Raw genomic sequence first — 144,179 nt, forward strand, 5'->3', positions numbered from 1 at the left:
CCACCTCTCTCAAGATACTGCAGTGACAAAAATAAAACCCACCAGGCCTATTCCTACCACAGCCACAGCAACTACTTTGTGGTTACAACCCAAGGCACAAGGAGAAGCCCAACACGGGCTCTGAGGTAAGGGCCTTGAGCTCAGGAGCCAGTCACAAACTGTAGACCAGAATATTTCCTCCTGAAATACAGAGTTCCATGAAACTAAGGTACTTTGTAGAAAATTAAATTGTGCTGGTATTTTGATGGGAAATTTATTCTAAAAAATCTTTAGTGTTCAATCACTATTTACAGGTGGATTTTTTAAACTAATCAAGCATCTTCAATTTCCATTACAGAACTTTGAAACCAAAGCCCTCTGATTTCTCTGTCCTTGAAAAATGTTGTTGTTTTGATTTTCTACCTTGTTTCTTTAACAATGCCTGAGCGTTTAAATGCAGCAGGGTGGAAGCTGCCTTCTCCAACAGCTATGGAGGGCCAGCCATGGGCCCACCAAACCAACCCTCATCTAATAAACCTAGCTCGACCCCTGTCGGCTCGATGCAATGACAGCCTTGGATTTCTTTCAGATGACGCACCAGTACCTTCCCCGCAATCCTCTGCTCCCCCACCTCATTCTCCCACCCCCAGAAAGTACCAGCAGCAGCTTATGCCTCTCACTCCTCTTCCCCTCCTTCTTCCCCAGGGGTATTTTCTCAGCTGCTTTCCATTCCTGAGCACGCTTCACTTTGCTCCTCTGCAGAGGAGCAAAGAAGCCAAAAGAGATTTTTTTTTTAAGGGTTTTCCTTCATCAGAAGTTGTTTGAATGTTCACTTGCACTTGAAATAAAACCGAAAGTCAGGGCCTTCAAGTGCAGTGCAGCAGTGCTCCTGTTTTGTTACTACACTTATTGCAGGAAGTAAGATACAAAATCTTGCAGTGGACACAGCCCCAGATTATAATTGACAAATTTGATAAATGTACTCTTGGCTGTTTGACATATGACTATATTAGAGGCCAGATGCAAATGAAATAGATATTACACGTTGTACAGGTACACATTTGTCTAGAGCAAACCCAGTCCGCATCAGAATAAAAGTTGTGTTATCAATACTGCCAGATTTGAAATGCTCATATATTTTAGCCCCTTGCTCTCAACCATTACTCTTCAGGGCATTACAGAGTGTCTTGGAAAACAGCTATCATTTTGCACTCCTCCTCTGCATAAAACAGCTGAAACTGTGTTTGTTTTTAAAAATTGCATAATATTTGGGAGCTTCTTTGCCAAGATTCAAGCCTGAAGCCAAGTGCAGCGACCATATTAACATCTTGGAATGGGGGAAGGAGAATTTTTGTGTGAAAGAAATAAATAAATTCCCTGTCACAGGGAGAAAGTAGAGAAAGATCAAAATTCAAAGCACTTAAAAACGAGTAAAGGACCTGAAACAAACACATGAGGGAGGGGGGAAATGATATTGTTTCCCCATGGATATATCCTTGTATTACTGCTTCTAAGATCATCTTAAAAAACATTTTTTCCAGAAAAGGCGTTTAGAATAAACTAGAATTCCACATTTTTTTTAGAAGTGCAGCTTTCATGGATCCCTGCATTGACAGTGTCAAAGACACTTAGACTTCAGTGACATGACATTTTTAAAAAGCTTAAAGCAACAGATTTCCCATTCAGAACTTGTTCTTTGAAACACAGAACATTAGCTTTTTCACAGGACTACCAACTTAAAGCAAACAGCCTACATAAAACTGAACAGATATTTTCCTGAACCCTCTCCATAAAAGCTGGCAAGACTATCTGTCATCTGGCAGTTTCAGTATCACTCTGAGACTCAGGGTATCTGGGTACCATTCCCAGCTGTGTCCCAGTACTCCTTTATGCACTTTGGACAAGTCATTTACCTCCATATGCCTCCATATTGCAAATGCAAAATGTAGAAAGTAGCTTTATGCTACCCCATGGTACTCATATTATTCATACACGTACACATGGCCTTTATTGCTCCAGCCAGAAGCATTTTTCCCATATTTACTTGCAAAAGCTGTTGAAATTCACTGAAGTCTCCTTTGCTGGCTTTACTATTGAACATACATCCTTTGATATTTAATTTTAAATAAATAAATTTAGGATGCAGTACACCTTGAAAACCACCAGCTCAGTACAAATAATAATAATGAGAAGAAAGCACCTGTTCATCAGTAAAGGGCAATTCCTTGAAGTCTGGAGCAGTCCATTTAAAATACTGCAAGTGAGATCTCTTGCCTTGCCTGGAATCCCAGGTCTCCCCGAGGCTCTTTGCAGTGGTCATGGGAGCCTATTCCTTTCAGAAAATGTAGGTCAGAATCAAAAAATCAAGACTTCTCCAAAGCCTGAAACTGCTTTTTGCCTGGTATGACTCCTGAGACCAGTGTGCATGTGTCTGTGTATTTTTTTCACTGTGTCCACTTTATGAATGGGTAAAACAAACCACAGAGGTTAAGTGATTCACCTACAAAATCTTTGGACACAAATAGAAACTCTTGGTGATTTGCATTTCCAACCACCAGATCTAAGAAAAAAAGACCAGTGCCTCATGCCAAGCAGAGCCAGGTACCAGACAAGTCCTTTTCAGGAGGAGGAAGTTCTCCAACAGATGCAACACAAGTACATTCCTTTTAACTGAAGAGAAAGCTCTGCCCTTAAGCCATACCCTTCCTGGTTCATAGAAACCTCTCCAAGAACCAATTTTACGCAGCTGAGTTTTGAGTCTCTTAGGCTATGTCACTGGTTACCAACTGGGAAAGAGCTGGGAGTTCTCATAATCCTAGATATGCCACATGCATCTAGCTGTGGCCTCAGGCAGGCAAACATTTTCCAGTCTTTCATGCTACCAACTAGAAGTAACATCTGCAATCTGTGAGTGCTCCAAGGCTCATCTCAGTCACTGAGCTCCATGACTTGCATTCAAGATTGCAGGCACTTCACATACTCCTGCTCTTACACCACGACATCAGAAAAGAGCAGTGTAGCCTTGCAGCCAAGCTTTCCATTTCAGACCTCCATCTTCCTGCTCTGAAGGAACATTGCTAGTATGTGAGTATCCCATTTTGTGACTATTCTGAAAACTATTTTGGTTAGGCTGGATCATACCTGAAGGCTTCTTGAGAAAACTCAACAGCTTTTGCATATAAAACTTCTACTTCATGAGGCTCAGGCCCCTTCTATTCCATCTCCCTTGCCTGTGTTCAAATTTGCTTCTAGTAAATAGTTTTGTTTTTCAGGTTTAACCAATACGAAGAATTTAAGCCAGCCAGATGGAAATACCTTCACAAAATTACTGAGAAATGTCATGTAGTAATACTGTGAATGAGTTCCAGGAATTACTGAAAGTCACTTGCTATTTATTGCTTAGTAATACAGTGCTTGAGGTTTCCTGTCACTAGTTCAGTTGTGCCAAAGCTTAAAAAACTGAAGTATGATTTCACATGCTTTGCAAATGCCTGCTTCTACCAAATCACTTTACAAAAAGAACTGCCCTGGTATTCAAGCGCACATGAAGAAGATTGGAGAACCTTTCTTTACTCACTTTGTGACTACACTGCTTGCAAAAACTAACCATGAGACCAGGTGCAAAAAAGATAACACAGAATTAAAATGCAGTAGGCATCATTCTCCCATGATTTCAGTCAAATAATTCTGTTGCCTGTACCAAATAACTCAAGCACAGCATTTCATGTTCATTTCAACTTGCAGCTGCTAGTCCCCATTGGATAGGCAGCCCCTCACCACCACAAGGACAAGGGCTACTCCACAACTCCTGAGGCTGTCAGCTGAGACCACAGCATGGCTTTCATGACAGCAGGGAACTGACTTCCTCAGCAGGAACATGCAAACACTCCTGTTCCCAGCTGGAGCACAGCAGAGCATCTCAAGATGCCCCACCTACATGACTGAGGACCACAGACTCATGCAGCCCATCAAGGACCTTGTGAGGACTCCATTCCAGAGCAGGCTCAGCTGTGGGGTCGGACCAGGTCTCTCAGGGCTTCTTATCCTGTTGGGGCTGGCAAGACTCCAAGGATGGAAGTGCCACAACATCTCTGGGCCTTTGCTGCACTGCTGGGCTCTCTTCATGAGGAAAAGCCTTTTCCTTATCATCAGGCTGAGCATCTCCTATTTCAGTCTATGACCATTGCCTCTCACCCTCCCACTGTTTGCTGCTCTGAGGAGCAGCTTTCTCTTTTTAGTAGCCTCCTCGTAGATATCAGTGGGCAGGAGGGCACAGCAAGAACAGGGCTACTCCATGGTGGGCACAAACAGGGTGCCCTCAGCACAGCCCTCAGCACAGCCCTCAGCACAGCCAGCGCCCACAGTGGTGTCAAGTTGGTGACAATGACCTGTCCCATCTGCAGCCCCAAACAAGGTGAGGTAACAAGTCAGTCCTGGTGTCCACCAAGGGAGTCTGGCCACAAATCCATAGGGCTGGATGCACTATGGTGTAGCTCAGGCCACAATGGCCTGATGGGCCATTGAGTTGGACTAGAGACCTCCAAGGTCCCTTCCAACCTCCACAATTCTGTGACAGATCATTTCAGACCTCATGTTTGTGTTCTGGTAAAGGAGTACTGAAAAGTAAAGTGTTTGACCCATACACTGGATGATTGCAGTCTGGTGGGCAGAGAATGAACTCCAAACTCTGAATCCCATTTTATAAGAGTAGGTGCACAGTGAACTGAAACAAAGGAACAGACTATGTTTTATTAATTCCCTCATGAGGTTTCTAACGCAGTCTACTTGCAGACGCACATTTTGTGATACAGAATCTCCTAGTAGGTTCCTCAACCTTTTTCAGAAACAAGTTTCAGTAAGTTCAGTGTAAGCAGGAAAATCATTGTCACTGTTATGCACTGTGTCCATCTTTGCTTCTGTCTCCCCTGATAAGCCTCAAACTCATGAATTTTCCAAGCTTGGGAGAAATGGTAATATTTGCCAAATGAAGACAATCTTGTCAAGGAAGTAAACACCATTGGTACCCTTATCCAAGAAACTATCTGCAAAACCACAACCTAGTCAAAACTGAGACATCAAGATGGCTGTGAAGCTCCAAGATGAGAAGCTTTTTTTGAGAGCCAAAGCAGGGTATACCGACAACAAGGAGAAAACAGGGGCAACTTTAGCACATTTACAGCAAAACACTGAGCAGAATATATATTGCTCTGGATCCATTTTAACTGCCACACACAGTAAACACACAGTTTACACAGCCAAAGCCACCTCCCTGTTTCATGTGTTGCCACCCTCAGCAGTGAAAATACAGGCTTGCCTGGTGACAGAAATAGCCCTATGTCTCAAGTCCAGACAGAGCTGGTACCTCTGAGAAATTACTTCTGCTAGTCTCTGCATGTTTCCATAGAGGGAGACCAGTTAGGTCACGTACTCGTCCCTGGAGACCATCCAGATTTTAAGGGATTCATCTTTTTTGCCCCATAAAAAGTCATGTCTGTAAATCGGCACAGCACTCTGATGTGGTGGTTTTTTTCCACCTATTTACATGAGTAATGTCAACAGTGACGTGAAGTGGTATGGACACCAGCTCTGAGGCAGCACCCTACAGCCTTTCAAGGATGTGTTCCAGCTCAGGTCTGCCAAGAAGAAGGCAAGCCCACCAGCACCCTCTCAACTAAGACAGAAGAAACAAGATAAAATAGTGAGAACTAGTGCAAAGGAGGGACTAGAATTAGGAATACTCTAGTTCTACCACTCTGGGGTAAAATTGGGTGTGCTTGGGATTTCCAAAAAGAAGGATAGCAGCCCAGAGCTCAGACAATTTGGCTTCTGGGGACAAGAGCCTTTTATGTTACAACCGCAAGGAACAAATAGCAGGTGGGAGTTTTAAGGGCTTTGCTAAACTGGCAGAGATCTGGGGCTGATTGGCATGCTTGCTTAAATAGAGTATATGATCACCAGAGAGAGCAGCCTCCCTGCCCTCAGTGTCTATGCTCCCACCATGGCTCCCAGCCCCTGCTTCTCAAGTCCTCCCTTCCTACCCATAACTCCCTTCCTTCTGCCCAGTTACTCCAAATTACTTCTGTGATTACATAGCTCCTCAAATAAGGAGGTGCAAAACCACAACATCTCCCAGGACTGACCTCCTGCCTGGGAGGCTGAGCTCACACAATCCTTGTATTACAAATATGCCACCAGGACTGACAGCCTGACGGACAGAAGGCAAGTGGTTCAGGTGATAAGCAATGACATTTTTACAGTTGTCTGCCAAAAGCAGCATGGGCATTGTACTCAGTGTCTTGTGCTTAGGAAGAGCATTTACATAAAGAACTTGCTGAGGAAGGATTAACAGCATGAGAGATTTGATGTTGATAGTGTTATAGGAACAGCACGGGTCAGAAAGAGAAAGAAATAGCTGAAGTGTAAAACAGAATGGTCATCTGGTTGCTGTCTGTGCAGTGAGTGGGCATAGCTTCACTGAGACCTGGATGAGTAAAATAAGCTATTAATTCTCTGATTTAATGTTTTAAAGAGCAAATAACTTTACATCAATGTAGCTCTGCAACTTGCTTTTATACGCTTTGCTGTGCAAGAAGAGGGGTGGTGAATACATACATCTGCTATGCAGTTTTATATAAATTTATTTAGCTGGCAGAAATTATAATTTTGCAAAGATCACTAGAAGCAATATATTATTCTTAAGTCTTTGAAATGAAAGAAAAATGCAAACTGATCCAGTGGCAGACATACCCAGAAAGCAAACAAAGAGAAATGTTTCACCTGTTGTTCTCACAGAAGAAAGCAGACAAACTGAAAGACTAACTCACAGTTTATTCTCGGAGCAGCCCTCTCATCAGGCAACAGAGGCCAACACTGAAGGTTTACAATATCTACGAGTTCTTGTTTCTGTTGTTATTAAACTCTGCAGCTTTACTCAAGTGATTTAGGGAAGCATATTTTAGGGACGCCACTGACTTGGGAATGCTTCTGGTTTTGGAAGTATGGTTTTTAGCAGATGCATAATAATTCCTCCTTTTTCTGATATTTTGTTGTCAGCAAAGCTTTTGATCCTGACGTTTCGAAAACAGGGCACACAAAAATCAGTTAAGCTAAAATGAACCTTTAGATGCACCTGTGAAGTAGGTTGTGTACTTAATATTCTGGAAGCTCCCAGAAGACTCAGAAGTAGCATATGCACTGAGAGGGAGAAAGTTAACTCTTCTGTGGTAGGCACATTTTATCACATGTATTCAGGAATATTTCAAGAATTCTCTCACACAGCCATATGACAGCTATCGCTGTGGCACTGGAGAAGGGAGGAAGTTATATCTTTACACCCAAGCCAGTGCTGTAGGAGGCATGCAAACTGTGGGTGTTTATACCAGAAAACAAAACCACAGCTTACAAAAAAAAAAGTTTGTCAATATTTATTATTGAAATGGTAATTTCACAGCAGTGTTAAGGGAGGAGAAAAGTAAAGAGGCCAACCAATGTTTTCCAGTTCTTCACACTTTTCCTGGAGAATCACAAATACAACACAGTATCAGAAGCAAGAATAAGAGCACAGGTCCTGGTCAGGACAGCCTCAAGATTCTCCACATCTTGGGCAGAGCAGAGGATATTCAGCAGGAGATACTTAGGGAAGACAAATACCTGACATCCTTCTGAGAGGGGGCTGTTTCAAGATTCAGTCAAAATCAAGTGAAGGAAAAGAATTGAACCATGGTCTTTCACACTTTTGGTGAGAATATGGTCAAAGGGGGAAAAGAGACAGAGCCAAGGAAGTATAACCCAACCCTGTGGCCATGAACCCTGAATAGATGCACTTTTCCAGCTGGCTGACACCTTTTTGGGTATTCCACCTCACAAAGCCTCCTCCTCTCTGGAGATTTTCCTAGGGATGCCTTAACAGCTTGCTGGCTTTTGTGAATTGCCTCTGTCCGGTACCTGGCTCTGAGAAGCTTTCCTCAGGGGTTTAGGTGGCTCTGACATCCAGTAATGACTGAGCACTACTCTAACAGTACTGGTCTAGCAATGACTGGTGATGACTAGAATTTCTTCTGTGAAACTTTGATTTCTCTTTCGTAGACATGGGAAGGCAAAGACTCCAGCAACAGCATGCCTGACTCAGTGGAGGAGATCTGAAATAATGCAGTCTACCAGCCCCAGCTGCCCTTTCTGTGATGGGACCTCAAGCTCACCAGAGCTTTGAGACAGACTTGCTGAGACATTTTTCTTGTAATGAGCTCCCCAAAGAAATAAAAAAATTTTCAAACTCACAAAACCAGTTTTATTTTAGAATTGGGAAAAGAAAAAAAATTAAAGCAGTGATGTCAACAGAAATGTAATGATGTTTATAACTAATTCTTTCCTGGTACTCGTGTCCCTGTTTACATGTCTGACTTCAGCCAACTTGGGGGCTACCCAGACTCCCTGGTCCCTTAGGCGTTTCTCTGTCCATCACCATAAGACCACCCTTTTGGACTTGTTGGATATATCCTTCCCTCTTCAGCAGTCTCTGCTGCAAGGTCCCTGCTCTTTTCTCTGGATCTAGACAGGTATCAGGGCATCTCTCAGTGTCTGGGACCATATCTCCTTGAGTATATTCAGTTGCTTTTGAAGGAAGGGATACTCCTCTCCCTTCCAGAGGTGTCCACCCATCACAGTTCTTATAAATGAGCTTAACATAAGAGTTGAAAGCAAAAAGGAATAAGTAGGCACTGTTCACCAGTACGTCAGATTCACAACAGGAAACAATTTACAGAAATTTCCCCTGCATCACTCTGAAAGCAAGTCTTTCAGTAATGCTGGGTTTTGCAATTCAAGCATATTTTCATTTAAATGGTTGACCTGTTTATGTATTGTTTTCTTTAATATTCATATCAGTCTTGTATCAGCTTCTTATTTTTTCAGGTGCAAATCTTAGTCATTCTGACCCTGAGGCAAATTATGACTACATCAGCATGTATGAAACCCAGAACTGAAGTTAGATAACATTGCAAATAAAACCCTGCGAGTGGGAAGACCTACCTTGAATGCATGTAAAATGCAACTATTGTCACCATTTTGCCCCTTAAAATGTAAAAGAAAACTTTTTGCACTTGGGCCTATTCCTTTGTAATTTGTAGCACTGTTTCAAGTCCTGCATCTATTACTCCAAATCACTGCTTCATCAAATTTTTAAACGAGAGTAAGTAAGGGAACCAGACATGAAACCCTAAACCATCTCAGGTTTATACGGCTATGCCTCAACATACGGCTCAACATTTTTCGATCTCAACTATATCTGCTAGCCAGTACAAGTAGGGGACGCTCAGCACATGATATGCTGATTATTTCAAGTATGAAGACAGATGGGAGTGAAGCTGGGATACCAGGTAAGAAGGAGAAGGGGAGGTGCGATAGCGTAAAGTTCTCTGGAATTAAAAATGGTAACAAGTGTATCTATATGGCAGTAGAAAAGGAAAAGTGAGATTCGCTCTTCACACTGGTACGTACTAATCAATGATAGCTTCTGCTGAGACGTATTATGTTTCTGCACCTCTCCAGTAGCACCACCTGATAGGTAACCCTCTCCCTGTCTTTCATGTTTGCTGCAGGACATGTGTGAAGCACTGACAACACGTTCTGAGTTTCTAGGTTTATCTGTTAATCAAATCGCGGCACGGCTCATCTGCACAACCCCTTCTCTGACAGGAGAAAAACAGAATAAAAACTCTCCCTATGCTGAACCCCTGGGTAGCAAGAGCTTGCAATACCCAAACTTTTAAGTCCTTTCATGACTACGGGGAGCAGGCTTTGGAAAAGCTCTAAGAAAAAGAATTGAGAATACGCCCTCTTAATCATGTGTTTCTCTTGATTATGTCAATGGAGGCAGTCTGTTTGAACTCCACTGGCTACAGGGAAAAAGCACTCAGCTCCGCTTCTGAAAACTACAGACATGTGTCAGGATCTTCTCATACCCTCTTTTACCAGATGCACTGGTCTGGGAGACAAGTATGAGATCATAAAATCTCTTCTCATTCTCCCTTTCTCTTTTATTTGGTGGCTCAAACAGGGGAAGATCCTGGAAGAGATGACCCTGAATTTGGGTCACCCCAGTGCCTGAGAGGATGCTACCAAAGGACTAAGCAGCCCTAAAATGTCTCACTTAGCGTGTCACCACTGCCAAGCCAAGCTAGTATACCTAGGAGCACTGCAGTAAAACCACCCAGGTGCAGTCACTGAATGCTGCTGTTCAAAGGAAAGGTGATTATGTATCCATCCATGAGCAGCCATCAGGTAAGAGCATCTAATCTCAGCAGGCGAGTTTGCCATAAACATCCCCAAATCTTCTGACAGGAACACCTGGAGTCCTGCAACCTGACAGAGTGTTTCCTATTTTGTAGTAAGAATTTCATAAGAAATTGCATGAAGTATGATGACCCAGCATGGTGATATGGTATGAAACAAGACAGAGTACTAATAAATCAATGAAGTGCAGGAACCTAGTCAGAAACTGCTAATGTTTTGATTCGTTCTCCAGTGGTATTTGGAGACTATCCAGCAGACCAGAAAACTAGGGAAGGTTGTGATTTCCTCCTGGCCGATGGAAGTCTACAGAGCAATGTCTTGAGATAGGACTCCTTTGTCTCTGACCAGAATCATGTCTTTCAACATAGAGAAAGAGAGAGCAAAGATACTTATAAATTCCTTGTTAATCCTTCCAACAACTCCTCTGAAATGAGAATAAGCACATGCAACCAACAGAATCAATTCAAATTGAGCAATTTGTTCAATGCCACAGAACAAAAAATAGCCAAACTAGAACTTGATCCCATCCCTTACCTATCCTTTTTGTCTTCTTACCTGACATGTGCAGTTAAAGTAATAGTGTTTATTTATTTCACAGGAATTGTTGATCACAATATCTCTATTGCTTGAAGATAGTGAGCATGGAGTACCTACCTACAACATTACCCAGCAAAAACTGTTGCAAAATGAAACCAGGAAGTCTACAGACTCTCTACTTCTTTCATGGATTCTCTAGCTTTTAATAAGCTGAAAAAGTCTCTAATTCTCTTTCAGTCTCTCTGTTTCTGCTGTACCAAAACCCCTTATTATCAGATCTTGTAATTTTAAGCATTTATTCTTCAGAATTCCCGCTAATTGCCATTTCAGGTTTAACTTTGTTGATTTTATGTTCCTTTCTATTGTCCTAACCTGCATTACATTTTCTTTTCTGGAAGAGAATTCCTTAGGCTCTAGGGATATCTGAGAAGCTATTTCAACCCAAGCTGTCCCATGCTGAGCCTCATGCTGTTATATCCCTCATATAGGGCATCAGTGTCTTCTTGTTGCCAAATGTCTCATTGTTTCAGCTTACAAACCATAACCACAGCTCTAAGGACATAAAGATCCTTAAAACACGTAAAAGATCCTACATTTTTTTCACAAATCAGAGCCAAAGTTAGACGTGAAAGAGCCTGAGACATTTCAGTCTCTCCCACTGAAGCTGCTCCACTTTGTGAAGACAGGGCAGGAACGTAACCCCTGCCTCCTTTCCTGATGGTACCTTTCCTTTCAGTACCAGAGATGTTGGCTCCACTGTCATTGAACCTAGGGGCTGAGAGAGAGCAACTGGAGAGTATGCCATTGCCCCGTGGTCAGAATACTCATCTGGAAAATGAGAGCTGTGGTCAAACCCCTTGAAGAAAGGAGGGAGGGATTCAAGTTCAGGTTAATGAACAGAAGGTCTCCAACTCCATCACATCATACAGCTGTTTTTCTGTGAAATTCCTACTTTAGTAACAATGCTGTGGTAATTCGTACTGCATCCAAGTAGTACAGAAATGTCTAGCTTATTCCAGCAGGGATCAGGCATGGCTGACACATTCGGGTCTCCAGTGTGTTTTAAGATACAGATTGTTCTGGTAATGTACCTAAAGAGCTTCAGAAATGCAAATTTGCGCATCAAGGTCCTCAGATATCTCTAAGGCTAAACAATAACTAAATGAGTATCTCCAGAACATAAATTTGGCAGTTAAATAACCATGCCATCTTACTGTGGTCATTTCCAAATGACGCCCAGCTGGTGGGAAACACAGAAACAGAAACACAGTGGGCTGTGTCAAGACGACCTACACCTCCCTCCAGCACGTGTGTTATTGCTTAAGGAAGTCTGATAGTGTTTTCAGATTCACAGAACTGCACTTTTCACCAGGCTGCAGAAGACTAATGACTAGACTGCAAGAGTTGGACTTCAAACAGCAACTGGTGTACTTTGTATCATTATTATCTACTTGCTATCTCCTTTTATGGTGGAATCAAGCAGAATGACCCACAAATAATAATGACCTAAGCCCCTGCGCTCTGTGTTATATTTGAAGATTTCTTTCTGTTCTATTCAAGCTGCCTTTTCAGACATGTAGAAATGTGCCAATGGCACTTTAACAATAAACAAAATAAACTCAGATATGGAAATGTAGACACTGCAGCATCCTGAACTTTGTGCATTAGCAGGTGATTGATAAAATCTTTAGGTGGGAAACGGTAGGCTAGATCCATAGCTAGAGCTCATTAGCTTACGTCTGTGCTAATCTCCACCACAGTTTACAGCAACTGGGAGTCTATGTGGTGTTCTGTGGTCACACAACCACTTCTACTTTGTCTACAAGCACAGCCTTGACACATTTTACTCACTACCGTGAGTAATTTTTCTTGGCATGTAGATACACCAAAATTTATCATTCAGAACAAGATTGTCACAGTATTTACTCAGCTGTGATTGCAAGCCCAGCTGCCAACACAGACAAGAAGAGGTACTAATTCCAGTCTCTCTGATACGGGCATAGGAGCTGGTAAGGGAGACAAGATGCAAAAAAACTAGCCCTCCTCTCCAGAGCAACCCAAAGGGAGAAGAAGGTCTTTCAGGCCCAAGTCATGTTGTCATCTGCCCACTGAGTGATGCAGATTCTAACAATCCTCACAGCACTATCAGTGCATCTAAAATGGGTGGGAAAACATGGGGTTTAAGTTGGACTGGAAGATTTTCACAGCAGCTAGTAAAGTTGTTTCCCTGGAGAGAAAAGCCAAAACTTGTTATTCCAGCCCATTTTTTAGGGCTAATTCGATCTATAATCTGGTTTCTAGTTTTTGAAGTTCCTCTCCTTCCAACTGTACCACCAAATGTCCCACAAAATGAAAAAATAACAGCAAAAGGAAGAAGGATTGGAAGTTACAAGAGAGAGAAAAACACAGTTTCAGAAAAAAAGACTAAGAAAGCATTAAAAAAGGAAAAAAGCTTTAACACATTGCTCAGAAACACATATTTTCTGTCAAGTGAACTGATCGCTTTCACAGCAAGCATGCAAAAAGCATCATCTTTCTTGTTTCCCACTCTTTGTGACAAAATTTGTACATGTAAGTTTCCAAAAGCAGCTGGTGAATTTGAGCACTCTTCTGAGTACTCACAAGGCCTGATTTTGCAGGAGACTTGAGCGTGTACAAGGCAGCAAAGAATGAGGAAACACAGCAGCATATAACCGTTGATAGAGAGAAGACAACACCCCATGCTGTATGATCACTTGACAAAAAGGGAGCTCTCGAATCTAGAGGTGGAACCTGCCATGCATTTTTGTGGTGTACAGTATCTGACCTCAACATCTTGCACACTAAAGACATTTTTTATGAGAATATCAGCACATGTGGTGGTAGCTCCAGGCACTCGGAAAAACATAATCAAATTCAGCTCTCCCATACCAAACCACATCACTATTATTGCCTTAAATTAGAAAAGTGTTTGTTACGGATTCCAGCTCCTCTGCTGTCAAATCCTTTGCTCCTCCTGCATCTGAACCCCACCAAGGGCTAAATCCAAGAATGATTACTGAATAAAGCCATTTTGTGCACACACAATGAGCATTTTGTTCAAGCCATTTGAGACATATTTTACAATAAATCTTTTCATTATCAGAGGCATTTTAAAAATATTTTGCCTTTAATCACAGTTTACAGATTCACTGTTACAGTATTAAGTTTAGTATTTGATGCACAACACATTCTTTTTTTTTTTTTTTAATGCTTAATCATTTTTAAACCACCCCATGTTGCTAGAGAGAGCCAAGCAGGGGTAAGTAAACATTTTTGTCCATAACATATGTTTTCATATTTAATCTTACTTCAGTATGCAATAGGTTCTTTCTCAGAATAGAAAGTCAGGTAACAACATCTGTATGGATACCACTGCTTTATAACATTGATTTCTTTATGGTGTTTCCTTGTGAGGTTTTTTTAAAAAAGATCAATCGTTGTGTATTCTAAAGGGGAGCTGTGACACGCCCTTGCAAACATTTTTCTTTAACACATATTCAACTAAAAAAAATCTGCTTTTGAGATAGGCACAGACCTATCACTGATTATGACACTGATCTTGCAAAAAATATTTCCTGCACAGTGTTTTATTTTATACAGTCACACAGTGTCCCACTCACCTTGCTTGCAGAAGCAAGATTGCCTTGCTGGAACCAACCATGGTACAAATAAAAACGATTTCTTAGACCTCAAAATGAATGTAATGTCAGTTTACCTCTCTGCTGAGCTTTGTCTGTCTTGTTACTGCAAATCACAATAAAAACAAACTCCAAACTCAGCTCTTAGTGAGCACCTCCTCTCAGCTGCAAAATTCCATGACACCCCCCGCCCCAGAGTCTGCTTGGAACTAATGAAATGAACTGACCGGTATCAAAACTGTCTCCTCTTCAGGGAGATCTAGCATTGAAGTGACTCAATTGAAAACTCTGCCTGCTGATGCAAGACCCATGATGGGTTAGTAGAAGAACCACATTTCCCTGTGTGGGAAGCCTTCTGCATGTTAAAAAGATAAAGGGACTCCCCCCACATCTCATTTTTCATATTAAACCTGACCCAGGGATGACTTCCTCAACAAAGGCATCTGACCCAAAGGTGCTGGGAAGGAATACAAGGTTACAGCTGCCTTCTCATCGGCTTATGACTCCTTTACTCATGACTTCACCTCTCATCCTCTACGAAGGGAATTTATCCTCTATTCACTTCTAAGAAGTTAATCTATCACCTTGTCACACTGGGGAGGCTGTATTTTCCTTCTTCCCTGCAGTGGGAAGCTAAGCATTACCCCTTCTCTACACACAACGCAAGAGGATAATGAGTTTCATCACACCAGAAAAACAGCAGACTCTATGCTGCATACAGGGAGGCAACAGGGAGGCACCGCTGCAGTGTGTACATGCTCTCAGACTTGCTTTAGGTGATTTTTAGCTAATGTAGGCACAGGAAATAATTAATTTGCAGCAGCATAATGCTGAGTACTTAGCAATCGAAAGTACTTTCACCCTGACTTCAATAACCAGGCCAGGCAGCTCAAAGGCAGTGTGAGTATGTCTGTGTATGTCCCCTGACACTGTGCAGAGATGTCCTGAAATGCCTGGTGCTGCCATGAGGTACCTGCTTTTGCAAGCACAACTGCCCAGCATTGCTCCTTGCTGCTGTGCAACGTCCCAGATACAGATCCTTTTGCACAGGGTGATACTGATCAGCCACAGATCCGGCCAGCCTCAATGGACAATGACCTCAATAAATAGTGCAGGGTAAATGAGGGGGTGAGGCTGCCTGTTCCTCTTCCACAGATGAAGAAGCTTCATCACATTTACTCCAGTTAGACAGTATCATGGAGTAGGAGACAAGCCACCAGTTGTCACCTGAGCTTGCCGCACTGTGTTTTCACCTTCCTCAGCTTCTGCCAGTGAGCAAGTGCCTACAGGGCAAAGTTCTTCCCATTTGTTGTTGTTCGTTGGTTTGTCATTTGCAGTAAACACTTGGAGATCCCACGGTGTCAGTGAGTTAATAGATGTTATAGAGTCTCCTTGTGAGTGAGGCCCTTGTGTGTGAGGCTGATGTCACCAAATGAGGTCACTGAAAAAAGCCAGGTCAGATATACTCTGACCCTGGTTAGTCATCCCCTAACATTAGTCACGTATCAGAGAAGTCATGAAAGGTTTCAGAATACTGACAGTGTACTGTTTATTAACTGTTATTCCAAATTATTTTGTAAGCAATGTGACAATGAGCTTTGGGGAAAATTTTTAGTTCCTTAAAGCCACTGAGTCGCTATAGCTTCTACTTAGAAATCTTCAGATAAGGCTTCAACATCTTTTAGTGCAACAAAATCAGGGGAAAGTTAGTGAATATGACAAGTTGGCCTTACATCGCTGTCTGTACATCTTGCAGCAGCAATCATGGGGTATTTTGCTGTGCTTCAGCTTGTGCATGTCTCCAAGGAGCAAGTGCTCAGCAGACCTCTAATTAACAAGACCTAACTTCCCCTCTGCTCCTTAAGCTTGAACCTATGGCCCAGGGATAGGACTGTTTCCTTTAAGTCAGTCAGTTCACTAAAACAAACACATGATCTGAAACCAGGGAGCTAACCTTGTCAAGCAATGACTGTTGCACTGAAACCCTGCTTTGCGGTTCTAGCAGTACTTGAAGATTCATGCCTGCAAATAGTTGAGGGTGTCTTACCCACAAGAAACTTTGTGCACATGACACCATACAGAATCATCTCATTGCCGGCATAGGTCCTGCTTGAACCAGTATTTATGGCATGGGGTTGTTCAGCCACACTTGAGGCTCTATATTTATGCAAAATAAAGTTCAGTCATCACCCAAAAATCTCAGTACTGGAACTGCAGTGAATGGAAAGGGAAGAATCCAAATCAGGGACACAGATTTTCTGCTACATTGCAAGATCTGGGGAACAGGGAATGAGGTTATGAGGCTCTGCCTCTTGCTCCCAAGCTGCTAACGCTCTCACAACCAACCATTACTTTGAATTCGACAGCTTCAGCAGCTGTCCCTGCATTCCCAACTTCACAAAGGGACAGGCATAGTAGAAATGAGCACTGCAAACAGAAATTTGAGAGACCAAATTAAATGTGCTCACTGAAATCATTCCTGGTCAGATGTCAGTTCTCTGTGAGCAAGGTCCTATCATGTAAACCAGGGTTTATGTAAGAGAAGGCCATCTGGATGTCTGTGACCCTGGTCCAGCAGTTGACTGGTGTCTTAATAAAATCAGACATACTACAAGGAACTACATGAACAACATCCACCACAGCTGCCTTCTCTTGGGGAAGCTGTTCTGCAAAGGACCAATGATGCTGCAGGAATAAAAGGCAACCACATTTGCCCTGTGAATTTCTTTGCTTTCACTGCCCTTTTTCTAGTATTTGCTGTTTTGTATTTGTAATTCCCATTCTTCCCTTGCTATTCTATTTTCTCCTCTTTTCCGCTGTCTTACGTTTCCCATTCCTCACAGCAACTACTCTCATTTCCATCTGCTCCTCCCTGTGTGGCCTCATCCTGAACTGGAGATCTCCCGAACTTTCTGTCAGCTCACCTACAGCTGGTACATGCCAGAAGCGTCAGATCAGGCAAGGTTCAAAAAACAGGGAGACACAAAATAAACCTGAAGGTTCTAGCAACAAGGCAGGATGAATTCTGTTTTTGCCAGGTCAGACCTGTTTCCTTCTGCATCTTATGAACTTGGCAGCATTAACAAATGTCAGGAAATAAAATATGCAAGTAAAGGCATTATCTCTTTTACTGGAATAGAAACGCATACAGCGTTCTTAGCCTCTTTTCCAGGGATATGCAAAAGCTTTGCAAACACAGAGGCACAGCACGCTGTTTACTGTGATTTCCTAAGGGAATTCAATCATTGCCGGGTGTTGAAGGTTTTTTTTGCAGATCCCCCAGAGGCATCAAACTTCAGGCCAACATTTCAGGCTGCTCCATACCCGGCGGTGGGCAGCGCGTCGCAGCGCGCGTGTGTGTGTGTGTCCGTCCGTCCGTCCGTCCGTCCCCGCAAACGGCCGCGCTTCCTCTAGGTGGCACACGTACCTCTCCTAAAATTCACACTCGGGCGAGCACCCACACGCCTCCGACATTGCATTCGGCAGCTTTTCTATGGGTTATTGCAATTAAAAAAAAAAAAAAAAAAAATTCAGGTCGGCTGCCCCGGCAGGGAGCGGGGCTGCGGGCTCGGCAGGGGCTCGGCAGGGCGGCAGGTGGGAGATGGGGCATCGTGTTTGCCGTCCCCGATAAAAGCGATGAGTGCAAAGAGTAAAGGTCGTCATCAAGCAGAATGCTGTTGAAAAAATGCCGTTGGCTTTGACACCTGTGGTAGCACATGGAAACTGTGGGAACTGTTAAATGAAGGCAGACTTACAAAAAATGGATATTTGAATAGAGAAAGTACAGAAAAGCCTAATTCTGCCCCAGAGCGGCCTGCCACCTCCCATAGACATGGAGAGGTGCACCATCAGCCCCAAAAGCAGGAGTCATGTCTGCTGGGGCCGGAGTGTTCCAAACACCTTTGTGTGTGCTGCTCCTGCCTGGTCTGTTTTTGCAGCCCGCGTGGTCAGGGGTTGCATCTGTCACAGGTATGACCTCCATCCATCTGCGACTCCTATTAAAAGTGGTATCTCATTGCTTGCAGGCATTACCCATAGATCAATGGCATGTTCGCCACACATCCCATTTCTCCGCTACTGTGAGCTGCTGTCTTGCAGCAGTCTCATTAACCACTTCCTTGCCGTACTCTTACCTCTCTGTTTGGAGGTCCTGGTTCTTACTCCTGATGCTAGAATACAAGCTGTTAGAAATGTGTTTACAAGCTGTTAGAAATGTGTTTTGGAGGAAGGAAAAAACAAATAAGCAAAGAGCCATATTATATTTGTTGTTAAAGGCCTTATTCATACAACAGTCATGGTAGTGGTGCTCTGCTGCTTTGCTGTCACCTCTAAGCAACACCACAGATATAACTAATAACATATAAGTCTAGGATGGCCACAAGTCATGAACCAACATGTGTTATATAGATATGCATACAACCAGAAAATGCAAAAGGATAAAGTTACGATGATAAGGAGCAGTTCTCCAAGTCTTCCAAGATTCTCCAGTTTCTAAGGGCTGACCATTAAGCAACCATTTTTTTGATATTTTAAATTTTGCTTTCAAAAACTACATAGAACTTTGCCGGTCAGAAGCCCTCCCCATTCAACTGAACAAAGAGAGAAGCTAGATCCAGCACATGTGGAGGAAACCACACGCCTGGTATGCACTGTAGACACCTGAATATGCCACCAATCAACACTAACCAGCTCGTGAGAGGCCAGCACTCCACCAGCTGCAGTGGCTGGCACACCCCTGTGCCCAGGGTTTTCTGCCTCTCTGTTTGGTACAGTCACTGCTTTGGAGTCCAACCAGGAAGGCTGCAAACCCGATGAAAGAAGACATGACAAGCAGGCTTAGGCTGTGATATTAATGGTCTGCTTCTGCAAAGGAGGCTGTGCTGCCAGCTGCAGAAACCCTGTCACTTCTCAGTGAGGAGTCAGACAGGGACCTGCTCATCATATAACAAAATTTTGCTGCGGGAATAACAGAACAAGGACTCCTGAGCTGTAAAATATTAGACTTTAAAGGGGGCAGCCAGAGTGTGGGTTATGATCAAGCAGATGTGCTGCATTAGTATGTCAAGGGTCACTGCAAGATTAAACACAGTCTGGAAGATGTATTGACCACAGCAGCAATCAGTAACTAAAAGAAAAAAAAAAAAAAAAGAAAAAAAAAAAAAAGCAACTCAGCTTTCCCTTATTGTAAATAAAGACTTCTTTTTTTCAGTAGAAGCAAGTATTTCTGATCACAGTCCACTCCTAAATAAAACCTGGAGGTAAATACATACAGCTTTACAGAGGACTGCACAGTGGTTAGAGGTATCTGAGACTATAGGAATGGTAACTAATGTGCATGTGTGCTATGACAGGTGGGCACAGTCCCATTCCAGAGGCAACAGAAAGCAAAACACCTGTGTTTCCTAGGCAATTACCTCTTTCGTGAATATATAACTTGAAAACAAACACATGCCCAAATGTGCTTGATAGCAGCCATCATAGGCTGTCCCCAAAAAAAACCCAGAACAGCATGTGATAACTCATTGTAGCACACCCAGCAGCTTGCACCGCAGCATCAGCAGGCACAGCAAAAGCAGCCGATGAGCCATGTTCTCCCTCCATGCACAGCAGCCCCTTCTGCTGAATACTCTGCCTCTGCAGGAAAGTAATGAGGGAATCAGAAGCTGTCCCTGCTCCTGAAACAGGATGCCACTAACCGGTTGTTCAGCATTACAAATCATGCTGAGCTGCTTTTGTTCACAGAAAAAAAACATGCACGCCCACACAGAGTGCCAAACCTATCGTCTTTTCCCCACTTTGAGCACCCTCTGTGGCTTACAGCCAGGAAAAAACTTACAGCTCAGCTTTAGAGGGATTAATTTTACACAAGGCAGCAGCGCTATAGAGTAATGACTATCTAACCAAGCTAAATGGACATATGAAGAGGCATATGATATTATAGCAGCATGAGAAAGAGGGCTAGCCAGGTAACTCTGTTTTTAAGAGAGTATCTTAAGGTTGCAATCAGTGAGGAGTCTGCTATCACCCCGCAGAGAGGATCCCCAGAGTCACAATGCCTCTTCCACCATGAGAAGACTATACTTGTCAATAAAGCAAGATGACTCAACCCATATTTCTAAACAGGATTGTTCTTTGATAAGTAGTCTTATCAAAGTTTTTATAGGAAACACTCCATACATAAGAAGTGTAAAACGCAATGTGACACAAGTTTAACATGCTTTACCACTAAAATAAAAAAAAAAAAAAAATCCTCCAAAGTGAAGTTTTAATGACAGAAACATTAACAGCTTATCCAGTCTAACAAGAAAAGGATAAATTACAGATAGCAGGGGTCTCCTCAGGTAGAAACCATTTCACTCTAAACCATACTATAACATGCTCTCATTATTGCTTAAAACCACCTAAGCTGTAAAAGTGTTATAAAATATCCTGGTCTGTTTGATGAGATCATATATGCATTATTTAAATCACAAGAATACCAGCATTGCCAAATTATAAATTTGAAGCTATTTTAAAACAGTTTTTATCAAGACACTCTGATTTTGCTGAACTTGTCTTAAAATATTTGATACTAAAACACACTTATTGTTCCATCTACTCACATTTCACTGACCCATTGGTAAATTACAAGACAAGTCTCTTTCATTATTCTATTTACAGAAAGTATCTGTGTTCTCATGTTAAAAATAAACCCACTATATCTTAAGTTCAAGGCCACGGTCTTTTAGAAACCAACAGAGTATCAAGGTAGGCCTTTCCTGACCACACGGTGCCTCCTTGCTTATCCATAATTATGACAGCTAAGAACAATAAAAGTGCTTTTCTAACTGAATTTTGGATTTAGAGATTCTCATATAGAAAGCTTTGTCACTGAGGGTTAAAATATTTGTACACGTGTAACGCCAGATTTGATTGCCTGATTAGTCTTATCTTACTATGGGAGATGTTAACTTCCACGATCAGCTGCGTCTACAGAGAAAAGAGCCTTACCAATAAAACAAGGCATTTAACTGTGTCCAAAACTGTAGAAAGGATATACTTCAGGTAACAAGGCATGAGCCAGAAACACCAGTAAATCCGAAGCAGAGCACAGAGAGAGACTAAATCGTGTCTTAGAAACGTAGAGAAGATTTAACAGTACCTGATTCACCCAGCATAAACATTTCAGCAGTAAGTGTGAACTCTACAAAGCATGTGTTGCATCGACAGATACTGCACACATAATATGCGCTCAACATTTTACTGAAGCTTACTTTACTTGTGTAAACACTTTGCAAACAAGTTAACTGGATAATGGGTCTTATCGGGTAGGCTACTGTATATAAAAACTGCAAGATAGTAAAGGAATCCAAATGCCAAGCAGCATCCCATCACCAGTCATGCAGAAATACTGAATGCCTTCAACCAGATCTGCTACCTTCCCCACCCCCACTGTTTTGGCCCTGATTCAGGCTCAAGCTCAAAACTCATCCCTTGGCCCTTCATTCTGCCTCTAGAGCTGCTTACTATTAGTTTTGGCAGCATACCCTGCAGTTCTAATACACACTTTTTAACAAATTTATTAAGAAAGAAAGAGAAAAATAGTTCATATTCAAAAGTGGAATGCAAGCTAGACAGAAACTAATATTTCACCCTATGCTTTTTTCTCTCCTGTACCATCCCTTCTGCAGAATAGAAGCCTACGCTGCCTGCCTAACAGCAGGGTTTGACCAAAGCCTCAGATGTCAGCTGCATCTCCATGTTTCTGCCTTCTAGCCATTGCAAACGGGCTTTGAATGACAAATAGCAAACAACAAAGCCAGTGGGCAGACTTATTTTTGATGTTTAAAAGACATCAGGTAAAGTTGGAAAGTAAGTTACTTTCCAATGACTTTTCAGAGTGCGCATATCCTTTATTTTGGAAGGCTGTATGAAGTCTGGAGAATGGGGAAAATTAAGACATGCCAAGATGCAGGGAACTGAAAGTTCAACATTTGGAAAGAAACTGCTCGAGGAATTGGAAAATATTATTCTAATTTTCAGTTAAACACTTCCTTCTAGCGTTTAATGAATGATCTGGAGAAAGAATGTCAAACCATTGCTTGACCATTCTGATTAATTTTTAAGTACTTTGGTGTGGCCAGTCTGGAGAGTGATATCCTGTTTCCTGCTTTATTGATAGTCCCAGTTTCCAGGCTTATGTGATTAGGTAAAAGAAAGATCTTAGCTTTTTGCAATAGATTTGAAAATACAACCCCAGGAACTGATATAATTAATAGACAGGCTAAAGATCACCAAAATGTTTGGGTTTTATAGTATGATAATTTAAAGCATGTTATATGGTGACTCATGGCTTGGGCTTTACAATAGCTGGACTAACAGTACACAGACTCCTCACATCTTCAGTAGTCTGCCAGCCAGCTTGGGAAGATCAGGTTTGGTTTTCTTAACTAATTTTCAAGATGATCTACAAAGGAGAGTGGGCTAGAGGGAAAGAAGACTCCTAATGCTTTTCTTTTTCTTAAAACTTCATGGGCTTTACAAAAGCAAGACAAAACTAATATAATACAAATTCTTTGCAGGTCAGCTTTTAAAAAATGTCTTGACCTCCTCCCTGTGTTCCTTGCTTAAAGGTAAGACAGGCACAGCTGCCAAGTGAAAAGTTCAGAAACATTCACTAAACTCTCAGCTAGCAAAGCTCACTTTGCAATCAGTTGACAAGAAGTCTAAATAAAAACTGAAAAAAGTAATTAGTCCTTGATGTCCATGGGCTCAGGTAAGTAAAAATTTCATATTCCAAGATTTCTGTATGTTGAAATAATGCACTAAATTACACCGCTTCCAAGCCCTGGATCCCATTTGGAATAATTCACATCCTTGAGAATATGAGTTGACTGTAAGTAGGAAGTGTTTCTCCTTGGTTCCCTGTGGAGAAGTAAGTACATAGCTATAGAGACACAGCAATCGATAAGGGTAATTTACTACAGATGAAACTGAACCTACAGATTCTCAGCAAGTCTTTATATGCAGCTAAGCTGTAGTGAAAAAGTAAGTAGCTTTTAGCAGTTAACTCGACCACCGCACTTTTGATGAAAACAGAAAAAATTAGCACAATGGGACTGATTCTCCAATTCAATCCGATAGATGCATTACAGCTTAAGGATAAGAGTTGCCATTAACAATATAAATCTATGTACACACACGTGAGGACTGGATTAAATGTTTAATTCGAGACCTGCTCATTGTGAATTTTATGTAATTCAGGAACGTAGTCATTGAGTGTAGAAGATGCCTGACATCTGCCTGACACGTCAAGCACTGCTTAGCTCTCAGACAGCATGTTACCTGACTCACCCCCTTCTTCAGACACTCCCGAGATGACAGTTCCCTGCAACTACAGAATCGCAAAGCCCGTGAACAGGGTGCGCAGTAGCTTTTACTATTTGACTTTACGTGTTGAAAATGTCTCAGATTCACTAGCTTTTCTCCTGCCGTCCCACAGGCCTATCAGCACAATCCTTACGTTTGTAGGTGAGCCAAAGAGACAGAGTGATTTGTTCAGCACTGTACAGTTAAGTGATGGGGACATCAGAATTATTAGATTCCAAGGCGTTTTGCTACACAGATGCCACAAAAGCAAGCGGGAACTGTGCTAGACTTTGTGAACTGGAGAATGTGTCCTAGATTCTGTGTTCATATCGTTCTCCGTAGTCAGCAAAACCTTTGGATATGAAGGCGTCTAAAATAAAAATTAAAAATTTTAAAAATCAGAAACCTAGATCTAGACAGCACATTTTCTGATGCTGTGGTTTACCAGCATTTCCATCATACAAACCACAGGACCAAACCACTGGGCCATCAATGGATCAGAAAACTCTGGTGGAACAAAACTAAATCCCAAATAACAGAATCAGGGATGGCTTACAGAGGAGACAGCCCGCTAGCATCTGCTTGTGTTTTGGTAGCTTATAGCTCTGACGTAAAAAAGTTGTTGATTTGTTTTCTAGTTTGAGTGCTTCCTCCACCACTGCTTCAGCTATTCTGGGAGAATATTTTGTCAAAGAGGCCCAAGGAAACAAATGGCATATCCAACATGGTAACCAAACATGGAAGCAAGTTTCAAGGTCTCTCTCACTGAATCTGTAATGCTTACCCCTTCAATAAGAGCAACAGTGCACATAGAGAGCTATTGCAAACACAGCTAGGCAAATAGTCATAAAATTGCCAGAAGTGTGTCTATGCCGTGTTTTGTAGTGCTTGCATCCACATTGTTTGAAAGAATACATAAAGAACAAATGGGTAAAAAAGAGAAAATCCACTTCCAAAATAGTGTCAATACTATTAAAAAAACCCACAACTGAATTTGAGTTACTGCTTATACTTCCACTTGAAAGAAATCCAAAACCAGCATGATTTATTTGCACATTTATTTTGATCCAGACAAGGAATGTTAGGTCACCAGTGCTGTCTATCTTCCTCCTTCCCAAAGAAAGAGACCCAGCTGAGGGAAGAACAGAACCTCCTACTCCAAACATAGCTCCCTAAAGGGTGTTAGCGGGAAGAAAACCTATCTGTGACAAACGTGCCGATAACTGTTTTCCCTCCCCAGTGATAATTAGCCTAATTTCTTGCCAGATCAAGCAGAAGAAATCAAGGAAGAAACAGACTTTTTCACGAAGTCAGATTCTCCCCTGCCAGGGTTAAGTCTCCCTGATACAGGCAATTAGTATTTGAGGGGAGCACCGAATGGTCGCCTTTCGCTTGCAGGTAAGCAGACCGCCAAAGCTGGCACTTAACTGCTGTGAGGAGCTGTAGGAGAACTGGCCTGTGAACAACTGGTGTTTCTGGAGACTGGAAGCCCGCTGCTGTTGCAGTCATGTCATCACCCAGCTTGAGGATTTTAAAACCTTTCTGCCTGTTTTGTTTATTTGTATGGTTTTGTTTTGTTTTCAAATCCTTACCACTGTATCCCCAAATATTCCTGTTATCCTATGATACTGCATTCTTCTTGGCAGATATCCCTGGTGATTTCCTACAGGAGTCAATGTTGTCTATTCTCCCCAGTGAAAGCAGTAACATAACCGACAATGTGGATTTTTACTAACTTCTGCACCGACTTTATCAGAACATGATGCATTAAGATTATTCTGCAGAAAACTTTTATTGTCAAGTTTTTCAAAATCCAAAGCTCTTTAACCTGTACTAGATCACATTTCGTTGTGGCACTGAGTTGCTTGCTCTAATTGTAAAGCAATGTTTTGGAAGGACTTCAATTTCTCTGGAGTCAAATCAGTGAAAACTAAGAAAATCTGCTGTGAGTAACATTTTCCTTTGTGGTAAGCTGCTTTTGAGTAATATTGAGCTGATTACACATTATACATACTAACAATTATCTTCCTGAATCTCTCGACATTTCTCTTTTTTCCTTTTGACTGTAGAAATCGGTATCATTGCAGAGCTTGTAAGGTGCACCTGCTTGCCAAGTGATTTGTATTTATTTGGCATTTTGTCGATGTCTATATGCATGTTTAATATGCCTGCAGCACTCATTTGCAATACAGTTACGAAAGGCGTGATGCCTCCCTAAATGATTGTTTTAAGGTCACGATTGCACAACTTATCCTTGCACGATTAACCCTGAAACCGGAAGGAGTCACTTCCAACTCTGTAACAGCTTCTTTAAAGCTACCATCAACAGACAGTGAAACTGTCCTCCAGCCAGCGACTGCATATTCGGAGCTAAAGGAAAACACTCTCTGAGATTCCAGCTCCAAAGCAAGCAGTTTTCAACTGAAAGATCTTATTTTCTCTCATGGGTGGGTTTTTAGTTTTTGGTTGGGAGAATAAGCATTTATGAATTTGCAAAGGCAGCCTTTTTGAGGGCAGCTTTCTTTTCCCTAATAGCGTGGTGTGGGCGTTTCTGAACTGCAGGAAAAATCAGGAAGGACTCCTTACTTTGTCATTCATGTATGTTTGACAGTGTTATTTCTTGAGGTTTGTAAGGAATGCCAGCCTCTTCTGAAAGCAGTGTGAAGGAATATTTGGGGGTTTGGTTATCTTATTTACCACATAGCCTTGGAGTGACAAGTGAGTTAAACAGATGAGTCAGCACATGATTTTCATGCTTGTTGTTTGTTAAAATAACATGCCCTGCTTAAAATTTTCACACAATTCCAGTAGACACGAACCAGTTTTGTTTACCTTACGGATATATCATTGGCACCAAAGCCCTGTCAGAACCCTTCTTCTATTGCTGGTGAGTGCATGGCTGTCCTGCAGCTGAGAATCAGGATCAGTGTACTGTCTCTACTGAACTGATTCTGCAATATTGGTGTTTACTCCAGCTGCTGTCAAAATTAGCTTACAGTCTTTTTAAGACTTATGTATACCTTTCACTACTTGCATGTTTCCACTGTATGGTGATCTACATACCAGGGTATACAGCTTTAAGTCTTCCTCTTGTTTCCTTTTTTTTACTATAGAGGTCTGAAATATCTTTATTTTCTCATTTTTATGGCACCCAGTGCTTGAATAGAAAATTCATTAATAAAGGAAAAAAAAAACACCCAAACAAAAAAACACCACTAGGAAATCAACAGATTGTGTAAAAATGCTCAATTATTTAACCAGAAGCAACTATTTCTATCAAGAAGCTCCTTATCATGAGTGGAACTCCACTCGTCTCTACATATCTGAGCATAGAAATGGTTGCCAGTGTGAGTGAAGAAGCAGAATTTGGCACTAGGCTGATTCGATTATAGGAACATGCCAAGCATTGCAAATAAAACCACAAACTTAACCTTTACACAGACAGTCTTCATTGGCTGTGCCAGTTAGCATCCTTCTGTTTGCTGCTGGTGGGAATTGCCTGCACCATTTGGTACTGAAAACAGAGAACTTTCTTGGTAGAATAGCTATACATTTCTAAAGTATTAGGCCAGGAAAGTAATTTCATTGTTTTGATAACATGTGCTGATTGTTCCAGGTAAAGATGCAGGTAAACAAGTGGGCAGCACGATTGGCAAAGGATTAAAAAGCAGAGAATGGCGATATGGAGAAGAATTATGATCACAAACTTCCGAAGAGAACGAGCTCAGAGATCCCATGTAGCTGACAAAGGTCGCGTCCGCGCACTAGGCTGGGGAAACAGGCCACTTCCGTCACACTTGACGGTGAAAGGCGCAAGGGCACTTATAAACCTCAAGAAGCAACAGTGTGAAACGCACCTGAGTGAAAAGCTGGGCAGCTCTTACTTCCTCTGAGTCTTTGCACAGCACCGTGCGCAATGAGACCCAAGAAACCTTTAACTCCCTCGGTAACGCAGGCGCTCCCTTTATCGCTAGCTACAGCCGGGTGCACGAAGCGGCCTTTCGGAGAAGGGGCGGGCCGCCGCCGCCGCACGTCCCCCGTGCGGTGGGGTCAGCAGAGGGGGCGTTTTGTGCAGCTCCGGGGAGTTTTTCCCGGGGAGCAGGGGATGGCACCGGCCGCAGGGCAGCACGGCGGGAGGGGGGGGCGGGGGGGGGTGTCCCGGCCGGGCGGGGCGGGGCGGGGCGGGGCGGCGGCGCGGCGGGGGGGGGGGGGAGCTGTCCGTGGTGCTGCCGACACCCCGCCCACAGACACGCCCACCGCCCCGCCCACCGCCCCGCGGGCGCCCGCCCCCTCCCGCCGCTCGCCCCGGCGCCGGTCCCCGCCGGGCGGCGAGCGCGGAGCCGCGCAAAGGCCTTGCCATGCCGAAGGAGAGCTTGCCCGTCCTCCGCGGCCTGTGCTGGGAGGACGGGCTCAAAGTCTCGACCTGGTGCACTTTTTTTTATTGTTAAAAAAAAAAAAAAAAAAAAGAAGAAACGGGCTGTGCAGGCGGGGGGTGCGGACGCCGCAGTCGCGGCTCCGACCTCCTCCGTGCAGGCTCTCCGCGCCGCCGCGCCCGTTGTCTATTACTAAGCGTGCCAACTAAAAAAGCTCGGAAGAGCCGGCAGTTCGCTCCAGGAGAAGGGGGAAGAAGGGCGGCCACCGCCGCCCCCTGCACCCCGGGTACCGGGGGGTGTCCGGAGAGGCCGGGGGGGGCAGCGCCAGAGCCCGCTGTCGTCCTTGAATCCCGCTCCCGTTAAACAAAGCCCTTCGCTCCCTTTGCTTCTAGCCTTCCCTCCGCCCTCTTCGCCTCTCGGGGCGGTCAGGCACAGGTTAAGGCGCTGCTGCCTTTAAGAGAGGACCGGGAAAAAAAAAAAAAAGAAGAACAAAAAGGTGGAGAGACCGCCCCGCCGCCGGACGCCCGCCCGGGAGCCCGGCCCTCCCGGCCCTCAGAGGGCAGCGCAGGGCGCTCCGCCCCGTCGGGGCAAGGCCGGGGCCGGCCGCGGCTGCTGCGCTGGGCCGCGGTGACGGTGACAGCGGCGGACGGGCGAGGCGGGGCCGGGCCGGGGCGGGCCGGGGCGGAGCGGCACCAGCTCTGCGGAGAAAACAAGCGGCGGGAGGCTCCGCCGCGTCCTCGCAGGTGGAGGCGGCCCCGGCGACAGCACCGGCAGGCACCTCCGGGCCGGGGCCGGGGCCGGGGCCGCTGCCGCCCGGGGTGCCGAGGGCTGCGCGGAGCGGCGGGGCCGGGCGCTCCCATGGGCAGGGCGCTCCCCGCGGGTCGGGATCGCCGCCAGCCCCGGGCAGCGGCGGCGGCAGCGCTCCGCGGCGCCGGACCACTGGCGGGCGTGAGGCCGGGGCGGGCCGGGGCATGGCGCGGCGGGCGGGCGGCACGGCGGCGGACGAGCTGGCCAACGCCGCCGCCCGCGGCGACCTGCAGCGCCTAAGGGAGCTGCTGGACGGCGCGGCCGCCCCCACCGCCGTCAACTCCTACGGCCGGACCCCCATCCAGGTAGGGAGGCCGGGCGGGGGGCGGGCGGGCGGGCGGCGGGGCGGGGACAGCGGCAGCGGCCCCTCCGTGCCCGAGGAGCGGCGGCGGCAGCCCCGGGGCAGCCTCCCGCCGCCGGCCGCCCCCGGCGGCCGCGCTCGGCTGCTGTCGGTCCTCTCGCCTTTCTGGAAAGGCGAAAGTCTACGACGGCCGCAACAGAGAGGTTTTAGTCTTAGCAACCCTTGACTTCATGTTAACCAACTGAGATAGGATGACTCAAAACCGAGAACTTTAATGCTCATCTCGCAATAAACATGCAATAAAAAGCAACGAGCCACCTTTTCAGAAAGAATTACCCTTTCGTCATACCTCGTCTTCTGCTTTATAGGTCTATTAGAATTTTTCCTCTTCTCTCCCACTAAAAAAGTATATTCTCTGATTCTGGCGACATATTCACTGACCCTTACGAGCAGAAACATCCGGGTGCGATAGCCTTGCCCAGCAGACCCTGCAGGTACACAGCTGGCAGTCCCCGTGGGGCTCAGTCGGCCCACATTTTACAGTTGCGTGAACGTATAGGTTGATGTAGCACCCGGAGGAGTAGTAGATGTTAGATTTATAAAGCTGAGTTTATTTCCGAAGTAGTTCTAGCCAGCTGCTTCTTAAATTTTCAAAATAAAACGAAACTGGAAAAATCGGAGAAGCTATATTTAAGTTTTACGGCCAGTGCTTGCGAAACTCTCTCCTACAAAATGTCGGTGCAGCACTTCATCCGAAACACGTATCTGTTACCGTCCTCCGACATGTTTTTTTCTGCACCTTTGCGCAGCAGGGATTTAGCCCGTGCGCTGAACGCACTACCGGGTGCGCTGGGGGAAACGCGGCTTAGGAAACGGCGAGCCCGAGGGGGAGGGCTCCCGGGCATTTCGGTGCTGCGTTGGGCAGGGGGCGGGGGCAGGCTAAAAGTGCGTTTTCAGCCTCTCCAGAGGGCGAGGGAAGCGCGGGCGCCGCGGGGCAGGGAGGGCAGGTTGCCCGCACAGCAGTGTCCCCTTGCCAAGGACCTCCGGGAAAAGCGTCCCGGGTGAGAGCGGGATCGCGGCAGCTCCCGGGAGCCGCCCCACCGGCGCGGTTCCGCCGTGGTCGTTGCAAAGCGGCTCGGGACTTGCCCCTCGGTTCCTGCGGGGGTGAGCCGGCAGAAGGGCCAGCCCCTTCTTCCCCCGGAGCCTCCGCCCCGCGCCTGCCGCCCCCCTGCCGCCGAGCAGCTCCGCTGCGGGCCCACACGCCCCGGCCCCGACGGGGCTCCCGCGCCGCTCTGCCCCACCTTGCCCCGCCGGGTCCCGCGGCGCGGAGAAGGAGGGTTTCTCCCGGCTGCGCAACGCTCCCGCCGGGCCCGTGCCCTCCGCCGTTCCTGGCGCCGCCGGAGCTGACCTGTAGGCCTCACGCGCGGATTTTCCGCTCTTCTCCGCGGGCGATCCCCGCTCCTGCGGGGCTGAACGAGAGAGCCTGAGCGGGGGCGGGCGCGGGGCTGACGCTGTCTCTCCCCGCAGGTGATGATGCTGGGCAGCCCGCGGGTGGCCGAGCTGCTGCTGCAGCGCGGAGCCGACCCCAACCGCCCCGACCCGCGGACCGGCTGCCTCCCGGCGCACGACGCGGCCCGCGCCGGCTTCCTGGAGACGCTGGCGGTCCTGCACCGCGCCGGGGCCCGCCTCGACCTGCCCGACGGCCGCGGCCGCCTCCCCCTCGACGTGGCGGCGGGGGGCCCGCACGGACCGGTGGGCCGCTACCTGCGCCAGCCGCCGCCCCGCAGCTAGCCTCCTCCCGGGCGATCCCCACCCCTAATTTATTGCCCGCACCCGCCTCGGGAGAGACGAAGCCGAGCAGCACTCGGGCGTTGTAAATAAGCCCCGGATCGCGTCTCCCCGCTCGGACGCACGAAGGACCAGAGGGATATGTATTGTTTTGCACGCTATACTTTGCACGTGTCTGTATGTTATCTTGCACTTGAAACCCCACGCCCCCCCCCCCCTTTTTCACGCGGGAGTCCAAACACTGTGAAGAGAAATAAATATGAAGGAAATCCCCCAGCACAGAGACGGCACAATAAATCTTTCGTGTTTTGTCTGGGCTTTCTGTTTACCCTCCTCCCCGCGGTTCCCCGCTTGCACTTCCCAGCCCTCCGTCTGAAGGGGACGGGAGAGGCTCCCTATTTGATTTCAGACTCAAGTTACATCGGATTCAAGGGGCGCTGAAGCCGATCTCTGCCTCTCCCTAGCAAAACCGGCCGGGACAGCGGGGAACTGAGGCTTCCTGGTGAGATTGCGGCTTTGGCAAATACCTTCTTGAAACCACGTAAGATGCTGTGCATGTCTGTACATGGGCCTGTGGCGCATCCGTGGCTCTTCTCATGAAGGCTGTAAACATGGGACCTGGAAGGAGAAAATAAAGAGCGATTTGTGTCTCTGCAAGCCCGATACCGCCCTCGCTTGAAGTAATAGGTGTTTTTACTAACTTGCAGGTGACCTTCCCTGAGTTACTGCAAGTTTAACAGTATTCTGAAGAAATCATGACGGTTGCAAAACGAAGGCAGCGTGGAACTAAAAAAATTAAAAATCGTGCGTCCGAGCTCAGCCCCAGGGTTTCCCGAGCTGCTCGACGGTGGCACGTTTGGTAGAGAAACAGCCAACCGAGGGGCTGGAAGGGCTGTGCTGCTGGAGGAGGAGCGGGGACGGGGGGCAGATTCATCACCTGAGCACTGATCCCTGTTTCACGGACTGCCCCGGCACGGGGGAGCCGGGTGTGAGCATCCCTCGGTAAAGCCACAGCGGCAGCCCAGCCAAGGGCAAGCGGGGGCGACCGGGGAGACCGGGGAGACCCGCTCCCGCCGCGGCGGGTCCCAGACCTCCACGGGTGGGCTGCGGGCAGGGGCAGGGATAGGGGCAGGGCGGTGAGGCAGGCGGCGAGGACGGGAGTGGGAGACCCTGCCTCCCTCCCCGGACCCCCGGCGGGGCCGTGCTCACACATCCCGCGCCTTAGGGACAGAGAGGGGGAAGCAAGGCGGCGTGGCGGGAGAGCTCTCCTCTCCTTCCCCAGCGCAAGTCCTGGGCACTTTCCAGAGCTACCTGTGGAGAATTGAAGGGGAAAGAGACTTCTCTTCGTTTTGCGTTCCTACCGAGTGTCCAACTCCTAGATATTTCATACATAAACATGAAAAATAATATATATACTTTTATATAACGTATTGGAATATGTAATTTATTACAACATAATTTCATACAACACGTGCTTCATAATTACTTCATACAAGTTGGCACGCTATAAATATGTAGTTATGCCGTTTATGTACATAATACGGCTATGTAATACCTATATAAAAATATACATAACATGCTTATATATGAAAAAATATTGTGATTGTGTATCAAGCCTAAGTATTTGCTTATCAATTATTTTTGTATGTAATACGTTTATGTTTAGTTATAACTACATTATATGCACACAAAATATGTTAAAAAATGCACATTACATTTAGTCTATATTCATGCTTGTTTAGTACAAGAATGCCTAGAATACATATTTTATACATATCTCTAAATAGAAAATATATAAAATTGCAATATGCCATGATAACACCTTATAAAATCGTACCGTATTCTGTCTCTGTGCATGGCATAGCCATAAGTGAGCCAAGGACAGCACTGGAGACACAGCATTCGAGCGCCTGCATCCCATGCCTGAGGGAACCGAGACGAAGCCGGGACCAGACAAGGAGACAGGGCAAGGCTAGAGCCTGACCACCCGCTTTACAGAAAATTAAGGGTCTAATAAACTGCACTTCCAGCCTTAATTAGACCAGTATTCCTATTTTAAAATGGCATTTCCCCCAAGAACCAGAATTCGATTTAAAATGTTGAGTATTTCCATTACGGCTTATGAAACAACAACAACAACAACAACAACAACAACAACAACAACAACAATAACAATAACAATAACAATAACAATAATAATAATAATAATAATAATAATAATAATAATAATAATAATGCATAAAATCGGCAGCGAAATAACAGACTTTCCTAGGCTGACTGCACCAAACGAGCAGAATATGCCCTCAAATCCCAGCAGGGCTAAATGCCTAATTGCTATAAATGTGCCTCACGCCGTAGGTCTGGAGCCCCTGCCCGGGCCAGGCCCACGGCGCGGGCTACTCACCCCGTGGGAGGATGGGGGTCCCCGACGCGATCCTGCTCAGCCGCGGGAGCTTCCACAGGCACCTTTTCTTCTGCCAGCAGCGTCGGCGCCAGGGCTTGGAGTCCTTCCTGAAAAGGAGAATGGTAATTGTTACCAGCAAGCAGCAGCAGCAACACACATTTCGAGAAAACCCTAAGAGCATTACATGTAACGTGGCAGATAACTCACGCTTTTTGTTTTTAATATCTCAGCTCTAGCTGAGTACATGGGCGCACACACACACGCACACACACACACACTCCCCTCTGCAGCAGGGTTTGCACCCTGTGCACGGTGAGATGCTCCTCGGGCCCGGCTCGGCCATGCATTCAGCGTTGGTGGGTATTTGGTTTCTATTGCCAAAACTGTCAGTTCATCCTCCCACCGCCTCTCCGGCACCTGCATCATGCACCCAAGCAGGCATTAATTTCTCTTAATTTTGCCTTGCCTGTTGGGGAAGAGTCGCCACGGGAAGGGAAAAGGAAAAAAAAAAAAAAAAAAAAAAAAAAAGCGCATCTCTGGAAGAGCTGCTTTCATTTCGAAACGGCCGTTTTCATGCACCCATTTCCCAGGCTTGAAATCGCCCTCGGTCCGGGAGAAACCATTACAGGCTCTTCTTTATTAGCATTGCTGCTAGGGTCACTCCGTGCCCAGGCAGAAGAAGGAAACCTCTATTGACATCGGTGTTGTTACTGTTTGTCCAGCTGAAAGAAGGAGGTGTTTGTTATGGGGGGGTGTTGCAAACGCGTACGTTCACCAGCCCTCCCAGGGGCTGCCGCGCTGCTTCCCCTCCCCGGAGCCTGCCCGCCGGCTCCCTGCGATCCCTGCGCACCCCCAGCTCCGGGCCGAGCCGGGCCGGGCCCCGCCGCACTCGGGGAGGGCGAAGATGCGCCGGCAGGACCGACACCCTCCCTGCCCGTCACCCTTCCCCGCGCCTGGCACGGAGGTACCCCGCACCCTGGGGTGGGGATGCGCGGGCAGAGGGGCTCCCGGGGAGAGGGGAGAGATGGAGGGGGGGGGTGTGTAGCGGGATCCCCCGCCGCCCAGAGACCCTCCGACGGGCGGCGGGCCTCGCTCAGCACCGGCTGCTGGGGGGCTCAGCGCCCCTCCGGCGGTCCCCGCGGCAGCGCCCGGCGCCGGCCCGGGGCGGTGGGGAGCGCCGGCAGGTTGCTCCGGGCTCTTCAGCGTTCCTCCGCTGCTTCCCACACCCCCGCCGCCCCGCTCCAAAATCTCACCCTTCAAACCGAAAACAAAGCGGTCCGGCGCCGCCGAGCGCGGCCGGGGAGAAGGTCGGGGGCGAGGAAACAGTTAATGACCCGTTTCGGTTACCGGCGGGGGGAGACGAGATCCGCTTTTTTTTCTCTTTTTTTTTTTTTTTTTTTTTTTTTTCGCTCCGCTACGCAACGGCCCCGCGTCGCGTTCAAATGACCATGTGACAAGGAAATAGCTGCTCTCCCGGGCCAATACTGGCCTGCGCTTTTAAAGCGGCAGGGATCCGCTAGCCGCCTTCCCGGGGCACCAACGCGGCCCCCGGGGGGACGGGCGGGGGTCGCGGTGCGCCGGGCCGCCGCAGCCCTCGCCCCGCCGAGGGGCTGTCGAGGGCAGCGGGGTCCAAAACCAACCAAACGAGGAGGAAAAAAAAACAAAACAAAAACAAAATAACACAACCCCCCCCTCCAAACGGAGCGGGAGGCGGTGTGTTTGGAGGGGACAGACGGGGGGGGGGGGGGGGGAGGGCAAGGACATGTCGTCAAGGCTTTATTTGAAAGCCGAGGGGCGCCCTGCGATTGGCCGGCCTCCACGCCGTGGTGTTCCTCAGGGCGAGCCGGTGGGAGGGGAGAGGAACCGGGCGGCCTCCCCCGTCCCCATCCCCCGCCGCCGGTCCTCCTTCGCCCGCTTTCGAGGCGGGAGCCATCATCATGGGAGGCGTTTAAGGGCAGAGGGGGGGGAGGGAGGGAGGGAGGTAAGGCAAAATGGGGAGTCGAAATTAGTCAAACGGAAAAGAAAAAAAAAGAAGAAGAAGAAGAAAAAAAAAAAAAAAAAAGACAGAAAATCCTCTCCAATGAATGGAGGGTGAGAGGGCCGATTCACCGGTGGGGCCCCGCCGGGGAGGTATTTCTAGCGCGGCCCGCCGGGCGCTCCCCCGCACCCATGCCCCCCCGGATAAGGTGCACCGTCCGCTTCGGACGCGCCCGCAGCCTGCGCCGGGCCCGGGCCCTGGGCTGGCGCATCCTCCGCCGCGTCGTCGGGGCGCTGGGGCGGCGCCGGCCGCCGCGCCTGGCTCTGCTGCTGGTCCTGCGGCGGAGGCGCCGCGGGAGCCCCCGGCCCAGGTAGGGCCCCCCGGGGAGCGGGGCTGCTCGGGGGGCGGCGGGGGACGGCCCCCGCCCTGGCGGACGGCCCGACGGGGCGGCGGGAGCGGGAGGAGGCGGCGGCGGCCCCCGCGGGGGGTGCGGGGGGTGCCGACTCCCCCGGCCCCGGTCGGGCAGCGCGGCGGAGCCCTCTCCGCGCCTCACGCCCCGGTTGCAGCGGGAACACGTGAGGTTTGCACAGGCGTGGGGGTGATTCTTTTTCTTTTTTTTTTTTTTTTAAACGCAGTAGAAAACGACAGGTTCTTGAAAAGTTACTGTAACTTATTTCTGCCTTTCCCCCTCCCCTCCCCCCCGCCCCGAGAAGTTTTTCTTTTCATTTTCTCTATGGTTTATCTAGAAAAAATAAACCCACCGCCCCTTACCAACATTTGCCGACGGTTCCTTTCGAACAAGGAACATAGCTATTGCTCTGAAGAGAGAAAATGGCTACTGTTTTCCGAGAGTGTATTACTTTCCACTGTTGTAAATGACAGTGAAATACAGTGGCCTACTTTGCCTTCCCTTGCTGTTATATAAATATGCGCAAGAAGGGTCAGAGCGGCCCAGCAGCGTCAGAAAGGGTAATTAAAATACACACGTATAAAAGACCTTGAGAGACACACGAGGTTCCGGAGCTTTTAGAGACTTTTTCCTGATTGCAGAATGCAAAATCGGATTGTTGTGGATCTGCGTGGCGCAGCCTAGGCCTCGATCGTTACACATGGTTAGACACACCATGAAAAATAAAGCGAATATTAATTTGGATGAGTATTTGAGGACTGTTCTGCGAAATCCACGTAGGGGGTCATTAGAGGAATCCACAACCTCCTCTAATCCAGAGCACAGACTGGAGAAGAACAGACGTAGAAGAGAAGGAAAGTAGAAATATTTGCCTGAAAACATCTACAAAAATAGAGATTATATATTTTATGTATATACATAAATATGTATAAAAAAAATTAAACCCTTCAAGCTATAGGACTCGAGGTTTAGAGATAAAGCAATTCACAGTTTGCCTGCTCCAGTCTCTGGTTAGATCACTTTCAGTGCTTTTTGAGTATCAAGTGTGGGGAGACACACACACAGACACGCACATATGTATTTTTTATATATGTGTATATATGTATTTTTATATGTGTGTATATATTTTTATATATATCAAAATCAGAAACAATATCCAGTTTTCCTTGTTACCTTCAAATTCCTCGTTTCTTGCATTTGTAGTAGGCCTAATTTCTTCATCTTACACTAAGTGGGGGAAAAAGAAACTATAAACTCTGGCTGACCTGAAAAGCACGAATCTCGAATATAAAACAAAAATATGAAGATGATGATTATTTCGAAGTAAATTCGCTGTAGCAAGGACAAAACCCTCTAATGGATCAGGCGGTGTAGCAATTTTTTTTTCTCCCTATTTCCACACTTGCTGTAAATACTTCTGCTCTCCCCCCCCACCCCCACCCCCTTCCCCCGAGCTTTTCATCGGGTAGGTCGAGTTTTAATAATGCCAGTTAGATCTAAAATAGTCATTGAAATGTGCTGAAAATCTGACTCTGAGGGGGCTGGGGAGGGGTAAGGCAAGGGTGTGTGTTTAATCTAAAAAAAGATGAGATTTTCCCTTTTGCCTAACCGTGCTCTTTCCATAACACGAGGTAACAACATTACAGTCACAAAAGTAATGCATAAATATTTTGGCAACTCGGAGACTGCGAACCCCGAACCCATAGTATTTGGGGCCACAGTTTGCAGGAAGAGGGTGGCTGTGTATTCGGATTAGGTAGAAATCTATTTTGGGGGAAAAAATAAGTTTGGAAATAAAGAGAAAACAGCTGCTTTTGCTCTTAGATCCTATTTAGAGAGACGGGTCCTATTCTCAAGCTTTGTTCAAAATTACATTGTGTAATTAAATAGATGGAACAAAGAAAATTTTCACACTCCTCGAGCACTGTTAAAGGAGTCTCTCGATGAAAGAGCGCCCACGAAGCTGCTTCTGAACCCCGAGTGGGTCCGAGATGGGGACCGACCCTCACAAACTGGCTGTTAGAGGCAACCCACCCCGGCGGAAAAACCGGCCACACCGTGACATCTTTTTCTTGCAACATCTAAACCTATTTATTTATTAGGATGATGGGAGAGGTTTTATTTGTTTTGCCTTTTGTGTGTGTTTTTGTTATTTGTTTCTGCTTTGTTATTTGTTTTTTTTTAAGGAAGGGAATATTTTGCCTGACGAATGCTTAATTATTTTTTGTAAACTGTTAGGTGATTATCCAGAACCATCAGGTTGTTTTACTTTCGGATGACTCCACAGCCCAAAACGAGGGACCAAAATAATGTGCATCTAAAATTTTCTGCAGGGTTTCTAAGAAAAGCTATTTAGGTCAGCACATTACATTCACAAATGCGCTCTGTGCAAGCTTATATCACCCGACTCGGAAAACAGAAACTGAAGTATTTATTCTTTATTATTGAAGCTTCTTGATTTGGTTTGGGGCAGGTTTTTTTTGTTTGTTTGTTTGGTTGGTTGGTTTTGGATTTTTTTTTTTTCCATTTTTATGTTCAAAAGAAACCTCTATGGCACAACGTCTAAAGGTCTAAAATTAAGGTGCTAAATTTTCCTGTTCTTACCCAATATGTTTAATGAGGATAATTATCTTTGCAAATATATTGACATTTTAAGCTGAAGAGTAGAAGGATGCTGTTCAACTATTTCTATTTATCGTTTTTGCTTCATTTTTAGCATAAGTCCAAACAACTGGTGTCGTGTCCCCCCCCCCCCCCCGCGTTGTAAATCGGGTTACTCTCATGCAACCTCTCCATTGCACCCCCACCCCTGCCCCTCGTGCGCCTTTTTTGCCTATTTACAGGGGAGGAAATCCCAATATTATGTTCTCTATAGTTTATCTCTTTGCAGTATTTAATTAACCTCTAAAACTATTACCGAAATACTCGTTAAATGATAAAACAACTCGTGTAAATGTTTTGAATTTTTTTTTTAATCTTTTTCGTGAAAAGGGTAGTACTTGCTAAGCCTTAAACAGGGTGTAAGATGGCTGCTTTTGGTAACTGAAAATTACCTTTTTAGTCCGGTATTATCAAAACATCTCAGAACAATTCGCAGTATTGCTGTACTGTAGTATTAAAATGGATCTGTTTTCAGTGTCAAAGATCTGTATTGTTGAACAGTGACTTTAACAAGAAATAAGAGAAGAAATGTAGGGTAGGGAGGCTACTTAATGTGGATCAATTTTTTTTTTTCCTTCGGGAAAATATCTTTGCAGTAAGGTTTATTGGGGAGAGAAGGTGGTTTCTCCTCCCTTCTCCCAAGATACAAGTGTAATACAAGGGTCGTTTTCAAAACACATTAGCACAGGCTCGTCTATCGTTTCCGTAGCTTCAGATATGACCGTGTGTTGTTATGTTTCGATGAATTTGAGGTCGTTTTTTGGTATCAGAATTGTGCAAAAATAGGATTTGCACTGGGGGGGGGAGGAATCCGTATGACTTCAATAACGTAACTTAAAATTCTGTTGCTTTAATGGTCCACTAGCTTGATAAGTGATTCGGAGGTTCAGTAATCCTTAGCATGGGACCGTGTTTATTGTTTTACGCCATTCTACGATTTCGTAGCTTTTAGCAGATTTGTAGCAGGCCCTCTGACTCCTCTAGTAACTTCTTCACTTACAAGTATGTTGAAGTGTGAGTGTATCAATTTTTTTGTACTTATATATTCACAAAAAGACACGTATGCATGTATTTATACACACACAGAGATGCGTAAAATCCACTATCGATACTGTTTCACAGAAAGCGAGATTAGTCAGCGATAATAAGCAACCCTGCCGCACCTCACTATTGATTTGAAATTTTAAGACACACGTAACCGAGGAGGTTTTCTCCTTGGATTTATCTCTACGTGGCTATCATTAATGGCAGAGAGCACACGAAGGACTGGAGGGCACTTTGCCTATTGCGTGGGGGATGCTTTTCTCCCCATTTCTCAGACTTTACGGACTTCCTTAAAAATCCATTTTTAAACCTAATTTGTTGCTTTTTTTAAAACCTTTTCTTCATCCCTGCGTCTCACCCTACCCAAGCCCCCTTCAAATGTGGCACCCGGCTCTCGCAACGCCGCTTCCCCTAGAAACTTCGCAAGGGAGGTCCAGAAAGCCCCCAAATGAGGAAATTTCGGTGAACCTCTGACTTGTCTGCGCAGGGATAGATTTGTGTTCATTTCCCCTCATCCAAGGATGCCTCTGCCTTTCGGCCGTCGGTACGTGTAGGCGTAAAATCGCCGTTTTCCCCCTTTCGCCACGCAGGGCTGTTCGTGTGCCCGAGCGGCGGGGAGGAGGTTAACGCCGAAGGGGACGAAGGTGCATCTGCACGGCAGATATTGCTCCTGCGGCAATCGCACCGCTTTTCTGCAATTAAAAAGAGGAGATTAGGGAACTGACATAGGGAGGGGGAAAAAAAAAAAAACACAAAACAAAACACCACACCAAAAAAAACCCATCACCACCTTAAAAAACTTCCTTACTCTGTTTTCTGTATTTGCTCCCTTCACTGTCCGACCTCGGCGGTGGCTCCGAGGGAATGCAGGAGCTCTGAACCCCCGCTTCGCCTCGCCTCTTACCCAGATCCGCCCGTAGCTCCGAGCGGGCGGAACAAAACCTCCCGGCCGCCGGCCGCGGGCTCCGCGCAGCCCCGCGGGCGCTGGGGCCGATCCCCCGCTCCCCTCGACGGGGGGGGTCGCCGGGGCGGGGGGGTGGGGGGTGTCACGGGGCCTGCAGCGGGGAGCCGCTTTGTCCAGGAGGGACGAGTGGGAGGGCGGAAAGCGGGGGGAGGAGTCAGGTGCTTGTTTTTTGGAGACCTTGACAGCGGCAGCGAGGCGAGGCCCTGCCCAGCCTCCGGCTGCCGGGCTGGGGCCGTACCTTATCCCGGCTCGGTCTCGCCGCCGTTTTCCTGCCCGCGAAGGGCCGCCGCAGGGCCGGGGCGAAGCGGTCCTCCGCTGCCGGCTGCCCGCGGGTGGATGGCAGACTTCCTGCGGGCACGGCGCTCTTCCTCATCCGGGCCGCCCGCTCCCGGCCGGCGGCGGGGCGGAGGGACGGACCCCAGACCCACCGCTCGGAGGGGCTCGGGGCAGGGCAGGGTTCCCCGCTCCGGAGGCAGGAGCCAAATCCACCCCTCGCACGAGAGTCCCTCTCTGCCCCGGGAAGGCTCTGGTTGCCCCGGCCGCCCCGCGCAAGATAACCGCGGAGCGCGTCCCACCTGCCCGGGCCGGGGCAGCTGCGGCCAGCCCGGGCGGCCCGCAGAAGCCTTCGCCCCACCCCGATGCGGGGAGGGGTGCGGGGCGCAGGGCCGCAGCCCCCAACCCCTTCCTTCTCCCGCACCGACGGCAGTCCCGGAGGGAGGCAGCCCCCGCACCGCGCTCCCGGGGGGGGGGGTGTGAAATCGTCTTCCCCGGGGGGTGCGGGGCTGCCGCCGCCCTCAGCTCGCGGAGCAGCCTGCCCGCACCCCGCCGTCCCCGCCCCGTGTCCCCCCAGGAGGGCCCGCGGACTTCACCGCAGCCGCCAGCACCGCCCTCCCCTCCGCGCTCGGGGGGCTGCTGCAGCGGCCCTGCCCCGCCCGGGCTGGGCGCCGGGGGGGGTACGGGGGGCCGCGCCCGGGGGCCGCCTGCCCCGCCGGGGGGCCCGGGGGGGGGCCGCTGCCTTCGGCGGGGAGGAGCTGCGGCGGAGCGGCCGCGGGTGGGGTGCCGGCCGGGGGAGAGGCAGAGGCAGGGGCGGCCGGGCGGGTCGTGCCGGCGGGGGCGATGGAGGGGTCCCCCCGGGGCGACGGCTTCGGCGACCGGTTGTGCAGCGCCGCCGCCCGCGGGGACTGCGGGGAGGTGCAGAAGCTTCTGGACGCGGGCGCGGATCCCAACGGGACCAACCGCTTCGGGAGGACCCCGCTCCAGGTACGGAGCACCGGGGGCTGGGGGGAGCTGTCCTCCGCCACGCTGGCGGGGGGCGGGATCTGGGGTTTTGAATGAATTGTTACGGTTATTACCGGACCCGGGCTCCAGCCGCAGCTGCCCGAATACCAGCGGGCGCTTTTCTGGACCCTCTCCCTCCTGCAAATGGCGTTTAGGGGGGCACCGCTGGCAGCAAACGAATTATGCTAGAGGGTACTTAAAAAGAGAAGTAGGCTTGCAAAATCCGCTTCTAGCTGGGTTCAGGGAGTTGACTGCGCTTCGATTAACTTTTCTTGTTCGTTTGTTTGTTAGTTTTAAATATAACCTTAATGGGTCTTTTTCCCCACCGAAATCGAAGTGGGGTCCCTTACTAGTATTTTAATGTGAAAGAATGGCGCAGAAGACGGTGTAGTCACTGAGTAGAAATTGTTACTTGAAACCAGGTATTCATTAGCAGTCGTCACTATTATTAGTAGTCTTTTTAATATTCACTATTCATCAATAGTGGTAGTAGTCATCGATAGATATTATAAGTACCAGTGTGTAGTGGAGTTGCTTTCCAGTCATTTTGAGAGCTACAAGTGTGTTATATTAATCGACTTATTTAAGCTGAAAGTTTTTAAATGCTCGTTGAACGATTAATGTACTGTGATTTAAAATGGAGTTGTGTATTTCATGAAAAGGTTTTCTCGAGCTGTCATTTGAAGCAACATATTTAATGATTCATCAGCTAAGCTGAACAGCCATTTTAGTCCTTGCACTTTATAGGGAAAAAGAAATATTTTTCTAAAGTAAGTTACTGAGAAAGGCACCGAGAAAAATATTCGTTTTGTTTCTGTTGTAGGTTCAAATTCCAGATGAAAAGGGTCTCCAAATTGTTGTAAATTTTCTCTTTCCTCCCCTCATTTCAGAGTGAGACTAAGTTCTGTTTCCCTTACCAGCACTTTGCAAAATGGCTGCCACTCTGACATGTGGAGTCTCTTTCTCTTTCTGAAAAACTTAACCTCTATAGGAATTTATAAATTATTAAATTTATAAGCATTTTCGCTTTTATATTATAAATAAAACAAAATATTTGTAGTCCATAACCAAATTCTCCCGAGAAAGAAAATAATGAGAAAACCTATTGTCCCGAGGTATTTTCTACAGTGTTAAGATTCAATTTATGGGCGTTAAAATTCCACTGAAAACGGCCGGGAGAACGCGAGAGGTAAAACCCCAAGCGTCATTTTCTTTTGTTTCTTGGTTGGTTGGTTTTGCTTGTTTGCTTGTGCGGTGGTCCTGTTCAGTCGTGCATGGTCAGACCTTGCCAGAAGTTTCTGCTTTTGGTTCAGCTGTGGAGTGGCATTAGGGTTCAGCAGCAAAGCTTCGTGCATCAGCCACGGGGGCTCAACAGCTTTCCTCGCTCCTGCGGGGAGCAGCGCAGGTTTAGCCAGAGCTGAGGGAGAGCGAAACGGCTGACCCAGGACTCAGGAGGGGGTAAACCCACACCGGGCACCGACAAGAGCTGGGCGGCTGCCGGGGCCGTTCCACCCAAACGCCCGGCCCGGCCGCGGCTGCGGGGCTGCCGCTGCGCTGGGCATCGAGCAGTCGGAGACGCACCCGAGGTGGCAGGGGGCTTAATGCAAGGCTCCCCAGGGCTGTCACAGAACACGTAGTGTGTGTGTATATTATTATATTGTTATTACATATATTATACTGTCATATTATTATGATTCTGTATTCTATGTTCTATGTTCTATGTTCTATGTTCTATGTTCTATGTTCTATATTCTATATTCTGTATTCTGTATTCTGTATTCTGTATTCTGTATTCTATATTCTATGTTCTATGTTCTATGCTCTATATTCTTCTATATTCTATATTCTATATAATGCGTATGTATTTTATACCATTTATATATACCATGGTATATATGGTACTTGTGGTGTGTGTACATATATATAGAATCATTAAGGTTGGAAAGGACCTCCGAGATCATCGAGTCCAACCGTTAACGTATCACTGCCAGGTCCACCTCCAAACCATGTCCCTAAGCACCACATCCACACGGTTTTTTGAACGCTTCCAGAGACTGTGATTGCACCGCTTCCCTGGGCAGTCTGTTAACTGCTCTCTCCGTGAAGAATTTTTTCCTGATATCTAATATAAATCTAATTTAATCACACTCACTATTTATGGTATAATAAACGGTACATGTAAATGGTGTATATAAATGACATTTATATTGTGTATATGTATGTACACAGGTGTATATATGTGTGCACACATATATATGTACACGCAGCACAGGTACCATATATACGGTGGTATATATAAATGGTATAAGACGTGGAACAGAACATAAGCCTATCTAGTCCCTAGTTTGGAAACCACAGGCGTCGTAGCTAATATTTTAATTTATCATAGACCGTCTCAAGTTGGAAAGGACCCATAAGGACCGTCGAGTGCAGCCGTGTGCCTTTATGCGGGTCACAGCTGCCAATAGCTGACACGGGGAAACGGTGCCCCGAGGCACATTACGCCCAGGAAATCATGCCCCAGCCCCGCAGCCTCCCAGCCGCCGCCGCCCCCCGGCTCTCCGCAGCCGCGGATCTCGGCGGTGCTCCGCGGGCGCGGGGCTGACGCTGTCTCTCCCCGCAGGTGATGATGCTGGGCAGCCCGCGGGTGGCCGAGCTGCTGCTGCAGCGCGGAGCCGACCCCAACCGCCCCGACCCGCGGACCGGCTGCCTCCCGGCGCACGACGCGGCCCGCGCCGGCTTCCTGGAGACGCTGGCGGTCCTGCACCGCGCCGGGGCCCGCCTCGACCTGCCCGACGGCCGCGGCCGCCTCCCCCTCGACGTGGCGGCGGGGGGCCCGCACGGACCGGTGGGCCGCTACCTGCGCCAGCCGCCGCCCCTCCCCGCCGCCGCCCGGGGAGCCGGGCCGGCCGCCGAGGGGGCTGCGGGCTGACACCCCCCCCCCCCCCCGCCGCCCGCTGCCCGCCGCGCCCCGCCCTCGCCGCAGCGCCCGAAGCCCCGGCGGCAGCCGCCCTCCGCTTCCCCCCCGCGCCGAGACCCTCTCCCCTCGTCCCCCGCGCCCTTCGCCGCGGCAGGTACCACCGGGCGGGTCCCCCCGCCCCCGCCGTCGAGGCAACCCGCAAGTGCCCACGGCTGGCGGTGCTGCCGGGGGTCCCGGCTGACGGGGAGGGTCTCCCCCTGCCCCTCTGCCCCAGAGCTCCTCCCGCCCACCCCCGGCACTCCGTGTCCTGCTTCTGCCAGGCGACGCATGCTGCTGAATTTTCTGAGAAAAAGCGGAAAGAGGCAAAACACGGCCGCGGGGAGCGCTCCTCGTCCTCGCCGCCGGCCCCGCAGGCTCCCGGGCGGGCGGAGGAGAAGCAGCAAGCGGTTCTCCGGTGCTCCGGGGGGAAAAAAGAAAATTCGTCGTTTCCCTTCTCCGCTTATTGTTAAATTGATGCGGTTTAGAGAAGTGAGAACGCTCCGTTTCCCTTAGCGCCTTGCTCGCTGCCCTGCAAGCCACTGCCTTGATCTCCATCAGATACTTGTCTTATTCACGACGGTACTGATTTTACTGATCATCGCCCAACCCCGGAGAGCTTTGCATTTTAGTGATACCTTGAGATTCTTTTATACAGAAATAGTGAACACATTAGCCATCCCCTTTATAAATTTGTTTCGTCTTCAAATCTTCTCCCCTCATCATTCCGCTCGACTTAGAAAGTCTTAAAACATTTAACACTGATCGAGATTACAATTTGGGAACTACTAAAAGTATTTCGTAGAGGTGTGCTCAAGGAAGGCTATTCATGTGAGAAACCAATTAGTAATCGTTTGGCTACTGCGTAGTGTTAACATTTGGAGATACATCGTTCGTTCAGAAGATCTGGGCGACGAGCTCGGTATTTTTAAGACAGCTTTCTGGGTCTCTAAACCAGGCACTTGGAAACAAAACCACATGGCCGAGCTTGGTTGTAAATCTGAATCTCTTCACAGGCATTGCCTCTGGTTTTCCTACGCGATTTCCATCGTCTACCCAGTGTTCATACCACTTATGTGTGATGAAATACCTGTTCTTATTCAACAGCAAAATACCAATGAGGTTGGCTTAAAAAACCCACAATCCTTGTGTTCGACTATTAAACGGTCCTATACGCAGCATTACTCAGTGTTGGGCGGTGTTATTTATTTCGACTTTGTTCGTCGCTTACATTTTTCATGTCCGTGCATAAATACGTATACATACACACAACGCATTCACGCAGGTCGAATACAGGGGGCTTATACGCTGATGTGTATTATTCAAGGACGTACATACTCGAGTTAAAAAACATCCACGAAACTTTCTAATTTCCGTATTTAAAACAACGCTTACAGAGCAACAGGAAAGTTCACTTGCACTTCGTACCTTCGCATGACTTTACGATCTTTTTAAAAGCAGAAGATTTTTTTTTTTTCCTTCTTACTGCTAAAAAACCGACGGCAATCACACACTGCAGAATAAGGCACCACGGGCACATACTGTGCCTGAAGGCTATTTTTTTCCGATTCCCGCAGATACGCTGGTGTTTTTGTTGCCCGTGCTGAGGAGCCTGCACTTTGCACAGACGACGAGGGCGGCAGAAGCGCTCCAACGCCCCGTCGGTCCGCCTCTAGTTTACCAACGAAGGGCTTTCTGCCGCTCACTTCTTTAAATTTAAGGGGGAGAGGGATGAAAAAAAAAATCACTCTCTCCTCAAAAAAAAAAAAAAACAACAGGTTATTTCCTATGTCTTTGGGGGACACATCGAGAGCGATCCCCGCCCCAGGGGGCGTTTGGCGGCCGGCGGGGGAGGGGTCAGCAAATCGGTCGGGGGCGGGGGCAAGGCGGGTGGGATGAATGGGTTTTTCTTCTCCCCCCGCCGCGGCTTGCTTGCAGGCGGGAGCCCAGCTCAGCCTTACGATGCTGGAGCCTGGGGGCAGGTGGTGGTCGCACCCGTCCGAGCTGCCGTCCGACCCCGGCCGCTGCGGCGGGGCGCGGAGCATCCCTCCCTTCCCGCCTCCCCGCGACGCCCCGGCCCCGGCCCCCGCTGCCCGCCGCCCTGCCCGCAGGCTGCCCACCGAAGGAGCCCCCTTCCCCGCGGGAAGGGGGGGCAGAGCCCCGGGGCGTCCCTTCAGAAACATGGCAGGGGAGAGGCGTTCACACCGGGATGCCCACGGGGGTTCCACGCAGCCTCTCCCCACCCGGGAAAGCCGCACCGAAAGAACGTGACTTTCACAGGCGCTTTGGCCAAGCCCCAAACTTCCTTGGGAAGTCGTCTGAAGAGGATGAAGAGTTTTTGGGACGGAGTTACGCACGGTGATTTTGGAAGTGGTGTAGCTGCCATACGCGACTGAACGGACAAGGCATTCACCGGCCTGAGCACCTCTCCTTTTACTGCTGCCACCACGAATAGGGAAGCAAAGGAAGAATTTGCACTGCTTAAGAAAGTATAGAAAAAGCTTTTCCCTCCAAGTGTCCAGCCCAATCTCTGTGAAAAAACATTCGCAACTTCTTTGTCTCCGTAAAAAGTCTTTAAAAAGATAGGTTCATCATGTTGAGGTAGCAGCTTTATACTGTTTTCCTTTCTGTGTAAATGTTCACTCCTGGGACACGGAGCCAGCAGCACTATGTGTTACAAAGCACGCTTCAATTGCATGTGAACCCCAGCATCTGAATAATTCAACTGGATATTTTCCATTGTGGTGTCCTCTGTCAAGCTTTTATTTTTTTAATAAAAATATCTTCAGGTGTAATGGCACTTAGAAAACCAAAGTGTTTTCTATTACACATTCTAGAAATTTACTCTCTGAGAACATGACTCCCAAGCTTTACAGCAAGCATCATCCCCTTTAAATACACCTACATTTATCAAAGTTTATTATGTCTAAGGGTCTTTGCATCTAAGGTCTTCGCATCTTTGGTCTAAGAGCTTTGCATATTGTGTTCACAGTCTTTGAAAGCTTCACAGAAGTGAAAAACAAAAAGCATTTTAGGAAAAAAAGTCATCACCTGACCTTGCCTGGGCCAAAGGTGTGGAAATACATTAACCTCACTGCCTACTTACATAGAAAATAGGCCTCAAGCACTGTGAGTCTCAGGAGGAAAATGGAAATGCTCAGAGCCCTCATAGAAGAAAGTGAGGAATTTGAAGATGGGACTGGTAAGCCACGGGACCTGGTGCTAGAGAGAGGACCTGTGACGACATTCATATCTTACAAGAGCTCTGGTAGGGCAATCACTCCCAGCAGTAGAGATGAGGGATGATCTGCCTAGTGTCTCTAGATTTTTTTTTTTTTAAATCCGGTCTCAATCAATCCTAATCTGACACTCAGTGAAGTAATTAATCATTTCTTTCTTTCTTTTTTTTTTTTGTTTCCTTTCCCAAACTTACAGGAAAAAGAGGTAGGAATACTTTAATATACTGTACAAACAGAAGTTAAGACAGAATACTCTTTCTCTCTGTGGAAAACAGACCAGAGGACAAATTTCTCCACATTTCTCTCTCTTTGTTACCATGTGCTCATAAATACCTGCACGCTTCTGGTAGAAACACTTGCTAAGAAAGTGTTTCTGTGCTGAAGAAAGCCCAAGAAAGGGAAATGAAATGAGAGGTGGTCCTCAGGAGCTGAAAACCAAGAACCTTGCACCTAGAGGCTTCAGGTTGCCTTACAGAAAGGGACACCGATGTTTGCCACTAGACCCAGCATCTCCTGGTAGCGAGTGTAAGCTCAGGACTGAAGGTGTGCTGTGAGAAGCCCTGTTTGCACCTACTGCTCCAGCCAGGGGCTGTGCAACTAAGGAGAGGGTTTCCACAAGGGACCAAGGGGACAAGACATTCAGAGTTCAGCTCACACCACCAGGAGAGGTCATGGTATTAGAAATACCCTACTTCCTACCACTGAACTAGGTAGCTCATGCTGCCATTGACGTAGTCATTCTTCTCAGGAAACAGCCTCCTACACGTCATTTCGGAACAAAGACATTGCTACTTGAGGAGGTGAGAGTGGTAATCTAGAACATAACTGTTTGATCTCCCAGGTGGGGAAAGTCCCAAGATAAGCATCTTTTTCTCCTCATGTTGCTGGTCGTTGACAGCACGGACTGGGTAAAAAGGTAAGAAAACAGATATGTTGAGAGGTGGGAGGATGGGGCAGAGGCACAGGGTGTCCAGAACAGGGGGAAGAGAGGCAGGTCCAGCTCAGGGAAGAGGTGCCTGGAGAAAGGGGAGACAAACATGGCAGAGTCTGACTAAGTCTGAAAGGATGCACAACGGACATCTACCTTTACCCCATCCCATCCCAACCCGCGTCAATGATTTTGTGTGGTTTCTAAAACAAAGCCCATGCCTGCAGACATCCGATGCACGGGGCTGATGAGCAGTGGCACTTACGATTAGACAGTACACCCTGTTTGCTGGAAATCATGGGAGAGAGGGCATTCCTTGCCTCCGGAGATCAAGCATTTGAACACTGCTAGCTTTATGTTGTTTTGTACATGTTTTCACCTTAGGCCCCGAGTAGCCTAAGGGCGAGAGAAAGAAATAAGAGTCAAGCCAAGGTACTAATAACACCACGGAGTGGAGAATTTGTACGAAATACGGATCAGGTCCAAGGACAGAGCCGATTCCACTGTTGTCCTCACATGCACCTTAAGGGGAAAGCAACTCCTACCATCACCTTCCTACCACTGGCTTATCTTGCTGGCTTATCTTCAGGCAGATGCAAAAGAAGGATTTAAAATGTTTGTCTGCAGTATGAAAACAAATAAAAGGTATTTCAGAACCTTCTTACACAGTGAATAAAAGCCCATACAAAAGCTGCTTCCTATAAAGCGCTAATGAATAAAACACAGATTCTAAGGTCAAATTAAAAGATTTCCATGAGATCAAATGTCTTCTTCCTTGTGCTAGAGGAACCATCCTGTAGGAAACCAAACAACTGGACAGACTTCATCTGTCCTGTAAAATATGTTTCACTTGCTACAGGCATTATTCTTGGTTCCATATGTTGCTAAAGCTGGGGATCGAACATTGTGCCCAGACTTCATTGTTTTTTCTCTTTTTCAGATGTACATAGAAACCACTGTTTTTTTTTTTTAACTCATGTTGTTCCCCTAAGCAATGCTATTCAACACTGTGGACATCAAGATATTCTACAGATCTGCATCCTCCATTCCTTTCCTACAGCTGTACAAAAGCACACAGGGTATTACGATTTATGAATGTACTTCATTTGCATATATGCTTCTTCTGTGGTTGTTTTCAGTAAATGTTCATGCAGTTCTGTTCACTGTTAGCAAAGCAAATTGTTTCACCAAATGTCAAGCTAAATAATGTGCAGAAGAAACCTGATTCCATGAGGAATGCCCCACCTTAAGGCAGGACATTTGACAATACTGAGAGGTGTATGCATCCAAAAAGAACACCCTGCAAACAGACTAGTCCAGCAAGCTGGTTCACAGAAAATATATGCAGAAGTTACTTTTGCATTTCATGCCAGTCAACAACACTTTCCAGAAAATCCCAGTCTACACAGCCATAGAAAAAATAGATTATGTTAATTAAAAGATGGAGAAACTCAGATTTATTCCACATGAATTTAAAACGTTCTGTTTTCTGATGTTGCTAATGAGACCATAAAGCATTTCTCTTGCTCTGCCCTGAGTAGAAGACTGAGTCAGAAGATTCATAGTGTCATTCATACCTGCCTAAACCTTCTGGAAGCATGTTATGTATTCAGTGGTAATCACAAGAGCAATAATGTTATTCCTTACTGCCTAGTATCATGAGAATAAAATTGAAAGGCAATAGAAAATACTGATACAGAGTTAAGTGTGGGCTTTCTTACCTACAGAGAATCTTTTTACCATCTTTCAGTAAAAACACCGAACTAGTGTTATTTTCTCCCATACAGTTTAACAAAGATCAAGGGACCCAGATGGCCAGTTGTATGTTAGGAATTAGGTTTTTGAACAATGACTTTATTGTTCATTTACAAGAATTAGCAGAAAACAGACAATCCAAAGTTTGATTTTTTCAGCCTAAAGTTTTGCCCATAGAAATAGGGTCAATTCCAGAATCAGTTCAAGACTGCTGAAAACTAAATTGCTTTTCTTTTGGAGTGCAGTTCCTGGGCAGCTGGCAGACTTCATTTTTCACAGGTGTGGTAAGGAAAAGCCTTTTCCTCCTGCCACTTGGCCATGCAGCCCCATGGTGCTGATGCCACATTGCACCCTTTCATTACCTGCTTTAACTCGTTAATAGGGTGGAAGCTGTTCTGTTTGGGGAAGGGACTGCATCTTTTTTTTCCTTCTGATTCTGTGAAATGAGGAAACCTAAAGAGGAGTTCGACGTGCATAGGAGCCAGAACAAAAATAAGCACCAGGGAGGGGTAGGAGAGATGGGGAGCAGCAGATGCACTGTAGGGAGTTGAAAAATCCCACCAATACCTGTGAATAATTCTAGATGGGAATCTTTGTAGTCTCCTAAATTTGTGCAGCTAGGCCTCGTCTATGACACCCAGACGTTCAAACAGAAAACGTATTTCCAAGTATGCCTAGTCACACATGGCTTTGCACCACAAATTGCCTGAGCCAATTCATAGCAAAGGTGGTGGAGAATTTGACAATTATATAAAAAAACAATTGCAAACTTTTGCAAAAGAGTGATTAAATGTGAATTTCAATTCTCTTGCACTGTCCTGCTTCAGTCTGTACTGCAATGACAGTGGGGAGAGGAAGCAGTCGTTAAAACAGTTAAGCCAGAGTTTCCGTCTTAGAGGGCTGATCCCGCCCAGTGCTGAGCACCTCCTGAATTAATTTCTCTCCTTACTGATACTCAGCTGGTTTCAATAAACAAAGTACTCTCTTACTGGTTACAGTTCTGGGAACCCCAACTGCTCTGAGGTCTATTTTGAATACTAATATAAAAACTAAATTCTGATGTCACACGCCACCTGTGCTGATGCTGACAGATGCTTTGGATGTTGTTAGTATGAAATAGGGTGAAGTGTTAGCTAAGTGAAATTGAGATATGAGTGGGCAATCTTACTTTAGCAAGATAGATCAATGTTAGGCTGCACAGAATGATTTAGAGGAAACAGAAAAGGGAGAAAAAAGGTAAATCTCATGGCCTGCCTCACGGTCTAGTTTGTACCATATTTGAACCTGCAATATTGCATTGGCATCAGTACATTACACTGTTAACAAACACTCTGGAGGCTGTGCCAAGCAAAATAAATGGAGTTCTCCTCCACGAGAAAAGGACACCTGGAATACTGTGTACAGTTCTGGTCCCGGCTATACAAAAAAGATGTGGACAGGCTGGAGGGGGTCCAGAGAAGGGCCACCAAGATGACCAAGGGTCTGGCAAGCCTGCTGCATGAGGACAGGCTGAGAGACCTGCGTTTGTTCAGCCTTGAGAAAAGGAGGCTTAGAGGTGATCTCATCACCTTGTACCAGTACTTAAAGGGGACATGCAAAGAAGATGGAGACTTTCTTTTTACAAGGAGTCACATGGTGAGGACAAGGGGTAACGGGTACAAGTTACTCCCAGGGAGATTCCAATTGGACACAAGAGGTAAATTTTTCACAATAAGAACAGTCAACCATTGGAATAATCTCTACTGACTGGACAATTTTAAGACTCAGCTGGACATGGTGCTGGGCTATCTTGTCTAGACTGTGCTCTTGCCTCGAAAGGTTGGACCAGATGATCCTTGAGGTCCTTTCCAACCTGGTATTCTATAATTCTGTGATTCTATGACTTTAAAAGCCTTGGATAGCTGGGGTAAGCAAAATACAACATCCAAACAAACAGTGAGAAGCAGGGTAGGACGCAACAGCAACTCCACAGTCAGAGAGAGCAAATGCTCATGATACAGGTAAGTGTGGGGTGCTGGCTTGGAATATAGACAAGGGCTGTTTGGGTCTGAATGCTGCCGAGTCCAGATCTAGAAGGATCTTCAGTCAAAGCGGAAGGAGATCTGTTGCCTGTGACACGTCTGCCAAGATGAAGCAGAACTCCTAACGAATGCCACTGGAGGGACAGTTGGACAAAAGCTCTGGTGACTGGGTGTTTGTCTTCCTGTTGCATTTGTGATTTGCATGTTGAACTTACTCTGCAGCGACACTTCTGCTTGTGGCCTGTGTGGATCTAGACCTTTCATGTAGTTCCAAGCTCTAGCATTTCCTTTGGAGCCCGGTGGAAAATTTTACAAGGGACCAGTTGTCTACTGATTCTGCATTTCCCATTCCTTGAGTAATATTGGCATGCCTCCTGCTTTGTGTACCTGTGCTATTTACAATCACTCACTTCCATTCAGTCTCCCCTCCATACACATGGGGAAGAAAATAAGGTGTTTAGCATTTGTTTCTAATATACCCACTGTTTCCCAGCTGCATTTCTCTATTCTCCCAAGGCAAATGCCACACAGGAGCATGAGAGTCTGACCTGTTCTTCAGCAGTTCCTGCTGGCTCTAGGGGTGATCTCTTTCCCCCAAAAGCCTTGAAAGTATTCAGTCCATACAAATCAATGAGTTAGTTTAGGACAATTCCACTGGAGAATGAGAGGTAGGGTTGAAAATTGTAAGGTTAAATTTCATTAACTAATACTTTGCTAGGCTTTCCACAGTCCTAATCCATCTTGCATGAGACATGCAATTTACTTTGCCTCATTTGCTTCAGTGGTCACTATTTAAGTACCTGTGTTGAAGTAGTCACTGTTTAAATGAGGCTTTAAAATGTAAGGGTTCGGGAAACATACAGAGAAACCAGCCAGGTCCCGAAAGGTCCTGCTGAAAGCTTTGTTAATTTTTTAAGAGACCATTTTGGCATAAGAGATGTCAGTGTAAAACTGTAGTGGTAAGTGTATAACAGGTTATGTTTAACAGACAGAAGACACAAGGTTTCTGTAAGAGGAGCAATGACAGCAGTTGACCTTGAGAGGCATTCATTTTGGAGTCTGAGATGTTTGAAACCTAGGCAACACCAACAATTTAGCATCCTATATCCTGGTAAGCCACTTACCAAGCCAATATGTATTTGTCAAGAACCTCAAGTTAGTATTTGTTAACACTGTTTCTGATATTACAATATAGGAGCAGTGTAAATACTATGCAACAGAAGGCACTCCATCACAGCCAATGGACTGAATAATGGTTGTAAAAAATAAAATTGTCATGGAGAGACAGTCTAACAGAAGAGAGGTGATTTCCATCAACAAAGTCCTCTGCGTGTCATTGTCTCACTCTTGTCAAACCAGAGACATTTTGAGTCTAAGAATGGCCACTCTGCTAGAGTCTTATTTGCTTTTAGTAATGCAGTACATGAAATTCGTATCTTCTTGTTCTCTATCATACCTGCAGTACTTCCTACAATAAATTTGACACCTTTCTTAGGACTGTTTAGAAAGACAATTAAAACCAGTTATTTGGCCTGTCTTTATATAATTAAACATTATCTATGCTTTTCTTGCCAGTTAGCACCTCTGTCGTGTAGCCTGCTGGACAAATATCTCCCAATACCTTTCAAAGAATATAAAACGTATGCTAAACTTCGCAAAACCACACTACACACTACCACTGTGTTACTGACTTTATATTAATTCTGCATGAGACACCTTCAGATACAAAGCTTATGTTGACAGAGCAAGTAGGTATCATAGAATCATAGAATGGTTTGGGTTGGAAGGGACCTTTGAAGCTCATCTAGCCCAATCCTCCTGCCATGGGCAGGGACATCTTTCACTAGATCAGGTTGCTCAGAGCCCTGTCCAACCTGGCCTTGAACACTCCTAATGATGGGGCATCCACAGCCTCACTGGGCAACCTGTTGCAGTGTCTCACCACCCTCATTATAAACAAATTCTTATGTCTAACCTAAATCTACCACCGTTCAGTTTAAAACTGCTGCCCCTTGTCCTATCGCTACAGGCCCTGGTGAAAAGTCCCTCTACATCTTTCTTATAAGCCCCCTTTAAGTACTGAATGACTGCAATGAGGTCTCCTGGGAGCCTTCTCTTCTCCAGGCTGAACAACCCCAACTCTCAGCCTTTCCTCATAGCAGAGGTGTTCCAGCCCTCTCAATTTTTGTAGCCCTCCTCTGGACCCACTCCAACAGGTCCTGTGACACTGTAAGTACTCAGTATATAAACCAAGAAAATTAACACAACAATTACCCTCACATGTCACCACAGAACGTAAAAAAAAAACCAAACCCAAGGGGGATTGAAAATGGAAACCCAACTTTCTCTTAGAACATCCAAATATGAACTTTATGGCTCCAATCCATTTCACTAAAACTGTCTAGGGGGCAAAGATAACAATGAAAACCATTTTTAAGGCCAGCCATCTGATTTGGTAGTAAAGGTAGTAGCCTTCTTATTGTCAAGCTTCAAGCTCTGGCTCCTGCAATCCAGGTTCTTTAAAAAAACACCAGGAAATATAGAAAGTTGGTTAAGCTATTTTCCCCAGTATCTGCAAAGCACCTGTACCGTTTCTGCTTGGGAGAACATCTGTAATGTGAAGGCTTTCGCGGCAGGAGACTGGGTGTCTCAGAACAAGACGAGCATGCTAAAAAGCTTATGTACCTGCTTTTTCATTTTCCTTTGGAGTAACTTTTTTTTTTTTTTTTACATGACTGTGAGAATCTGTACCTTTGATGTTTCTGATCTTTCCCTTGCTTGGCTTGGCTTGCATTCTGATCCACTTCTGTCTCAGCAATCCCTGTTGTTTCAGGGACTTAGAACCTTAAGTTCTAAGCAGCAGACTATTTTCTAAAAGCGGGGTTTCTAAAAGTGGTGTTTACAAGGTATTACCACCAACCCGTTCCGTGAATGGCAAAAGTCATTGTCAGACAAACAAAATTCACTCACTAATGTCTAGAAGTAAATAATAAAAAAAATGAATTTCCACACAGTTTGGAGAAGCATAGGTTTCATCTGCTAGACAAGAAGCAGCAGATTATTTTATTAAAGTCAAATTGTATTAAAAAATGAAATGCATACATTCAAAGCACTTAAGTATATTCATCACTTAAAACACAAACTAAAACCAGAGTTGCTCAGATCAATGAAGCAGCAAAAGGCCAGCGGAGCGTTCAGGATGCTGTCAGCAAAGGGCTTTTCTGCACAGCTCTGTAAGTGATGCACTCTTCCTTCTGAGCACCCAAACTTCAGCGTCCATGCAGGTTGTTACTGCTTTGGCAGCATGACCGAACACTGCACTGTTGTCTGAAATACAAAGTCAAAGTAGATAAATGCTTCCTCTGCCAATGCAGAGCAGAATTACTCTTCAATGTAAAGGCAGACTACATAGCTTCCATTTGGATTACAAATGTGTAACTCTTCCCATGTGCATAGTATCTCCAACTTCCTCCAACACCACAGAAGGTAGAAGAATTACAGGGAGGGCATACCCTACGCCAGTGCAAGGACTTGTCATTACAACTTTTTAAACCTATGTAACAGGCTTATTGGTATTGAGAACAACAATCATATTGCAGAAACACTAAATTAAGGACTTTAGGCTCACAGGATACAAATGAAAAATGGTGCAGCTTGCTTTTCGTTTTTAAGGCTAGCATACTGGCTTACATGCATCACATTCATAGAAAGCTCTTTACAAATATAATCAGAATGCTATGAAAATGAAGTTCCTTAAAAAAAAAAAAAGTGATTTCTACATGTTTCTTCATCAATTTTGAAGTACAGCTATCAAGAACAGAAACCCTTCTCTAAAGGTGCACTGACTGGGTGTGAATGAAATGCTCATGTTATGCATGGACAGGCAACTTTGACATAAGCGATATTCAAGGGTAGGACCTGAGAAACACTTCAGTCTCAGCTTTCTTTAGAGGTTCTTAGCCTGCAAGGACCACAGTATGTAGACCAATGCAGCTACAGTTTAAGTGAAGCCTTGATGAATTTTGCCCCTCCACCTTATTCACCTGAGCCAATTCACTCTAGTCACATAAGTATGTTCACTGACTTCATTGAGGTATTTTTTGAAGAACAACATTACTCAAGAATATTTACAAGATCAGAGCTCTACATACATGAATTATGAATGTCAGTTTCAGTTTGTGATAGACTAGAAAAAATGACTGAAAAATGTCAACCTTTATGCCCTTCAACTTGTTAGCTACCAAACGCATTAAAGTCCAAGTATATCAACGATGAAGTGTGCTGAAACACATCTATAGATACCTTATCCAATCTAAGCTATCCCACAGTATTCACTTACTACAGCTCTCTTATCAAAGTACAACACTATTCCTTGTATCAGAGATCTAACAAATATCATTTCACATAGGCTAGTATGGAGGTTAAAAAAAGGCAGGCGGTATCAGCAGGTCTCCTCACAGAGTCAACAAGTTTATCTGAGGAGCATTCACAGAAGCCCTGACACCTTACCACAAGCTGATTTTCTTATGCCCATGCTGTAAGAAAAATCAGTTCCAACATGACATTCCTTTTACCATCCTAGTACATTCTCTCCTGATCCTCACGTGGTTGAACCTTACTGTAATAAAGGTATAGAGCTCAATTCCCAGTTGTTACGAGTTAAAATTCTTTTCAACAAGACAGTTTTTCCTCTCTCACCAACACTTTTCCTAACAAAGATAAAAGGAATCTACTATATTGGCTCCCTTTTGAAATTGTCTGCTGTTACTAATTCATTTACTTCATTCAGCAATGAGCCCATGCTTTACTCAATCAGCTTTTGATATCAGTGCAGTGGCTCAAGTTCTTGTTGCCTTTGACATTCCTTCCACGAGTCAACTATAGGCAACCTTTGGTTTTCCTGAAACCATCCCTACACGCCTGCTCTTGTTTCTGGATTCCTTTGTAGCTTGTCACTGCTTCCAACCCTTGAATGCTGGATTTTCGCACTGGAGCTCTGTTTCCTCTTTAGCCAAGTCAGTCTCCTGATTGGTTTTTCTGTGGATCACTCTTGTGCTTGGAGAATGCTTAAAGACCTGCTAGCTTTCTGGAGCTCCTTGCCCCTTCAGAGCTGCCTCCCATGAGATGATACCTACTAGTTCAGTGGTTAAACCAAAGTATGCTCACCTGAACTCCAGCACCTCTACTCTGCTACTTGCCTTCCTTGCTACCCACAGGATCCTGAACACCACTATTTCATGAGCATTACAGCAACATCTGCCAGTGATTATCACCTCACTAAACAACTCTTCTCAGTTACCAGCAGATCCAGCTGTACATCACCCATGGTTGACCCATCCTATCCAGAAATTTCCCTGACACCAGTCAGAAATCACTTGTACCACTGTGATCAATAGCATCATCTGTGCTTCCTGATCCATGACATAAATGTTGTCATACCCTGTTCAGAACAAGTAAGGGCTTTGAACCCTGGCCATGCCTCAAAATGACAGGCTGTAGGAAGATGCTGTGCCTGCAGAAAAGTTTGTTCCAAACTTTTTTTTCCCAAGTTCATGTAACTTGAGCCTGGAGAATGATCTCTTCTTACAGCAACAGAGCCAGGAAATACTGGCCTAAAGACATCTTAGGCAGTTAAAAAAATAGTAACTTTCAAACTACACTTAAACTCACTGGCATATCACAGATGAAATGACACATGAAAAGGAACGTATGGCAGGCAGCCTAACCTTTAGCAGAAAATCTGCCCTTGGACATTTTTGCTTCAACACTCCAGGGTTTCCTAAAGACTACTGTGAGATTCAGAGGTGACACCACCACGCGTGTGTGTGTGATGCGTACCTCCATGGGAAAAGACAAATAAATGCAGCTGGGCAAAGAGACAGGCAGCATATTTTCTCCTGCCTGGTGAAGCTCCTCCAGTCATAGCAGCCAGATTAGAGAGCTCAGAAAGGAAAAGTTGTGTCCATGTAGAGCTTTATGGTTTCACATGTTTCCCCAAACACTAGAAACAGACACCAGCAAATGCCCATTTGAGATGCCCAGCTGACACCTGGATATAGGCTGGCATGGCTTTACATCGTTACTGATTGCAGAGTACCAGCTGCAGTCTTGCTCAGCTCCTCCCTTATCTGCATTCCTTACCACATTACCACAGGGCATGCAAGAGTTGTTGCCTTCAAGCTCTAGAAAAGGTGCCTCCAAAAAAGATCATTTCAAAAAAACCCATCATCTGACCTTCAAAATTCCCAAAGTAAAATATAGAGAAGAACACATCTACAAAGAGAAGTTTTTAAAAAACTCTTTATGGTTCAACTACACTGCAGAGGCACATACATACATATCTCTCTTTGCTGTATTGCATAGTTGCCTCTCTCCTTTTTCACTAACACAGAAGCCCAGGACCAATCCTTCATCTACTCTACCACCATTTAAGGCCTCAAACAGAAAGATTTTTAGCCTTTCCTGCCCTTCCTAAGTAAAATCAGAGGAAGCCTCCAAAGCCTCAGACTTTCCTGTCACTTTTCCAGAGTACTTGGTTGTTAAATCAGAAACAATTGTGACTCCTACTCTCCTGACATAAAATCTCAAGCCCTACTGCCAGTACCTAGTTCCTGTTTCCAGTTCTTCTAATGCCTTCAGACCAGGCCCCTTTCTCAGTATACTATCACTCAAACCAAGCCACTATCAGCAAAGAGCATAAACACATAAGAATTGCCAAGTCCAACTGAAACTATCTCAGTATTCATCACTGTTACGAGGCAGTAGCAGATACTTAAGAGAGAGTGTAAGAAGCTGCATTAGAATGGAGTGACCCTTTCTGTGGTGCACCACGTTTTCTTCTTTCAGCAAATAGTACTTCAGGGACTGAGCTGGAGGAAGCACTTGAATCAGTGTTTTAAACAGCTGACAGTGAACTGAAAGAAGGGTTAGCGTTCATTAAAGGGGAACCTTGCAAACTCAGTGCCAGCTCTTTCCAGTCACCCACCCTTTCACTCCTGATGAAGAATCAGCACAATCATGCAAGGGAAAGCAACAGGACACTGCTCACGGAAGTACACCTGCCAGAATTGGAGGCAGATCCCTCAGTACCCAAGCAGTGTTTTATAATTGGGAAATTTCCTTGCATGCCAGCATGACCAAAACAGCTGAGGAATATCCAGCACGTTTTTTTACATTATTTGTTCAAACTCTGAGGTTTTTTTGTATAGCTAGGCATCTGTATTAAACAAAAAGCGTGGCCCAGTCCTCTGAAAATGTTTTCTGTGGATTAGAGAGGAAGAAGGAATACTGATTCTGTTCTCTCCCTTATCCATCCATGATACAACTTCCTAAAGACTGCAAAGGGAAAAGGGAAAAGTCAGTTACCTCTCATACATGTGTAGAGGGGACATTAAAATAGCTGTTTCAGATAACTGGGTGAGGAAGAGTCATAAACATAATCCAAGACCTCCTAATAAAAAGTAGGTTTGCTAGTGAAGAATCAGCAAAAGACTCATTTCAAGGATTTGGGTTGGACCTCCATGAACCTGACCTGGTCAAGTATGCTTATAAGTGTCTGGGGTGAATTTTGCTTAATATCTCTTTCCTTTAGGACACTGACTGAACTAGAGATGAGAGTCACTGACAAGAGAACCATATTGGAAACAAAACTCAAAACTTGATCCCAATCAGAAGACATGGAAGATTTTTACAGCACACACAGTTCTGTTGATAGCTGAATTTCAGGGACACGCTTTCAGGTATATGAAGACATGAGTTATGTCTGTGTTCACCTTTCTTACCCATTCAAATTTTAGTGAAGACAGCAATTTTCAGAAAAGAGAAAGACAGAATCTAAGAGGAGAGAGTCATTGGAGACTGGACCGTCTCAAAAAGTTTCCTCAACAGGCTTTCTTCTTTTCAGACTGCTACTGCTTCCACTAACAGAGATCCTTGTGGCCCACTTCTGTCTGCTGTCTGTCTTTCACATTCCAGTTCTCTTTCTCTTTCCCTGTCTCCCACATCATCTCAATGTAATCCTCAGTTGCTCTTGTGCTTCACGCTCTTCTACTCTCGGAATTAACTAGTCACAAAAAGCTTGTTGAGAAGTTGGACAGACATCCAAACTATTTTAACGTTGTTCTTTCCCTCTATGCTATAGCTAGAAATGAATCTCAAGCATGCCTGTGAAACAGAGGTGACACAAAACATGTAAGTAAACTCTTGTCAGAGAAAAATTCTGCCTAAAAATTCCCGCACCAATATATTTTGAAATGTTTTTCTTTTCCATTTTTTTTTAGTGCACTATGGATCTGAAACCTGTGGGACTACATGGTTCTAATAATTTCAAACTGGTTATTACCCATATCTTGTAACAGACTCCTTTCCTTCTACATATTAAAGAGAGCACAATGGTTTTGGTTTGGTTTAGTCTTCTCTGCTTGGCTTTTCGTTGTTCTAAGATCTAAGCTAAAGGTGAGTAGAGGTACAGGTTTTTCATTCGGATACTCACAAAAATTTGTATCTTACCTGTGCTATGAAGGATAACGCTTCATCAACCATACATAGATGTCCTTATTTTTTTTACCTTTTGCAACGCTTCCTGTAAAACTGAAGCTAGATCTTTGCAATAAAGCTTGTGAGAGTCTTAATGAATTTGTTTGCCCATCTTGAATAGATTTGGTTTGTTGAAGCATATGCTCTAAGAAGTTATGATTTAAACAGAAACATCTTGGAACATACACCTATATTATGTATAAATATGCATACACTGTCCCTCCCCAATACTTATCAGCCTCATGTGCGTACTTACTTTCAGGGTGTGCAGGGTGTCGGTCCATTCCATGGAACCTATCTCAGGTATAGCAGTAAGGAGTATGCTAGTAGCCTTATTTGCATTCCCTTTCAGTGTCTTTAACACTTTATCCACTGAAACCTAGAAATACAATAAAACTGAGTGGTGTCTCTCAATTTTGATGGCACACATTTTGAATACCCAAGTAAGTTCATTTAACTCCTACATCTCTAAGTGAAAAGGTGAAGCCTTAAAATGCCACAATCCTTTCAGCCAGTGAAATCTTCTTTCCTCTGTGGGTGTATGTCTGATTGTATTTTACACAAATAGGAGAACTAAAGCAGATACATAATTTTGTACAGAGCTGCAGAAGAAAAAACACCAGACCAGTTACAGGAAGACAAGCTCACACACAGAGCTCATGAGCTTCATACACACCGACCCCCTGATTCAGACAAGAGAAGACAAAAGGTTTGCCAGTAGTGAGGCAAATTTATGAAAATGAATGACGTAGCAACAATTTATTCTGCTCTTACTTTCACAATCATTCATCCAGAATAACTCAGGGATACTGATGTTAAGTAAGAACAGACTCAGTTCAGTGTTGTGGTTTAACCCCAGCTTAACTAAGCACCACACAGCTGCTCGCTCAGTCCCCCCTGGTGGGAAGGGGGAGAGAATTGGAAGGGTAAAAGTGAGAAAACTCATGGCTTGAGATAACGACAGTTTAATAGGTAAAGCAAAATCTGTACATGCAAGTAAAGCAAAATAAGGAATTCATTCACTGTTTCCCATTGGCAGGCAGATGTTTTGCCATCTCCAGGAAAGCAGGGCTCCATCATGCATAACTGTTACTTGAGAAGACAAATGCCATCACTCTGAACGTCCCCCCCTTCCTCCTCCTTCCCCCAGCTTTATACGCTGAGCATGACATCATATGGTATGGAATAGCCCTTTGGTCAGTTGGGGTCAGCTGTCCTGGCTGTGTCCCCTCCCAGCTTCTTGTGCACCCCCAGCCTCCTCGCTGGTGGGGTGGGGTGAGAAGCAGAAAAGGCTTTGACTCTGTGTAAGCACCCCTCAGCAGTAACTAAACCATCCCTGTGTTATTGACACTGTTTCCAGCACAAACCCAAAACATAGCCCCATGCTACCTACCGTGAAGAAAATTAACTCTATCCCAGCCAAAACCAGCACATTCTGTATGTGATCTCTTATCAAAACCTACAGGTTCTCATACAGATCCCTCAGGACAAGACCCAGAGGAAAAAAAAAAGTTTCACTCACTGCTTCTTCATGTTCCTTCCAGGAGTCATAATCTGTTGCCATGGCAATACTAGCATAACTCATTCCAGCTTCTTTCGCAAGAATCACTTCAGGCACTGTGGTCATGTTGATAACATCAGCTCCCCAGCTGCGAAACATCAAGCTTTCTGCTCGAGAGCTGAAACGTGGGCCTTCGATTGTGATCATTGTCCCCTTGGAATGACACTGGAGCCCAAGCTTCTTGGCAGTCTCAATAAGAACCTGCAAAACATGCCAATATCAGGAAAAGAAAATAATTCCCCTGATGCACTGCTTTTGCATCCCATCAGAAAACTTACATACAGAAGAAATTAGCTTCATACAAAGCAGTTAAGCTTCACATGGCTACAGCTGTCCAAAACCAAGAATCAGTTTCAGTTTCCTCACCCAGCAAGAGAAATTAATAGTCCTACTAACAAGAACAATGTTGAACTCATCTGATTTTGTTAGTATCAGTTGGATTACTGTTTCCAATGCAGACCAAGAAGACTGGAAAACAGAAAATTTTTGCATGGTATTTAGGCTGTGCTTACATTGAGAACAGAATGGTGAAAATGCTCCACTCAGCGTTACATGACCACATGGTGGAGTTGAGCTGGTGAGAACAGAAATAGGAAATTTACTTTTTGAAAGTAAAACTTTACAAGCATATACTTCAAAGAGTACCCTGGGAATCTGTAGAGAAATTATTACCACATTTTCCCATGCCAGTAACTGAGCTGTACACTTTACATATACCATGTACTTCACATCAGTCTTTACAGTTCCAACTAGGACCTTGTATATGGCAGAATCATCATGACCTTCTCTCTTGGTAAATGGCCTGGGTAACACCAGTTGATAGAGTAGGAGTAAGAGTGCACCAGCATGCGTAAATGGGACTAGGACACCCATAACGGTCCTGAGTAGGAAGGGGAAAGTAACTATGATGACATCTGTTTCAAATGACCATCAAGAGAAAATAAAAGTTTGAAAAGAAGTACAAAAGCAGCATGAAAAATTGTGACAGGACAGGAGACACCTTCATAACACAGTGGCAGTGAAAACCTAGTCTCAGACCACTAGAAGCTGCCGTGTCAGGATCATGACCTTCACACAGGCCAGGTGGAGCAGCCTCCCTGCAAAATGCTGTGAGAAGCCTGCACTCCAGCTGGTTGGCTGACCCACCACACATGGGTGCAACAAGCAGCGACACCTTGAGTGTGCTGCGTGACCTTGTGGGGTGCCTCCTCGCCGGCATGTGGATCAGTGGATGGTGTGGAGCAGCACAAGCACACATAAAGCTGGAGTACCCACATCTCCCACTACAGATGCGTGTAAACAGGTAAACCTGCACTCCTAGAAGAGGGTGGGTGTGCACATAACTCACGTGTGCTGGGGAAGGGTATTTGTGCATACAACCACGTGAATATGCATGTAAGGGTAAAGCAGAGCTTCTGGGGGTTAGCCACAGAAGGACACTTAGACATTTGTAGGTGTTTATTAGCATGCTGTAAGTTAACCTAATATTAATCACACCTAATATTGTGATTTATTGCTGATATTAATTCTGAATATATGATTTACCGATTGCCAGTTAATTACACATCGTTAATAAATCAATAGACAACTTCAGTTGTGATTTGACTTAAACCACAGTTTAGCAGTATTTCCCCAAAAATCTTTACAAAACTTCAACTTTACTCCCTATAAGATGTTGCAGTGAGCCCAAGGTTTTGAAAGCAGTAATAACCAAGGCGCCCTACATTATTCAAAAGGAGAAAAGATAAACTGCTTTAATATTCTCATTTAATTTACAGTGCATAAACCAAATAAAACAGAGTATTTTAACTTATTTGCACAAATGCAATTTAATATAAAGTTTTAATATAGAGTTTTCAGATGCAAAGTTCCTTAATTAGCCTATTACATTAACAGTTTTGGCTTTATTATTATTGCATTTATCTATGAAATTCCCCTCAATTAGGACAAAGTGGGCTGAAATGATTCAAACAATTTTGAGGGATTGTTCCAGGAAAAAAGTTTAAGTCACTTTTATCTGGTATTTTCAAATGAAGTGAAAGTATCCCTTTTCAGCCCTGCTAAGAGCTCAAAACCACATGTTCTTTAAAACATCTGTTAGGCTGATTAGAACACATAGGCTAATGAGATAATGATCACATGTGAGACTGGGAAGTACCTAAATGTTTTTTTCTCTGTTTTAAAAGGAGCATTTCTCTGTTGGCTTTTCAAAAAATGTAACATGCAAAGAACATTGTCTCTAGCTACTTAACAATCAAATGAAAACTAGCCTTGGTGTATGTTTCCTGCAACCTCAGGAAACAGCTTATGTGTATCTACTTACCTTTTTTAAAAAATGAGAGAGACAGTGTGAAGTACTGCCAATCACTCCTTGTATCTGTTGTGACATGACATCATGCTCAAAGTCAGTAAGCAACTATATGCCAACTAATCTTTGGTAAGAGCGTGTGGCTACGCTCTTGTTGCATGAAAAATGCAAAGTATTTTGCACAGTTTGCTGCTCAACAGAAGAAGGGCAAAAGCATGCACATGTATAATATGTAGTGGTTTCTTTCCTCATGAGATTTAAAATGTCTTTACTTCATTCCAAAACACCTTGATTCCCAGTGCACTGAAGCACTGTTCTACTAACAGTGCTGTGGACCTGCTGGTGGATATCTCGAAACCACGCTCTGGCCAATTAACAAAAATAGCCTTTAATGACACTGAAGTGAATGGGTGACAAGAGCAGAATAGCTCAGTAGTACAAATATTTGTAGATGCTCTGGGTACAGATTGGGCCACCTGCTTCACAATTCAGCTTTGTCCTGCTCAGTGCAGTAACTGACTGCACAGAAAGCAAGTCTCAGAGGGATATGACTGCTTCTGTAAGCATTCCTGCATCTCCGGAGAATGTACCTCCTTGCAGCTTCTGATCAGAGCACTCCACACCACCACCAAATGCGCAGTTCAATCTTCACCTTCCCTTTTCCTCAGGTCTAAGAATATGCTTAGGTGGCATATTTAATCACAGATACACTCCTCCCAGAAGCTTATAAAGGTGTTGAAAAACAGAGCAGTGTTTCACACTGCTTAGTCTAAGTGGTTTTGAAGCCCAAAAATCTTGAAGTGACAAAACTAAGAGCAACAGTTAAGAATAAAAGGCTACTGCACTCTGTTTCTATGTTTAACATCCTTTAAACTAAGCCTTGACTCTCCACCACCAGCCACTGCTACAATGCACAAAAGCACAAATACAATATTATAATTTCTGTGAATGCTGAAGTACTATTTATTTAATTTTTTGTATTAAGCACGTAGTGTGCCGCTACCATAGGTGCAGCTTTATTCAGAACAAAAAGGAACTAATTCTTAATTCTATCTTCCTGCTTTGTCCACTTTGTTGCTCTCTTGGCTTGTTACTTGATAAATAAAGATCTTCTGTCCTGTTATTAAGACCCTGGGGAAATCTAGGTTGCCAACTGACACCTTCTGCATACCTCCCTTAGGAGGACACAAGATCTTTTACTGCCCATGCCTTCCAAATGTTAACATTTTTCTTTAATACCATGACATACCTGAGAAACAGGAATAAAGAGGTGCAAGTTAGAAGGGACCTCAAGGATCATCTGCCCCAACCTTTCTTGGCAAAAGCACGGACTACACGAGATGGCCCAGCACCCTGTCCAGCTGAATTTTAAAAAAGTGTCCAGTGTTGGGGAATTAGATTACTGTATCATGAAAAAGTGCCATAAAAATAAAATTTCTAAATACTTTTACAGAATTCACTAACCTCTCTGGTTTTGGTGCAGAATGGCTCGGCCATTGGGATATGACATACTCCTGAAAGAGTGGAATGCTGCCCATCATATAAAGTACAATGTCTTTTAGTTGTCCTAGAAAAAACAAAAAACATGCTCAGAGAGAAGAACAGGGAGAAAACAGAAAAGAAAGCAAGAAATTTACACAAATCCAAAAACATAGCATTCCTGGGAGGGAACAAAAGTATCAATATGATATTAATGACCACCCGTAATCTTGTTTTGCCTCTGTACAAACCTTTCAGAATTGAGCTCGGTATAAAACTGGTACTCCAGTAGTGCACTGTCAATTAATCAGAGAAAATCTATTGTTAACAAGATACTGAAATGCTGATTTGTTCCTGACACAAGCAGCCACATTATGCTGCAATTCTACCCAGAAGAAATCAGCTAAATTTAATAATCAGGCAAGTAACGTCTGAAAAAAAGAGCACAGTAAGCTTTCAGGAAGGAAAGAAACCAAGTCCGAATTACCACAAAGCTAGTCAAAATAGAGCTTGTTCATATCATTGCATTCCTACAGTGAAAGGATGGGAATTTATAGGAACGGCTTCCTGAACAAAAGAGGTGTGAATTGATCCAGAAAAATGCTGGAACAGGATGTCTTCATATTCTCAGAAAGATTACACACATGCATTGACAGCTTCCAAGTAGAAGAATCCTTTTTCTCCCTTCTTTCAACTGAGAAACTGTTTCCTTGCATGGAAATGGTCAAATGTGCTGCAAAATTACCATCCAGCGTGCCATTTTGACAACTACTGGAACTGTTGCCCACTATCACTTTACCTTCAAATGCACTGCCTCAAGCTAATTCAGCCAACTGAATGGCGAAAACCCTCTGGAACAAAATCCTTTGAGACATGCCCTTCTTCCCCCCAGTGTGTCACATATTGTACTTTATAGGAGAAAAGTAAGGCAACAGCCAAATTCAACCCACAGTTAAAATACAAAATTTCCGCTGGTAACACTGTTTACAACAGTTCCCCACCCAAGTCACCAGCAAATATTTAAAAGAAGGTTTTAAATACAAGTCACATGTTAGAGTAGATTTGAAAAAACAAAAGAACCAATAGGGTAGCCTTAAGGATGAGATTATAAAATAGGAAAAGAGATCAGCAAATTAAAAACATATGCAAAATGGGATACAGCTGTTAAAATTGGTTGAAACACTAATATTAATTTTTCCTTTATGGGATACTGAAGAACTGCAAATAGCATGTATCTGATTGTACACACTTTTTTTCAGTGTCTGCTAATGAATTATTTAGAATTGGAGGAAATGGGAAAAGTCATAATCTATTTCCTGCATTATAGTACTTCAGATGTTGCTAGTCAGGACCTTTCCCTCAGAAAAGCCCTGAGGAAAGATCACATTATGTACAAATATTAATCTTTGACTTTTGGATACCCTATCTTCTTTGGAGAGAACGGCCACATCACTACATGGTCTAATAAAGAAATCCCACTATGTTTAGCACCATACATACAAACTTCATGGGAACAAGTAACAACGGTACGACCTATGGCTGCTCTGAGCAATGGACCACATGTGTTTGCACTCGAGTGCAACAATTTCTCTTCTGCATGGAAGGCTGCAACTCTGCAACAGCCATGGCTATTTGTTACGGGGCCAGCTGATGTGTCTGTATGTTGCTAGGCTTAGGGTGAGAATAAAGGCAGATTTGAACCCATCTCTGATTCTTGCTATCTATGAATGGGTGGCACAGAGGAATGCCTTTCAGCCTCTCCTCCTTTCTGTAGCCCTGCTACTCAAGTCAGGAGTTGGCCATCCTGATCTGTCCCACTCACCTGCCTGCAAGGTACAGGGCAGCAGCACATAGTTTTCACTGCTGCAATACCATTCCTCTGCATCCCTTGCAGAGAGAATGAAGGTTAGAGAATCACAGATGCTTTCCTTGCCTTACTCTCACAGAGACCAAGAGCCAGAGAGCAAATGACAGTACTGCCTAAGGCTCATCTCACTACAGGAGTTTCAAGACCTTTCCCATGTACCCTCATGAGTCCTTATGGAGCCAGAAGGAAACAAGAAATAAGGAACTCAACAGCCACTCTTCAAAGATAAAATCTGCTCCTTGGATCTCACAGTTTTAAATGTGGAGAAGTCCGCATGTCCTCCATCAGGAGAGCCTGCTTAACAACAGAGCACGACTGAATGTTATACAATTGCCTGATTGTTTACATTAAAACAGGAAGAAGTCACCAAGTGCCTGCCCAGAAACTAGCCACGCTATTTGTAGTAGAAGCGCACAATCCAGACGGATCAAGGACAGCATAAAGGGAAAGTACCAAGATGCTGCCCATGAGGGAGATCAGAAGCAGCACCTGAGAGCACTGGACTGGTAACTACAAGCAAGCAGCTAAGAGCTGGGGCTGCATAGCTCCTGCTGGCCATCTGACCTCTGTAGAGGAGAGCGCTCTACAGAGAACCCCCACGGGACCCTCATGCTGCCTCTGTGCCAAACAGTGGACAGTGGTACAGGAGAAAAAGGAATTCGCTCCCTGGGAAAGAGGCATGTATTTTTATACGCATAAACGCTTGCGTATCAAGCTCAAGACAACAGCGGTACTCATAGCACAAGCAAACCCTTGCACTGTTCCATAGTTTTGCCGTGCCTGCCTTGCCCTTACCGCTTTTTCAAATTCAAAGCTGCATGTACTGCAATTTTGAATGTGTGCCCAGAGTTTGTGCTCCCCACCCTGCAGCAATAGCCACACTTTTAAACAGACAGTAAGGTGGCTTTCACTCCTTCATTTTGATTTTATCACAGTAACACAAGATTTTCTGGCAATGCTGGCTATGACCGATGCTAGGAAGCAAAATCCAACTCAAATAAGTGAACAAATCAATCATTTATATCCGTGATGAACAGTCCTCTACCACTTGCACCATCACCTTCCCCTTTCTTCCAGTAGTGTTGAATTATCAGCAAGGTGTTAGTAATTAAAGAACAAAATGAAAATTCACACTGGCATCTGCTGTATGAAAAGCATCTCCACTTGCTCTGCCTCTTCAGGAACACTGAAAGAAAATTCTCCCGTGAAAAATTTTACGGTGTAACAATACTGTAGTAATTGTAGTGGTGCATGTGACACAAAGAATTCAAACAATAACGTTGGCAGCTGTTACAGGATTTCTTTTATGAAGCTATTTTCTGCATCTTCCCGACTGAGCTGAGTCATCTCAGTAAGCAGTCACCTTCTTACTCTTCTTTCCTAGCAAACACCAGCAGCAAACCAAACAGAAAGTATTAAAAAGCCCCTAATTAGCCTGATCCAGCCAAGTGACTAACAGCGCTGTAATAAACTAACAGGAGCCAAAGGCATAAAAAAAATTCTTCCAGATTTCAAAGAAGAGAACAACTGTTGTAGCCGATAACAGTACCTGTGGTTACTTTTGGATTTGGAAGTAGGGAGAACACCATGTAAATATTTTGGTACTTATTTAACAAAACGTATCTTTTATTGTTTAAACACACACACTAATAGATAAGCATGAAGAAAGCAGAGCTCTGTATATGAAAACAAACACCAGGAGTGCTAATGGTCTGTAGAATTAAGCTCTCAAAAGTCTGGAAATGCTATATAGTTCTAATTACACCTATTCAGTGTTCCTCACTATAAATCAAACCTATGCCCTAAACTAGGCAGAAATCCTACACAACTCCATATATTGAGACCCTGTCATTAACGCCACAGCGTGAATGCCCCAGGGGAGCAAATCACAGCTGCTGCCTACAGGTTTCTGCTCAATTCTAGCTCTTCTCCCATTCCCATTCACCGTTGTTTCTTCTTGCTTCATACCTGAACGGAGAATCATGATGTGCTCCCTACAGCCCAGATACCAAAAGGCCCCTGGACACCTAGAAGGCACTGATTTTAATGGCAGCTTGTGTAAATCCTTTCCATCCAGACCCGAGCCTGCCTCCTATGCACTCTCTGGCATGGGTCAATCACTATATAGAAGCCAGGGTACCTTTCAACAAAAATAACCAACTGTTTTTGCAGCTTTGACCAGTGCCTTCTTTCCAAGACGGCTGACATAGTTTGTTTGCAGGATGCTGATCCTTCATTAGAAAGTATTTCAGAAAAATTGCATCTTTTCAGACTTTGGTGGACAATCAATCTATTTTGTCCCATAAAAGTATCTTCCCATCAGCAGCATTGTTTTCACAATGATTTATGATGCATAATGTGATCACTCTTACAGATGATACACCCCTGTGAAAGGCAAAAATGCAGACCCGACCTCCAAAGAACCAGCAGTCTAACATCCCCTGGCAAAGACGATCAGGGAAAAGACTCACCACAGAAATCAAATTGTCAAATGAAACAGACTATTATGACTTGTCAGTTTTCTGAATTAAACGGCAAGCTAGTCATGATTTAAAAATCCATATTACATATTGTTTTCCACACTGAAACATTCTCATGTGCTTTTCTGAGAAGCTTCTTGTTTTCGTGAAGCCATGAAAGAAGTCCCCACAAGTCCCCACTCTTCTACATTGAAATGAAAACTTACCTGCCCAAATGAAACACTGCTCGTAAATGGGCTATGCCATTACTACTGGTGACCATCTGAATAAACTCTAAGTGAAGACACAGATCGCAGAATCACAGAATGGCTGAGGTTAGAAGAGACCCCTGGAGGTCATCTGGTCCAACCCCCTGCTCAAGCAGGGCCACCTAGAACTGGTTTCCCAGGATCCTGTCCAGGCGGCTTTTGAGTATCTCCAAGCAGGGAGACTCCACCACCTCTCTGGGCAACCTGTGCCAGTGCTCGGTCACCCTCACAGTGAAAAAGCATTCCCTAATGTTCAGAGGGAACCTCCTGTGTTTCAGTTTGTGCCCATTGCCTTTGGTCCTGTCACTGGGCACCACTGGAAAGAGCTTGGCGCCATCTTCCTTGCACCCTCCCTTCAGGTATTTATATACATTGACGAGATCTCCCTTGAGTCTTCAATTGTCCAGGCTGAACAGTCCCAGATCTCTCAGCCTTTCCTCATAGGAGAGATGCTCCAGCCCCTTCAGCATCTTCATGGCCCTTTGCTGGACTCTCTCCAGTATGTCCACGTAGCTCGTGCACTGGGGAGCCCAGAACCGGACACAGTATTCCAAGTGTGGCCTCACCAGTGCCGAGTAGACGGGAAGAAGGATCACCTCCCTCGACATGCTTGCAACACCCCTGCTCATGCAGCCCAAGATACTATTTGCCTTCTTTGCCGCAATGTAAATGATTCCTGTCCTTTCACTCATCTTCACATCAGATAAATATACTGATTTGTTCTATAACCTTTTTTTTTTTTTTTTCCTTCTTGCAAGGGACATGTTCTTAAAACCCAAACTTAACCATGCTGATTATTTCCTTTCCAGCTCAGAAGTTACGATGCAGACTGGCAAGTGCTGGGAAATTTAAAGCTGTGGGAGGAGATTAAGTAGCTTCAAAATGAATTGTTAATTTTGATAATGACATTTTGGATGAAGGATGGTCTCAGATTTCATATCTGGGTTCATTTCCTGGCTCTGTTAATGTCCTTCTGCCTGACCTCTGCAAGAGTTAGATTCTCCATACTTCCACCCCTCATCTGCAGCAGATAATAACACTGCAATCATTCCAACCATTTCTTGTTTAAAACTGCAGGCTCTCTGGGTAGCCAGAGGTTACTTCTAACCATTCACGCAATTCACAGCTTAGCACGGTTAGGCTCCCCTCACTGCTAGAAGATAATGCTGTCAAAATAACTGGTGCTTCACTCAGAGTCATCCAAACCATGTACCCACATATGTTTAATATTTTTTAAGATATTTAATATCTTTACATAAATCAATATCGATACTAAAATTACTCATTTCCAAGTACTACTGGCAGAATAAGGATGATTATGATTTAATCTGTATAAACAAAGTTATCAGCCTAAATACCTTTAGGTATTAAAATTAAAAAAAAAAAAAAAAAAAAGAAAAAGAAAAAAAAAAAGACCATTGTCAGCAATACAGATGCTCTCCACCCATAAATCAACTCCAGTATAACAGGAAGCAGTTTATGTGGGGCTTGCTCCTGCAGGGTACTTAGTCATTTAGATATACTGTACTTAAAACATACCCTCTTACAAGAAAAAGCATTTCAGTTACACACACAAAAGAATGTCAGTAAGTCAAAACTTGAACAGCACCGCACTGCAGAGAACAAACCTAGGTATATATGTTCAGTTAGCAATGAAATATTGCCAGCAGCTTCAGAAAAGCACAAAGAAGCTGCATAAACCATTCCAAACACTTAAAATTGTGTGGAGTATCAATAAGACTTCCAGATATAATACACCTATACGTAATACTAATAAAATTACCTCTTAAAATGTGCAACTATATTTTTGAAATATTTGGTGTAGTTGGTGATCTTTAGCTTCTTCCTCCCCCATTTGCTCGAATTTTTTTAAACATCAGATAATCAAGGAAGGGAGGACTGACTGGAGTACACACACTTTGGAAAAATTTTACTTCCTTATCATTTTAGCAAATCAAAAATGTTAGCATCTCTCCTTGTTTTAAAACAACCTCCTCTTTTTTCCCACTGTGTTGCATTTGATCTCTCTTCTGTAGAGCCTCATGATTACTGCATATATTTTCCTACTTGGCTCCTACTAAGCTTTCTTGCACCTCTCCATCTCATTTCAGATTCTTCTTAAAACTTGGAACAGCCTGTGCTCTTATCCATGTTCCTCCCCCACATCTGAGAATACGACACCTCTTCTCTTCAGAAGACTCCTCCCAAGGAGCTATACTTCAGTTCATTCAGGGCCCCAGTTCAAAGCCTGGTATTTCTTCTATGGCTGTTAGAACTGAAATTCTTGTAATGTCATTCCTCTTTCCTATCACAACCGCTTGTATGAATCTCACCTTTTCCCATAAGAACTGAGGTTATCACCTCATTCCACAAAAACCTAATTTAACATTAACATGCTATTATATGGTTTAACTCCACTTGTCCCCTTTTTTCTCCCTCAAAACTAAGAACACAATTAAGAACAAATGTTACTCACCTGTCAATGAACTGGTCAATTATCACAAGATCACCAGGCTGTATTTCCTCTCGTAATGAACCACAGGCAGTAGTCACCAGTAAATGCGAACAATTTTCTTCTTTTAATGCCCAGATATTGGCACGGTAATTGACATTTGATGGCATAATTGTATGATGCCTTCCATGTCTGCAAAGATACATGTTGCAAGAGAGTAAAATAAATCAGACAGAAATTGCCTTCCTTCTCCCAGATAAAGAGAATTCCAAGAAATGCAATTTCCCTAGCAACCTTGGAAGTGGAACTGATCATTTCAGCTACTTCTAGTGTAGCTTGTTTTCCTAATTGTATTAAGGTTCTCTCAGTATTTGATTTAAGTAGTAGTGGTGTAGTTCTCTTTTTAAATGCAAAATTTTTAAGTTCAAGACTGCAATGAAAAGAATCTTGAAAATACAATTGAAATATACTCTAGCAGCTTCAAGAGCACAAAAAGCAGTTTTCTCTGAATTTAATTCAGTTCCACAGACTCTGAAAATCCAGGTGTAGCAATTAAATCTTCCGTACACTACAACAAATTTGATGTGTGTGTATATATATTTGATGTAAGATGTATATACACCCCTACAAATTTTCTGCTTAGAAGTGGTTTGTATTCTCCCACCCAGAAAAGAGCAGCACATCACAGGAAATTAAAAACAAAAAGAACACACTGTTTAATCTGTCACCTTCCCAAAGAAAACAGTAGAATCATCACATTTTTCTCTTTGCTCTTAAAATAATCTGACAGCTTTCATAAATTAGAACGACTTCACACTGTTGCAGTACGTTTTTTCACCAAGAGAGGAAATACTTAGTCTTAGGAGCACAAGCTTTCGCATCATCTCTGTCATTGCTACAGAGGTATATCACTCACATAATGATTAAACACATCTGAAAATTATTTTCAGCCATGTAAGAGGCAAGAAGGAACTTAATTTCCCAATTGATTCTTTCACAGAGACCAAAAGGTCTTAAGAATTTGATCAACTGGGAATTGGGAGTTGCATACAACATGATCAAGCACTGTCAGGCAGGATTCCCATGTTGTCATTAGCATTTCTGACAAGCTACTAGGCATGTAGATTTATTGTTTCATGTTGCAGTTGTTGTCATAATCCTCTTCTAGAATATACATGCCTTTTTTTTTTTTAATCTGGCAATCACGAGCAACTCTGTTATTTTTCCTGAAACACAAAGTGCAGTTGCAGGTACCTTAGCCCCAAAAGTAAACTCACGGAGGTCGTACGTCAACAGTCATAAATCCCAGTGAGGATGTAAACCACAGCACAGTTGTTCAGCCATCCGTAGCCCAAGGCCTACTTCGATACCACACAGCTATGAGACCTTGGCTTAGCATTTCATTTGAGAAAATGAGAAAAATGTTGTCTGGGTGTAATAAGATACATGAGCAAAGTCCATGCAAGATAAGAAAAGTAAAACCACAGACAGAAGTGTAGTTGCAAAGATGGTAACAGTCAGCAGCTTAATGGAAAAATACTGGCATGAAAAGAATCGGGGCTCCGAGTGCACCACTGGGTGGTAATTGCCCTGGCCAGCCTCACCCTGGGCCTCCACCCAAACACCCAGTGCCCATGAGCCTAGGTGCTCCCGCCTCCAAGCTCCAGCCCCAGCCTTCACTCCTGGCCTGAGCTATGTCACAGGTGTGCCTGTCCCCAGCCCTGTCTCCTGGATGGCCTTCAGACCTATGCTGTAGTTTGCCTCCAGACCTGTCTTCTGGAGAGACTTTGGACATGCGCTGCAGCCTTGTCTCCAGCCTTGTCTCTGGCCCCCTCTCCTACTGCTCCTGCCTGTACTCCCCAGATGATTACTGGACTTGATTCATCACCTTGACTTGTCTGGAACTGCTGATGGGCCCTCTTATCAGCACCTGGCTCTGCCCATGGTGTTCGGATGCTGAGAAGTGTTAGTATTCTTATGTTTAATCTAGTAGCACATTGGTCCTAAATATCCATTGTTATGTTAGTGTGAAATTTCCATGCACTCACCTGTAGATCCTGCTTCCAGAGTCTCTTCCAAGCATGCTAAGAGCTGTCTGAATAAAAACAACCCCGGGAGGAAGAACTACATGGAATGCAGCCTCCTAAGCAATAACGGTACCAGCCAGAGGACTCAATAATCAAAGGGAATGATTTGGAAAAGTCTGCATTGGTACCAGAGATACAGTTCATCTGGAAATGAGCAATTTCTCAGTTTCACAAAGGAAATTTGCAAACACAGGGAGCAGACAGATTACTGAGGCTATCACGCACAACCTACCTACCACCAGAGCAGGCAACCCTGCAGGCTGCCGATCTTCCTAGGGCAGCACCCCCCACTGGACTTCTCTTTCCTAATCTAGACGGTATTTTTAATACTCTCAGTCCCTGCAGCATCAAATTTGTTCAGGAAAAAAAACAGACTTCTGCTGGACTTTGCTAGCAACGACACAGAGCAAGATGAAGTCAGAGTAAAAATTCAGTTCACCTAATGTAAACAGAAAAAACTTTTGCGGAAACTTTAAGGCACATAATATAAAACCCCTTAAAATGCTCATTTACCGTGCCAACAGCACACAGTCCACATTTTTTATCTTTCCCAATATCAAAGCATCCGATGGCTGCAAAACAAGCAAATAAGAATGAGTTACAGCCTGACAATCACATTAGAAGCCTTAACTGCTACTTAAAAATAAGCATGATAGTTACGAAAGGAAATACTGGTTACCACTGTAGTCTCACATTTTCTTCAGCTCAGAATAAGCCTGTAATTTGATATGACAGATTAGTAGAACAGTCTGGAACAGGAAGATCAAACTTGACACCAGAAGGATTATCACAATTTTTCTGTATTCATACTAACATTAATATTGCAACTCCTTACTTTAGGGTTTGGAAGAGTAATACTTTCAAATACTTTGAAACAGTACTTCAAACAGTGCTACACAAACATGAAAAAAAGAAGCATGTACATGTTGCCTTTAAATTGGTTAGCATGTCTCACTCTCTCCTGTAAGCTTTGGCTGCTTTTTTGCTAAACAGGTGCTATTCCCTACTAAAAGCCCCCTCCCAACAGAAATCACATTTAATCTGTCCCTTTCCGTAACACTCCCTATTCTCTTCTCTGTCCCCTTTCTACCATTGCCCCTAGCTCACACTCATGTTCTAGACTCCACCAACTCACCCTTCACTCCCTCTCCAGCTTCCTGATAAACTCCCTCTTCCCTGCTGCTGGGAGTCCCGCTTTTGGGAAGGGAACTGTGATATGACAGAGAACTTTTGGTACACCAGCAGCAGAAGCAGAGCTGTATTTGGTCAGCCCAGGCACCGGGAGACAGCATGCGCTCTCCTCTCACAGCTATAAATGAGAATTCCTGCTGACTAACCAACCAGCCAGGTAGGTGAAGCATTTGGTTTTAGCTGCACAGCTGGGGCACATGCCCTGCCTTGGAGATGGTCACACTGCCCACGCGGGGCAGCTTCGAAGTCATCAACCACCACTACAACAAATTAACTGCTCTGTGGGCTGTGTTCTGCTCCTTGGCTATATGCATCAGGCATCTGAAATATACAATGCCTCCAGCTTACCTTTTTGTTAAAAAAATGTAATGCCTCTGTTTAATTAGATACTAAACTGCACTTGTACGGAACAGTGGTGCAGTTGGATGTGCTGCTTCTCCTGCCCAATTCAGAACTGCATGCATTTCACTCTTTTTATTTACAGTTTCTACTACACTGCAATAAGCTGGTAGCCACTCTGGCAATCTCTCCTTCCATGCCCTGGGATTTAAAGCTGAAATAGCTATTAACAAAATTACAATTTATTTACTAATCACAAGTTTGCAAGTGTCTGGAAGGACTCATACATTTGCATTTATAAGTATTCTGCTGCCTGCTACCTGATATAATTTTATTTGTATTTTAATGCTAGCTGCACTATTTCAATTATAATTTAGTTTTACAGCTGTTAATTCTACTACACACATGAAAATTTGCAGAGATCTAGAATAAAGTAATAGGTGAGTCCCACATAGCTGCATTTTAGAGATACTAATTTCTAATAAAAACATCACTTTCTATTCCCTATTGAACAGCTCTTTTTGTCATTTTTAATGTGACATCTCTTCAAAGCACCATAATTTAGTCAATCACATAGGTTCAAATTCTGCCAGACAGATTTACCACTTTTTTTTTAATAAAGGGAACGGTCCAGAATATTTATTTTTAGAACTGTAGTGTATTCTGCCTTCTTTTTAGAAGTCCCCATTTAATATTAACTATTGACATTTAAATGCTTAATCTATTTACCTTACTTTACACATACTCTTCTGAACCAGACATGGCTTTAAAAGTGAAAGCTCACACAGGGTGAAAACCTTGCTGTCTACTTGCCAAGGCATTTTGATGTTGCAACATTCCATAACAATGACAGTTCACAATAATAAGCATTTGGAGTTTGGTTTTTTGTGTTTGTTTTGTTTACAGAGCACACATGCAACTTAGCTTACAGCAGGATACAAAATACTCTTAAAAACTAAAGAGAACTTCAGCCAAAATTCCTTGCTTCCTACCAAAATGAAAAGTAAAGATCACTAAGTTGAAGACTGGACCCTTTGCTTTACAAGTGACAGATTCAAGTTTATACCAATTTCCAAAAGATTTGGGGTAGAAAGGTGCAATTTAACTGCTATTTGATATTAATCCCCACCACAGATCTCCACCGCATTCTGGCATACACTGCTGATGCAGCAAGAATGCAACAGCTTTGAAATCCAACAGGCTTCAAAATCTAGTTGCAGCAGCCAGGGTTTCCTTCCCTATCTGCTGCCAACCCTAGTCACTTCAAAAGGCTTCAGGGTGGCCGTGTAACAGGACCGGTTTTCATCACAGAACACATTCAGGGCATCTTCCAGGTGACTGCCTGAAAACCCTTCTTGCACGACTGCTAGAAACATGGCAGAGGAAAAGAAAGATCTGGAACAAAGAATGTGCTGCTAAATGATGAACTGACAGTTTAAGAAAAGAATTTGCAGATACTGCATGATGGGTCATTAAAAGAGAGGAAATAAGGATAAATCAGCATGTGTAAAGTTACAAGGAAGTGAAAGATACAGAAATTTCAAACTATGTGTTAACCACGTAACAGAGCTAGCGTATGCTTCCGTTCCACTCTCTTTCTCGCACAAGTTCTTCCCAGTGCTGTACCTCTCTACTATTATCTCAGTTGTAGTCAGGAGCTTTGAAATGCTGATAAAATAACAAAAACTTCCAATAGAACAATCTGAATTTAAAGCTGTAATAGAGTATTTTTAAAGCAGGATTTAATAAAAGTCCCAATAAAAAGTTCCCAAACATTAATAATTCATATACGTATTTAACTACTTCCCCCTTCGACAAAATCCAAGTCAGATATATATTACTCAGTGTTGCAAAACAGAAAAGGAAGCAAAGAACCCTGGGCAGTTAACCCTAAATTATGACAGTAACAAACAATTGAAATAAATCCCCTTTGTCTGCAACATAAATATGCATAAAGTATTGTTCATGTGGTGCTTACAGAATTCATTTTTGCCTTGGTCTCACCTCAGAAGCAAGCTGGAACAGAAAATAGAATGAACAAGGCAAATAAAAATCTAAGGAAAACTTGAGATGGAGAAGTATCTCATAGGTTCCCCAAGGCTTCATTTAACCTATGATCTAGTTCAGGAACCAAATGATGTACATTGCTTTGGGGAGGCAGAAGAGAAGCTTAAGTGTTATGTCACATGGTCTGATTTTCCTGATGCAAGCATACAAAGCTCATTTGCAAGGTGGAACCCCCCCCCCCCCTTTGCTTGCCAGATATACCTAGGACCAAAAAAGAGGGGAGCACCTAAAATAATTTTCTAGAACAGGAAGATACTTTGCTGATTTGGGGAAAGGCGATTCAGAATCAAGTTCCGTCATCCAGAAAGTAAAACAACCTAACTGAAAGTATATTCTGAACAAAGCTTTATTAGTAGTTTCAAAACTAATGATGAAGATAAATGCTATTGCGAGCAATTTTCTTATCCTATAAGAGGACAATATTTTCCGTATCTAGAGACAGAACGCCAAAAGGTTTTAGGGTATTTTCCATAAAATACCAAATTCTTGATGCAATGAAAATGATGGAAGCAGACAAGGGAGAAAAGAAGGCTTGAGTATTAACAGCTGTAAGTGTATTTATTTTTTAAAAAACTAATGTACTGTGTTTTCACTAGTACTACTAATGTAACTTGAAAGATCATGGAAGGACCAATGCCCATATAGAGAACTGTAAAAATTCTCATATTAGTTTCCTTTAAAAACTTTTCTGTATTTCACCTGAAAAGAACATCCCCACATTCCCTAATGATGTGAGTTTTGTTACTGAATGATTCTACAATTTGAGAAGGCCAAAGCAGAAGACAATTCAAGGACTCTATATGAACAAAATGTAAGCTATTATTCTGCTTCTAAAAGTAAAGAAACAGCACTAAAGAAACATCTATTTTGCTGTTGTCAAATGTCAAAGGTGCCAAGGAATGTCATCGCCAGAAAGGTTGTCAGTTAAAAGCTTTTTGGCTATGTCCTTGCCAAGAAACTTAAAGAGTTAAAAATAAAAATTTAAGAAAAAAAGAATTGTACACTTTGCATTTGTACAGGATAAAATGAAATGGGCATACATTTTTTTTAACTATACCTTGCATTTTTCTTTTGGCATTGAGACATTAATTTTCATTCTTCCTAGTTTTGCTTGAACTGAGTAGGCTTGATGTTGTATCTCTAATTCTCTCAGCAATTAAAAGACCACAAAGTTCTCAACAGTTTACTTAGATTAAGTCCTTAGTTCTTAAAATTGCAGACAGATTCTCTCTCCACTGATGTCATAGCTCTATGAAAAAGCATCTTTATGGCAGAAAAATCCCAATTTGGTTTTATTTCAGCAACAATCAAGAACAAGACTGACTTAAGAAAAAAATACTAACATAAACGACAAACTTCTAAACTTTTCCAAGCCCACTTAAAAGGAAGTTCTCAATTGCCCTTTCACATTCAGCAATAGATGCTTCTCTCATCTCTGTTGTTCTAAAATGAGCAAGGTAGGCTGTGTAACACCTCCTTCCTGAATGCTAAATAGTCTCACCAGCAACATAAGCAAACATTGATCCACCTAATGATACCAATTACATTTGTGAGGTTTGTTTCTGCTTCAGACTGAAGTCCATCAACTTGACCCACTCAATGCACTTTATGCCATTGTAACTTGCAGTCTAAGCCCTGCACATCTTACACTAAAGCTGATCCACTAGTTGCTCCATGAGGATGAAAACTGCATTCAAACACTGAAGTTAATGTGATTCTATGCAGGAGTGAATCTACATGAAACAACCATCAGACCGATGGCCCCAGTTCTTAGGAGTTCAGATCTACAGGCAGAGAGAAGAGATACAGGCCAGCAGGGGTAACTCAAAAAACAGGGAATGCAATGGCAACTGGTTTGGTTTAGCCAGTGGATTCTACTTCAGACCAATGCTGGCTACTGTTTGGAGAGCAGAGTACAGAAAATGGAGGAGGCAAGTTCCCTTCATTCTCTTGCAGTTTGTTAACAGATTTTGAAGGATGATGGAAAAGTAAAACATATTTTTCTAATTATCTTTCTCCCCCCTTAATCTTTATCTCCTTCCCCTTCTTGAATGGTGCGCACACAAACTCCGCTTGCTCTTTACACGCTTACATCCCCCTTAAGTCACTCTGAATGGAGGCATGGATTCAGATTTTCAATCACACACCACAATGCTGAGCTTTCTGGCAAGCTTCTACCCATAAAATGGCTCCTGCTACCACATAGAATCATGGAATGGTTTGGGATGGAACGGACCTTTAAAGGTCATCGAGTCACCCCCCCCCCCATGGCCAGGGACATCTTCAACTAGCTCAGATTGCTGAGAGCCCCATCCAGCCTGTCCTTGAATATTTCCAAGGATGGGGCATCTACCACCTCTCTGGGCAACCCGTTCCAGTGTCTTACCACCCTCATCGTGAAAAACATGCCAGATGCTTTGTTGTATGTATACTAGCTTACACCGGTAGATTTCATAAGGTGTAATTCTGATGGCAATTATAAAGCACCCAGACTCCCCTGGCCTTATGACATCACAGAATATCGGAGATCCAGTTCTGCTGTGAACTTCCTGTGTCAACTAGAACCTCTCTCCCCCTTGGTTTCCTGCCTATAAAACTCTCTCCCATCCTTCGTCTTGCCTGTTCCTACTATAAATGCTTTGGGGCAGGAATTGTCCTTCAGAACACACTTGGCACTGTGTACAGAGCAACACTCCTAGCCTCCACTTCCCTCTGCTGAGGAAGAGGGCTGAAGCAATATGAAGGAGAGATACTCAATAATACCTGTGCCACAAAAACAGTCTCAGAGCTTCATTTTCAAATCAGTTTCAAATTACGTGGTTGTAAGCATGACTGTAAGGAGAGAATTGGTATGTAAAGCATAATTCAGTGGTTACAGGGAAAATGGTGGCCCACATACCTCAAGGGTCAGTTTTCTGCAATTCAGAAAGGTTCCTGGAGCAATCTGACATTTATGCCATCATTTTATGCATTCATTTAACAGTCTGAAAATTCTTAAAGCATCCCAACATCTTTAAAAACAGCAAAAAGCCTCAGTAATAATAATTAAAAAAAAAAGTTATACAGACCTTGCCATAAGGAGTATCAACATATTTTTCTGTTCTTCCTTCTAAGATATCCGGATCATCCAGGCCAGTTCCACCAATAATTCCGATCTTACACAGAAAAGTACACATTAGTCTTCTTGAGATTACATTCCATTTAACAGCATGTCTGAAAAACTAACTAGGCAGCTACAAAATGTATTTTCTGCTTGAGATGGGGCTAGACTACAGATCAACAAAACATAATATGCCCAGCACAGTTTCCCAAACAGGAAATTTCAAATGGCTGATTTTAAACAATTGTATTTATCTTGCCAATTTCTTACACTATGATTCTCCTCTCTAAAGATACCAAATTTAAAAATCTATGGAAAATGCACAAAGATGTGCCAATTCATAATTTATTCCCAATACAACAATGAAGGGTGTTATTTGGGAATGCCTTTAATGAGTGAGAGATACCTGTATAATGCATATTATAACAAAGGCTTGTTTACATGGGGAAAAAAGAGTCCTATACATAACTGCCATACCGAATACCAGGCATTACTATATAGTATTATACATACAAAATAATGAAAACCTTTATTCAAAAATTACAGAATCACAGAATTGTTTAGGTTGGAAAAGACCTTTAGGATCATCAAGTCCAACCATTAACCTAGCACTGCCAAGTCCACCACTAAACCATGTCCCTAAAATTAGAAGTCCTTTGTGTTGACTTACCAAGATCTAAGAACTTCCCTGTTTCTGTAAATAGTCTCTGTACAGCTTCTGAAAAGGGGGAGAGCTCAATACCATCTTCACAAGTGAAATAAAAAGAATCTGCTGACAATTTCACCTGCTGTGAGCACTGCTGGGTTTCTTCACATGTTTACAATTAGGTTGTCTGGTACCTAAGAAGGTGTAAGTTCTCATTCAAACTTTGCCTGCAGCTGGGTCACAAATTCTCCCCTGTGTAGATGCACTGGTGTCAGGTTTTATTCAACTCACAACGTTTCCCTAAGTAGAAACTTAACAGACTCTTCCTCCTCCTACTTTTCTTATGAAGTCTTTCCCAATTTTTGTGAATTTGACTAACAGTTTCAAAGCATAATGGAAAGGGAAAAGAGAAGGCAAAGCAAAGGGCCACTTAAATAAAATAAATTGTATTTCCTCAGGAAATCAGGCTAAAAGTCCTGTGCTGTGTTTTAATACAACTTGTAGTGAAGAAGCATGAAGTGACTCACAATTACCACCTATCTGTCATACTTCAGTAATCATCGATTTCTTGTTCTTGCTCATTGCTCATCTGTTCTAGTTCTTTTGTAAAAAAGGGGAAAGAAAAAAAAAGTAATTTGAAATATATATTCTCACTGAGACTAAACTCATCTGTGATTTCATACTCCAGCTAAAGAAAAACACATCTGAATTTTCTTGTTTCTAGTTCATCATTGGAAAGTATCTTGTTTTGGTCTTTCTAGGGATAATTCCATTTTCAATCAAGTCAAGTTTTCTCTTGAGTTCAGAACACTTCTAGCTCTTTGGACGGAACTTGTACTGTCAGGGCCTTCACAACCTCAAGCTTAGTAATGGTTTTTAAAAATAATGTCACCATTTATCACACACAGAGAAAATGCTACTGCTTTTCTTTTTTCTCCAATGTAACCAGTCATTGCAAAGTCCGTCTCACTTTTAAGTTGAAGAAGTCATATCATGCTTATTGTGGAAAAAAAAAATTTGGAACCATTCTGGCATGACTTACCACTTCCACCATTTTTTTTTATTTTTAAAGACAGAAAATTTCTCAAGTAAAACCTCCAGACTTCAATGTACAACACCCCCCTTCCACAACACACACCCAACTGTCTCTTACTCTACCTTTTTCTTAACTTCCACATTCATAGAGACCTCACTTGTTTAACCACTATTTTAGCTGGCTCATCAAGCATTTTGTTTCAACAAGCAGAGGCTCTGTGGCCTTCGTTACACATCAAATACTTCTCTGAGAAAGGTTTTCACACCAGATGGTGTAAACGCTGACACGCTGAAGTAGTTTTAACAGATGTCCTATTTCCTTTTGCTACCCCCCTGTGGAGCACGAAGAGTAGTGCAAAGGAAAATACCCGTAAAACCCCACAGACTCCAACCCTGAATATACTCAAGCATTAGGGAAGACTTAGATCATTGTTTGCAGTGGTATTGATGGGTCTGTTCCCCATGTTACTCATGTTCCTTATTTATCACAAACATTCAGATTGTTAGACTGCTCATGAAAATCCTGAAAACTATATGAATTTTAGGATGAACAATTTTTGCCTTAAGAATCATGTAAGAAGTATGCAACAGCAGCAATCATAAAACTCAAAATCAACACAAGACCACCTTTAGCGTTGTTCATCCATGCACTCAGTAAACACGAAAGATTACTACATTAACAGAAGCCAGGATCAAAACGGTGACTTCTTTTTTTCTTACATCTAGAAAAAAAATGCTTCCTTCAGTAACTTAACTATAACTCAGTTTGCTATAATGCTTGTTTTATTAGTGCCCTATAACCTAAGATTGAGAATATTCAAATGGGAATGCTTATCTGCCTGAATTTTTGTCTGGCAAAGTCAAAGTTGTTGAGGAAAACAGTGCAATGCTGGAGATATGTAGCTACAGCTACATGACATAAAAGTTATTTTGGAACTGTGATGGTTTAAGGTCCTTATGAACACACAGATCCAGCACTGTAACAGACCATGGCCTGTACCAGAAAGCACAACTGATCTGTGGCAGCACAGAACTCGGTCTATTCATGGCAGCACGGCCCCGGTGAGGTTGCTTTCAGATTTGCTGCACAGTTCAGTCCCAGAGCAGGCTTTTACACCAAGGGCCATGCTGTCAGAAACGGCAGCAGTGCAACAAGCTGGCAAAACATTCACAGCTCCCAGGGTTGAGAACCCACAGCAAGAAGAAGAGCTGGACTACCTTGAATTTGCTTTTGCCTTCTTCCTCCCTTCAGAACACCTCAGCAGCAGTTTGGTCATCTTTCAAGCCACCCTAGGCAACACTGGCTAGAGAAACGCTGGGCTTACTGTAATTCACAGGAGAGCTACTACAGCGGAAGGAAAGTTAGGCCAGCAGAGATTTGTTGAAGCAGCTGCTTTTCCAACCATGTAATGCCAACTTGGAGCTGGCAGCTCCAATCCTAAAATTAATTTTACCTCCTGCAAGAGAATTATTTTTCCTCCACTTTACATAATCTGCAGGAAAATTAGCTGTGTCTGGGGGCTAGAGACCCAAAAATGTGATTCTGTATTAAATTCTGCTTTACAGACCTTCTAGTGAACTATCAACAGGAATGCAGCTGCTTTAGGCCCAGTGGGCGGACACTCTGCCAAGGGAGTTGAGGTCTATTTCCACCTAGCAGCCCAGGTACTGAAGGCAAAGAATGGCTCAGAGGAGTTGACTCAGGGAGAAAAGTCTCACCTTTCCTCAAAAGGCAGAGACAGTCACCTCTAGGAGTGAACTTCAAGAATGGAAAGATACAACCATATCCTCCATTCCAGGCTTTGCATCGTACAAAGGGTCATGAAGCAGATAACCCATGAAAATTAATGGAGGCTGCAGCTAAGATTATCTAGATTTAAATCTAAAATAAAATGGCATTGCAATGGAATGAAACGTGAAGTATTTTACTATGGTATAGTCCATCTCAAACATTGGGATGAAGTGCAACAGAAGTGAAACCTATAAAAACTACACAATCAAAAGCATTTCTCTGTGGGAGCCCAAATAATGGTCACAGTTAAGTGTATATGCCTTTCTTTACCTGCTGCTGGGTGAAATTCCTCAAACAGGTTCAAGCACAAGACACAGAAGTATCAGTGCAGTAACAGCCTACACTTGTCCATCTGAGGGTCTTAAGGACTAGCACATGTGAAGCGTTGGCATGATCAGCTATGAGTCTTTGTGACAGCTAACAACCAATGAATACATATCTGTGTTCCTCACATCTGTTTTGGGGATGAGAAGAGGGTGGCATTAAAAAGACTTTTCACTTAAACGATGAACAGCAAGCTGCATACAATGTACAGTTAAGAGAATAAACCTGCTGTCTCTGTAAAATAAAGGCAGCTTATAACCAATTTCCACACACCAAAACAACTGGGAGAGCTACTTCACCTCAGAAAACTAACTCATATTTTGGTCAAAACACAAACCCAGAGTTTTAGCCTCTTCACCTCAGGAAACTAACTCATATTTTGGTCAAAACACAAACCCAGAGTTTCAGCCTAACTGGCCTGCTCTCCCCTGACGCACGCCGTCACCCTTCGGAGCCATTTTTGAAACACAGGGGACGGACAAGCCTGAGGCGAACCTTCTGTCCCGGCTCGCTTCTGCTGCGGCTTCGCCCTGCCATAATGGCAAACCCGCCCCGGTGCCTCTGACTGACAAACCCCGACACGCCACAGCCGGGTCAGAAACCCTCAACACCGGAGGCCTCCCGCTTTCATTGAAGAAAACCCAAAACAAACAAAGAAATCGCCTCTTCCGGGGCGGCCGCCGGAGAGCGGCAGACGCGGGCAAGGCCGCCGCCTGGGGCAGCGCCATGCGGGGGCTGGCGGCCCGTGGCAGAGAGGCCCCGGGCGGGGGAGGCAGCGGCCTGGGCGGCGGTGGCGGGGGGACGGACGGACACACGGACACGCGGTCCCTCTCCCGCCTGGCACAGCCGAGGGCCGCCGCGTTCCGGACGGGCGGGCGGGGAGCCGGGGGAGGAGGGTCACGTGCTCGGCAGCGCCAGGAGGACAGCGGCCTGGCTGGCCCGCCCGCTCCCGCTCCCGCTCCCACTCAGCACGCCGGCCCAGGAGCGGGGGAGGCGACGGGCGGGGACGGGCGGGGACGGGCGGTGGGCGCTGCCTTCCTCGTTGCCAACCCGTGGCGGCGCGGATCAGCGCTTACCTTCACGGCCGCGGCGGCCATGTTAGCGAGGAGGGGCGGGGCGGGGGGGAGCGCGCGCGGCGTGTGGCCCGGCCCCGCCCACCGGGCCGCCCGCCCTCGCCGCTCGCTAGGGGGCAGCGGCCGCCCGCGCTGAGGGGAGGCCGCGCCGGCCGCCGGGGGCCTCGCCCCGGACGGGCACCCCCGGGGGCCTCGCCCCGGACGGGCACCCCCGGCCCGAGGAGAGGCGGGGGAGGCCCGGCAGCCCCGCGGGGCGGCAGGTTGGTGCTTGCGGCCCGAGTGGGAGAGGCCGGGGCCGCCCGAGGCCTCCGCTGCCCCGGGCCCGAGGGAGCGGTCTGCGGGTGTCAGCTCGGTGCTAGCTAGTCGCACGGCTGGAATTCTTCAGGAAACGATGGGGAACATCCGATGCGGAACAGCTCCTTGGAGTAAGATCTAGTTTATGCTCATTTTGTGTCATGGCATATGACATAACTGCTTTGTTTTTTCCCCTTTTTCCCCAGGATGCCTCCTCTCCAGAAGTGGATATTGCCATCCCATTATTTCTGAGTATTTCTATTAATATGCCGTTCCTACACTTCACCAGTGGCCTCATCAGAACATCTCCAGTGTGTTTGTGAAACATCGCTATCGTCTGGTCTGTAAGCCCTGAAATGTTGTTACATCCTTGAAACGTGTCCTCAGTGAAGGCTTTAATACTTTCTTAAAAGCTTTCATCGTGGAAATATTATAAAGTCAATGGGAATGCTGCTACATACCTCCCGAAGTCGCAGCCAGGGTACCCGGCCTGCTTTCTTTTTGATACTTCTGATCTGCGTGTTTACATGCGACTCTCCGGGAGTCTTCACTGACTGCTTGTAAAGAGAGTAGTGCTGCAGGTGGTGGTATGTAAATACTTTTCTAAGTTACGCTGCAGTTCCAGAAAACAGTATTCCACAAATGTTGTTGTATAATAGAAATAATTTACCTACTTAAATGCGTAACCATGTGCTAAAAATGCTAAGCATTGGCTCAGTCTCTCTGAAAACTAACCTTCAGATGGTCCATATTTCAGCCAGACCACCTACGATATTCCTGGAGACACTGTGATTTATTTGACTTCCCCCCCAAATTCCTCAATTTGTCAACAGATGGTGGAACTAAACAGTGCCACAAAATCCCTGGAGCACCCTATAAAACAGTGACGTGAAGCGAGAAGTGCTGATTCGTCCTAGATTGCCAGAAATGGCAAACAAGACCAAAATTCCAGTTCTAACCTAGGTGAAAATTCCTAGGTTATGGTGTTTGTAACTAAATGGAAGAGGTTTGTTTTCAGTTAAAAAACAATTCATTTAGAGGTTTAATATGGTTTTAATTAAGGGTGGTATTTTCAACATCGAAAAATGATTCTGAGAACAAACTGGGGCATGTTTTGGAAAACAAAAGGAGTTGTATTTTCTTTCTGAAATACACATATATGGAAAGTACATATATTTAGCTCACCAAGCTAAATATAGCTTTAACTGATATGAAAAGGTAAATCCTGTATCATTATATATTAATAATTACCATTTTCCTATTTGTGGTATTTTTCTTGTTGCCACAAGTGCACTCATTTAAGCAGAACATTTGTTTTACCATGACATGATCTTACATTTTGAGAAACATCAATAGTTTTGATATATTTATGTATATTATTACTATCGATAGATATAAATATCAAATGCAGAGCTTTCAAAAATAGCCAGTATCTTGTTAACTGGAAGTACTTATTTTTAAAAGTGTCATAGATTTTCTCTAAAGCAACTTTATCTATCGGAGAGACCTCAGCCATCCAGATGTGCCATTCTCACGTGCCACTTAGTGCTACCTGTCTGTTAAAAAATGTCACATATCTGCTAGTAAATGCAGGCTCACATTCATCACTGAACATAGGTCCTACATTTTATCACAGCTGAGAAATCTGCTGCCATCTGTGAGGCAGTTCATTGTATGCCAGAAAAAGTATATTCCTGGTGAGTTAAGGCAGTAGCAGCTAGTGCTGAACTTGGGTTTCAGCTGGAACTTGCTCTCTCTGCAGCTTTAAACACTTCATTGTCTTGTCTTCAGTGTATGTTAGAGATCTTCATACATAGCTGGGATGTTTGTCACAGAGGCTGAAGACTTCTTACTGCAGTTCAAAATGTGAGACTATACTGATGAGAAAGGGACTTTGGAAAATCATAGTTTAATAAAGGGAGAAAGAAGGACACAGGTGAAGTTACATGTTCACTTTGTCTGCGCTGCAGTATAGCCATAATACCATACTAAGAATGAAATTTACCCTATTTTTCTCATTCTAGGTTGGCCTTTCTGTTGAAGGTATATGTTCTACTTTCAGTGCACAGAATCTTTTAGTGAATAATTTTTGGCAATTCCTTCTGTTTAATTCTACTACAATTTTCCTCCATTGAATTGCTTATGAAAAGCTGTCAGTTGTGTTGCAGTATTCATCTTTAACCACAGCTATGTGCAATCCGTTTGCTTTTCTGGTTCTGGTTCTTTTTTTTTTTTTTTTTTTTTTCCTCTTTTTGAATCTGAGAGCTCACTTTGTTAAAATAATGTGAAAATATTCACTGTTTGAACTCTCAGGGACCCTAAGTTAAAAGAGTCCTTTCTTACTCCCGTTTAGAACTTGTGCTAGCTGTTTCTGCACAGGCTGTTCCCAGGGGAGTTTAATACTGTAGCTATCCAGAGAGGTACCAGCTTTCCCACTCCATGCTTATGGACTCTCTACTGTATGTATTTTGTAGGAGTATTATTCTATCTAGAGCTCTATATATAGCCAGGGTAAATCTGAACACAGAACAGCAAGCAGAAAAGCCTGCTCATGGTGAATTGTTAATGACATAGATACTTAAAGAAATGTTGAGCTGGAAGCTCAAAAGAAGCTTCATTAGATGGGGTTTCTGAAGATGTCTAGTCTGAGCCACTGTTTTGGCACATTCCAGACAGTGGGTGGACAGCTTATAGTCAGAATCAGAAAAAGGAGCTGAAAAACTGTGTTCTTGCAGACAAACTAAGTACCTTTTCAAATTTAATACCATGCTAATTTCAATTTAGCGGTTAACTAACAAGGAAAACCTGTATCAACATAAAACTTTGCACTTCTTCAAGTGAGCTCGCTATATATCAACAGCTGGTGAATCCCCATTACTTACACCAGCTTATAACCTAGGTTGAGCCATACATGCATTTAAGCCTTCAAAATGATTTAACTGCTCAATAACAGCTAAGAAATAGTGCTTTGCGAAATACACATTTTTAGATGCTTTCATTTCTATAGACAATATGCTTTTGGTAACTCGGTTTTGAATAGCTTAAAATTAAAATCCTATTACAAGACTGAGAGATGGAATCCAGTTCCGTGACTGTTCATCAGTAAACTGTAATCTAGAAATTCTTAACGCACCATTTATCATCGTGAGTAGTCAGCTTTTACAGCAGCCATTTGAAATTGGAAGCAGGTAATCAAACACCACCGCACCAAAAACACCACCATAATATTCAGGAAAACATCGTGAACATGGATGTTCAGGATGAACATATGCTATTAAAAAGACATCTGTTACAGGATTGCTAGAGAGGTTGCAATTTCAGTTCACAATTCCATTTATGACATTACAGAAAACCCTGACATAAAATGATAGCTTTGTATTTTCCCCGAGGGTGCACTTTGTATTTATATTCTAAATGATGGAATGTAAATCCATTTTTCTGAATAAAAATGAGTCATTTAGTGGAGTTTCATGTCACTTTTTCAAAAATAAATGCACAATGACATGGAGTCTCTCTGCTTTGATTTCTCAGTATTTCAGGTGGCTCTGTGTCATGAGCAGTGTTTCCTTGTCTTAAGTTAAAATAATGCCTAAGAACGAAGTCCCACTTACACCTTACACCGCTCCCAAAATGCAAAAGACCTTCAGATGAAAACAGGTAATGTATGCACCAGATTAAGGCCCTTCAAACTTAAATGTAAAGTGTCATTTTTCATGCTGGGAGAGAATCATGGTGAAAGTCCACATGTAGTCAATACCTGAAAACGCTGTCCTTCTTACAAGTACTGGTGGGAAGGTCTGACAATTTAAGGTCCCCACAACTATGTAACCGTTTTGGCTGTATGCCGGACAGAGTTGTGAAATCTTGGCCAAATGAACTGAAACATCCTTCTTTGTGTAAGAAGCACTTTAATTACACAAATAGTATATTATTTAGTTAAATATAGAAAACAGTCTATGTATAAGAAGATAATTCTTCACGGTGCAAACCAAGGTTGGGAGGAGAGGGTCTAATGTTGTGGGCAGGTAATTAGGACATAGTGACCCTTGAGTTTTAATCCCTCTTCTGACATCAAATACTTTTGTGCATTTAAGTAATTTAAACTCTGTCCCTCCTGTAAAGTCATAATCATGATGATAATCAACCTTAACTACATTAAAGGGGTGTTCAGATTAGCGAGAGTGTATTTCTGAAAATGCTTTGAAGATGAAAAGCACTGTATCAAGGTAAAAGGTCTTACTACTTTTTTATTACAACAAAAGTTGCTGTAAAGAAATAACAGTGCTGTGTACACATAGCTGAGCTTTGAATTGCTTTTGCTAATGTTACTTCAAAGAAAAAAACATTTGCATTGAAGAGAGAGGAAAGTAAAGGCTCAGTCAAGTTTACCTTCTGCATTCATTCATGCATATCTCAGTGTCAAGAGTTCCCATTATGCTGTACTGCTTGTATGCTTTGTTGTTTCTGTCCTACAGATTCACAAAATTTTGTTTCAGTATTGTTAAAAGAAGAACATCCTCTGTGTCCTTCCATATCAGCCAAGACTTGACCCAAAGAGGAAGCCCATATTTACCATAGGGTCTTGCGATGAAACTACCTTTCTGTTGCACATTCCATGTAAATTTTATGTTTTCTCTTGTATGCTGGGAAAGATTTGTTGGGACCCTGTCCCCAAAGTAATAATTTAAGATTTCAACTGACTTCAAAGAAAAATGAATGTCTGTGTTTGGTGTCAGGACAAATAATTTTTAAGCATAAATAAACTTCAAGGCTACTGTATGGAAGCATTCAAGCATCATGTTCAGGAATATTGGAAAACCTAAGTTTTCAGCTCTTTATTACGATCCAATACCTAGGGTTTATTGTTTCTACATCTCTCTTGTGGAGCAGAAAGGTCTGTCAACTCTCAAAAGCATGCCAGCAAAAGGCTAACTGAGGAAGTTCAAGCAACTTTTATCAATAGCTGAAGATGCCTGTCTTTACATTCACTCTGCTATGGGACTGTAACACTTCATATTTGTCCATCCATTTGCAAAAGGAACAGTTGGCTTTGCAACAAGTGGAAGTATCTTCAAGGGACCGCTTTAGCAACACAGAAGCACCAGAAAATCCCTTCCCTATCATGATTTTTTCTCAAGGAGGAGCCATCAAGAAGCTGACCTCATCATCTTCAAAGCTGCCATGTGCTCCTTAAGCACTAAATAACCTTAATGAGGTGAAGTTGCACAGTCCACAGACAGAGCAGCTCTGCCAATTGCAGGTGAAAGGAGGAGAACTTTTCATCTTACAGGTAATTTACTGATGTAGTATTTTGGAAAGCTTCCATGTGAAGAAATGCACAGTGTATGAGATCAGGTATATAAAATTTACTACAAGATAAGATAGTCAGGTCCAGAACCTTGACATTTGACATTACTGACACAAGTTACTTCAGAAAATAAAGTCCACGCTGCAATTAAGCAGTCATATTTTTCTTCCTAATTGTAGCGTATGGCCTCAAAGTCCCCATTATCTTCAATGATGCCACACAGAAAAGAGAACCCCAGATCATGTAGGAAATGATTACAGAAGATGAGCATTATTTCAATTAATAGCTGCACAGGTCTGCTAGAATTAGAGGTGTGTGCTTCTCCCTGATACCGCCCCCATACCAGTAAGTTAGTTTTTGTGCATGAAGTACATGAGTGCATCCATATCACCTGTGTGCTATAAAGTGCTCTAAGTGCTTATAAAATTAATCTAGGTAGCTATAGTATGAGCTGCCTCCCCCTGTGGCTCTGCTGGAACTGCTCATCTACCAAATACTTCTACTTTCAGCATTTAACATATGCATCGGCTTAGATCTACATCCATCACACAAATATTAAAAGGGGAAGAACGAAAAAGACTGGCATAAATTTTCCATTGGTTCATGTTGAGGTGTAGTTGTTCTAACCCCAGCTGGATTTTGTTTACCCAGAACTCCACTTTGGCTGCGTCTTGACTTCAGGTCCTTGGCCCTGCTCAGGGATCGCTTCTGTATGACTTTGATGACTAAAAGTTAGGTCCTGGTGATTGTAAACTGCACCCCAGGGGACTGGCCCGGGAGGTATGGTGACTCAGAGGTGTCTGACGCAGGCTGCCTCCCCCTTCCTCCCGGCCGCGGGCGTGCAGGTACTCACCGCTGGCCTAATGCATCCTTTAGTTATTACATGCCCATCCCACACAGCCGTGGATGGTGAGTGGCGGGAGTGCGGCCAGATCTTCACTTTGTTCGTGCCTCTGCCTGCTCCCATTAAGTGGCCTCGCAGTCCTGTTTCTCTATGGTTAGACCCCTGGTCTGGCAGGTCCTCTGTGGAGGTGAATAGGTACGTAGGCATTTAATGCTTCATTCTGAGATTTGCTGGTGCTTCTAGCCAACGTCTGGCTATGCTGTGCCAAGAAAAACCCACATCACTCTTTCATGTGAGTCCATTGCAGGTACAGCTTATGTCCTTCAGCAATGTGATTTAACTCTAGCAGCGGAATAGCTCCTTTTCCTTGTATGAGCAGCTCCTTTGCTAATGTAGCCTGTGTGGCAACACTGGTTAAGCCTTGATGTATATGTCATCTTCTAGCTCATCATCCAGCTTTAAACAGCAATTAAAAATTAGGTCCATGCATGTTACCTGAAAAAGAAGAGTTTCATATGTCTTCTTTATATTGCCATCTTGCAAAATAATAAAAGAGGCTTGAGCTAAGAAGGTGACAAAAAAGAGTTTAATTCCATTACTATTGTAAAATATTTGGAGTGAAGCTAAAGAGGTATTTAAAAGTTTATACCTAATATTTCAATTGGTCCCATTACAGGGTGACTAATACAATGTAGTAAGAGGAGTAAAATAAAACCCCTAAATCAAAGGACATATTACTTTCCAGCTTAGTAAAGGGACAGTGCTTTGAACAAAGAGTTCATGTCTGCTGGTATCCATTATGTGTATGGCATTCATCTTATTGTAGTTGAGAAACATGCAATATTTTAAAAGTATTTCTCCTAAGAACACCCAAATGAGATGGGAAAACTACTTACAGATGATAGGCTAAAGGCTTGGTAAATAAAGAAGTCAGGGAGTTGAAATACTGAAGACCTCAGCTGGTGCTCAGCTCTCTATCTAGGTGATCAGTTCACGGGGAGAGCTGCACACCTTGTAATGAGATCAAAGTATCCCAAATACCAAGAGAGACATCACCCAGAGCTTGAGAAGTAACTTCTGTGTTGTCTCTGCTACAGGTTGAGTCTTTTGGCAAACCTGAGCAAGAAGGCAGTGGAATCACAGTGAGTAGTTCCGCCATGGTCAAACCTGCAAAGAGAAGGGAAAGAATTTCCCAAAAAACCTTTTCCAGGAAAATTCTCTGGGTCTCAAGCAAACACAGAGGTGCATCCTGAGACGTCACTGCCCAGGCATCTGACTCTCACCCGGACTGAGGCAGAAGGAAAGCAACTCCTTGACTGTGACAGGGGATCTCAATCAGATGCTCATGTGACGGAAGGAGTTTTCAGAAGCTGAAATTTTGAAGAAATCAAGAAAAATCTATCTCATTTCCACTATTTGCCTTTGAGCAAAATTTGAGTGATAGCTCTAAGGTAAAAATCACAGTTCTTGGGATCAACATCCTTTGCTGCTGTCTTTCAGCTGCTGTAATAAGTAGAACATGTTTGACCAGAGTATTATTGTACAGGGGGTCTCTCTTCTGAAACTACACCTTGCTGTAGCCACTGGTGTACATTTGCAAGGAAAAATCTTTAGTGTAGACAAGCAAAACTGCTATTAATTGTGAAGGCAGTGCTTTGCAACTGCACAACATGTATTGAGATGGTCTCTACTTCAGAGAGTTTACTGTCTATACAGATCCAAACAGGCAGAGAGGACATTAGACAGAAACAGAAGCAACTGAAGCTACTTAGACAATGAAAATACAGAAAGAGAATCCAAGTCTCCTGACTCCCAATCCCATACTTCTTCCACTGAGCCAGACTAAGTTACAGCCACCGAGCTTCCTCAAGCAATGACAAGTTGCATCCATCTGCACCCCTCCCTGATTAAGAAAAGGACTTTGCCAAAGCCTCCCCGACTTTCCTTGGGACACTGCATAAGAACAGATATAAATTTTAATGACTTCAGAGAATTCTCAAACAACTATGGAAAGCAGAAGGAAAGCAGCAGAAGACCACGATTGTCTCTAGAGTTAATCAGCCTGAATTAAATGAAATGAGAATAGTTTTAGGAGCTTAAAAAAACACATGGATAGAATGAACTGTTTAACAGGTTTGTGAGCCCTGTGGAATCACCATTGTGCTTCTAAAAATGTCTTTTTTCCTGTTTTCTGATTTAACAAGAGTGGATTTATTTAACAAGATAATCTTATTTTTCTAAGCAATTAATATGAATCTTTGGATGAAGAAAGGGGAAGGGCTATGCTGGGGTAACTGATTTGTCTTGTTACTATAATGCATTATCAAAATCATTTGAGTTTAACAAGCTCTAGCAAACTGTCAAAAGCTGTTAGCAGTGTAAAACCCTGCAGCCATAAAGAAGCTTCGTGTGTTGATAGTCCTGCCATGAAGAAAAAGCAGAAGGCCAGAGGAAACAATGCACTGCATAGACATACTGTGGGCCCCTGTAGGGATGTTCGCAGTGGGCCTGTGATTGGGATTTGTGCAAAATTAAGAGGGATACAGTCTGAGATACCCATGGTTGAACAGCATTTCTTGGCAGTCCTGAAACAGGATATACCACATTTTATGGATTTAGGTAGGAGCTAAAAGACAAAAATACTGCTGGAGGATGCATTATGAAGCTAGGGTACTTCAGCTGCTAAATGAAGAGACATCTAAAGAGGTAATTCTCAATGCCCTATTTAGAAATCACTTAAAGTCACGGCCTTTGGTGAGCTCTAAGGAAACCATTTTCAACAAGTATGTAGGAAAACTGCTTACACCACAACAGATTGCATTATCTCATGACTCATTTGAATTACGGAAAGGAAGGTTGACTGGGAGAATAAGAAAGATTGGCAGAATAACAAAATAAATATAAATTGATATGTGAGCAGGCAGGACACAGTGCTATCCTGTGTGGGTGTACATACTGATGGTCTGAATGTGCTGCTTACTATTGTTGTGAAAAAGGTGAAGCCAGCAGTAAGTGCTCCTGTATCTTCGGTATCATTAACAGCTGTGTCATATACTTTTGAATGAAGTTAGCCTCATGATAGTAGCTTTTTATATAAGACACAGAAGATAATGGCTATGGAAGGAAAAAAACCAAGCAACAAACTGGAATACACAGCTAATATGTCTAGCTACTTTGGCCTCATCTAATCTATCATCTAATCTATTTTTCAGCTGATATTCTTGTTAGGGGAAATTGCTATTTATTTCTCTCTCTAAGTCAATAAGGAACTGAAAAGAAAGCAAACGAAGTATTCTTCCCAGGAGTTGATGCTCTGAATTGTATGTGCTCTGATGTCCTGGACCACAACAGAAGATGACAAGGCCAATGGTAACAGAGCGCATGCTGGTTCCCTGTGAAAGGATCTTTGCACCATGCACAGAGGGAGAAAAGAAACCCATCTTAGTGGATGAGGGAAAGGCTGTGGATGTTGTCTACCTAGACTTTAGTAAAGCCTTTGACATCGTTTCCCACAGCATTCTCCTGGAGAAACTGGCTGCTCATGGCTTGGACGGGTGTACTCTTTGCTGGGTAAAAAATTGGCTGGATGGCCAGGCCCAAAGAGTTGTGGTGAATGGAGTGAAATCCAGTTGGCGGCCGGTCACGAGTGGTGTTCCCCAGGGCTCCGTATTGGGGCCAGTTCTGTTTAATATCTTTATCAATGATCTGGACGAAGGGATCGAGTGCACCCTCAGTAAGTTTGCAGATGACATCAGGTTGGGCGGGAGTGTTGATCTGCTGGAGGGTAGGAAGACTACAGAGGGATCTGGACAGGCTGGATCAATGGGCTGAGGTCAACTGTATGAGGTTCAACAAGGCCAAGCTTCAGGTCCTGCACTTGCGTCACAACAACTCCATGCAACAACCCCATGCAACGTGACGGGCTTGGGGAAGAGTGGCTGGAGAGCTGCTTGGCGGAAAAGGACCTGGGGGTGTTGGTTGATAGCCGCATGAACATGAGCCAGCAGTGTGCTCAGGTGGCCAAGAGGGCCAATGGAATCCTGGCTTGTATCAGCCATAGTGTGGCCAGCAGGATCAGGGAGGTGATAGTGCCCCTGTACTCAGCACTGGTGAGGCCGCACCTCGATTCCTGTGTTCAGTTTTGGGCCCCTCACTACAAGAAGGACATTGAGGTGCTGGAGCGTGTCCAAAGAAGGGCAAGGAAGTTGGTGAAGGGTCTGGAGCACAAGTCTTATAAGGAGCGGCTGAGGGAGCTGGGGTTGTTTAGCCTGGAGAAGAGGAGGCTGAGGGGAGACCTTATTGCTCTCTGCAACTACCTGAAGGGAGGTTGTAGCGAGGCAGGGGTTGATCTCTTCTCCCAAGTAGCAAGTGATAGGATGAGAGGAAACAGCCTCAAATTGCACCAGGGGAGGTTTAGATTGGATATTAGGAAAAATTTCTTCACCGACAGGGTAGTCAGGCACTGGAACAGACTGCCAGGGAAGTGGTTGAGTCCCCATCCCTGGAGATATTTAAAAGATGGGTAGACGTAGTTCTTGGGGACATGGATTAGTGGTGGATGTGGCAGTGCTAGGTTAATGGTTGGACTTGATCTTAAAGAATTTTAGAGGTTCTTTCCAACCTAAACAATTCTATGATTCTGTGATTCTAAGCTTGTGATCCTTACAGACAAATATAGCCATTTCATATCTTTCAGCCTTTACATTCCTCTGCAAAGAAGAGCAAAGAGGGAGATGAGGATAGAAAAATTTTAAGTCATGCTTAAGCTTCACATACTTATTTTAGAGGATTTTCCTAGGCAGAATTGGACATATTCAACCATTCTGCCTCTGTGTGTATCTGCACACTCTTTTCTCACCCCCTCCCATTAACTTTTGACATTACTGTCCAAAGTCAGTCCAATCCAAGAGAGAGAGAAGTCTCAAAGATACCGGTTCATTTAAGATATGTGAAAACATGTGGCTGAGCAGAGGAGGGAGACTCAGTTAATAATCCCCTCTTTCCCACCTCTTCTTCCAAAGGCAAAGGCTAAAAACCTGTCCTTTTATTGTCAAACAGAAAATCCTTCGGAAATGTGCTGGAAACCAGGCTTCAGTGTTTCTGCTGCTCAGATGGCTACTTTTTTTTTTAGTTAGTTACATTCTGGCCAAAGAAGTAACTGGGTACCAAGACATATTTTTAAAATTCATCTACAAGCGTGCAACTGAGTTAAAACTGATTAAGCTGAAGTCAGCAGCAGTACATGCATGCTCAGCATTAAGAATAGGGATAACTGCTTTGAGAGGATGGACCTGTTGCATCACGTTCAGTTTTAGAGAGATGCTTCCAGTCTGAATTCTCTTTATGCTTTCACAACTATGGTAATCTTTTTCATCTCTGCAGGATGTAATGACTGGACAACATGAAAGGAAATGGAAAGTCTGGAAAACTCATTTCTTATTGATTTAAACCACAAGCTAAGAGGCACTTGGAGAAAGAATGTATCCTTGGGCACAAAGAGTGCAGATTCACCACAGTACTTTTTTTTAATAATAGCACATTTTATTCCTTTTTGTACTTTTTTCTTTCTCTTTCATTGTAAAGCTTAGATCATATATTCCTATATTCTTCTCAGTCTCCTTTGTTTCTAGGCTTCTGGTTTGCCCGTCTGATTCTGTCTTCCCAATTTGCCTGATGAATTCTTCTACCTTTATTTTGAGGTTTCTGGAAAAAAAAAAAAAGGAAAAAAAAAAAACTGTGCCTTACTCTACTTCCAGTATGGTGGCAAATACATATGTGCAGCAAGCTTTCTCCAAGAAATTATGTACTGGAATAAGTTTTAGTTTGGATTGTTCACTGGAACAATTTCCTGTAACTTCATCATTCTATGTTAATACTGTGCTGATATTTGGTTATATTGAGTTTAAATAAACAACTTGCTGCCTGACAAGCTTTCAGCAAACTTGCCTGGCATTATTTGACTGGCCCTTCCAGCCCGGCAAATGCTTCTTGATACTACACAACACTGCTTCTGACTAGGCTGAAGAAATGGAGTTCATAGATATCCCATTTAAATATGCTGCCTGTCTCTCCAGTCAGCTGCATCGCAATATCACAGTATCATGCTAAACAGAATGTGTAGCTGCCGTTTTGCTGATTAATTAGTATTTGCTGATAAAAGTTTGCAAAATGTAAGAAATTATTATTATTCATAAATGTGCATAACAACATGTTATTCTGTGCATGAGCAGAAAAACTCTTCTTAAGGAACTTCTTAAGGAAAATTTTTTTAAGGAAAACTGTTCCTTAAAAGGAAATTGACTCATATATTGCATTTTATTATTTCAGTCATTTTTTTTCTTTCACCCAAGACCTGGGAAAACACTTGTCAGACTTAAAAAAAACAATAATCCAAGAGATAAGGTCTTTGCTTAACAGTCAAAAATGAGGCTTTCTCTAGTCAAGATACTTGTTATAGGGGTAGTTAAAAAAAGGGTGAAATGGCTCCCATTCATTGTTATATAACCAATAAACTCAGTAATTTTTATTTTGCTATACTAGAGCTACTGTTCTAGAGAAGGGCTCATGTTAAACATGGAAGATGACAAAATTCCAGGCAAATTTGAAGGCAATTGTTGGGCAAAATGGCTGGTTATAACATAGAACAATATTAACCTAAGCAGTTAATTGGCTCACAACTTACCTGTTGGCTAAATCTAAGATTTTTAAAGGTATGTGGGTGCCTAACACTCATATCTAGCTCATGGATAGCTGCAGGGAAGTTAGACATGTTTGGGGTTTTGTAAAATAAAACAGAAAACCATCCAGTATTAGCAGACCTTAAATGAATTTCACAGTTAACTTAAATACTGCTTAGTAATGCTAACGTGACCGTATTCCTTATGCTAGAATGATTGTCAAACAGGCACAAACCCCAAATCATCCCAATAAATATAAGTAATTTTTCATCTGTTCAAACAAATATGGCACATAACTGCCATTCATTTATGAAGCATCATTAGACTATTAACATCTGCAGCTCAGTTCACATATGCAGAGAATCAAATGATGCATTAAGGGAAATAGGTGGTGTAAAGAACTTAAAGCAGGCTGCTCTCCACATAAATACAGTATAAATGCCATGGTTAAGACTTGTGGTAAAGAGGCTTCAGGCTATTTCTTTAGTACATAATTTGGTCTCATGCACGTATAATGGAGATAGAGAGCCCATTCTTAATAATAGACTAGATTTGTGTGGGCAAAAAGCAACAATATTACATGAAGCTTTTTGAACACAGTCCATCAGCTGCTTGTAGAAGGGAAAGCTGGTGTAAAGAAGAAACACAATCTTTCACCTTTGAACTGAAGATATCTAACATTCAAGAAAAACTTACTTATTACAAGAGGAATGATTAGCAAAATCATTCAGGATCTGCTTCTCCAAATCTTAATGATTTCTGTAAGTTGGTCCAAAGAATCTGCCACGTTCAAAGTAGAAAACAAAGACAGAGTTGCCTTAAATTTTATTCCACAAAAAAAGAAAAATCCCCCAATATTTCACCTTCCCAATCTTATGGCACTGAGCTCAACCCACCATATTTGCTAAGCATCCATTAGTAGTATTGATTTTGTAATGATGTATTACTGAAAGCAATCAAATTGTGAGTTTCTTTGATCTGATAACACAAACAGGGGATGAGAATGTTATTACTTCAAATTAGAAGCTGAATCATTTCTTCATTGACCTCTTGTGCAGCTTAAATTGCATACACATGCCTTACATGACTTTTCTTCAAGCCTAGTCACTGTAAAAATAATTCTTTTTGTGAAATCTCTGAAATCATGGACACCTACAAGATTCAGATTAGATGTGTTAGTTTTTTTCTGAAATATTTGGCACTTGTCAAGGATTTTGAAATAAGACTGGTAACAAGCACGGGAATTAAATTATTTTTTTCTTGCTTGAACAGATGATTGTTTCATATGACTGAGTCAGCACAAGTATTAAATCCACATTGACCGTTAAGCATGGAAGTACTCATGTCAGCTTCAGCACTCAAAGTTATGTGCTGAATCAAACAGCCCCCATTCAAGCACTATATATTAATGTAAAATTGGAGGAAAAAAACCCTATATAACCACCACTACCCCCCCCCCCAAACAGTATGAAATGCTTAAACTTAAAATAAACCCTGATGTCCTTGATGAATACAATTCACAGCTATTTGAGAACCAAGCATTCAACACCCAGCTGTCCAAGTAGATTAAGGATTTGGTGTCCACACTGAAGTGTGATAGTCAGCAAACAAAATGAATGGGAGGGAGGCACCACAGGTGGCCACCCACAGCCAATCTTCAACTATGTCTGCCTCAGGAAACACGGAGTTTTCTACTTTTGTGCATTTAGCTGCTTTGCCATGAAATCAGTTTCTTTTTATATTGGGCTGATCCCCATGGCAGCAGAAGTGGGCCAAGGATGAAGACATCTGAAAAATCCTCTCTCACTTTACAAAAGTAATGGTGTTCCTTACTGCAGTACAGTACTTGAGAGAGTGGCAGAAAGACCCTTTCACCTCTTTATGTTGGTAGTTTGAGTCCTGCTGGGTTAGTGCAAAAATATGGTGATGCACATGTAAAATGGTTTAGCAACTAGCAGTTCATTGTCAAGCAGACAGAGACCCCACTACAAAGTCATCTCTCCTTTATCAACTGCTGCTTCTAGCAATGAGGCCAATAATTTCTCATCCCAGTATAAGCTCTCCTGAAACAGGATCATGATATATTGCCATAGCAGTAGGCTGCTGATTCTGTCAGGCTTGGCGTGTGTATTAACAGGACTTTAAAGGTCCTAGGGTCATTGATACGCCACCATTCATGGAGGAAAAAAAAATCTCTAAAATAAAACCTGTTAAATCAGTCAGTTGTAACTGTTTTTGTGCTTTGAAATGTTTGAATTGATTTTCTAAATAGCTTGAAAACACTGTTCTGAATAGGGAGTGATAGAGTTTGGTAGTACTCACGTATTACATGATGTTTTATTGCTCTGAGCATTTGCTTTGATTACCAAACCACACGATGAAAAACACCAACTGCTCAGGTCTAACAGTATGTGCTTGTTTTCTTTCCTTTCAGGCTGATTGCAAAAAATTACTATTGATTGCATAATTTCACAGATTCTGTCTTTGGATTTCACTGGGAAACTCCCGATGAAATGGGTCTGGCTGATGCGGAGAAGGAAGTTTGACAAGTACTGCACGTGTAGGTAGTACCTTTATATACTGACGGGGAATCAGTAACTGACAGCATGCTTTACAGTAGAAAAATATATCTTTAAGGAACTAGTACAATGCTGGTGGTATCGTATGGCCTCATTTGTTGCCCTACCCTGGCTTTTCAGTAGTCTGACCCATACCTTTTTGATTTTTTTTCAGAATATACTTAAGTTCTTTTAACAGCCCTAAAGAACTGATATTGTATTGTACAACAGGAACTTGAAGAAAAAAGCAGCAGTATATTACGCAGGATCACCTGTTGAAATCCTGCTTACATACAGGAAGAACATAATTGTTTTACAGGCATAAAAAGCATGTCATGCTACTTTTAAATACAAATTATTACCCATGGATAAACTACCCGTCATGAGAAAGAACTATTATTTAACACTTCACATCAGTTAATGTATGATCTTATGTATCTGAAAAACATTACTTAAAACATTCAGCTAATAATTACCAACTGGTACTCTGATCACTTTTGTGTTCAAATCTGGAAGGGCTTTTCCAGGCAGCAAATATTTCATTGCATTGTTACAGCTTGAGATCTATGGAGGAAAAACAAGAATATCACCATAACTGAACTGCAAAACTAATACAAGCAAAATGTGCAATTAATACAAGTTGCCTCTGTATTAATGCATAAAGCTCAAGAAAACGTGGAAGAGTTGGAAGTCTTCATACATGACACAGCTATATGGTCGTTACTACTGAGATTTGTTAGCAGGACTTACATGATTGAAGTGCTGAAATTATTGGTGGAGACCTATTTAAATTGGTGAAAGGGGGACGGTGGTGGTATATTGTTCATTTTATCCAATTTATTGACAGCTTGGAGGTCAGGTTATTGAGTCTGGTAAATGACTGGATAAAGCACTGGTAGAAAGCCTTTTAAAAAAACCCAGTCAATTCAGATTTAAGAGCCAGCGCATTAAAATGCTGATCTCTTCTCTAACGTGCCAAAAGAAAAAGGTTGTTATCCAGGAGAAGTGCAGTTATGAAGATGCATGCTAGAGAATTTGAGCTGCCACCACCACTAACATGGCTTGGGATTCTCTATAGTTCCCAGAAGTTCCACTTCCTCTACCACCAAAGTAATGCAAAAAAGTGACCAATGCTATGTGACAGCTCATTCTAGTAATGCTGGCATAAATTTAATCACGAAATTAGCAGTAAGTGCCTGCAAATGATTAATGACCTCCTAACGTCTTCTGTGCAAATCGGACACATACCCATCTATTAATTTATGTACTTGACACTACGGAACTGCCAGTGTTCCCAGGAAGAAATTAATATTGCAGGGAGACATTTCTACGAAAGTGTAAATAAAACATAGTTATGTTACAATACTCTATAACTGAAAAGAAAAAAAAAAAGCTCAACTTCCTCATTTTGGAAAAAAATTGGCTACTTCCATCAAATGCACCTTATTAAACCAACAAATGTTTGAAGCATGTGTGCATTTCAAAATCTAATCAAGAAAATATTTCAGGATAAGCTTAACTTTCTACTGTTCTCTATGTTAAGATGGCTTGCCTTTTTCTACCGATTTTATTTTTCCTTTGACGATTCTTTTTAACTAAATTTTTTTAAAGAGTCAGCTTGCCAGGAGAAAAAAAAATAGTGTTAAGGTGAAGGAGAGGTAATCTTATTTAAAAAACAGCTAGGCAACAGAGGGAGGCAGTCACGTAAGCTGTAGTGCCTCCTGGGAACATGGCTCAGAGATGATGGGAGCTATGGGGCAGCTAAATTACAGCTTCTGCATGGACCAAACACACAATTTCCAGTTTCTGGGGAAATGAGGGGGAAAAAGCAGTTAGTTCCAGGGAAAATGTACAGTTCTTTATGCTATAGTTTCATTTCACTCACACTAGTGAGAACCCACCCCCCAAACATCTTTACATGCATATATCTAGGAAATCATGTATTAGATATACAATATATGCCATATGTTTTAGTAGGTACCATATATGCAGCTAGTCTCCTAGAAATTGTATTTAGCTTCACACAGGGATTGTTACTAACTACAACTTGGAAAGATATTCATTTCCAGAGCCTGGGAAGAATAATAAAAATAATACAGGAATGCTGGAAGATCACGTACAGGAAACTAGTTGCTCCAGTGCTGTCTTTGAGTAACACCATCTGGGAGGCATTTTCTATTCAGATGGGTTTATTTTTCTGCTGTTAGAGAACATTGATAAGTGCATACAAACCACCTAAAAGTAGGTGAAACCAGGCTTGAAGTCCCAGGGGCCTTGCTGGGTTCAGGTAGGGTGAGGGGGAAGATAAAGACCAGTGAATTCAATCAGCTGTGTCCTGAAGGGGTGACGGAGATTGGGGTCCTACATCCTGAGTGCTCCTTCCTGCAGCCTTCAATAATAACCATCTCCTGTCATAACAAAACCAAGCTGCTGAATCATGACTCTGTTGTAGATGTTTGGCCCCGCTTAGCCACAACTCAGCAAATCCCAACTGATGGCAATTTATAGCAAATACGCTGTTAGCCTGCATAAGAACAACAGGAACAAATGACTGGCTTGGACATGTGCCCAACTCTGTATAGTGCATACATTAGGGCAGAGGCAACCTACTTAGTCATCTCTTCATGCTTCCAGCCTTGGCTGATGAATTTGTACATGCAAATACTATGGTTGATTTGAAAACCTCCCAAAGCTTTGTTTTGAGTGATTTATAAATCAGATCACTGGGGTAACACTCTGTAACAAAATTCATTCAAAGTATATTTTCCTGAAAAGTCACAAGGCAAGACCTCTTATTCCTTCATACCTCAAAAATAATTCTCAGCATTTGACGGGAGATGTAAGGGGACAAAAAGACATTGTGATGAAGAAACTAGTATAGACTACAAAATTCTGCAGCTATCACTTAGGGAGGATCAGATCTGTGTCTGATTCATTATCAATACTTACTCAGGAAAGAAGAAACTCGTCCCACTTTAAATGGTCCATGCTACATCACACAGCACACAAGTCGATACATACTTTGTAAACTGTAAATGATACAGATGAAGAACCAAAGCAAAGGAACAATCCTTTTATGAATTTGTAAGAGGAAATCCAATGGCTGTAGGGGTCTCAGTCCAAAGCAGGGGAGAGGGGACCACTGAGCCATGATAAGGCCTTAATATAACTTCACTTACATTACATAACAAACATAATAAATAGGTTTAGCATTGTCTGTGGTGAAAGATTAATATACTAATGTACCATTGGCCCAGCCTAACTATAAAGCCTCAGTATATTTGTAAGACCACAGTGAAATTGCTGACATGCATTGCCATGAAGAGATTTAGCGTCCTGCTCACTTAACATGATTTGTAGAACTTAGCACAACAAGTGCAATAATGGCATGGTGAGGATGCCTAGGGCAATGATGAAAGCAGTGGTCACCTCTGAGCCAGTTTCAGGGAACAGACTCCCCTGGGGAAAAGCTGCAGCATGAAGACATGGTAATAGGAGGATGCTGTGACTGGTCAGTTTTGGATCAGCTCAGCAAGTGACTCAGTAATGATGAATCTGTCCAGAAATGGAGGAAATGAAGCCCAGAGGACCATAGGTTATGGTGTCCTAAGCAGCTAAATGGACAACCCAAGGATGACAAGGGTGGGGTCAGCAGAAGAGGGCCAGCATTGATGACACCAGGTCATGAGCATCAGCTGCTATGGTGGCCATCCTCTTTTCCAGATCACCCTGACCACATACAACACCCTGAGGCCCCGTGCCAGGGTCTTGCAGACCTTGTAACACCTGGAGAATCCAGGTATTCGGGAGCAGCCATCATAACCATAGCACTGTAGTACTGCTAACTCTTCCATGACTGCATGCTGCTGAGCTTGTTGTAGCTATCCACTGCCATCATCATAGTTATCTCATAGTTTTCTTACAGTTGAATACTGCTAAACCATAGCTGTAACCACTATTGTCATGCTTGCATTATTATATTTTTATATTACAGTTGTATAAACTATCACACTGTACATACTGTTAAACATCATTACATAGACCTGACATAGTCACAGTCTCTTTTCTTGCTGGGTAATACCTCTGCATCCTCCTGCCTCCCTGCCACCAGAGCTCCTCTTGCTACCCCTACAACATAGTTAATTTTCAGGACAAGCTGTGTAAAAATTTCTGCCTGTGCCCCGCACCCCTCCCCCCCCACCCCGAGACACCTGTAAATTATATCCCCTTTACTATGTCAGCATGCACAGTGACATTTCAACATGCCAGAGTGGGCAGATGGTTTATAAACAAGGTCTGCCTTCCCAAAATGCCCCAGGTGACCTAAAAAGGGAGATATAAACCCATTAGACTAAAAAAAAAAATTACAAAGTGAAAAGACTAATAGAAGAAGGTGTGCTGTGAATACCAGGGATGGGTCTACTGTTTTGTTTGGTGGCATATTAAATTTACCAATTAATTCTAAGTAACTGGAGAAACCTGTTTTGATGGAGGAGTTGCAAATACTGACATGAACATGACGCTCAAATGCCTCTTCTCTGGACAGATGTCTTTTTTGCTCTAATCTATGATGAGAGCCTCTTGATGCATAAAGATAACTTAAAAATTTGCAATAATATGGTAAATTTTCTCTGTGCCATGTAGAAATTTTAATAGTCCCAGTGGCTTGACTAAATTACTCTTAACCCAACTATTTTCTGGGATAGCTATTTGGGGGCTGATACATTGGCCTTGTAGCATAGCTCACTGAGTAGCAGACTGAGGCTTTTTTACACTAATGTACAGTTCTGACTCCAGTAACAAAATTGTCTTTGCTGTGTTTTCCACTTGCCTGAGAGACATTAAAACACAGGGACATCTGGATGAAACCATTTCCATTCCAGTACTGACAAAGATCAGAAGAGAAGGGATGACTAAAGCTAACCACAGACTCTTTCATAGAGTAATGCCAACATTTGAATTGTTCCACAACCAAATCTCTGACATGAGATGAAATTTTGGCATGAAATTTTAGCTCCATCTTCAACATGATAATGGAGTAGCGAGGTACTGAAAACACAAGTAACCCCTCATTGTCTACCTTTCATAGAGAAGAGACAAGTTGACATTTGGGGATGCTCTCCTCTCCTCTTAAATGATAAAAGAAAGGAGCAAAATTTCCTGACAGTTTTGAGTGCTTGAGAATAGTCTATCTCATGGCAAACATGGAAAACTGTTGCCTTAGCAAATGTTCATTTGCAGTTCTCTTGGATACATAAGATGTCCTATTAAAGTTAAGTAGTCTCTCCAGTTCCTCAGAGAACATCGAAGGACTCAGTTAAGCTTGATTTAGGATTCCTTGCATGCTCATGGCTTTTACTCTTCTTGTAAACAATACAAAAATTAAGACAAAATTAATCATGCACCAGATGCTGCAATTGTAGAAATTCCTGCCTGAAGAATTCTCACCCAGAGATAAAGGAAGGCAAAAACGAATACAAAGGAATCTAGAAAATATAAAACAGAACAGCAGTCTGTCCACAGAAGAAAAAAAAGGAGAAAAAAAAAAAAGAGACAGAAAGATTCTGAGCCATCTGGAGCTGGATATTATGTCTATTCCTGGAGACAGATTTAAAAAGTGAATCAAACCACACACATTTGAGGTATAACTACTGTTTCATCTTGCAAATATGTTTGCATGCTCAGAACTCATTTAGTCTTTATCATGAACCTCAGCACCCTTAAGAAAAGGCCCAGCTCCTCACCCATATCCAAGCTGTGTCTGCTACTGCAAGGGAAAGGAGGCTTGGCATTACGATCAGCAGCTGCAAAACCAGAGGGTGGCTTCACCTCTCTGTGTCCGTCTTTCCCAGGGACATCCCAGTCATGCAGGCAAGCATTGCCAGGGCACAGTAAAACTGTGGCCATATCTGCATCCTCCCAGCAAACCATCAACTTTAGGGGTGCTTGGCACTGCCAGAGTAGCAAAAATGGCTAGGGCATACCATACAGAGAAGCTAAGCCAAAAAGCAGCAGTAAGGACCTTTTGATTAGTAAAAAGGTTATTTTCAAATTGAAATGGCTGAGGGTCTATGAATTGGTGATATCGAGTTTCTCTCTTGAATATTGAAAGTATTAGACAGTCTCCTTTTACTTTACAAACCATACGTCACATAAAAACCCAATACATGACTGCACATTTGCCAAGTGTCTTATTCCACGTATGTCTAAATTTCTGTGATCTTTATTTATGCAGCAGTTCGGCACCATTATATATCATAAATTAAAAGCATCAGTAATTGTATTTATCAGATGGATTAGATTTAGCAACTGGAATTGACTTAAATTCTATATCCTGCTTATTCTGGAAATATATGTATTTCCAGTTCAGGGGAAATGTTAGGGCTACTTTGGAGTGAATGATACCAATAGCATGATGACTACAGGTAAGTACAGTGCGTGACAGGAGCAGATCCCAAAATATACACCTTCACTTCTTTAGGAAGTTTGCTCCATAGTCCTTCTAATAGTACCTGATAGCCACGTGTATACACATCAACATATATGTGTGCCTGTGTCAATGCATACAGACCAAAACAATCATCTGCAAGTGGAGGGTTATCTTTGTATGCATGGATTCAAAAACCATGTCATGATTGGTTGGTTTGCAGTATCATACATGGCACATACATAGGTATTTTCTTCTTCTAAACCACCCATTCCCCAGTAACCATGTCTCTCAGCCACTGGCATAGCCTAGGGCATGAGCCAGGAATTGAAGTTTATTTCTTTCCTTTTCTTGTTCTGCGGTACAGGACTTTCTTGACATTATCTTAGCAGAGACAAGGGGCTAGAAATGCTTCTGGGAGCTGTACATGCTACAAGAGTGCAGCTTGTGCTGTGGTTTGCTGTCTACTGAAAGCTCCACAGACACCAATGTCCTCTGACTTCTTCAGACCATGACATATTCCCTCCCCAGCTTGCTGCCTGCCAGTATTTACTGGCTCTTTTTCGAAGAAGTCTCCTATGGAGAAGGAAGATGAGTATTAGATTTTCTATTCTGAAGAACAATTACAGCACTTCATCTTCACAACAAGTTCATGCAGGTGCTCAGGTTGCTCCTGCCTCTGTTCGCTTACCTGGCTCTCTCGTCACCAGGTGTATATCCATAGTGTATAACACTCCTGTGTGTCTGCTGGAAAACAGGTACAAAATGCAGTTCAGTGAGCACGCAAAGGAACATGGCTTTGAGGAGGGAGACTGGAGGTAGTCCTGACCCCTCAAACCTGTGTGAATTTGATCCATAATGATGTTTAAAATAAAAAAATGGTATTTGATTTTCCATGGCTTAATGTCTGGGCAAGGGTGCTGAATTCTCCAAATGGAGGGTGGAGGGGAGAGCAGGAGCCAGAGGCAAACACCAGCTCCTGAACCAGCTGAGTGGCAGGCAGCGTGGAGCTTGGATCAGCCCTCTGAGGCAATCACTCCTGTGTTTCTGATGTCAATAATCTAGCTACATCGGATCTTCCAAAGCCACACGTGTGATGTCAGCACAGTTGCTGCTTACAGCAAAAATGTGAGGCATTAATGGGCTGAAAAATTCCTCTTTTCAAGCCCATGTTTATAAGTCATCTGGATGCGTGTCTGGCTGTAAAACTTATTTTGAACAGGACTTTGTACATTTTACTAGGTGCCTCTGAGAATGTGATTTCAATAGCTTGATGATTGCAGATAAGTGAAGCTGATGACAAGAATTAATTCTGGGACAGAGATGTGGATCTGTTTAAAGAGGGAATACTTGGCAGTACATGAAGGCATGGAGAGTGAAAAGAGGCAAAAGATGGGAAGACTTACGACTGTAAGAAAACTGTTCTTCTTCTGGAAGCCCTTGGATACCATACTGCACGGGCTATTTATTTCTCCTGATGGGTAATTGAAGACCCCACACATGGCCACTGCACCATTCATATCACCCCTGAAACAGAGCCCAAGCCCCCTGGGTATCCTCACTTTTGCTGTAAACCTGCTGCTTTGGAGTAGTTGTGCTGTGAGCAGCACAGCTAATCAAGGCCAGTTTTGCATGGTGTGGGGTGCTAGGGCCCCTTTGCCCCCTCTTTTCACACCAATCCGCCCCCAGGAGGGGAGACCCCTGGTTCTGATGGGAGCCCTGCCCCCTCCCTGGGCAGAGGACAGTGCATGGCCAGGAAGCCCCTCGTGCATTACTTAGAATCATAGAAACATAGAATTGTTTAGGTTGGAAAAGACCTTTAAGATCATCAAGTCCAACTGTAAACCTAACACTGTCAACTCCACCACTAATCCATGTCCCTAAGCACCACATCTACCCGTCTTTTAAATATCTCCAGGGATGGGGACTCAACCACTTCCCTGGGCAGCCTGTTCCAATGCCTGACTACCCTTTTGGTGAAAAAGTTTTTCCCAATATCCAACCTAAACCTGTCCTGGCACCACTTGAGACCGTTTCCTCTCGTCCTATTGCCTGTTACTTGGGAGAAGAGACTGACCCCCACCTCGCTTGCACAACTGCAAGTGATGGCTGGTGTCTGCAATCCTCTCTCTGCAGCATCACCGTCGGCCTCCCTCTGCTGCTTATGTGAAACACATCTCTGAATCTTGCTGCATTGGCTCAGATTTAGTCAACGGGTTATTAAGGAACGGGCAAAGAGAGGATTTAATACAGTTATTATAAAGCAGGGTGGCTTCAGTTCTGTTTCCTGAGGGAAACCAGGCTATATATACAGAAGCAGTGCCTGTGTAGCTAAAACAAGTGAGACTGGGGAGGGAAAGAGGTCAGAGAGCTGCAGCGTCCCTGCGAGCCTCTCCAGGGCTGTGCATGCATGGCCTCCTGTGAACAAGGACAGGGTACAGTTCTCTGGCCTCACTATCGCTTTGACCACATCGTGTGTTAAGAAGTTTTCCTTCCAGTAGCATTCAGGTTAATCTTTCCCTGGTTAAAACATTACTGAGCACCTTCCACTTGTCATCACTGGGCTCCTCTATTGGGTTACTTCACACATATGTCCTCAAATGAGTAAAAAGATGCTGTGTCTGATTAGGACCACTTGAGCTGACAGTGATCTGTAGAATTTTTGGTCTTTTAATGTTATAAGAGATATTCTTATTTAACTGTCAAGGTTACACAAAGACAAGGCTATGTGAGAGAGACAAGGCAACCACAGACTACTCCAGGCCAGTTTCATTCTCAAAAATGAAGTCTTGCCCTGTCTCTCTCACATGTCTTTCCATATGACTGGCTGTTGGCTTAAGTTCAACCAGGTTTTGAGCTGTCCCTCTATCTTGGCAGGCTTTCCCCACTTCCCTTTCTTTATGCTTACCTGCCACACAGACTCTCAGTCTGTAATATTGAATTGACAGTCTCAGTCTCTTACAAATCTTGGGCACTTGTGCTGTGCAATGTTTTCTCTTTCTCAAGGACATGGCCATTCCAAATGACACATTTCATTTCTTCCACTCTCCAGATCCCACACATTCATCACAACATTATCATCCCTGACTTTGGCAAGCGGGGGCTTAGATCAGCTCTTCCCATTCCTTTTTGCTGCTGCAGAAGATCAGTTTCTTAGACAGCAGCTTAGACAACCTCACTCTTTGTACATGACACTGCTTCCCTCTTCTTCTTTCTCACCAAACACAGGTGAATTCTTGTCGCTGTCAAGGTTCTTCATGTTCCAGTCTCTACCTTTCTCTCTTTTTTTGTATTGATAAGGTGATGGATGCTTTAGAGTAGTTCACAGTGCCAGAGTTTTCTCCATTTCATTTTCAGGTGAACATCTTCAGACTTTCTCTCTCATTGCCCTTTACATTCAGAGGAGATCAACAAACCATGTCAGTGAGAAGTACTATCACCTGTCTCACACTAGTAACATGATAGCTGCTTCTGTGTAATTGGCTTTCTGCATTTTATCAGCTCTTAAAAGGGCTGTTATTTCATTCCATGTTTGCACAGAGTACAGCGCAGCTAAACTCTCTTAGGCTCATTGACAATACAAATATAACTCAGAACAGAAGGAACTCAGATTTCCTGAAGTTTTGGCCACTGATGCTCCTGTGTTCACTGCGGGAAGAACAAAACCGAGCAGTTTCACTTGTGGGTATGAATTACTGTCTTATGAATTCAGGTCTGCGCCGAGACGACACATTACTCACATCATTAACCTTAAGTCCTAAGGCACTTTTCACAAGCTTAAAGCTGAGCATGTTTTTAAAAGGTTTCAGGAATGTGCCTGTAATCTTTAAAATTGCCACTGTACTTTAGTTTTCATGAAACTTGTTCACATGGAACAAATTCATATTTCTAGACTGAATTCCAACAATAGATGATTTCTTTTAAGACCTCACTACAAAGGTTTTTTTAGGGCCAGTGCAAATTGAACCAAGAGAATACGTAAAGAGGAAGCAAGTTACTTTTGCCAATAAGGGAAAAAAAGGTGCTTTTTTGCTGGCTGAGTTTTTACATGGATTTGTTTTAATAAAAGCCTTTATGTGCACATGTTGTCTCTTCATTGTGAAAAAAAGGCATAGGGGGTCCATGTGATATAAGGCAGGAGGGAGCTGTAAATAAAAAGACTGGATCTGTCCTAGATGAATTTGAGCAAGTCATTTTACTTCTCTAGGTCTCAGCCTCTCCCACCAGAAAATGTCAACGCTTGCAAGGTACTATAATCTAGAGAGGATGAACTGCTGCGGGAGCACCAGTTAGTATTACTGTTAGTAAGTTTCTGACAAGTCAGAACATTTAAGAAGACAGAGAAAAATAGTGAATGTACCGTTACATCCATAACAAGGTTATGACTTCATTGTTCAGTCATGTGGGAGGAAAGAGAGACTATCAGATAACTGGCAAAGGGGTAAAGGGAATAAGTAAAAACAAGGCATGTGAACTTTTGCATGTGCTGCTGCTGAAACACTCAGGAACAATCTCCAACCAACCTTTCAGAAGTTTCAAAAATATTATGTCAACCTTTCCATCTCCCCCCACGCAATTCCTTGCACTCCTATGTGGTCTCTGTCCTCCTCCATAATGCATCAGAAATATCTAATCACCACTGTTATCATCTTTTGTCAACTATGACATTAGATCACTTCAATCACATGCATATGGTGAGGTCAGCATAAAGCATTCAAATGATGACAGAAACAGGTTGCTATGCATAAAGGAGTTGGTTCTTATATCACATGTTTAAATTTATAGGTTCCGTTCATCTTTAGCTAAATATCTAGTTATTTAACAGCTGTTATGAGTCAGCCAGAGAAAGGATTAGTTAAAAAAATGTGGTGCTAAGAAATGCTTTAATCTTGAGCTACAATAGAACAGCAAGTCTGGTCAGGTCATGTCTAATAAAGGTGGTTCTCCAGTAGTACTTAGGAGTTTATCATTGTTCATATGAAAGACAAGATGGTTTGATATAGTTAATCCTGCCATCTTCATATTAACCCTAGCAATTTCAGAGATAGTTGGGAGAGGTTTTTTTTCAGGGCATGGTACCGTGCTTAAACATTTTCAGGTAAGATAATTTTGCAAATGGGTACTACAGTTGTTTGTCTTACACAGAGCCTTGTGTACTCATCATTCTGTCGTGATTCAAGGTTCTTGGGATTTTCCACGATGGCAATAACTAATTGACGTCTTGCTAGTGTGTCTTCAGATCACCTCTCTCTTGTAAAGGTAATGGGGACATTGAGACATGAAGTTAGTGTTCCAGTTTTTGTCCATGTTCTTTACCTCTAGCTAAGAAGCAGAAAGAGAATGCAAAGCTGTAAAGCTGTCAAAATGGCTATTGGAAGATATCCCAGTTTCGTGGTTTCCAGTCTAGTGTCTGCACACCATGCTTAATTCAGCTTGGCAACCACAGGTTTAGACTGCCAGGAGAACAAGCATGGCGGAGAGGCACTGCTAACCCATTACTCCCAAGCTTCAGGTAGTCACTGATGCCACCAAGACATTTTGGAGTAGCCAGTTAAGAGCAGCCCCAATACAACACAGAAACAAGGATATGAAAAAGCTGACTTTAACTTCTCTCCAGACTAGAGAAATAGGGTTAATAACCCCGGCCTAACATACCTGTGATGGGTAAGTGCTAAATATCTCTGAGTTGTGGGGCAGGGTGTGAAAATCAACACAGCACCCAAACAGCTACAAGGCTGAGGATCTGTCAGCCTTGAACCCCTGCAGCCCATAGCAGTATTGCCTCTGAAAAACTTCTCTGAAAACTGGAAAATCTGCAGAAACCCTCACACAGAATTGAAATCCCACTGCTGGGAAAAGGTTAACTCACTGAAGTCCCCGTGGAAAAGGTGGGCTCTTAAGCATTTCAAGCACTTATGCTAGATCCTGCTTGTTTGATTGTTTATTTTTTAATTCAGATTACATAATACCCTGTAAAAAAGAAGCCAATGTTTCTTCACAAGTATTTATAAAAATAAAGACTGCTTAGCCAATGCTCAGGGACTCACTGAAGAGCATGCTACTTACTGGAAGCTAAACAAATACCACTGAATTGCTAGTCACATTTTTAAGGATGTGTTAAATTCAAACTGTGGCTACCTAGGCAATTTCTGAAAACCCAGAGTACACAAGGAGTCAATCACAAATCAGGCAAAGGAACTACAAAGACAAAGCACTAAAGCAAAGAGAAAGTTTCTGGGAAAATACAGAAACTGTATAGTGTCTGTGCCACTTGTTCATAGCTTTTCCATTTGCTAACTGGGCAACAGGATGGTAGGAACCTGCAGACAGCAAACTGGTTTGCATTTGGACATGTAAAAAAAATTCTGTAATAAAAATTCAACTTCACTTCAAATGCGAGCCCCACTGACTTTTTTTCTCTTCTCATTAATACCCCAGTGGTGTTACAAAAGATATGTCACATAACATCTGTCAGAATTATTTATTTTCTGGAATAATAATAGTGCTAGAAACCTGCAAAAAATTGCAACAGTCAAACAGAAAAACAGTGAATTAAACCCCGGGAACGTACACCGTTTAAGCAAGAAATCCAGCTCTGTTCTTAAGTAAACTAGAAAGCCTGAGGGAATCCCCTTAAAAACTGTTCTAAAAATAGGATTATGTTTTTTTACAAGAATATCTGCTTCCAGTTTATCATTTTCCTTATTGTTAAGAATTATGTGCTGCACTCAGCCTGATTTGCAGCCTTGAATACTTTAGAAGGAGTTCTGGTATTGGTTCTTATCATGTGGTCATCCCCCATATGGAAGCCAGTATACTATCTAGATATTCAGGACAGTGCTGGAAGCTGATTTAAAATCTAACATTTTCCAAAGACAAATTCTATATTTGTAACTGAAAAGATGTTTAATATATTCAGCATTTTTTAACCTATCAAGTTATCATTTAACCTTTTGATGATGAAGCTTCTCAAAGATAGACAGTAGCTACCTCCATTCACACCAGCACTCAATATGAAATCATATTTCATTCTTGACATGGTTGCAGAAATTATCTACATGAGGAAGGAACAAGGAAAAAGTCAATGCTGAGTTTTTGCTAATTTTTAAGGCATTAATTTTTCACCTAGAAACAAGGAGGGAAGGAGAGGAAAACAAGGAAAAAATCACTTGTGCAAAATTGCAGAAGTACATCCTTCAAGTAGAATATGTGCTTCTGTCCTTTGATGAACAGGGACAGAAATAAGGGTGTGCTTAAGTGCTTTGCCATACTTTACCTAAAGACCAGCTTGCTCCTGAGAGATGCTTGCAAATGCACAACTTCAAGCACACCCAATTTCAATATATTCCAAATTCAAAGCCTTTCCTGGTTTTAGTCCATTTCTTTTTAAGACTGTAAAGAAAAAGATGTTATCAACATCTTAACTGAAAAGATAGATAGTTTAAAAAAGTAATAAAAAGAAGATACATCTTCAATTCTCATGGAAATTTCCATGATTTCTTAGAGAAGGGCACAACACTAAGCAATTAAGTGCCTGAAACATTGATTCGGATCTCATGATTTAATTAGCAAATTACACCCTTGTAGAACTTTTCACAGAATGATAGAGGAAAAGAAAGTAGGTCTTTAATTAGTCATTCTAAATTATCTCCGTATCAGAATTGTTATTTAATGAACACCTCTGATTAAGTTTGTTTCATTAAATTATGAGATCTGAATCATACTATGAGACCTGTATAGACTTATGAATTTTAAGGGGGAAGGAAATTAGTCCAATATGTGTCAACTTGACATCTAAATTATTCATCTTTTTGCTAATGTGCTTATGAGCTGTTGATTTTTTATTTTAATAATAATCATACCATTCTATGGTTGCACTCCTGTTGTCTTTGTCATTAACATGGCTTTATGAAATAAGAGTTAATACATAGGACCCTAGACCCTAAGACCCTACGTTAATACATAGGACCCTAGACCATAAGACCAAGTGATTTTCATAAAAAAGGTTTTGAAGTGTTTACCTTGTTTTGGTCCACTTGGTGTTTTTTTTCTGATTATTTCTGATCTGATTAAAGCTGCAAGCTACAGAAAAACAAATTGAAATAGTTATGCAGTAAGACCCTTTACTGTGGTGACAATCATAATGTGATAAAGATGGGGTTTGCATTTCATTAGCACAGTAGCTGTGGCAATCTAAGCAACTTCATCTCCATGGAATTCTGATCACAGTCATATTGCTTTGTCTTTTCCATTAAGTGTTTATACACCTTAAAAGTTCTTTAAAGATCAACATTGGGCAATTTATGTCCCATGAATTAAAAGAGAAATGTTGCTGCAGAGAAGATTCAGAATCTATTGCATAGCACTGTAAGGCTAAAGATTAGAGTCGTAAAGCTGAGGCATTCACAATAAATATGCATCTTGTAAAGCAATAAAAAAAAGGCCCTTGATTCATTATCATCCTGATCGTTTTTCCTTTATTCATGCTGAGTAATAGTTTATCAAACTGCTTCCAATTCAGGTACTTCCATACTAATTCAATGTACAACATAAGTAAGGGTAAGGGAAGGCATTCTTACTGATGAAGTTATTCAGAGAAATAAATAGGATTTGCCTTTCCTTTCTTGGAAAGATTTAAACTTTACCTTCCATATTGTTCTCTTACAGCAACAGACATTTCTTAGAATTACTAGAATTTACACCATTGTGTTATTAGTATTACTAGAATATCTAGAATTTACTAGAATTCCCAGAATTTACAGCATTATCACTAGAATGTGCTCCAGTGGGAGGACAAGGAACCTCTTCATTTACAAAATAAAATGCCTACAGTATTCCAAGCTTGTTTCAAGTAGTGCAAGCTTGGAAAAAAAACTATGAACATTAGAAAAAACTTTGTAAATATCGCTTCTTTAATTTAAAAATCATTTTCCTGCCCAAACAAAAATATGTTCCTAAACACAAGCAAATCAGATGATTCTCCATTCATAACAACACACTGAATGGATTTGTTCATATGGTGAGTTTATTGTCAGTGTCGTCATTGTCAGCTACTGCCAGAACAATATCCCAAATTTTCTGTCAAGTTTGGTCCTGTATGGGTAATTAGAGTTTTGTTCTTCTAAATGCCTTTGAGTCACTACCATGCAACATTTAATAGGGCCAGCTTTAAGCGTAGACAAAGAAGTTACAGTGACAAAGAAGCAATTTCTTAAACCCAACTTACAAGAGAAAACTGCTTCCTGTTGAAATTATTAGCTTAATTCATCTAGTATTTCACAAAGAAATTTTAATGGGTGGAAAGGTGAAGTGTCTTCTATCCCCCCTTGAAACTAGTCTGGTTCTGGTCTAAATGATATTCACAAAATGTTTCCTGACATACTGTGTATTATATAAGCCTTTTGGATTTGCTCTTCACTATTCACAGCAGTTGCAAGTTTTCGCCTCTTCCTGAAGATTTTGATTTAAAAGAAAAAAAAAGTTTATGTCTAGTTCTAGACAGAATTAATAATAAAATCAATAGGAAATAATTCAAGTTTAATATCTATTCTATTAAAGATTAATCCATAAGAAGATTACAATTTTATAACAGAAAAACTGAAACTAAAAATTTCTTCAGGATTATATTGCCCCACACAAATTGTTTACTAGAGTTCCCAGTATCCCCCAATACACAAACTCTGCAGTCTGCAGCAAAGACCTGTTACACCAAACAGTCAGTATTGGTTTTATCCCTCGATTGAGCAGCAGTGTAAGAGGAATTAGCTGCAGTGCTGCAGCACCTCAACACCTCAATAGCAATCAAACTCCCCACTTTCAGGCACAGCTCTGATATGCTGGAGAAGGTACCATGCCAGCCTCTGCAGGTCAGGCTCACAAAACCCACTGCAAGCTGGGGTGGCAAAAAAGCAGTTTCATTATCCTGGTGCACCTATAAGAAACAAAAGATCCAGGAAAATAAGGAAAATTGTATGAGGGGCCTTTGGCAGAGAGAGGGTCTGAACTGCAATCACCTCAATTTGGCTAGCATTGGGATACAACTGTCCACACCTCCCTTTTATTATTGAACAGAAGCAACTACCTTTTTATGACAGTGAACAACTGTCATCTGTACTGTACTGTAGGGCAGCCCCAGGTCCCAACATGAGCTGCCCCCATCCAACACGTAGTCAAAGTTTTCCTTCCTTTCCTTAATTGGAAATCTAAAACTTCTGGGTAATGCCTCCCAAACTACTCAGCACAGGGTTATAATGGAAATTTCCCCCAGTTTTCACTATGTAGTTATTATTGTAGCTCCACAACACGGAGCTAAATGACCCAAAAGCATGTTAACGCTGCCGTAGGACACATTAAAGTCATACAACAGCATTTTCCCTGAGTGGGTGTATTCAGCTCATTTAATAAAGATCGTGAGTGACTGCACCCCTTTTTTGGCTACGACACAAGTCAAGGATAGAGAAGTTTAATAGCATATTAGTCATCTGCCTGGAGGTGAAGTATTTCATAATGAACTGAAAAGCCAGAAAATTGTGTATATGTGTGTGTTTTAATATTACTCTCTTCCTACTAATGAAATTTATGCAAAACACCACAAAAACTGATGAGCATACATCCATAACGTGACTGAAAGACGTTGCAGGTTGCGTCAGGGTGAGGTGTTAAATTATTTATTACATGTCAAGTTTGTTTTTTTAATTTTAATTGCTTTCCTGGTATTTTGAAATTATTTCTGCTGGTTAGTATGAAGATATTAGCATAAAGGTCAAGAAAAGGGTCACAGGTTTTTGTTTCTGCTGTACCGTGTGCCTTGCCCAATGAAGAAGGCAAAGGGGGGGTTATACAAGGAATATCCCAAAACATTTGTAGGCAGCAAACTTTGATTTTTTTCATCTTTTAAAAAATGTCACGCAAGCTGGGTGTGCGTACAAGTGAGGGGGAAGCAGGGAAGGACATGGTGATTCAGAGGACTGGCAGTGGAATAAAGAATACATGAGTTTTGCTTGCAGGCATAAGGATGAGTGATGGCATGGCTGAACTGCCTGCTCACCTTTTGAGCCCTATCTGATACACCCGCGGCCCTGCGGTTTGCCCCACGTACCTCTTAGGTGTTGGGCTTGGCTGCAGGTGATGTGGGGGCACCATGAGCACTGCTGACCCTGCCCTTGGCCATCCACCTTGCCCATGGACCACCAAGGTGACATTGCTGGTGAGTACCAGAAAGCTGGTTTTCCCACCGTCTTGGACTTAGCATAGCTGTCTGCACTTCTGTGCTGTTGACCTGATGCTGAGGATAAGTGGGAACATGCCTTTGACACCCAGCTAGGACTTGAAATCAGCTCAGGGTCCTTCACCCGAGATGAATTCCTCGCATCCTACCTGAGCACATGTGGTACCACTGCTCTGCAAAAACCTCCAGAAGAACCAGCCTCGAGAGCCCCACATGCCTGGTAAGCCCCTAATTCTTTCTGTGGAAACAGCTGCTCATTTTGGGTTTTGCCTGGGGCCTGAGGGACAAGAGATGGCTCCCTTCAGCTGGAATGCTTTCCCCCGCTGGAGGATTACTCACAGCACTTGGGTGCCAGCCAGGAGGTGGATGGCAGGGTGCTGCCTTGCAGGTCTAGCGCTCCTCCTGCAAGTACGGATCTGTGAAAGCTGGCACGATCCCTGACGCTGCAAACAGCAATCCCCAAGCTGGGTTGCCAAGTATGCTGGAGACCAAAAATGTCCACTGCTTCACCTGGCCTTCAACTGAAGGCATCTGATGCACGGCCAGGGACAGGCTCACAGGATGTTTCTTGTAGTCATCAGTTCCCTGTTACCAGGGAGAGAGGAAAAGGGGGAAAAGAAAAAAAGGAGCCTTCCATTTTTGGCTAAAAGTTCTTTAAAATTCATTGTGAGTGCCTTGGGCACTAGACACTAAATTGGCATCTCTAGTTTCATTTGTCTGGATTTCTACTGAATAGTTTTAAATAGGATTTTTACCAGTAGGTGTATTGTTGGCTGAGAACCCAGTGATTATCGAGCATTTTAAAACCTATGGTGATTATCAAGTTTTTCTCCAGCCATTTTCATGGCAAAATTTGTTCTTGTTAGCAGTGTGCAAATAAGAATAGGGTAAGACTTAGCCTGGAATAGCCTCTTGTCCATATTAGTGCACAATGCTTTGTGATGAGCAGCTGCAAATTGTTTTAAGGCGAGAACAGTAAAAGCTACAGATCCAAATGTATGTACAAGTATGTACTGCATGCAGCTCTGCACATGCTAAGAGCAAGGATGTGCTTAAATGCATTACTGGATTGAGATATGATGGTACAAATTATCTCCAAATACTACTAGCAAATTTGAGATTCTTAAATCAGCTCAAGTCATATGTTTGACGTCTTAAGCACAGTAGTGTTGTAATTTATTAAAATGGGTCATATACAAACAAAAAATACCCTCACCCTCAGTCACCTCCACAGTGCATCTATCTATTTTTTAATTATCCAGAATACACATTTTGGCAGAACTAGGCTTGGTAAACCGAGAAAACTTTTTTTAGTTGATTCCGAGATTTTTCAAAACCAGCTCTTCCCATCTTTATATGCTTTTGAGTCATGTTTATCACTAACGACCCCGTAAGGTTGAATGCAAACTTTTTGCTTTTTTCAGGTTTTGAGGTTTACATAAAAACTCTTTGCAAAGATGATAGTCTTGGTCCTGGCAATATCTCGTGCATGACATTTCAGAGTACTTCAAGTTTTTCTGTCCCTAGTGAGGGCAAAGCAAATTTGAGAAGAGAGAATTCTTTTGCTTGTTGAAAATCACCTTTCTGAATGCATGCCTGGGCAGAGGTATGCTATAAATTGCTCTTTGCAGAAACCAGTGGAAAAAGTTGTAACAGTATAAGAAGAAATTATTTTCTTTTCATGTTATCATGATATTTATGGAATTCTAACCCACCTGTTGCTGTTTTAGAACAAGTATATACAGTACATTTTACCTAACTGGAGGGAAGTTTGCTATTCTGATTTTTAATTATTGTTATGTAGAAACAGTCTCAAAGACAAATCTGTGTAGCATCAAAGCACCATGCTACAAAGGGCCTGATCCTGTTATGTATTGACTAACATCAGAGATAAATCTTACTGACTTCAAGCAGGATTGATATTAGCCTGTGCTTCTCTACCTACTGCTTACTAATAAAGCATTGTTTATAAATTATGCACTCCTACTTACATAAACCACTTTCTCTTTATGGTATTGATTCTTTCACAAATCTCTCAGTTGAAGCCAACACAGAAGCTAGCTGGCAAGATACTAATAGGAAACTCAGAGATAAAGTACAATCCTCTAAATGTTTTTCTTCAGAAATTAAAAAGTTATTTTCCTTACATTCCCTAAAACAAAAGTGTGGTTCCTGGGACTTACACTTTGCACGTCAAAACTCAGCTTTCTGTAATATTCCTCCTGATTTATGGTTTTAGGACTGATTCAAATAAACCCTATTTTTTTTTTCATGCAGACATACAAGTATGTGATTCACAATTTTTTCAATCTTGTATTTTTTTAATTTGTATCGTGTTGGTTTTGTTCTATCCCAAAACAGGTCATAGTCACAAGGCAGTTAATATGCCCTCTTTCCTTTTTCAAAAATTATTTCAGTGCGTAAGAAAAAACGTAATCACTGAGAAAGAAAAACTAATCCATTGGCATAGAAGTCTTCAAAAACCAAGCGATATAACAATCCTACATGATAAAAATAATTTATTAAAGAAAGCATATTTCAATTTCAAGCTTCCATAGAATTTCACTGAAAAATGAAATAAGATGGTGATGTTACAGTGGGCTATGTAAACACCATTATGTGTATAGGTCACATTATATTCACGCACACAGAGTCATGAGAAAGTGTGAACAAGCTCCCCAAGAAAGGCCAAAGATTTTGCAGGAACTTTTGCGTCTTCCCCACCAACAATTTATAAACAGGAGGGAAGAAAATGACCTAAGCAAGTCGTATAACCCAGATCTAAGACAGTCCCAGACATTACATACCATAACTTCTTTTATAAGGCATCCCACAGTAACTTAAGTTGCTTCTGAAATTTCTGTCAATATTGCTTAAAATTTAGGTTAAATTTAATGTCAGGTTTTTTTAAGCACTAGTAAGCTCTCATGAGTCATTCTTACTCATCCAAGCAACGTGTTTTTAGTGTAAAAGGGTGGTAGACTCATGCACTGCAATTGTACCTCTTTTGATTTTTTTCTAAAATAAAATGACTAGCTCACTTACCATGTACCTACTTGTTAGGTGAGAGGGAATATGCCTTAAAATGTTATAAATTAGAACAGGAATATGAAGTTCAATCACAGCATTGCATAGCCTTACAGACAATTATGAGAGATCTGTCAAGCCAAACAATGTTCAGTGATTGTCCAGCAGACCACCTTTACTCCTACACAGGAACACCCTCTTTCATTACAACAAAGGATGTAAAATAATAAATGCTGTAGTTCCTTTGATATTGGGAAAAGGCGAAATAAGGGAGACCTACTGTGCAAATGAAAAAATATGCTAAGTATGTCAGGAAAGAAGAGGATGCAATTATCTTTGCAAAGCCTTTGACCTCCCCTATAAGTGTATTCATATGTCTGCATTGCTGTGTGTAAGTCTGAATAATCTATACAGATAAAGAAATCGATAAAAAAAGAAAAAAGATCCAACAAAAATACTATCTAAACAAAGCTATTCCAGGATCCAGTGTCCTGAGTTCGGGATAAGAAGGGGGAAGAACAGAATCATCTGCTTCAAATATATCAAATTTATAAGGACAGTGGCATACACGGAAGAAGCAAAAGAGGATCAGCTGTGGCACTTCAGAGAAAACACAGCCAACAAATTCACACCACAACCTGCTATTGGACAAAAAAGACAGGCTCCATCCTGTGAGATCCATCCTCTCTCCTCTATCCTGGTCTTTGGGAAACAAAATGTGGACCAGAATCAGGAAAGAGTCTGGGAGCAGAACTAGACTTCCAAAAACTGGTAGGAATAATTTAATCTCGGATACCACTCCTCCAAACCTGACAGCCTGCGGTGGCTCTGAGGCATACCGAGCTGTAACCTGACACACCTGGCTGCAGGCAACATGTACAAGCTGGGAATGGTCATTTGTGTACCAGACACTGTCGAGGAGGGTCCGACAGAGTCACTGAAGAGCAGCCTACACCACTCTGTTCACACTGCAGTTCCCTTTGCCACTCCAAACTCTAGCCATCTGTTTACAGCTTTATATGCTGCATTTTTCTTTGCAAAGTGCCTCCGAGCACTGCATAAGACCAGAGAAGCAATGGGAAGGAAAAGAAGTGAAATGAATTTTTCAAAGCTTCAGACACTACTACATGGGAGGACTCCAAAATGACAAAAAGTGGTTTTGCAGCCCACAAACTCTGTAAGTCTGTCTCACTTCAAAGAAAAGACACTCTTGTTTTTCATAGTCATCAGAATTTTATTGAGCTTTATAGGCCATCCTTCACTTTTGCTATTTTATGTATGCTTATATATAAATACATATGTTTGCATGTGCATATTTCTGTGTTTGGTGTATACACAGAAGCACAGAAACATACAGGCTCCCCCTTTTCCCTTTCCTTATTCACACAAATGCTGATATAATAGCTTATAAAGAAGCCTCTTACCATAAATCCATTTTTAGTGCTTTTATTTAAATTGATATCTAGAAATAAGGTGGACAGCCAGTACCATATATGTGTCCTGAGAAACCTCTGCAGAGACCTCTGGCCTAAAATCAATTCAGTTCCCTCTAAAAATGGCCAAATACAGAGGAACAGAGACTGCTGTGACAAATACACTGAAAGCAAGATAATTTATATGGAATTTTTATCAGTGCGAAACGGGCTCTCAGCATTACTTTGACATTGAATTAGCATGCTAATTTCTTAGTGTTTAAATGCTTATTGAGCACACCCAGGGAATGTGTGAGACTTTTGATGTTAGGGAAATCTTCAAGCCTGGTTTTGCTACGTTTATACTTGAAGGACTGTGTTCATCACGTAAAAACCTGCACGGTGTTTCTGTCCCAGCTTTATGGTGTCTCCCTGCCACGTCTGAATTTTGCATAATGTCAATATATAATTTATACATATATATACACATACACATGCATGCATGTGTGTACCTGCTTGTATAAAGGAGAGGGAACATTCTCATCCTCATGATTCCCTGCTCAAGAGGAAATTTGACCTAGGAGCAACGATCAGCACACCCACTGTACTTATTTTCAAAACGCTAATATCTGTTTTGATGACTTACATGAGTCTTAGATGATTTTTACTGCACTTCTGTCCACCATAACCAACAAGCAAAGTGAAAATCCTGTGAATTCTTGTGACACTGCACATGTGTGAGACCTAGTTTTCAGCACTGCCTGTGTCAGTTCACATCCTCCCCATTTCCTTCTCAATGTAGACAGGATGTGCAACGATGCCTGGTTTCAAAAGGAACTTTTCAGATCAATGCCTGTTCTTTTAAAAGCAACAGGAGTTTTGCCTTTGACAATGTAACATGCTTCAAATTTATCTCTGACACTGAAAAGAACATGAAAAGTGCAGCTATTTTCCCACCACACTGAGTAATTAATATAATCAAATGGACTGTTTCAAGTCATACCAAAAAAATAATCATTCTATTGGTCTTCAGCTGATTTCTTGCCTGCCAGTATTTAGGGAAAAGCTTTAATTTTCTACAACATAGCTCATCAAAAATCAAATAAACATTCTGTTATAATCCCCAAATTAAGCCATGAATAGGACAACTGTGCACTTTTTGTCTACTCTGGCATATTTTATAAGTACTGTAAATGCAAATATTGCAGCTGTATACAGCATTTGCACATGCTAATATTTACAGTTGGAATTTGCCATATTTATCTTACTATAGTTTATCTGAATTATAAGTACAGCATCAGATTGGTAACAGTGGAAAAAGAAGACGAGTATAGGCCACAAGAATCAGCAGTTAATTTATATCGAGCCTAAACGACTAAACTGAGATATTATTGCAATAGTTGACTTTTGTCTACTTCATAGTCTTTTTTTTGCTGTTAACACTTGAATTATCCCTACTCTTTTGGAAGTATCAAGTTCTGCAGGCTTAAATTCTCTATCCAAACAACATGTCCCTCCCAGGCAACAGAATAAAACTCCTTTCACCAGCATGCCAAGTGCATGGGGAACCTTGGAGTTAAAGGGGATCATTGTAGCAGTACTGAGAATACTGTCGGTCTCTCTCCCTGCTCAGTTTGTTCCACTCCTCAGGGCAACAGGACTCTCAACACACTGACCTAATCTATTCATATTACAGAAGAGTTTTCATACAGTAAACATAGCTTTTGGGGTGAGTAAGGAACGGCGTATGTTAAATATTTCGGTACAAACTTTGTAAAAGCACAGTCAAAGTAAATTCAGGCTGCTGAAAGGATGTCCGGATGTCCTCCAGGAATAAGTACAGTAAAGTGAAGGTATAGTAAGACAATTTTTTGTAACATTTTTCTTTTCAGTCCTATAGTGTACAGTAACTAACACTTCCCTGCAAATGCATCTAAATGCTGCATTTCAGTAACTTATGTAATCCCCCACACTTTTCGGTTTTTTGAGAGTATGTTCTTTGAAGGGCAAATTGCACTTAGGAAGAGGACATAAACCACCACACAGTCCAGTAGTATAATTGAAGGAAATCATATAGGGACTACGATGGATGACAAACTGAAAATTAGCCAGCAGGTCAAAGCTTTTGACAACAAACAAACAAACATACACATAACCAAAACAAATCAAAACAAACAAAAATCCCCTCCAAATCGCTGTCAGTGGTGGAACTAATGAAATGTGAAATTGCACTTATTCTCTTCCAAACCAACAGCTGCAGCTACTCCTTCCTGAGTTTCATCTTCCCCCCAAAATACTTGCAGTACACTCCCATGTTTTTCAAATCCCCCTCTTTATGCTCCCTTTTCTGCCTTGCATGCCTAGGCAAGAGGAAGCCAGATAGATGGGAATTGTAATGACAGAGGGGACAGGACATACATACCAACCCCGAACGCGTCAGGTATCTCTAGGAAGGTAGCTGAGCTCTCTGTTACCTGCCCAGCCGTTGATTTTCACAAAGCTCCTAAGAACTATGGATCCTCATGCATCCTTCTGTCAAATTTGGTTGAAATAGATCAATATATTAAGCATTTGTTCCGGAAAACTGGCAGCTCTAGAATGAGATAGGGCACAGCATAAGCTCCTTAGAAAGAATCAGGAAAAGGAACTTATCCTGGGATGTTATTCAGAGGATTGGTATATAGCAGACTTGGGAGCTAATTATTCTGACATTCCTTACAGTTTAAGTGCTGTATGCTTTCTTGGATCCGACTTTTTAAGACATGTTTATTGCAAAGCACTCAGAAAACAAGAATGATAACAGACTGGGGATACACGATCTATAAAGTAAAATGTGAGATGAGTGGATATGTTTAACTTGGATATAAAAAGAGATGTGAGGTTATGTAAAAAAGAGTTTAATGAAATGATCAATTGCTCTCCATGCCCAGGAAAGAAGAGATTGACTTAATTAGCAACAGAAAAATTTGTATGAAACATTAGTAAAAAAAATGTGCTGGTGGAAACAAACAGGCTTTCCCAAGCAGTGCACAATCGCCTACCGTAGAGGTTTTTAACAGCAATTTACACAAGCACAGTCTCTTGTATGGACTTTCAGCTTTACGTTTCGGTCACTGCATCTTAAACCTTTCTCTTTAGGGAGATTCTCGGGACAAACTGAGGATCACTACAGCTACAACAGCACAACTTGGGCTCCATTTGCATAATTTGCTAGATTTCTAAAATGCAAATCTGTGCTCCAGTGATAAATCTGAGAAAAATCCAGTCAAGAAAATATGAATCATGCCATAGGTTTCAGTTAATTTAGGCTCAGGATCTGAATGCATGAAGACAGTATACTTGTGAATTTTAGCATCTAACAGGGAGAAATGCTCTTTGTTTTACCAAACCAGTGAAATAAAATCTCTTTGTTTTACCAAACCAGTGAAATAAAATCAATCCAAACAAAGTAAAAAGGAAATATTTCTAAAGTTTTCCCCTTCCGAGGATTCCAGTCTAAGGAATAAAGCAATGAAAATTAAGCTGTGGGTCCAAAGTCATGCAATCATTTCCCAATAAAGATTAATAATAAGCTTTGTTTTGTGGTTATTTCTCTCTTCACCCACTCCCAAAATACTTTTTTAAAAACTCATTAATGACCGTAGAGACACGTCTTCATTTATGGAGAAGTGATTTTAGCCAGTCCTTCCATATAGGGCAAACTGGTCTCAGACAGTTTTGTTTTGTTTTTCAACTGGGGCACAGTAAAGTTTCAGACCTACAAGTCTGTACATCTGTGGACAATCCTCAGTCACCTAAGGGCTTACTAATTTCAAGTGGGACTTTTGTATGAGTAAAAACCCATGAGCAAACATTTTCAAAGATCAGGACCTAGAACTACATTCTGAATATAAGAATTGAAAGGCAGATTCTTTCTTGCTTGTTATACCACAAAGCGGATTTTACTAGAAAATGCTTTACAAGATTTAAAAAATGCAGAAGCTGGAATACAGCTGACATTATTTTAAAAAATTGGATTGCAATAGAATCATGTATAATTAGTTTATAAATACTGTATTTCATTCATGTTAATTCATCCTTTCATTTTAATACATACATGTATATGAAATTTGGGATTTCATGTCTTGGAAAAAAGAAAATACCAGAATTATGCCCCCTCTTACATATATACTTCATATCTAAATAACATATCATTTTCTTGGCCTTAATATGTTATGTTTGACAATAAGTAATTTATGACTACAGTCCTGCAAACCAAGCTACTAAATGGGCAATCATTCCAGACTTTGACACAGGAGGAAGTGAAATTGCTGGATATACAGGAGAAAGACATATGCACTTGCTGAACAGCAAAGGAATAGATAGGAGATCTCACATGTTTGTACTCAGCAGAAATTTTATTTAACATGGCAATTGAAAGGCGGATCAAAGGATCAACCAGAATGCATAATATCCCAATTGTCTAGTGAAGTCTGCCCACATTATTCTCTTAACACCGTGTTTAATTTTCAGGCAAGAAATCTCTCTAAATCCAGTGCTTTGAAAATCACAACTAAAAATCACATCAGTCACATTGCTTGGCAGCTTTCAAGTTGTTCTGATTGGTAATGTAATGTAGCTATCTTAGGATGAGGATTTCAGGTCTTGGGGACTCAAAGTCCTTACCCTCAAAGCCCTTACCCTCAAAGCATTTCTCTAAGCATGTGATTAGTCCAATGGGAGCAAATATGATAACTCCCATGCAAAATGTGTGGCTGGATCTGAGGCCAAGAATTACATGTACAAAAGAGGAAAGAGAGGAAATTCCACAATAATGACTGGAACACGGTCAGAAGAAGGATAGAGGTGCCAAGGCAGCAGCCGCTTCCTGAACCACAGCCCTGAGCTGCATCATTTAAAGTTATCGTGTTTGGCCCCAAGTCCATTACTCATAGGATCAACGGCTGAAGAAAAACACCTCCAAGAAGACAGTGCCCAATTTGCACCACCGCAGGAAGCTAAGACTGTGTTTGGTCCCCCAAAAATTGATGCATTGCTTGCATGTTCAAAAGATTTCAAAATCAGCAAATGCCTCTCTGCTAAAAATTCCAGTGCCAGAAGCCATACGACTGACTCAAAGCAAAAAGCATTTCAAGTGACTCATACATCGAGGCAAGCCCAGACAGGACGCTGTTAAGAATCAATTGGCCATCATAATGGTTATCTCTCTTTAGGAACTTCAGTGTCAACAAAACCCCTGGCAAACACAGACCAATCTCACATGCCGGGCCCAGACCTGTACTCTTTTCCGTGGTAAAATTCCCACAGGTAGCAGTGGAAATTTTACCTTAAGATCTGCACAGCTCTGCTGTTCGTGTGAAGGTCAGAGCTGAGTCTTCTGTAGAGAACAGATAGCCACACACATCTTCATACTGCCCTGTACTGTGCCCTAGCTAGAGAGCCTCCAATGGAATATCTGGGGAACAGGGGGCAAAGGAAGAGGAAAAATGTGATCTCCCTCCCCTGATGCAGTTTATGTACCAGCTTATTGACCCTCCTTCCTAACCATCCCTCTACACCCATGGCCAAGTCACTCAATACAAGTTCTGTCCAATGCTCAACATTTATTTTTTGCCATTTTTAAATGCCAAGTGGGTAATTTACAAAAATGCATCAGGAAAAATGCACTGCTTAGCTCTTAGAGTTGGAGGCAATGGTTCTATGGCCAACACAGTGGGGATGAGCTCTCTGATATACAATGAGCCAAAACTGACAGGCAGCTTGGGCCAGTGCTCCTATAGCTAAGCATTGGTAATTCAGGCTTATGGGAATGTATCAGATGACTGCCCCTCTTCAGTTATTAAGTAAAACTCTCTACCCGATTCTCCAATGAGTCTCTCTCTTCCACTAAATTCAGCCATGGGCTCCCTTAAAATGGAAGTCAGCTGATGACAAGGTGGTTTTGGGAGCACTAGTAGAAAAACTTAACTGGTAACTGTGGTGTGGAAAACATCTAAAGTTAGCTGAAGCTGAGGAGGAGGAATTTTATCTGTTTGCATGTTTTTCTGTAGTTCCCACCACTGGATTTCTAATAACATATTCAATCCAGAAAGCTAGGTAGCCTCCACCTGCAGGATTATCATGCTACTTCAACCAGAACTGAGATATTTCTCTTCTACCTCTGTTTAACTGCCCACTTGGAGGCTGTTGTCCTCACTGAAGGCAGGTGTATATGGTGGGACAATGCTTTGCACATTTGCTATAAACTGTGTAGCAGTTTATAGCAGGTCAGGTGGCATATAAAAGCAAAATCTTGCTTACAAGTAATCATTAAAAGCCTTGCAGCTTTTCTTCCAATGAGGAGGCGTCTCTCTGTTATTTCATTGGCCCAACTATCCTGCATTTATTGTCAACTGAACACATTGTTTTGCACTCCTCCTAAAAATTACCACATGATTGTTTTAGTGCCAAAAGCCTCGCATTTTCCACTCCACAGACAGTTGCAGCAGATAGATGTAGAAATGAAAAAATGCTGCCTTGCTTCTATGAAATTATGTGGATAATGGGATTGTTTTCCATGAAGCTCTTCAGGACATTCATTGCAGAAACTGCTGTTCAAATTCAACAGAAGGAACTTGGACTGTTAATGAAAGTGGTCCAATGTAATCAGTGCATAACCTCTATTTTAATATTTATTAATATTTAAATTCAGTCATAAAAGAAAAATAAAATGCATGTTAGCATTTTAAATTAATAAGTAATCAATAAATAAAATAAAAGATCTCCCATGGCATGAAAGTAGTTTTAGGATCAAATAGCCATTGCACCACAAGTGTGAACAAAGCCAAGCCCATTCATGGTGGGTCACAGAATCACAGAATCATTAAGGTTGGAAAAAACCTCTGAGATCATCGAGTCCAACCATTAACCTAACTGCCAGGTCCACCTCTAAACCATGTCCCTAAACACCACATCCACATGTCCCTTCTAGGGACTGCGATTGCACCACTTCCCTGGGCAGTCTGTTCTAATGCCTAACCATTCTCCGTGAAGAAACTTTTCCTAATGTCTAATCTAAATCTCCCCTGGCAAAACTTCCCCCATTTCCTCTATTCCTATTGCTTGCTACCTGGGAGAAGAGACCAACCCCCACCTCACTACAACCTCCCTTCAGGTAGTTGCAGAGAGCAATAAGGTCTCCCCTCAGCCTCCTCTTCTCGAGACTAAACAATCCCAGCTCCCTCAGCTGCTCCTCATAAGACTTGTCCTCCAGACCCTTCACCAACTTCCTTGCCCTTCTTTGGACACGCTGTAGCACCTCAATGTCCTTCTTGTAGTGAGGGGCCCAAAACTGAACACAGTACTCAAGGTGCGGCCTCACCAGTGCTGAGTACAGGGGCACTATCACCTCCCTGGTCCTGCTGGCCACACTATGGCTGATACAAGCCAGGATTCCCTTGGCCCTCTTGGCCACCTGAGCACACTGCTGGCTCATGTTCATGCGGCTGTCAACCAACACCCCCAGGTCCTTTTCCGCCAAGCAGCTCTCCAGCCACTCTTCCCCAAGCCTGTAGCATTGCAAACTATCAGAAGATAGCAAACTATCAGAACAACTCTCTTGCTATGACCAAGTAATGATGATGTTTCATCTTGGGCTTCAGTGATCAGCCAATATGCTGGCTTTTTTACAGTTACTTCAGTTAGGAAGCTGAGCTGATAATACGAACAATTTTTCGTTTTCTGGATATTTATTTAACAAAAATATAGGTATATACAAAGTTGTTTTTCCTGGAATCTAACAGAAATGAACAACAGCAGTAAATTTCAGCCAACAGCGTGCTCAGAGGGCTCTGCATTTGAGAATACTGTACTCACAATTGCTTCCTTTGCTGGCTTAGTTGACAAACAATTCCCCCCACCTGGGTTTTCGCATCTAGTACCAGTTAAATCCCTGAAACTACACAACTTAGGCCTGCTGTAACTTTCCAGCCACAGCTACTCAAGGCTGCATTTAATTACTCCTTCCACTCAGCCTGGCAGAAGGGATGCCATCCATAGCTATTGGCCCAAACCAAGTCTCCAGCTGTCTCTAGTTCACCTTCTGATGGCTGGCAGGCATTGACACTCTGCAGAGTAACAATTCCATCCCTACAACTGCCTTGTCTTCCACTGAACCTGGCAAAACATCACTAGGTCTAACACTAGAAGTGTAGCCATTCAAAACAGGTTCAGGCAGCTACATTTTGTAGACTGGGATGAAAAGAAAAACAATCAGGAGGTATGATATAATTACAGGGTAATAAAACTATAAACATTGTTAATACATTAATTTAATATTTGGCTTTCTCATATGGGTGTACAAATCCACAGATGTCCAATTATTTCAATTTTAGGTTGGAAAAAAATAATTTTTTTGACTGATGTCCATCAGTAGATACATGATTTTTTCACCAGTGGCACAGAACAAAAGGTATCAGAAATATTACCAAGGGAAGCTCATCTCCCCACAGAGTAAGCAAAAAGTATAAAATAAAAACTACCGTTGTATTATAAAGGTTTAATTTGTCTGGGTGTGAAAAAAACTCTACTGGAAGAAAAATATAAAAGTAGGGAGGGCAAAATGTTACTGCTACCATAAAAAATGTCCCCGACATCCAACTTTCTGACTCCTTTCTGAACATCTGTGCTGAGATTCTGAAACCCTTGGAAAACACATTGTTTTGGATGAGGCCCACAAAAGTACAGTTGTCACAACTGTCCTGGCTAAAACCATCTCGTGCTGAAGGCAAGGTCTCCATAGACAAGAGAGGGAAGATCATTCCAGCCTTAATTTCCAGAGGAGCAAGAAAGTCAGCTAATGACAGTGTGGCTAGTGAGCAGAGATTTGCTTTTGACCCTCCTGAAGAGAGGACGCTTGCAGGAAGCGACAGCATGACCCAGAAGATCTGTAACTCATGGCAGGAAGGGCTGGGTCGGAGGGAAGAGAGTTGAGGGGAGAGAAGTGGGTGGGATGCAGGATTTGTTCCAGGGAAGGACTGAAGATGAGGACAAGAGGGAGACTGCAGGAAGCAGGGATAGTTACGTAATTTGGAGAGGCATCAGATGATCATTCACCAAATTCAGAGCTGGACCAAACCTTACTGACAACAGAAAATTCACAGGGGTTTGCCAGCTGCTGGTTTGAATAAAGTGAGCAAACATAATCCTCTGAGAATACCAGCCATTTTTATATCCAGAATGAGCCTGTGGAACTTGTTTTGATTTGCTTAATTTAAGCTATATCTCTCCAAAGAAGAAGCTCTGAGACTCCTTGGGAACTGGACACACTATTGTTCTTTTTTTTTTTTTCGTAGTTGAAAAAGTACAAGAAAAAAATGCTTTGGACAAAGAAAGAAACACCAATAGCATTCGAATGGCTGATCTTGGGTGTCAAAGAGAGAGCTTATGTGTCTTTTTCTTGTTACAACAAATGCAAAGCTGCCACAAAGCACTCCACCCCTTATTTAAAGTGAGAGTTTCTGAATATGAAAATCACCAGACCAAAAGATGTTTATGCCGCCTACAGAAGACTGAGATGTTCCAAGTATGCTCCATATCACTTATCAACAATAATATGCCTACAATTAACTCATGATTCTGCTGAAGTCTGAAAAGTCTGTTGCAGTTTTTCAGAAAAAAAAAAACCAACAACCAACAAACCTCCTGCAAAATGATATTAAAACAATTACGTACAAACAATACTGTAGGGAATTCTGCTTATGCCTATTATAAATAATTTTGACTCACTGGGCAGAAGCCTCTGAATGATGGCAAGTAAGATAAAAGCAAGTAAGATTAAAAACCCTAGCCATTAGAGCAACGATATTCAGGGATTACCCTATGAAGTTTAGGGATGTAATCCCATTTTGTCCATGTGGGATGGAATGAATGTGCCCTACTGTGGATCTCACTGTGTCCTCCGAAGTCTTCATGTTACTTTTCTGCATGATTGCTGGTGTTGTACGAGTTGAGATCAAAGCACTACATTTTCCAGATGATCAAATGCCCCTTTGCAGATTATGACTTTGAAAACTCATTATTTAAGAACAGGTCTGATCAGAGGACATGTCCTAAATCCCTTCAATGCAGGCAACGATCTTCTCACAAGCCATTCTACTCCAGATTTCCTTTGAAGAGGATGCAGTGTTTGCTTAATTTTCTAATAACAGTATAATGTCAGCTTTGGGCAATATTTGGAAAAAATATGAAAAACTGGAAAAAAATTAAACAGTTGAAAAATTGCAGTTTCTTAGGTAATGGTTATAAAATTTTATCTTGTCAGCTATTCACTTCCAAGTGTTACTATGAAAGGGATCACAGTACCCTTTGCTAAAATGAATTCTCTGAACAAAAGAAATTGTCACCGTTACTTATAAGGATCACAATACTTTTGTACCATCCCACTTTAAAAGAAAAAGTAAACTAATTTTAAAAAATTCTACAGAGAACTCAAGTCAACAACATATTTTTATAGAAATTTCTCTCTGTATATATATATAAAATATATATACACATAGATAGATAAATTTACATATATAAAAAATAAACCCCAGCCTTACCTACAGTGAAAATCTTGCAGTCATATAAGAATGAAGTGAGATGAAGCCCTTACTCATAATGAGAATCAGATCATAAGAGGAAAGAAGGTGAAATCTGGAAGCTAGTTCCTACTCGAAAAACCACGACGGTGAGGAAGGCTGTAAGTTTCTCTATGAATCAGCCAAACATCTGATCTCTGGGGATAATTAACTGCCTGAAAATAAATGCATCTGGAATCTTTTTGTGGAATAGGAGGTAGGAAAAAAAAATAGAAGCAACATAAATAACAAAGCTCAGGAGCTTTTGGTAGATAACTGCTGTAAATGATTTCACAATTCCTTGGTAAAAATCAGTGACTATTGAACACAAAGCAAAGAAAGTAAAAATTTTAGTAGCAGCCAGTACTTTTTGATCTACATAAGTAAAGGAAAAAGAAATTGCAGAATTACTGAAATAGTAGTATCATATCTTTTAAAATGAAAGTGCTGCAAATTAAAATGTTTATATGCTTTTTTAGCCCAGGCATAATGACCAGCTGGAGCGCAGGCTTCCTGCAATACACAGATAACACGGATGTTTCTTCACAAACTGACAAACAAAAGGAAATACAAGTCAAAGCCAAGACACCATTTCTAACTTGCACAAATGTAGGAAAAATATAAGCCTGGTCAAATTCCCCTGGCAAATTTGGTGGTCTTGCTCTCTATACACTCTGTAAATACAGTCTAAATGATGATGACTGTGACACTTACATGCAAAAGCAATAGGAAATATGGTCTGAGACGTTTACTTGCCCCATTATGTATACTGTAGTATATGTTTATGTATTACAGCTTTGTCTTCTATAGAGTATTTAAAATTGTTTTAATTAACTCAAAGCATGAGAAACACTTAGCGATGTTCAGATATTTTACATCTTTCTGATAGACCTTGCAGGTAGAGGTTAAAAATACTCATAGAAGGAAATAGCCCTTTTATTGCAAGCTATTTAATTACTTCAAACTGAATATAAGCACCAGAGCTGCACCGTCCCAGCGATGCACTTTCCTCTAAAACCAAAAGCTTGCAGAACTGGGCTGTCTTATTTACCCAATCCAGTCTACAATGTGGATATTTAAATGCTACTCACAAATTGGGAGAACATTTGCATCCTTTAGAAAAATCAGATTACTGGCTGTGAAGTGGCTATTCTTTGACCTTGGAACATTCAATGCTGTCTTAAAATACCAAAACAAACTGATAGCTGCAACTGCTATATCATTATTTTTCCTTTAATCAGCAAGTCCCTTTAAAAAGCATTACAGAGATACAAAAAAGGATTACAAGGTACTGAATTGTAAACAGTACTTTACACGATTCTACAAAAAGACAATTAAAATCAGTTCTGACCTGCTGAGAATATGAATGCTATGTTCTGGGGTTTGCTCCTGCTGCTAATAGATTTTAAGGGAAAGGCAGTGCCAAACACCGAGCAGCTACATGTCCTTATCTTAGAAACATATTACAGCAGACAGCAATCACACAGAAACAGAGCATAAACTAAGTTGTCACAGTTTCTGAAAAATATTACAGCAGACAAATCTAAGAAGAAAGAATGCAAAAACTACTATGCAGAGGGTAAAAGCACACATGAAGAAAATCAGACTCTTCCAAGAGGAGATCATGAACCTTTGTCCGGGTGGTAACTGAACAACATTTTTTTCTCATCTCCTCCACCTTTGCTTCTCCCACTGGTTTCAGCCCCTATGAATGCACAGATGGATGTAAAGCCCTAGTTGTGTGCACAGCATTATACAAAGACTTTCCTTGGGGTGCAAGTGAACTTTAAACCATTTCCAGTTCCCAGCTGTAGGACATCAGTAGAAGAAGCTCTGCAGGAGGACGTTTTGGTATGGCACCCCTAAGGACTGGAAGTCTCTGAAATACACTGAGCACAGAGTAGTTATGGGATGCCACAATGGGTTGCTATAAGGCAGGGGTGCCTGCACCACCACCAGGACAGAGGTGTGAGGTTAGCATGTCCTGTGGGACAAGGAGGGTTAAGTTTCACAACCTAGCACCTTCACAACAGTATGGAAGGAGGAGAGGGCGGCACAGAGCTCTGCAGTTGGAAAAATGACTTCAACAGGACGAAAGCTAGTGCCAAGTTTTTAGTGCACCAAAAAAGTGTTGACATTTAACCCAAGAAAGCAAACTTGAGGGAAACAGGCTGAGCTTGCAGCCAGGCTAAAATAAATTTCTTTGGCACTTTTCCCTTGTGGAGACTGAATAACTGGAGATTGGTCCCTCTTCAAGAGCAGCTGGTGTTGGCCAGTGGGGTGGGGTGGTAAGGGTATTATGGGTTTTTGCTTGTGTGGAAACAGGGCAACCACACCTCCTTTCCTGGCCTCCTTATGGGCAGTGCCACCTCCTGAATGTGGTCCTGCCCTTGAGGCATAATTCAGTCCACTTTTCGTTCATGAAAAAGTGATTTTCTTTCAGCTCTTATTTAGCTCTTTCTTAGATCATGTAGATGCTTGTTCTCTCCTACCATAGTACTGCAATCTACAGCTAAGGTCCATTGATGTCTCTGACATTTTGATTACTAGCCTATTAGCTAGATTATAGACTCAGTAGAGTTGTCTGTTAAGATATGAAATGAAACCTTCCAATCAACATCTCCGACTACAGGACTTCAGTCTGAACATGCAGAGACCCAGACTCACCTGGATGCAAATGAACTCAGAGTACAACATATTCAACTTCACACACAGAGTCCCCAGGTAGAGCTGTCAGTTGGAGGGGGCATTCCTTAGGGGATGGGAGTGGAGAATAAGGCTTCACTGCTACAAATGATTAAAATTAAGGCAGTCCATCAGAGCAAGGCTGCCAACCATAGACCTTTCCATTTGAACGTACAGAGCAGAAGTGCTGGCTATTGGGGAACATCTTTCTGTGTTCCAGTGCCTCAGCAGCACACAACTTGAGAAAAGCCTCCCTTGGCCCCTCTACTGCATACTCAGAGCAGCCCACCTGTTCCTCAGGTACCCCTCATGCGTCACTGCCAACTTGGTGCCCTGCTGACTGTCACAGGTCCTGCATCAGTGAGGAGGTTTGCTCTAACCACACCCTGTTTCAAGTAAGCTGTTTTATTCTTCATCAGAATGATCATATGTAGGTGGATTTGAAAAGGCCCTGGGTTCTTCTCTGCTTTGAACAAACTCTACAGCTGTACACTGGTGCTCAGAGGTGCTCCTGCAACTGATCATGAAGCCAAAGCCAGTGCACAGCAGTAAGGCCCTCTATAGATGTCCCTGGCAGAAAAGCTGAGTTTTATTTGTGCTTTATCAATAACTCCTTGCACATCTTCACCCCTCCCTTTTTGACTGCTCATGCCTTCTGTGGGCTGGGATTCCTTTCTACAATGTCTGCATAGACCCAGCTGGGGTCTCCATGTATTTCTACAAAAGAGAATAATACACATTTTTCTGCTGGATTTTTTAGAGCTAATTTACCACTTTTGTACTTACTATATCCTAATTTACATACCATCATATCTATTTGCTTATACAGATGCAAATATCACTGGCAGCAGGGAGTCTGCATGTGGATTATCATTTCACCTAATTTATGAATTTTCTCTCTTATGGTCTCTTCAATCCTTAGCACCTTGATGATTTCTTTTTCCCCCTTTAAAAAGTTTTCATTGATGAGGGGACAAAAATGCTGTCATTCCAGTGGCAGGGACAACCAGACATCTGTTCCATTGGGCCTCCTCTTTTAATTTCCCTTAAAATTGCAGTCTTGGCTGCCTCATATAACCTCTGCCTTTTTTTTGCCATAAGGGCCAGCTATTACTAAATGATGGCAGGGAGCCAAGTCTGAGTATGCTTTGTATTAATTTTTATTCCCCTCATCTGATTAGCAGCCGTTCTGGGAAGAAGGCAAGGAGGCAATTTTGCACATGTTGGAATTTTTAGAAGTGTATTTAATGTATGTAATGACTTTTGGAGATTTCTGACTTAACTGAAGAGAGAATTATCTCCTTACATCCGAGGCACTGGAAATATTTCCTCTCTGATCACTTGCTGTTTAAAAAGAAGTACATGTTATATATATATATATATATATGTATACATACACACACAAAACCACAGATGGGATAGATTCCACTCCAGAAGACTCATGGTTCAAGCCAAAGAACACCATGGCATGTATCCATCATTTTGGAGATGCTCCCACGTACCTGAAGCCACATATCATGTAAAGAGAAAAGCCAGCACACAGGGATGACATTAGGTGTTTCATAGGGTCATCGTCTCAGCGATTCCTTATGTCACCAAGACTCCCCAGCCTATTCTTTCTAAGTCATAAGTACCCAAATCAGCCATGTGTAGCTCCCCAGCTGTAAAGGAGCAGCACAAATCCTGATTTGGACCTGTAAATACATATGGGCTGTCTCCTCAAGAGTGTTACAAGGCCACCCTCAGGCCCAGATCAGCTACCTATGCAGACAGCAAACCTGTTAGTGCAGCCCCCCATCCAGCCAAGAACTGCTTTCCTTGAGTCTGTCTGGTATGTGACAGATGATCTTGTGCTGTCTGAAGGTCATCAGGTTCACTTAGATAGGCTGTCCACAGGTTGCCTTCAAAACCACTATGTGGAGAGGAAGATCTGAAAGACTTGCTTGTCCCCAGGCCTCTCTTAATCACCTGAGAGTACCATAATGGCAAAAACTCGTCTTTGACAGCTGAATCTCTCTTGTAGCAAATATTCTGGATACTCCTTGTTCTCGGCCAGGACATTCAGACAACTCTATTTGTAAAAAGCCTAGCAAGCCAGAAATACACCTCTGACATCCCTTAAAAATCTCTATCAACACCATTAGCGAACAACATTCAGTAGATGCTGAGGCTTTCTATAAGATTACTTCTGTTATGCTAGGCTTTTTCTTTAATACTTTCAGGTTGTCACGTAACTTCTTCAGTGTAAAATGAGACTGTTCTGCTCTTCCTACTGCATCGCAGTACAACTCCACTGATAACTAAAGGCTAGCTAGAGACAGAAATGTTCTCAACATGACTCACTTTTCAATGGCATGGAGTTAATAAACCATTACCTTTCCACCACTGACATGCAACTGATGGGGCAGTTATTGACTGGCAACATGTAACATATCAACTGCTCCAGTGCAATTGTCTGTGTCCTCTGACAATCTCAGAAAAGAGAAATTACATAAAAAGAAGCAACAGCCCCCTCTAAACTGTGATTACTAGGAACAGATAAATGAGTTTGTCCAAGATGAGAGAATCAGCATGACTAGCAGTCTGAAATCTAAATCTAAAGAGCTGGATGTGCTTCAAGCCTTCTCCTTCTGTCACAGGCCACATCCTCATCACTGACAAGTCACAGACCCAGTAACTGCAACGTTTTCTGGTGACTCATATCCATGAAAATTCCTGGCATGCAACATCTAATGAGTAAATCCTCAAATGAGCTTGGTCATGGTGTTGCCAAGGGGGAGAGCTGAAAGTCCTGCAGAAGTGTGTGTAAGAGACAAGAAAGTCATGGGTAGCAGCACGTGGACATAGGAAAGTAGGTGAGATTTTACTCAATTCTTTCCACAGGACACAGGAAAAGCTATGACTTCTCTTGATTTTCTTAGCTAGACCAGCTGTGCCAGGAAAAGCAGTCTAGTGGGAAGCCAGAATCCTGTTGGGAGGGTGGGTAGGAAAACTAGCATCTTTACAAAGAGGGGGAGGCCCATAGAAATGGTCTAGGTATGATAAGCAGCAGACTTATAAGGTGTTATGGGATGGGATGATATCATGATATCTCCAGGGGAGAGGTGTCACGATATGGATGCAATAACTAGATGGCTATTGACTGCAGGAAGGGGAATCTAGAGTTCCAAGTGATGAAAGGACGGCTTCAAAAGACATATATCTTTCTTACACATATTTGTGAGGCAGGTTGATCAGGAAGGGACCATGCTGGGAATTTTTCAAGATGCTGCTTTTTTTGTCAGAAAATGACAGTTCATTGAAAACAAATATTTTCCAGGAAAAGGGCAAGTTTGAGGAGTGTCTGTTTACACAATTTTCACCCAGCTTTCCAAAACATTTGGTTTAAAAGTTTGTAACTAAAAATATTTTATTTAACGTGGAGAAAAACCTATATTGTAAGTAAAACTAAACTGAATTTCTTTAAATATACTTTCTTTAAAAATCTTTTATATGTAAGTGCTCAAAAACTGTATGAAGAGTATCAGTGCTATGAAAACATCTCGAATGATAAAAACCGTTATTGGTTTTCAAAGTTTATTAGTAAAATAAATCTATATGTTTAATTTTGGGGAGGAATTAAGTGCTATTTAGCTCATTTGCCAGCTGTATCCCTGATGCTTGGCTAAGAAAATGTTATGGGGGGGAAGTAGATCTGTCTGTTAAAGGACAAAGACACAAATACAATTTTGTATCATTGCAGGTGACACTACCAGGTTGAAGATCTTCTAAAAGAGAAGCGAGGCCCAAGTAATTTAATTTCATCACTATATGTCCACCTCACCTCACAGCCAATGTGCCTTTAGACATCTGCCCAGCAAAAAAGAAATAAAAATGAAAGAAAAATCTAAATGAGATTAAGTGGAGCTTGAAATGGCCCAATGCAGGCAATTAGGGCTTGGTAAATAAAGAAAAACATGGAGCACTTTTTTTTTCAAGTGGATGGAGTGGGGAGGAGGAGAAAACACCTAACTATAAGAAGCATTATCTGAGTCATCATGCAATTAAAGTCTGTGGGCTGAGCTTGGGTCTGTTCCACCTCCTTTGCAGGAGTTCCAGTGGTATTATACCGTTCAAAACCTACCTCAGCTGCCTATCAAATGATGTCTTTGGCATAAGGAAATCCCCAGGAGTCAATTTTTAAACATTCCCTCCCGGGCTTTTGTGTAAGGGGCAGGGCCAGTGAAATGTGGTTTGGGAATGTGGTTTGGGACATTCACAGGGTCCAACTAGTCTTCCGCTTCGGGGGTGGTCCCTTGAGGCCATAGGCAGTGGGCGTTAAATTCACTAGCCCATGGCTACTTTAATTTAGACTGGCGACTGTTATCAGGTAGCACCAAAATATGGCACATAAATATTATGAAGCCAGGAGACCAAGCCCAGGAAGAAAGCAAGCTGCACTTTGTGCCTGCAGGTAAGATAAGTTCACTGTTCATGAATGCAAAACTAATAGACTGATTCTTTTAAAACAAGTCTCTTCCTTAGATTGCAAGGAGATATACAAAAGGAGCTGAGTTTCGACTGAATTCGCTTAACTCATGCCGAGTTATGCAAGTGCAACACTCAGGGAAGGGATGTGAAAGACTGGAAGAGGCAGAAAACAAAAAGGACAAGGTTGATTCAACATAATCTTTCTTAAAAATATAGTGATGTTACGCGAAGGCTGGGATGGGTCTTGTTTCTGTGAAAAGTTTGCAACAGCATGAGCAAGCAATAAAAGGAAAGGAAACAAGGAGGGCAGTTCTGCCTGGCCACCTTGAGAACTTTCTTGCAAACCCAGATTAGCATCCTATCAAAAGCCTTGAAAGATGTGTCAGGAGCTGCACAACAGCATATGGTACCACAAACACCTGAAGTCCATAGGACATCTTAGGAAGATTGCCAGTAAGCCAGAACACTCCCTTAAGCCCAAATTTTGCCTAGAGAAAGACCTTGCATTGCCCTCCCCCACCCCACCAACAGGTATAGCACAAAACCGAGTGCAAAAATTCCCAAAGCCCCACACTCCACTTACAGCAATTACTGAACCGTGCCTTTTAGAAGGGAAACAAAGGAGCTTGCTCCTAGTATTGAAGGTTTTATCCAAATAATAACTGAGAAAGATTATCTAAAAAAAAGGGAGAAGTTCTGTAATGAAAGCTGTATTCCAGTTTGCAGCTTTTGCTGGTAGTATAACAAATTGGAGCCTGCAACTTAATGATCATGACTGCAATTGGTCAATTTTGCCCATTTTTCACCAGATATCCTGATTAATTGCTAATTCCTTGTTCTAAAATGTTAGTCACCCACCACATAAACTGTTTGACATATATCAGTAATCACTCTGAAACTGCATGCTTTTTTCAGCTGCTCAGTTTACCCTCTCACTGTCATGAATATCCACACCAGTTAGCTTAGACAAGGAAATACTAAAAATCTTAACATATTGGAAGGATAAATGTGTGTGCATGTGTATATGTAATATTTTTATGTATATATATTCATACATGCACAGACACATACCCGAAAATGCTTCACTGAAGTGTAGTGAGTTTTGAAGAGAACTTGGCACTACTGAAAGATTCATATAAATGAACCTGAAAACTCGTTGTCAAATAATGCAAACCAAGGCAAAGAACACCATATACTATATTAAATACTTTGAGCTTACTGAGCTGCTTGCTTGGACTTGCAGGAGAAACCTGAAAACTGAGATATATAGTCAGTATGAAACAGCACTTGGGAGTATGTGCTTTGCCTCCTACTCCTGCATATTTTATCATTTATGTTAATTATGACTTTTA

At 42.8% G+C, this 144,179-nt stretch overlaps 3 protein-coding genes and 1 long non-coding RNA gene across 12 annotated transcripts; 3 read left to right on the plus strand and 1 right to left on the minus strand.

Annotated features, from left to right (window-relative positions):
- Positions 1-28,928: 28,928 nt before the first annotated feature.
- LOC148050436 (cyclin-dependent kinase 4 inhibitor B-like) lies at positions 28,929-31,943 on the plus strand. Its single transcript, XM_087742577.1, has 2 exons — positions 28,929-29,298; positions 30,822-31,943. The coding sequence occupies exons 1-2, from the start codon at positions 29,158-29,160 to the stop codon at positions 31,083-31,085; spliced, it is 405 nt and encodes a 134-aa protein (XP_087598703.1). The 5' UTR covers positions 28,929-29,157; the 3' UTR covers positions 31,086-31,943.
- Positions 31,944-41,638: 9,695 nt separating this feature from the next.
- Positions 41,639-44,752, plus strand: LOC148050437 (cyclin-dependent kinase 4 inhibitor B-like). The gene is made up of 2 exons (XM_087742242.1): positions 41,639-41,802; positions 44,444-44,752. Exons 1-2 carry the CDS (start codon positions 41,659-41,661, stop codon positions 44,750-44,752), a joined length of 453 nt encoding a protein of 150 aa, XP_087598368.1. The 5' UTR covers positions 41,639-41,658.
- A 10,993-nt stretch (positions 44,753-55,745) lies between these two features.
- MTAP (methylthioadenosine phosphorylase) lies at positions 55,746-87,345 on the minus strand. 3 transcript variants are annotated; one of them, XM_087741886.1, is made up of 8 exons: positions 87,307-87,345; positions 82,402-82,488; positions 76,250-76,308; positions 73,674-73,841; positions 66,588-66,690; positions 62,777-63,016; positions 61,511-61,633; positions 55,746-56,046 (listed from the first exon to the last, which is right to left on the minus strand). In XM_087741886.1, exons 1-8 carry the CDS (start codon positions 87,325-87,327, stop codon positions 56,008-56,010), a joined length of 840 nt encoding a protein of 279 aa, XP_087598012.1. In that variant the 5' UTR covers positions 87,328-87,345; the 3' UTR covers positions 55,746-56,007. The 3 variants fall into 3 exon arrangements, with proteins under 3 accessions (XP_087598012.1, XP_087598010.1, XP_087598011.1); XM_087741884.1 differs by lacking the exon at positions 76,250-76,308 and having other exon boundaries at positions 87,307-87,339; XM_087741885.1 differs by lacking the exons at positions 76,250-76,308; positions 87,307-87,345 and adding an exon at positions 83,104-83,121.
- Positions 87,346-87,409: 64 nt separating this feature from the next.
- On the plus strand, positions 87,410-99,812 carry LOC148050438 (uncharacterized). 7 transcript variants are annotated; one of them, XR_015700986.1, is made up of 6 exons: positions 87,410-87,563; positions 87,804-88,184; positions 91,129-91,254; positions 92,073-92,887; positions 94,847-99,229; positions 99,364-99,812. It is a non-coding gene; the product is annotated as an uncharacterized LOC148050438 (long non-coding RNA). The 7 variants fall into 7 exon arrangements; XR_015700985.1 differs by having other exon boundaries at positions 94,847-97,482; positions 99,132-99,812; XR_015700988.1 differs by having other exon boundaries at positions 94,847-95,882; positions 99,132-99,812.
- Positions 99,813-144,179: the final 44,367 nt, after the last annotated feature.

The sequence above is a fragment of the Nipponia nippon genome, unplaced genomic scaffold, assembly GCF_047370975.1.
Source record: "Nipponia nippon isolate SJK-2023a ecotype South Korea unplaced genomic scaffold, ASM4737097v1 scaffold_8, whole genome shotgun sequence".
Lineage (NCBI taxonomy): Eukaryota > Metazoa > Chordata > Aves > Pelecaniformes > Threskiornithidae > Nipponia > Nipponia nippon.

What these genes read in the sequence shown, in the direction of transcription:
- MTAP (XM_087741886.1), bottom strand. Translation starts at nt 87,327, where the DNA reads ATGGCCGCCGCGGCCGTGAAG. An exon ending in TTGATACTCCTTATGGCAAG is followed by an intron (nt 76,309 to 82,401) that starts GTCTGTATAACT and finishes CTTGTTTTGCAG; the next exon opens with CCATCGGATGCTTTGATATT. An exon ending in ACACCCTGCACACCCTGAAA is followed by an intron (nt 56,047 to 61,510) that starts GTAAGTACGCAC and finishes TTTGTATTTCAG; the next exon opens with ACAACAGTGCAGTGTTCGGT.
- LOC148050436 (XM_087742577.1), top strand. Translation starts at nt 29,158, where the DNA reads ATGGCGCGGCGGGCGGGCGGCACGGCGGCGGACGAGCTGGCCAACGCC. An exon ending in ACGGCCGGACCCCCATCCAG is followed by an intron (nt 29,299 to 30,821) that starts GTAGGGAGGCCG and finishes CTCTCCCCGCAG; the next exon opens with GTGATGATGCTGGGCAGCCC.
- LOC148050437 (XM_087742242.1), top strand. Translation starts at nt 41,659, where the DNA reads ATGGAGGGGTCCCCCCGGGGCGACGGCTTCGGCGACCGGTTGTGCAGC. An exon ending in TCGGGAGGACCCCGCTCCAG is followed by an intron (nt 41,803 to 44,443) that starts GTACGGAGCACC and finishes CTCTCCCCGCAG; the next exon opens with GTGATGATGCTGGGCAGCCC.